The sequence below is a fragment of the Hippoglossus hippoglossus genome, chromosome 2 (genome assembly GCF_009819705.1).
Source record: "Hippoglossus hippoglossus isolate fHipHip1 chromosome 2, fHipHip1.pri, whole genome shotgun sequence".
NCBI classification, from domain to species: domain Eukaryota; kingdom Metazoa; phylum Chordata; class Actinopteri; order Pleuronectiformes; family Pleuronectidae; genus Hippoglossus; species Hippoglossus hippoglossus.
In genome coordinates, this window is record NC_047152.1 from 9205356 (window position 1) to 9327251 (window position 121896).

The 121896-nt window shown below is 44.9% G+C and overlaps 7 protein-coding genes and 3 long non-coding RNA genes across 17 annotated transcripts in view; 6 read left to right on the forward strand and 4 right to left on the reverse strand.

The window, feature by feature from the left end:
* LOC117774283 (sodium/hydrogen exchanger 2-like) overlaps window positions 1–22197 on the forward strand; it is a 27540-nt gene extending 5343 nt beyond the window's left edge. The window contains exons 3-16 of the mRNA XM_034606582.1: window positions 1–96; window positions 235–372; window positions 989–1239; window positions 1649–1866; window positions 1941–2140; window positions 2263–2352; window positions 2435–2505; window positions 2637–2804; window positions 3126–3231; window positions 3476–3592; window positions 3676–3769; window positions 3879–4238; window positions 16565–16572; window positions 22186–22197. The exon at window positions 1–96 is cut by the window's left edge and continues 230 nt beyond it. Of these exons, the coding sequence (XP_034462473.1) occupies window positions 1–96; window positions 235–372; window positions 989–1239; window positions 1649–1866; window positions 1941–2140; window positions 2263–2352; window positions 2435–2505; window positions 2637–2804; window positions 3126–3231; window positions 3476–3592; window positions 3676–3769; window positions 3879–4216 (1887 nt within the window). The 3' untranslated portion in view covers window positions 4217–4238; window positions 16565–16572; window positions 22186–22197. The remainder of the gene's footprint in view (window positions 97–234; window positions 373–988; window positions 1240–1648; window positions 1867–1940; window positions 2141–2262; window positions 2353–2434; window positions 2506–2636; window positions 2805–3125; window positions 3232–3475; window positions 3593–3675; window positions 3770–3878; window positions 4239–16564; window positions 16573–22185) is intronic.
* LOC117774325 (inactive dipeptidyl peptidase 10-like) lies at window positions 7997–36865 on the forward strand. 2 transcript variants are annotated; one of them, XM_034606665.1, is made up of 27 exons: window positions 7997–8083; window positions 8153–8293; window positions 18968–19082; window positions 19724–19819; window positions 24689–24783; window positions 24892–24966; window positions 26259–26311; window positions 26420–26501; window positions 27069–27189; window positions 27953–28107; window positions 28205–28426; window positions 29020–29058; window positions 29269–29376; window positions 29477–29568; window positions 30002–30049; window positions 30132–30250; window positions 30334–30381; window positions 31421–31519; window positions 31607–31676; window positions 32171–32299; window positions 32385–32450; window positions 33295–33349; window positions 33474–33573; window positions 34040–34098; window positions 35081–35153; window positions 35247–35320; window positions 35919–36619. In XM_034606665.1, the coding sequence occupies exons 2-27, from the start codon at window positions 8234–8236 to the stop codon at window positions 36048–36050; spliced, it is 2385 nt and encodes a 794-aa protein (XP_034462556.1). In that variant the 5' UTR covers window positions 7997–8083; window positions 8153–8233; the 3' UTR covers window positions 36051–36619. The 2 variants fall into 2 exon arrangements, with proteins under 2 accessions (XP_034462556.1, XP_034462565.1); XM_034606674.1 differs by lacking the exons at window positions 7997–8083; window positions 8153–8293 and adding an exon at window positions 16565–16689 and having other exon boundaries at window positions 35919–36865.
* Window positions 36866–40151: 3286 nt separating this feature from the next.
* On the reverse strand, window positions 40152–45574 carry LOC117774668 (tubulin alpha chain-like). The gene is made up of 4 exons (XM_034607248.1): window positions 45233–45574; window positions 42199–42421; window positions 41659–41807; window positions 40152–41381 (listed from the first exon to the last, which is right to left on the reverse strand). The coding sequence occupies exons 1-4, from the start codon at window positions 45233–45235 to the stop codon at window positions 40407–40409; spliced, it is 1350 nt and encodes a 449-aa protein (XP_034463139.1). The 5' UTR covers window positions 45236–45574; the 3' UTR covers window positions 40152–40406.
* A 2087-nt stretch (window positions 45575–47661) lies between these two features.
* Window positions 47662–72630, forward strand: gpd2 (glycerol-3-phosphate dehydrogenase 2 (mitochondrial)). Of its 4 annotated transcripts, none has more exons than XM_034606809.1 (18): window positions 47662–47670; window positions 59653–59762; window positions 60666–60674; window positions 61972–62143; window positions 62556–62680; window positions 62766–62863; window positions 63153–63316; window positions 65002–65166; window positions 65479–65623; window positions 66143–66336; window positions 66476–66610; window positions 66689–66864; window positions 68212–68343; window positions 68428–68586; window positions 68674–68786; window positions 68881–68959; window positions 69092–69190; window positions 71011–72630. In XM_034606809.1, the coding sequence occupies exons 2-18, from the start codon at window positions 59661–59663 to the stop codon at window positions 71134–71136; spliced, it is 2193 nt and encodes a 730-aa protein (XP_034462700.1). In that variant the 5' UTR covers window positions 47662–47670; window positions 59653–59660; the 3' UTR covers window positions 71137–72630. The 4 variants fall into 4 exon arrangements, with proteins under 4 accessions (XP_034462700.1, XP_034462715.1, XP_034462708.1 ...); XM_034606801.1 differs by lacking the exon at window positions 47662–47670 and adding an exon at window positions 56810–57091; XM_034606824.1 differs by lacking the exon at window positions 60666–60674.
* On the reverse strand, window positions 50630–55183 carry LOC117774461 (nuclear receptor subfamily 4 group A member 2-like). 4 transcript variants are annotated; one of them, XM_034606934.1, is made up of 8 exons: window positions 54782–55183; window positions 54633–54690; window positions 53547–54400; window positions 52631–52760; window positions 52392–52543; window positions 52111–52310; window positions 51694–51872; window positions 50630–51528 (listed from the first exon to the last, which is right to left on the reverse strand). In XM_034606934.1, the coding sequence occupies exons 3-8, from the start codon at window positions 54390–54392 to the stop codon at window positions 51269–51271; spliced, it is 1767 nt and encodes a 588-aa protein (XP_034462825.1). In that variant the 5' UTR covers window positions 54393–54400; window positions 54633–54690; window positions 54782–55183; the 3' UTR covers window positions 50630–51268. The 4 variants fall into 4 exon arrangements, with proteins under 4 accessions (XP_034462825.1, XP_034462807.1, XP_034462815.1 ...); XM_034606916.1 differs by having other exon boundaries at window positions 54633–55183; XM_034606924.1 differs by having other exon boundaries at window positions 53547–54452; window positions 54633–55183.
* Window positions 72631–72724: 94 nt separating the features above from the next.
* LOC117775081 lies at window positions 72725–73025 on the forward strand. Its single transcript, XR_004616174.1, has 2 exons — window positions 72725–72774; window positions 72818–73025. It is a non-coding gene; the product is annotated as an uncharacterized LOC117775081 (long non-coding RNA).
* A 7026-nt stretch (window positions 73026–80051) lies between these two features.
* LOC117775141 lies at window positions 80052–82157 on the forward strand. The gene is made up of 3 exons (XR_004616196.1): window positions 80052–80326; window positions 80560–80647; window positions 82021–82157. It is a non-coding gene; the product is annotated as an uncharacterized LOC117775141 (long non-coding RNA).
* On the reverse strand, window positions 81437–83014 carry LOC117775147. The gene is made up of 3 exons (XR_004616200.1): window positions 82887–83014; window positions 81616–81693; window positions 81437–81478 (listed from the first exon to the last, which is right to left on the reverse strand). It is a non-coding gene; the product is annotated as an uncharacterized LOC117775147 (long non-coding RNA).
* A 1902-nt stretch (window positions 83015–84916) lies between these two features.
* Window positions 84917–113248, reverse strand: LOC117774989 (fibronectin type III domain-containing protein 4-like). The gene is made up of 8 exons (XM_034607761.1): window positions 113118–113248; window positions 95116–95569; window positions 90281–90396; window positions 87699–87800; window positions 86693–86795; window positions 86433–86522; window positions 85979–86145; window positions 84917–85071 (listed from the first exon to the last, which is right to left on the reverse strand). The coding sequence occupies exons 2-8, from the start codon at window positions 95213–95215 to the stop codon at window positions 85030–85032; spliced, it is 720 nt and encodes a 239-aa protein (XP_034463652.1). The 5' UTR covers window positions 95216–95569; window positions 113118–113248; the 3' UTR covers window positions 84917–85029.
* LOC117774834 (poly(rC)-binding protein 3-like) lies at window positions 111661–121196 on the forward strand. Its single transcript, XM_034607497.1, has 12 exons — window positions 111661–111824; window positions 111960–111983; window positions 112081–112113; window positions 112212–112328; window positions 112873–113004; window positions 113124–113252; window positions 114736–114879; window positions 116540–116581; window positions 117477–117555; window positions 118077–118135; window positions 118851–119020; window positions 119226–121196. Exons 1-12 carry the CDS (start codon window positions 111750–111752, stop codon window positions 119278–119280), a joined length of 1059 nt encoding a protein of 352 aa, XP_034463388.1. The 5' UTR covers window positions 111661–111749; the 3' UTR covers window positions 119281–121196.
* Window positions 121197–121896: the final 700 nt, after the last annotated feature.

Consider the following 121896-nt stretch of genomic DNA (forward strand, 5'->3'; position numbering starts at 1 on the left):
GTGGTGGGAACGCTGTGGAACAGTATCGGCATCGGGCTCTCTCTGTTCGCCATCTGCCAGTTTGAGGTGTTTGGAGTTCAAGATATCAACCTGCAGGTCGGTGAAGGTCGTAGGGCGGAGGGGCGGGGGGGGAGTATGAAAGGTCAAAGGTCATCTGTGCATAAGACAGTTTGCCTACCTGGATACACTATGAAGGGAATAACCTTTATTGATGTCACTCACTTTACTTCCCAGGAGAACTTGCTGTTTGCCTCCATCATCTCTGCCGTGGACCCTGTGGCTGCTCTGAACGTGTTCGAGGACATCGGCATCAACGAGCAGATCTACATCGTCATATTCGGCGAAGGACTCTTCAACGACGCCGTCACTGTGGTGAGAGCAGGAGACGTGTGACCTGGAAAACCTGACCTTTGATAATCGAGGCTCATTTCTAAGAGATTTGATTTATTTGTTTAGTTTGTCAAATTAGAATTTAGACTTTACAGAGAACATGTTTTCGTATTTGACTGAATTAGGACACACGTGTCTCTTTCACCTCATGTGGCCCCCGGCTGGTTTTACAAACAAGTTCCTTCTGCAAAACCTCCTCCGGCTCAGGTTTGAGCTTTTTGTGATGTGATGACTGAAGCGGCATGAAGGTGTTAGAAGCAATTTAAACTTTGATAACGTGTCACCACAGTAAACAGCAGCCGGGGTCCTGTGCATGTGTGACACGGTGTGTTTTCCCCTGCGTCTCGTCGGGCCAGTTCCTTGCTGTTGAATGGGAATGTCGAGTCATTACTTACCCGCCTTGGCTTCGGACGAGTTTCACCTGGGAGTTTCACTCATCACCTCCTGGCACTGGTAGTGTCAGACTGAGCCAAAAATAAGTTTGAACTCAGGTCTTGAATTGGACGAGATTCTTGAGTGTTTGAGTTTAATTTGTTCGACATTTGTGTAAAGTTGAACCTCAATGGAAACCATGTCTCCTGTCTCTCCCTCCCCTCAGGTTCTTTACAGCATGTTTTCCTTCCTGGCCGACCTGCCCGTCGCCGAACCAAGCGACGTGTTCCTGGGGGTGGCCCGTTTCTTCGTGGTGGGCGTCGGCGGCGTTCTCTTTGGCCTCCTGTTTGGATTTGTGGCGGCCTTCACCACCCGTTTCACCCACAACGTCCGTCAGATCGAGCCCCTCTTCGTCTTCATGTACAGCTACCTGGCGTACCTGGTGGCCGAGCTGTTCGCCATCTCCAGCGTGTTGGCGTGAGTGAAGCACAAACACTGATCCGAGTCAGACGAGTGATCTCCACTAACCTGCATATTACAGCTTTATTGAATTGGCCTCAGGGTTTGCAGACGTTGCAGCCACGAGAATAGTCAGATTCTCTAAATACCTCTAAGATATGATTTATTGCTTCCTTTCCCTTTCTGCTCCAGCTCAGAAAGATACAAGTCTTTACCCTCAAGACTCTTAAAACATGCTTGTGCAACTTGTACAAACTTGCTCCTCTGCATGAGATCATGAGTGTGATTCATGGTTGTTGCTCTTTGGCCTGACAGCAGAGATTTGTTTGACATGACAGCCGGTGAAAACAAAATTCAGGTCGTGGACACGTCTATTTTAATTATAAACAAACCTCCCTCACACACATGTTTTGTTTCCCGCGTGCAGCATCATCACATGTGCCATAACCATGAAGTACTACGTGGAGGAGAACGTGTCTCAGAGATCCTGCACCACCATCCGTCACGTGGTGAAGATGCTGGCCACCATCTCAGAAACCCTCATCTTCTTCTTCCTGGGTGTCGTTACCATAACGACCGAGCACGAGTGGAACTGGGCCTACATCCTGTTCACGCTGCTTTTCGCCTTCATCTGGCGAGGACTCGGTGAGAGACGCTGACACAAAGCTCTGTCCCCTCCTGTTGTAAACGCTGGACTCTAATCAGTCTCTCTCCTGCAGGGATTCTGGTGTTGACCCAGATCATCAACCCGTTCCGCACCATCCAGTTCACCTTCAAGGACCAGTTTGGACTGGCCTACGGAGGCCTGCGAGGGGCAATCTGCTTCGCCCTGGTCTACACTCTGCCCGAGAACGTCAACAGAAGGAACCTGTTCGTCACGGCTTCAATCGCCATCATTATTTTCACTGTTTTCATACAGGTGGGCCAGATATTCATTTAGTGTGAAGTGTGAATCCTTTTCTTATTTAAAATATTCATAACCAACTGTTTCACTGCAATTTCAACAAAGAATTTCCATTTTCATCGCTTCCTTGTTTCCAGGGAATCAGCATCCGTCCCATCGTGGAGTATTTAAACATCAGGAGAACCAACAAAGTCATGACCTCCATCAACGTAGAGATTCACACACGGGTAACGTCCTGCAGCACGTGTGCTTTCCCCTTCTTGTTATCTGTGTTGTGTTGTGACTGTTGTGTGCCTGTGTTGTGTGCAGACGATGGAGCACGTGGTTTGTGGTATCGAGGACCTGTGTGGACAGTGGAGTCACTATTACTGGAAGGACAAGTAGGAGGCTTTGTCATCTCACTGATAGAACTGTCCCTCGCCATCTTGTCTCCTCTAATGTGAACTGATGCGTCTCCTCCTCCTCAATGAGGATCAGTGTTAATAATCTTTGTGTCGTTGTTGTGCGTCAGGTTTAAGAAGTTCAACGATCGTGTTCTGAGGCGAATCCTGCTTCGAGACAACAGGGCCGAGTCCAGCATCGTGTCTCTGTATAAGAAGCTGGAGCTGCAGAACGCCATGGACATCCTGGACCCGCCCGTGTGGGACCTCAGTGCAGCGCCCTCTATTGTCTCTCTGCAGTAAGTTCAACAGGCCGCTCCGTTTTGGGCTGACTTGACTAGAAAGGACCGAGAGTGCAGTTTAACTAATTAGATTCAGATTCAACGATAACACAAAGAGACGCAATGAAACACAAAGACAGGAAGTAACACAGTGATTGATTAACACAACAGAAACTGTATCTGTCCACTAACAGCATCACAGCCACTAAACCTTTATGCCAAATCTAATTTGTCTCCCGCTGATGATGCAGATGGAAAACATCTCAATGATAATTTACGAAGCTTTATATTTCATTAGCGTCTCTCGTTCACTGTGCGTTGCTCTCGCCCTCCGGTCAGCGACGAGAAGATGGAGGCGTCTCGACCGAAGAGGAAGTTCCTGGCTGCTGACGTGAGCAAGATGCACGACATCCTGTCCAAGAACATGTACAAGATCCGACAGAAGGTAAAGTCATCGCCACAACTTCACAGAAACCGTTCACCAGTAAACATTCTACATCTGTTTGCTTTTGTAAAATATCATCTTCAGCTAGAAACTGTATGTTTGTGTGTGTAATGCTCTCTGTGTGTGTGTGTGTGTGTGTGTGTGTGTGTGTGTGTCTGTGTGTGTGTGTGTGTGTGTGTGTGTGTCTGTGTGTGTGTGTGTGGGCTCTTTGTAATTCCACCAAATATCTCTCAATGTATTCCAGACGATGGCGTACACCAACAAGTACAATCTGCCCGACGAGAGCCAGACCAGGGAGATTCTGATCCGCCGCCACGCCAGCATCCGACGAAGCCTTCGCGCTGAAAGTTTCCGTGAGAATGTGAGTTTTCTTCTGTTTCGTATTTGCAGACATGTTTGCTGTGCTTTGTTTTTCTCTGACCTCGACTCGTCCTCGTCTTCCAGCCGTCACAAAACCCCCCCCGGTCTCAGAAATACTTCTCCCTCCAACCCGGAGCAGATCTGGAGTCGTCCTTTCCCCTCAGAAGACGAAGTCACGGTGAGTTCACAGGAATTTGATTTGTTTTCCCAGATGAATGAATCACAGAGACAGTGGCTTCTTGATCTTCAAATATTATTTTAATATTCAAATCCTTGTGTTGTACCAGGTGGTAGTGAGCTGGACCGTCTCTCAGCTCGTTTCCAGTCGTCCAGAGCGTCGCCCCGCTCCTCCGCCCGCTCCCTGGCTGCCAGGAGATTGAACACAGTCAAGGAGGCAGGAAGTGCTGGGACGCGACCCCCTGCCCTTGCACCCAGGAGACGCAGCTCAGAGCGGGCAGAGGGAGATGAAGACCCACATCCAGGAGGAGCAGGCGTGGAAGCAGTGCGTCCTCCGCAGCGACCGCCAGGCTGGGTACCTGAGAACCAGGATTCAGGAGTAACTGAGGCAGGAAATCCTTTACTCAGACACTCGTCACCGGGGCCTCGAGGTTCAGGGAGGTCGTGATGATCCGAGGGAAGCAGGTTCCGTCAGAAATGTGGCTCTTTAGCTCTAATTCAACCGACAGGAAGTGAACATCCATCCTCTTCTAACTTCCAAAAAGTGTGAAATACTTTCCGTCACACTTTACTTCTTCTTAACTCAACCAAATAAAAACTGCAGTTCTCAGGTGCCACGTTCTGTTCCGTACACGTGTATGAAATATTTAAAAGTAGTTCGTTTTATTTTTTATAAATTGCAAAAGTATGAAAATAAATCTCAACAAACCTCAACTCTCTTGTCTTGTGGTGAAAAAGCCACAATTTTCTTCACTTTAGATCCAATGACACGACGACATTAATCCATAATCAACTGAGCTGCCAATCAAACCCACACAACAAGGTCACGTCCACGCAGAATCTGTTAATATACCAAATTTCCATTTATGCTTAAAAAACATATTCTTCTGGCTTTTACTGGTTATTTATATTCACCATAACTCTCCTGTCCAATTGAGCAGATGGCAGCAAGTGGCTGCAGCTAAGATTAGCAGCAAGTGGAGGTTGAGCCAATGAATGTTCAGTGAAAAACTTTTAATATTCTCCTTTTATAATGTTGATTAATTTAGGAAATAGTGGCCTTGTTGTATTTTCAGCTGTGGAATAATCTACATTTGGATTATTTGGATAATTCCTCTGTGATATTGAGTTAAATGTTATAATTTTAAACGTGTGTTTTTATTGAAATATATGTTTTAATTCAACATAAAATAAGTAGATATTCAGAAGCATAAAATTATAATATTCATCATTTCAATTAAACTATTTTCTTCGACTGCCTGTTAACCAATCAGGGGGAAGTACCCGTTGACCCCTGACCTCAGCGAGCATCATGGGAGACTTGTTGTTAGCTTTGTAGCAGCTAAAGCTAAAGAACCAGTAGTTTGTTACAAACAGGAACAGAACTCGTTGTTTTACCTTTAAACAATTAAAATAAGAATAAAACTGGAAACTGGGACTGAGGATGGAAGTTGTGAAACAGCAGAGGAGGAAGTTTCTCTCACATTAATAACCGGAAACAGGTTTTAAACAGTTAGCCTGAACAGTTAGCTTGAGTTTAGCATCCAGCTGCAGACACAGATGCTAATCACTGAAGTCCACCTGCACAGGTGAGTGTCAACGTTTCCTTTAAACGTCTCATGTGGAAGATTCTGTGAAGTTTAATGTTCCCTTTAAGTGAAGAACATTTACACTGTGACGTTTAAAAGCATCAAAAACCATTGTGTTGTGTTGTGTTGTCGTGGGTTAGCTTGAATGCTAATGTGTGGTTATAGAGCAGGGGCACAGTACTTTGTGTCCTAGAGGAAATAAACATGAAGATTAATGTGTGTGTTTAAATCACGGTATAAAGCTGCATTTACAGATTCCACATTTACAGTTCAAACTCAGCATTTCATTCATGCTGCAGCGGCTCCTGCTGTTTTCCTGTCCTGGTTATAGATGTGTTAATAAAACCTGATGCTCGCCGACATGGTGTAACACGACACGGCTGTATTCCACCGTCGAGAAGCAGGCCGAGGACCCACAGGTACAATTAAACCCGGGAGAGCGGAGCAGTAAACAATCTCCCCTGTTCACTTTAATGTCCAGTTTTACGAGTGCATCCGACTCGGAGACGGCCGTCCACAGCCAGGGTCGTCTTTCAGAGTCCACGTCTTTATATCTGAGGCACAGAGAGTCAAAGGAGCCGTAAAACGTCCGGCTGACATGTTCCTGTTCCTGAAAGAACAAGCGCAGTGTTAGAAGTCGCACTCAAACACGTTTTATAAGGACTATTTATTATTTAAACCCTGTTTCTTTGTGATTTTTTAATGTTTACATGAGTCAGAAAACTATTTTCTCTCAAAAGAAGCGAAGAACTTCATGCACGGAGTTTAAAAAACCTGTATTTGAAGACGCAAAACATCCTCAAAGAGACTTGGAAGTGTATGTATTAATAATCTATTATGATTTCATAGTAAATGGAAAATAACAAGGTGCAGGAGTAATTCTTCTTCATCTCATAACCAAGTGTAACGTTCTCCCCATTGAGGCTCATTACACCGTGTTTGTCTTCATTATTATTATGCTCTGATTAAAGACGTTCAGCTGAGAGCGGTGTTTACTGCAGAGCTCCAACACGCTGTGAAATCAACTGTGTTGGAAACGGATAAAAGAAATGAAATAACTAAATAATGGGAATATCGTTTATTAGTGGGAATTATAGATATGAAGATAAATGAAACAAGAAGAAAGAGACTTTACAGTTCATTTAAACACTTTCACACACACAGGTCCTTTATGATTTGTGGGTTCTACATGTGCTTTTCTATATATTTGTATTCATATTTATATATATATATATTATTTTTCTTGTTTTCTAGTTAGTTTATTTCAATAACTCACACTGTTTGTATTTCTTTGCTCTTGACGACCTTTGACATTTTCTCTGAAGTGAATAGAAATCAATAGAAACTCAGTTTATAATGTTAAAAGCTCCTCTCGCTCGATGACTGTGATTATGTTCTGGACAATAAATATGATTAATGGCCTGAAAAACAGCCGGGTCATGAAATATGCATCATGCTCTTACATTTTTAACGAGGACAAGAGTTCAGTGTAACGTACAAAGACAAGTCTGGGAAGACGGATGGAGATTTAACTGGTGGACACGTGTGGATGTGAGTCCACGTTCATAACTGATTCACATCCTGTCAGGAAGTGATTTACGATATTAACATCAGGACGTTTATTACACTAACAGACGTCGGACATCAGTTTTTACTCAACGACTGACGGCACCAAACTAAAATGATCGTAGGGAATCAATTCTTGAGGATATGAAGAAAATGTTTATTTCAAGTTGTCTATATCTGTTTGTATTTATATATTTTCTAATCTAAATTGTCCGTAGGTGTGAACGTTAGCGTGTCTGGACCCTGTGATTGGCTGGTGACCAGGATGTGCCCCGCCCCCTCGTCCAGCTGGCTCCTCCCACGACCCTCAAAATGATCAGTGGTACGTTTGATTGGCTGCTCGTGTTCACGTCCTGCAACTTAAGCTGAAATTTCACTGTATGTTAGTTGCATGTTCAACAATTAGAAGAAAGGAAATCAAATTCTTATTCCATGTATAATTAAAAGGTTTAAAATGATAATTAACATGCTCCTCATTGACTATTCTCTTACTTCAGTATGTTCTGGGTTTTGATCGTAAGCTACTGACTAAAGAAAACATATTTAAAATACATTGTTAAAGTAAAACCTGGTTAAAAACATGTATAAATCTTAGTATCTCCTGTTGCAGCCTGATTCTCGTCATGTCGTTGAAACAGCAGCAGGTTCACGACGGGTCAGAGTCTTTAGTGAAGCGTGAATCCATCAGTGTGAGTCCTTCAAACACAAAACAATACAATCCACACATGCTGTCAGAACAGCTTTCATGCCAACGCCAAACCTCCTGCCCTCAGATGCTTTGAATAGAAGCGTCAAAGAAACGCGCTCAATGTAAAAGCTCAACACCAAACGCCTTCTGATGAAGAAACGTCTTGGTTCGTGGGAGGATCTGGCAAACGTCCTGGTTTATGAACTGTCTGTCAGCCGCATGTGAAGCTGCACGTACAGGAGTCGCTACAGAGGGAGGACCAGGGGAGTTATTCAGTGTTCTGCTAGAGGAGGAAACAAAGGAGGGAGCAATTAAATAAATAGTGTGTTTAAATAACGAGGAGGAGGAGGAGGAGGAGGAGGAGGAGGGTTTCCAGTCTTCAGCTCTCAGCAGCTTCAGCTTCAGTCCGTTCAGAGCTGAGGAGGAAGAGGAGGAAGAGAGGGGGAGTCTCAGGAAACTTCACATCAGAGCTGCGGAGGAGGAGAGGGGGAGTCTCAGGAAACTTCACATCAGAGCTGCGGAGGAGGAGGAGGAGGAGGAGGAGGAGGAGGAGGAGGAGGAGGATTTTATTCGGACTCCCTGTGTTTCAGATAGGAGCATCGGTGAGAAGTGAGGAGCAGCGATGAATCAAACTGCATCTGTGTCCCATCAGATCCAGTGTCAGCCGATCAAGGACGACAAGGTAGGATCCATTTACTCTTTTCACTATCGTACTTATTCACGCTCAAAGTTTCGACCATACTTTGTTTTACCTTCCACACTTTCCCCCACGGTTCAGTTTACCTTTGAATTCACTAGTTTTAGAGGTTTTATTGATTCAAACGTCTTAACAAAGCAAGAAATGTGAGAGAAAAGGAAAAATACATCAACTCTCAGAATCCAGTTATTTGACAGAAGACGTTACTCAGTGTTTGCAGAGCTGGTGGATGTAAAGTGAGTTTCAATGCTCTGCCTCCACAGTAAAGGCTTCATGGGACATTGGGTCGTTACGCTGGCGTCTGTGACTCGATGTTGTGACGGCGATAACGCAACAACAACAACCTCACACTTATTTACCTCCTGTGGAGCAGAACCTGAGTAGAATTTGGTGCATACATTTTCATATTAATGAGGTTTTTAAAGAACAATACAGATACACTCTGGTGGTTTTTGTGTAACAGGGATGATCACATCAGCAACCTGTTGAAATCAGAGCAGGTCCACAGGACATGACATAAAGCTGCATATGGTTTAGTCGTAAAAGTTTGTAGTTGTTTGCTTGTTAAACTAATTTTATTCAGCACATGGAGACTAATTCAAATCCTTATTCGACAAAGTCCTTTTCCTTCATGTGTGTTAGCGGAGGATCGAAGTGAAGGTGTTGTTTTCTGCCACCTCCTCGTGTTTCATGGCTGATAATACGAGGCACAGACACGGTGACAGCAGCCCCGACATTAAAGAGCCTCATTATCGCTCGCACTTTATGCAAAGAGGCTCTCAGCTGTGAGCACGTTCCTCAGGCGTCGAGAGGAAGAGCAATAAGAGGAAGAGGAAGATGATAATCCTGCACAATCCCGTAGGAATACTCCTGCAGGAGGAAGCTTTGAGAAGAGGGACAACTTCACGACGTTTCCTCAGATACATGAGATCTGATGTTTTCTACAGTTCATCATCTCGTCCAAATTAACTTCAGAACCGTCAGAAAGGACCAGCAACAGAAAAAATGAGCTCTGATGCATTGTTGCTTTGCATCTGCATTATTTAGCCTGAGTGCTTTTAATTGTGTCATCAATCATCGCTCAGTAATCCAGCCTCATGTGCCACCGGGTTTTAGCTGCTTCATAAATAAAGCCACCGCCGCCTCTTAAGATGCAACGTGGAAATTCTGCTGATGCTCACGGGGAGATAAAGACCTTTTTTATGAGTTTAGATTTGAGCCTTGACCCTGAAACGGAGGAGATGCAGTGAAGGTTTAACCATATTTGAAGAAGCAGGGATTCAAACCCTGACTGAGAGCTTGAGGACACTTCAGGGACCAGGGAGGGACCCAGACCCGCCCCAGCACCCCGGAGAAACAACGCCTTGGATCGGGATATGAAAGCTTCCGTACAGGACGTGCTGGGCTTCCCTCTCACTCAGGACCCACGGGGATGAAGAAGACACTGAGGCACGTTCACTGGCTGCAAACCAGAGGTCCGACTGGATTCAGGGACGGGTCAGAGAACTCACGCTCCAATCAAAGCTGCTGTGGAGGCGGCGGAATCGAAACATATCTGTTTCCATAAGCAGAAATCCCACATATAACGTGATTCAGATTCACCCAGGGACATTAAATATGCATTTATGCACTGCGAACATATTTCTCTCACTGTCAAGGCCTTGTTTAATAAAACAGTGGTGTGTTGATGCTCAGAATTCAGCTCAGCTAAACACCACTTCTATGTGTCGGGTGTCTGTGTTGAACGTTTCCTGTATTTTGTTTTGCAGTATTTCTGAAGGTGTCTGGCTGGTTCTGTAAAGCAGCTGCTTCTAAACGCTGTGTGTGCGATGTTGGGCCTTTGTGGTGTTGTGCATTTCACTAAGTGACGCTTCTTTACTGCGGATTTTGTTTTCAAGAGCTTCGATCAAGTCCAGCCGGTTCCACAAATCCACTTATCTGCTGAGATGTTAGATGAGAAGACTGATGGTGGTTTTCTTATCTGTCTGCAGATGTAGGAGAGCTGTTCAAAAAGTTTCCTCTAAGTTACGATTTCTCCTGGTGGCAAGAATCCGTGTTTCAAGCTGTGAAATCGTGATAACACCATTCAAATTCTCTAATCACACTCAAAACCTCTTAATATTAACATTAGCCCTGTGTCGTCACTGCCATCTGTTGCCGTGGAGACGGACATGGAGTAAAAACGCTCATTAGCATGTGAGCGGAGGAGGAAGGTGACGAATCCTGTCCTGTCCTCATTACCACTGTCTTTACTGCGCTAAAGATAAACATGTCATTATCATGTCGACCTTTCAGCACTGATCAGCTTCAGTGGCTAATTTTAACATCCACTCACTCAATGACGCTGCTGCAGCTGAACAGCATCGTCGTGTACACATCCAACGCCGCGTCGCTGATAAAAAGCAGAACCTCGAGTCGCTGCTGCCTCCACAAGTTTAGATTTAAAGACACAATATTCTCTGTTCAGTTGCTCAGCCTACGCTGTGATCCTGTGAAAACCAGGCCGAGTGTGAGGAGGAGCGTCGCTGCCAAGTTTCTGACGACGCACGAGAACACGATCGTTTGAAACCGAGGCCGAGTGACAGACAACTGACGATTCCTGTGTCGCAGCCTGAATTTAACATTCACTGTCACTGCAGAAGCATCACAGTCACACTACTACTAATACTGCAACAGGTACTGCAACAGGTACTGCAACAGGTACTGCAACAGGTACTGCAACAGGTACTGCAACAGGTACTGCAACAGGTACTGCTGACACTCACCCACACCTCTTCATGTATTTATCACATCTTTAATGTCTCTTCAGTCTGTTTGTTTTACACCTTCTGTATCGGCACAAGGTGGAAATTATTCAGATTCATCTTTTATATCAACAATATTGTTATTGTCTGTTGTATCACATAATTTTAAATGTTGTATATATTCAGACTAGGGGACATTTATGGTAGAACAGCAGCAAAGAGGACAGCCGAATGGAAGCATCTTTAAAAAATGTATAAATAAGTGTACGTGCGATATAGATATTTTAATATCTAAGGAAATATAAAAATAGCAATAAAGAATATACGTTACAACAGGATAAATACTGTATAAGACACATGGGTATTGCTCAGTACATTGAAATTGCACCTGAGTGAATGAGTACGACTTTGATTTGTCAAACTCCTCAACACAGAGGAGCTGAATCGATCTGGTCTATAAATATATGCAAGTCTATTTTCTTGCCACTAGAGGGCAGCTTTACACAAGTAATTAAAAAAGCACTCCAATGCTTCTTTATACCATATTATATTTATACGTCTTATTTGATATATAACTCGCTTTATATCTATTCCAGGTTAGTATGAGTATCATCTGTGATCCCTGCAGCACGTGAACAGAAACGTAAAGAGGCAAATAGAAAATGAGCCCGTGAACCGTCCTGCAGCCAAGTTTTTAAATCACAGTATTTGTCATCATAGTGTCAGTGAGCTTCGCTACAGACGGGAATAGAAGCAGCAGATGTTGAGATAATTGCTGCTGCTGCTGCTGCTGCTGGTCAGTCGCCGCACAGAGCTGAATACAAACCACTGAGAGAGACGAGGGCCGAGCTATTTAAAGCTTTTCTCTTATTCAGTAATAAACTCTGGTCCACGGCTTCTCTCCAGGTAGAAACACGGGAGGTCAGATGGAGGAACGTGTGTAATAAGCTTTTTAAAAGCTTCAGTGCACCTCGAACTCATCAAAACGATGAGATTGATTCCCTTGTTTTACCTCCATCCACCATGAGTCTGTGAAAAAGACTGTATATTAGACCAGTTACAGTCCTTGAATGAAAGTTGAGGCCTAATGTTTCCTGTCCTAAGTTATTAACAGGTGATTAAACTGTAGATTTGTTTGTCCCAGATATATAAATGGATATTTTTCCTCTTTTTCCTTGAGGCGTCTTTGAAACTTTCGCCTCATTGTCCCTTTAACCCAGAAACCGAATCACTTCAGCTCATCGGGCCTCAGTGTCTCCACCAGACAAGTTCCCCCCGACACAGAATTAGATTATCAGCCTAACGATGCCGAGGGAAACTGGGCTGACTGTTTTCATTTATGAATGACACCATTTTGTAATGTAGTAAAATCAGAACAGAGGGGTTTTTTTGGTGCATGAGCGTGTCTGTTTACTCCGAAGAGAAAAGCCAGACGGACGCCAGTGGCAAAGAGACGGAGAGAAACCGCCGGAGAAGTCGTGTTTTTTCGGACATCGCCCAGTTTGGAGTTTGGAGTTTTGACCGGAGACGTCAACATGATTGACCCGGAGCTCAGGTTCATAGAGGTGAGGAGACAACGCGCTCTTATTTATACAAACCAGCGTCGGAGAATCAATATGTCTGGTGATCGATAATGGACTTAGACTCTATGTAGAGTTTGATATGAGGTTGTTTTGCGAAGAGGCGACAGACTCGTGGTTTATCACCTTCTTATCATAAAGTCCCAGGAGTGTCAGCTGCCTCCAGAGAGAGCGGCGGCCCTGAGAAACGGCCCCTCTGGGAGTCGCAGGGTGTCAGGACGGAGATTATTCCTGTAAGCGTGAGTGATGGAGGAGCCGCAGTGTGTTTTCTGTGAGATTTGAAAACAGGATGTCGGGGCAGGACTTGAATAGAAAACCAGAAAACGTGTAATTCAAGTCCCGTGAGTGGAGAAGTAAAGTAAACTGAAAACTAAACAAGAGCAACATGCTGTTTCTTTACATTAGTTCATCTGGTGTCAGAGGTTTCAATCCGTACAAATGTTCACTTGACTCTGTGAAAGTTTTGAATCTCACGAATCTGTATCTGAACATTAATTCTCTCTTCCCCCGTCTCTCTGGATTCCTGCTCGACTGAAGCTCAACCAGGGCGTCAGGTTGATAGATGGCGCCGCACACTTGGTCGGTCGCTAAACCTTGACCTACTTTCTTTTCTAGGTCAAGAAAGCAGATTCAGTTTTTCCTCCACAGCTCGGTTGGTTTTTTGTATCTCGGCTCCTGACGTTTGTTTTTAATATTTCAATTTAAATATTCGATGAGGTAATATTACTGAGGATATGAAGCTTTCCGTAGCAGAACAAATTCTCGTTGATCTAAGAAGCTTATGCTCTTAATTTATTCCCTCTTAAATCCCCGTGTATAGAATCAAATATCTGTGTATCATCACCATGGAGAAACGCTCTGCAGGTACATGTGACTTTCATATGCAGCAGCGTTAACCTCCCACCCACAGCTCTCTGTCTTTATTGGTAATTTTGCATTTCTATAAATGGATGTTTAAGCCTTGAGGAGATTTACAGCGTTGCCACGGTTCAGAGTTTAAAGGCGCCTTCTGCTGCAAAACACGCAGAGGTGTGAATTAATATTCCAGCGGGGAACGTATAACGGTTATTTACAGTTTGCTTCTTCCTTTATTTAACTCTATACTTCATTGAGAGGAAGGAAGAAAGATAAAAACGTGACAAGCAGCAGGTAAAGTTGGTTTATTTGCTGCTTTCTGCTTTGTTTTTTGAAATAATCTTAAATACACTAAATACAAATACTTAAAAATCCATGTTTGATTGAAGTAGCACTTGCACCAGCACATAATGAAACAACCATTCTTCTGATTGTTGTGTGTATCCCAGCGAGGACGAGAAGTGAAACACCTTTCCTCGGTATTTTGTGACTTTAACTCTTATCAGGACTCGACCTTCTGGGTCAGTTAACGCACTCAGGAGGCGTCCTTATCACTCCACTTTCCCTCCAAACCTCAGTGGTGCCCAACTCTGAGCCCTGTGGGTTTCCGTCCCGGCAGCGGGTTAATTACATTCACCTGGCGTCCCAGGCGTGAATCCCTCACTGATAAGATGGAAGGAGTGAAGCTCGGGAGGGTTGTGGAGATCAGGAGAGAGGAGGAATCTCAGGTTTTGGGCGTGTGACTCGTTAAAGACAGTGTTGTCCGCTTTGTGCACCGGGACACAAGCTGTTAAGTGTTTAGCTGAAACAATCTGGATGCTGCCGATTACAAAGTTTGGTCAAGTTGAAGTAGAATCCTCAGTGTTGTGGTCGATGCTTTGGACGACAGGAAGAAGGAGTGAAGACTTAAAACCACAGAATATTACACAAACAGGCCGATAACACAAGTAGCTTCTGTGCACTGTTCTAGACTGGAGCTGATAATGGATTTGCACACAAACGTAGCTGCACAAAGTAGCCTGTGGTCTGAACAGGCGAGTGGAGAAGGTTTCTGCCTCAGGGACATTAGTGAACTTCCCAAACATCAGCAGAGGTCAGTGAGGAACCAGATCGTTTCCACGTGGTCTCTGATTCCACCTGTTAAATATTTAATGCCTAAGAGAAAACAGTGGAGCTTTCAGGATCCTTTCTTCCCCTTTTTCCTCTTTCCACTTCAACCCCCTCGTTTCCTCCCCCTCCTCCACATCTTCCTCCTGCCTCTGCTCCTTCATCTGAGCTCCAACGCTGCTCGTTCAGTCTCCATCAAACGCATAATACTGCCCATGGTTTCTCGACTCTTGATGCTGAAATCCGAAGATCCTGACTCTAAAGATCTGAAGAGGCAGTTGGAGCTCTCACGTTTCGTTCGTCATCACATGGAAGTGAGAGGTTTTTCCAGCACTTGGTGTTAAAGTCTAGACACACACACGTACACGAGGAGACTCGGTCTGATTGTCTCTTAGCGTCCACTGCTCCATCTTCATCTGCGTGTGCTTTTATTTTTTCTCATCCCCTCCCTCCTCCTGTTATGACCATTATTTTCAGATGGGAGCGTGTGCACAGTGTGTGTGTGTGTGTGTGTGTGTGTGTGTGTGTGTGTGTGTGTGTCGGTGCGGTTTGCGTCCTCAGGGCTTTTCTCCGTGACACCTATCAGTTTGCATCCAGTCACTTGGCAGCGTGAAAGGCCGGCTGGTTTCTGATCCGCCCGATTGCCTCGCTCTGTTCTGCTCTGAAGGGATTTCAGACCAAGACGCGCGCTCAGCTATAATCCTATCATTTATTTTCCCGAGGAATATTCCAACGCTAGATATTACAGAAGGGCTCAAAGTCCCTGAAGTGATAGGGTGGGAATAGTGGAGTGACATCATCAGAGGTAAAAATACCACAGAGTGCTACACACAGTCGTACTGTAAATCCCTCTGGGGAATATTACACTGCTTCGCTCGTTCTAATTCACAAGAAAACTATGAAACCTGCAGCCTTTGGTTTTGTGTTTGTTCGACTCGAGGATCAGAGTGTTTCTCTTTCACTATGTCGAATAAATGTGAATATTGTAAAGTCATAATTACATTTTGGGGACACGTGCAAACTGCTGCAGCTTAATGAGATGATGTAATGCTCTTTGATTAAATTAAAGCATGTGTTGCGTAATCTGTCAGCAGAGCAGATTGCTAATTAAACCCCACGCGTGATTCTTAGTTAAGTTAAAACAAACTAATGACTGAGTTGCTTTAATTTCGTGCCACAGCTTTAATTAACTGAGTGTAGGACTGGATAAGACAGTGAACTTTAAAACTCAGACTGGGTCACACTCATAAAGTTTTTGTTACAACAAACTTGTGTAAGTCTGAGACACAAATAACACAACCGGGTTTAGAATCTGTTTTCTCCACGAGATGAGTGAAATACTTTAGATCAGCACCACGGACAGAGATACATCCACCGGGGTTGTGACAAATTCAGGACCCTGGACAGAGGCGAGTATAGATTTAGGTATAATAGATTAAATCGGTTTTACACAGAAACACACAGTTGTATCACATTTCTTATCAAAATAAAAGCCCATGACAAAAAATTAAATCCTGATTACCATGAAATTGATCATACTGTTCCTATTCCCATTAAAAACAGGTGTAACATTGGTACAAATGTTTTAACACACGTGTATAAACAGTAATTTAAGTTACTCAATAAACATTTTAATAATTTTCCAGTTAAATATGATGCCACACGTTCAAATTCAATGGTCCCAGTCTTTTCTAGAGACTCGCTGATGATTAATCTGTACGTAATAATATTATCTGTATAGAAATAATTGTAAATTGCAGCTTAATATATATCCATATGATTAAATAACAGTATATGGATATATGTCCTATTAGTCACCACCTTTGTGTGGTTGTTCTACAGAAGTAAAAGCCCAATAGAAGAGGTGTGTGGAGGGGGCTTTTATTTCGAAGGGGCTCACTGGGGATGTGTGCTTCCGCTGTTCCGGGCAGCTTGACGCTCCTGCCGCTGCTAAATTGAGTCGCCGACAGGTCTGGATGTTATTACCGGAGAGAGCCGCTGGATTCAGGCTGAGCATCGACACCGAGCTGCGGCCACAATGACGGCGTCCAAAGACCCGACCAAGAAGAAGCCCAAGGAGTCGCAGCAGGACGAGGTAGAGAGACAATCACCACACGTGTGTTACTGGACAGGAGACAGGAGACAGGAGACACGATGGAGGGACGAGGGGGACAAACTGTGGAGACTCCTGCCGCTGCTGCTCCTTCAATTACTGCAGGGTTTAATGAGAATAACGCGGAGACAGTGGAAGGAGCTCAGCGCAGGGACGTGTCCACAGGTCTGTCTCCATGTGGCAGCTCCTCGGGGTCCAATGTGTCTCTCATCAGGAGCTTCAGTTGTTTCACTGCAAATTACAGTTTGCATGAGACAGAATGAAATCAGACTGTGAGTGGTTTCAGCTGCGTGGGGGGGATTCACGTTTAAACTCTGAAGTTGTGATTGTGGGTTTTTTTCAGGGGACTGGATTTGTGTAATTGTTGAGTTTGTGTGTGTGCGTGTGTGTGTGTCCCATTGTGTGAGTTGACTCAGAGGATGAACAGAGACCAGCATCCTCAGCTCTAATGCACATAATCACAAATTCATTAACTCCAAATTAACTAATTCCAAAACACACGTGTGTTAGATTTGTCATGTGAGCAGAGAACGACTTCTCTGTGTTATAACAGATGAGAAGCGTGTTTTTAAAAATGAGGCTCGCTGCAGTTTCACGGGTTGTTTTGATGCTTCCATGAGATTCTCAGTTTCTCCTCCTGTAAATACAGAGTTTTATTTATTACGCTTTCTTTATTTATCGCGTTCTTCCTGTTGTGTTTTTACCCGAGAAGTCCAAAATGAAACGTACACCTATAAGGCTGCAACTATAAGAAGGATTGTCTCCTGGTTATTGTCTCCTGGTTATTCCTAAATCTGTAAAAGACTGTATCTGCATATTGTACATTACTAAAGAATTTAGACAAATTACAGTTTTATCTTTGTACTGCACATTTATAAAACAGCCTATTATCCTATCTAGTATTTCTATTTCTATCTTATTTATTCTAGATGGTGTTTCCAGTCTTTTATATTTGAAATAATTTATTAATGAAGCAGCTCTAGTTTTATTTTTTACAGCCTCTTGCAGAAGAAACAGTTTTTATCCGGACTCAGGTTCACATCTGCAGATTCGTCAGTGTTTTATAACACAAAGATCTAAATCCAACTTCCTGTGTCTCACTGAAAATCCAGTTTCTGTTTTATGTCCTAATCAAGTTCTGTGTGATGGGTTTGTTCAGGCTCAGTAAGAAGACTGTCGCTGTGTTATCACTGTAACTGCCCCTCCTACACACAGACACACACACACACACACACACACACACACACACACACACACACACAGCAGTGGGTGGGGCAGTCCTTGCACACCACTGGGCCATTGACTTCACCCCGAGTATTAGTTCAACATCTTGGAGCTAATTCTTTTCATGCTGTGTGTGTGTGTGTGTGTGTGTGTGTGTGTGTGTGTGTCACTGTGTGTGTGTGTGTGTGTGTCTGTGTGTGTCACTGTGTGTGTGTGTGTCACTGTGTGTGTGTGTGTGTGTGTGTGTGTGAGGCGAGCTTCAGTTCCCTGTCTGTCGCTCAGACTCGCTTCAGTGGAAAGTAAAGCGAAGCAAGTGACAAGTTGAAGTGTGTGTGTGTGTGTGTGTGTCACTGTGTGTGTGTGTGTGTCACTGTGTGTGTGTGTGTCACTGTGTGTGTGTGTGTGTGTGTAACTGTGTGTGTGTGTGTCCCTGCTTCATTAATTACACAGTTGTTCTGGGCACGTTTGTTCCTCTTATCTTCCGTTTCTGACACGTTCATTCATTTACAATGGTTTTAATCATAATAATCCTTTAGTCACACTCGCGTGTTCGATGCTGAGATACTGTCTTCCTCTGCAGCTGCTCTCAGATCTGCTCTGAACTCCAGACATGTCCCTCCTGGCGTCATGTTCCTCAGGTAACTTTCACCAACCGAGGCTGAAGCAGGAGACAAAAGATCAGTGGGGGGAGAAATGATGTAACCCAGAAGCTTCAGGAGCTCTGGGTCAGAGGAGTCAACACATTAAAAGTCTTTTCTGCCCCAGATTCTAAAAGAATTTTCTTTTCTTTCTGCGAGTCTGAAAAAATAGAATCAGACGCTTTTCATTTTGTGGAGCCCAAGTGTTACTTTAACTCTAATGGCTGTTGTTGGTGGATAATCCCGGCTCTGTCTAGACAGGATGAATCCAAGCTGCGTAAGAGTCTGTCTGCTCTCAAATGTCCAAGAGATTTGAAATTCAAAATGCGGTAAGAGGACGTTACCGCGGCGTCATTTCTGTTCGCTTCCGTGTTGACGGTTTGTTTTCGTGTCCGCAGGAGTTTGTGGACGTGAGCCCGCCGCAGAGGAACTGGAAGGGCATCGCCATCTCTCTGCTGGTCATCGTGGTCGTGTGCTCGCTCATCACCATGTCCGTGGTCGTCCTCACACCCGGTAATAACCTCCACTGCATAAAGGGGCTTTTTTAATCTGGAAATGAATATGAAAGAAGCCTCTTGACATTGATGGAGCATATCACTAAAAAACTGTATCTGGCCACTCGAAGCAGAAACAAGTTTCCTCTGCGCATATTTGAAACATAAAGATGCATTAGAATGAAATATTCTCAGCAGTTTCACATTTAGCCGTTTCATTATACTCTGTATATTATTAATGGCTCATATTTCATACATTTCTATTCCTACGTGTATATATACATTTATATTATATCGTTTAAAGCCGCTCGGTGTTGTATTTAAACATTTCTGACAGCTTTGCATAATGCAGAGAAATCTCTTGAATGAGAATAAGGCTTATTCTCCTGTGTGTGTGTGTGTGTGTGTAATATGTGGATTCATGAATAGATGAATATATGTAATCACTGCATCTCTCCGTCAGTGAGTCTTCGTCGTCGTTGTCCCCCCCCCCGCCTGTCGTTTGTCTTTCAGGCACCATTTTGATGAAGTGTTTGCTTTTCATTGTCTCTTTGCTTTGTCCTTTCGGTCTTCACAGATAAACCTGTGAAAATAAACTGGATTTCACAGTGTGTGTGTGTGTCTGTGTGTGTGTGTGTGTGTGTGTGTGTTTCTCCCCAGTGGAGGTTCCCGGCAGCAGTAGGTCCAGGCTGACGGTGGCGGACCTGTACAAGCCCGAGTTCAGCGTCCACGACCCCGAGGCCACGTGGATCAGCGGTAAGTTACACCAGGAACAGAAACACTCAGGGATACAAAGGGAGGAACAGCAGCAGTGGAAAAATCAAGAAATACGTTTTTTTCTTCCTTGTAAATTATTGAGTTTTACACTTGACATACACACTGACATGGAGGAGACGCTGTGCATCCACATACAGATGTCTGTGGTCAGGTTTCGACTGTTTGAGTGAGTCCATGTGAGAACAGAGGGTCCCCACCTGTAGTTTGAGATCTATCTGAGAACCACAGATCCACAGAACGGTCGGAATCCACCGGTCACGTTTGGTGTTTGGCTCTGAGCCTCCTGCGCCGCGCTGGGTGTCGGCAGTGAGGAGTGAGAGCTGTGGAGGAGAAGCTGGTGCAGCTCAGCAAGACGAGGACAGCGTGACATTGAGGGAAGTGCCATGATGATGTAACAGAGGAGAATGACACAGTGCGACTTTGAGAAGAAAGTAGGGAGGTGTTATTTGAATCCTCTACATTTGGAATACTTGGGGCAGAGGTTTTATTTTGAAAGGAGCTGCTGGTCAGGTGGATGTTTCCTGTTCGGCAGCGTGACACATTTGACCCTTGATTCTCTCGACCAATCGCGAGTCAGTCGTTTCTCCCCAGATTTAAATGAATCAGAGACATGAACGCTCATAACATCAGTTTACATTAGTTTTTAATCAGGAACAAAATCTCTCCCTGTGCTGTGATATTAAAGGAAACTAATTAAATATAGACGGATTCAACATCAGTCATTTTGTGCGTTTCCTCGTCGCGTTGATAAAATCATAATTGTTCTTTGTTTCATATTGTCTGTGAATTAGAAGCATGTGAACTCCAGATTAATAATGAAGATCGATAACCTTGTTCATGGAGCGAGTTCCAACGTGGCAGCAAATTAAATTCAGAAAATGATCATTAATGTGAGATTAAAATACATTAATTTAAATGAAATAACTAGATGATGAAAAGATTTTCAGGTTAATTGTCTCCGTCGTCGCGAACCTGAACATATGAGCTGAATAACAAATCTGTGGTTCAGACGCCGGAGATGGACTCGATCTTTCTATCAGCGCGGGCGAAACGGGCTCGGAGCCCTGTGGGAAGTGCGTTAACAGAAAATGAGAATCTGTCCACCTGAGGTTTCATTACAGACTCCAAACATTCGTCAGCGAGGAGAGGGAGGCGGTGATAATTCCGCATTTATTAAAACCATTTATTCAGAGAGATTACGGTCTCTGCAACGAGCCACCTGCCGAGATCCTGGTGGAAACTCTGATGAGGTAAAGAGGGCAAAGTGGTTCGTGGGATAACGTTTGATTTTCACTTTGTCCTTCGTACGGTTCCAAAAGAGGAATGACTTCATTTGACTTGTGACGGAGACTTAATCACATTAACAGCTGAGACACCGTAGAAGAAGAACTGCAGAGCTTCATCTTCCTGACAAACCTTTTACCAAACCACCCAAAAAACTCACTCTCATTTTTATTTAGCCTTATTTAATGCAGCCCGTATTCTTTTTCTTTGTGTGTGTGCATAAACCCGTGAGCTAATCAAAGCGCCCCCTGCTGATGTGCATATCCAAACACAGATGGCCTCACAGTGTCGTGTCTCTACTGACTCTGGGTCAAATCCTCCCACCAGGAAGAACCAGATCTAAGCGATAATATAATAATAATAACTGTTGGAAAATCCCTTTTCAACACATTTACGTTTGCAGCTCAGTCGGAGGCGTGGACAGACGCTTCACTCCGCTGCGTCACGCCATCCCAGTTGCCAGGCACCGATATCGTGAAAGGAGAGAAGTTTAAAATACGTTGACGCTGCAGTTGCTAAAAATGCTGTAGTTTGTGCACATCCCCAAGTGAATTGAACACGAGTAGCTCTGGTGAAGCCTGAAGGTGACATGACCACCTCCCCCGGGGGTCAGAGGTCGTCTCTTCAGCAGCTGCAGCTCCATGTAAACAGTGGTCGGCCATTAATTGCAGGGTTTTGTCAACGTGTCCTTGAGCAGGACACAGAATCTGCTCCCTGCCGCTCGTCAGTGGCATCTAAGTGACTGAGGTCTAAATGCAGCAGATCCACATCTGTGTCATGACGAGCGTCAGTTCCTCGCTGACCTTTCTCTCCCCCCCCCCCCCCCCCCCCCCCCCCCCGATCCTCTCTCCCGGCCCGACACCTCCTCCCGCCCCTGCGTTGCGTAAGGAGCACTCTGCCGGAGGTGTTGGTTCTCTGCTCGACGTGTGACTGAGCGCGTCTCCTCCACATCAAACCACATGTTCCCGCTCGCACTCGAGTCCGAATGTGGATAATCTGAGGATTTCAGTGTTTTTTTTATCTGCCTCCACGACAGATTGTCTCCATCCGGGGGAAGAAAGAAAGTAAATATCAGCTCCAGCTGTTTGACGACACGACAGCTGAGTTATTGCCCCGGTGGTTAAATCAGGAGAGAAGACAATGGAGACAGAACGTATGAGACGAGGGACGAGAGACACAAGGGCAGAAGCAGAGAGAGAGAGAGAGAGAGAGAGAGAGAGAGAGAGAGAGAGAGAGAGAGAGAGAGAGAGAGAGAGAGAGAGAGAGAGAGAGAGAGAGAGAGAGAGAGAGAGAGAGAGAGAGAGAGAGAGAGAGAGAGAGAGAGAGAGAGAGAGAGAGAGAGAGAGAGAGAGAGAGAGAGAGAGAGAGAGAGAGAGAGAGAGAGAGAGAGAGAGAGAGAGAGATGGTTTCCCACCGCCTGCTGCGTCCTGTCCTTCCACAGGGAGATAATACTAATGACTAGTCCCGTGGCCTGTGGCTTCTCATTATGGGCTCTGGTTTGGGATGCCTCCTAACACACACACACATACACACACACACACACACACACAGACACACACACACACACACACACACACACACATGCTTGTGAGGACCTTATTTCACTCCCTAAAATCTGGGAGATTTGATCTGATACGACTCCGACTCTGACTTTGTATCAGCTCCACCAGCTGCTGTTGACAATCAGCTCCATCTGAGGTGTTTTAAAGCTGCTATAATCGATATTTTACGTAAACATACATGATTATTTGTATATGAAACGAGTCAATTGAAGTTATGAATTAGAGGATTATCGGAAAAAAAACCTAAAAACTAAAGAAAACTTGCACAAAGACAGATTTGATCTCCAGAAGTCCAACGTTACATCCACTCTTATACTTTCTTTCAAATCTAAAACGACCTCTGTCCAGATGAGCCTTTCTAATTTGCCTCCTACGTGTACGACTCCTCCTTTTCATTCTGAAAGCAGCTTCAGAAAACCCTGCAGGCCGCAAAGCCGTGCACGTTGTTGTTGTTGTGTGTGTGTGTGTGTGTGTGGAAGCCGTCAGCTCGTGTTTGACAGCAGCTGAATTACATCATCTCAGACTGAGAAGGGAATTATTTATTTTTTTCTATCAGAACCACAATATTGAATTTTCCAGCCCAGCAGGGTCAGACGTCCCATTAGCTGTTTTGTTGAGATTGATGATAAAGTTGGGAAATTACCGCCTGACACGTTGTTGTGGTGTAAATCTAATGTCGGGCCGGGTGCGGTGAGAGCTGAGAGCCCGGCTCTGGATTTACTGCTGCGCCTCCTGCTTCCTGCACAGACCTTTACGATCCCGGAGAAACATACAGAGAATAGAGAGAAACCCAACGTCTCCCACAAGCAGCGACAGGAAGGAATCGAGGGATCGTTGTGTGTAATTCTTCTTTTATCATTTAAATCATCTTTTCCAGCTCTGCTCTGTTGACACCTGCAATTTGCTGCTTTTCATGTCGCGGCTTAAAAGAAACATCAGAAGCCGCTTCACAGGAAACAAATCACTCGGCCGACAACGAGGTGGCAAAGAAGTCCCGCCGACTGACTGAGTGACGTGTGCGCTTCTGTAAACATGTTGAGCAAGAACACAGATAAATACTGTATGTCTCCCCCCCCCTGCAGGCGTCAGTGTAAACGCTGCTCCATCAGTATTCCACACTGCGCTCGCTGCTTATTGATGATTTTCTTGCATCATCGTGGGCATTACGGACGCTACGCTGATTTGTGATGTTACCAAGGGAACCGTGTACGTACACACGGGACTGTAACTCGACAGTCCCGTGTGCTGTGGGGTCACTGCTGAAATGAATTATGCATGGAGCCGTTGTTTACCTTGGGTGCTCTCGATGTGTGGTTAATGTCCAGGGTGTTTTATGTCCAACTCCTCGGAGGATGAGGGAACGTCCAGGTACTCGAGCGCTCCAAGGCTTCTCCTCGCCACCTGGCTAATGAGGATCGTGCAAACAACGGGCGGCGTGAAATATGTGCATCATAGCGAGACGCAAAATGGCCCAGGAAAGGCAGAGTCCTCCCTTCAATAACACATCCGCAGCAGCTCCTGTGTAAAGCTTGTGTCACTGAGCGGCCGCCAGAAATAGAGACGGTAAACACAGGGAACATGGACGCTCCCACTCAGCCACAATGAAGCCAATGCAGAAGTGCCTGTCTTCTCTCAACTGACTCCACCGGTCTCAAAAAGAAGACGACTACGATAGTAAATAATAAATAGTGTCAGACTGCAGAATGTCCCATGATGTCACGATGGTGCAGAAGTAACAAACTGCTGACGTGGGGTTCTCTGTGAAGTAGAGGAGCTTCAGACTTTGCAGAACTTTCACTTCTTTACTTTAACGTCTGGAGTAAGAAACAAAAAAGCAAACATCTCCTTCTCAGGTCATTTCTTCACACGGTAACTTGACCTTTGTTTTGACGAGCTGAGGTCACTTGTCATTGCCTTGCAGTCCACTTGCTCTTTGCTTTCGGTAAAGTGACCTTTCCAGGAGCCGCCGGCTGTTTCCATCCTCTGCTTTCCTCCCTCTCAGATTCCGAGGTGGTTTACAGGAACCGCGACGGCCACGTCATCAAGTTTAACTTCGCCCTGAACGAGACGGAGGTCATTCTGAGCAACAGCACGTTTGTACGTTGGGTTTTTCTTGCTGTTTTTTTAAGATGAAGTCCTCGTTGTCTGTTATTATCTGAAATATCTCATATCTGAAGTTTGTATCTTGTGCTTGTCGTTCGTCAGGTGGCTTTCAAGGTGGCGAAGTACTCGCTCTCTGCAGATCTGAAGTACGCGCTCTTCGCCTACGACGTCAAACAGGTGAGTTCCTCTCTTGAAAAGACATGCCTCTTCCAAATGGCACGATAAATCAGAATCACAGGGAAACCAGCCACAGACCTGCCGGCGCCTTTTTTCTGATTTGCGTCCCTCTCACGAGCTCCCAAGCTGTGAGCGCAGCCGTGGATCATCGTCAACATCACCAGCTGTTCCTCTCTGTTCGCTTTTGTTTACTTCCTGGCAGCCTGTCATTTACTTTGTTCTCCTGTGCAATACCCACGGGTGCTGTCAGTCTCCCATCTGCATGCGCGCAGACACACACACACGCACACACACAAACACACACACACACACACACAAATGCTGTTTTCCTGTTGGACGTGTCGATGACGTTTCTAACACGTGTCCCTGTTATTTTGAACGAGTCTGACCCGGACAGTTTCTCCTGCTGCTGCTTCACAGGAGAAACATGTAGCAGCTTAGGAACCAGAAGATGATCCAGCTCCTGGTTCCAGGGCCTTTTAGTCGGGTGGATTTCTGTCCGATAGAAGAAGGATTCAAGTGCTCATCCATCTTTATATATAGAAACATTCATGCCCGGGCATCATTTTCACTCCATTTCTTTTCCAGCACATTAAATTAATTGCGTTCCCTTTTTATTTGTTGCCAGAGCAACGTGAAATCCCCTCGAGGAGCTGGTATCGGCTCGAACTGTGGGGGTTTTTTTAGTTTTTTTTTTTACTCAATTGAATTTCTCTCAGCCAGTGCACCGCCATGCGTGAAGAGAAATCAGCTGAGCAGGAAGCAGCTCAGCTCACCTGGCAGTGAGGAGCTGAAGCAGGATAGTTTCTGGGAGTTGAGGCTTGAACAAAAATTGATTTTAACTTCACGTGAGGAGCCGGAAGTTTCTGCAAAGACTAAGAAGATGTCAGAGGGAAGTTTGAGGAGAGAAATGCAGAGTAAATATTTCAGTGTAAACGTCACATAAGATGAAATCATGTCCAGTCTGAGGAACAATGCAATAAAATACACGACTTGAAATATGATTTAGCTTAAATTTATGGAGCCTCTGTTTAATAAAAACACAGCACCACACACACACAGATGTGGTTTGTATAAAACTACAGGCTTTTGAATGTATATTAAACTTGAGATTGTTGTTTTCGCTCCGAATCCACTTTTCATTTCTTTTTTATCCTTCTTCTGTTTGTTATTTTCCTGCCGTTGTTGTTATTTTATGAGCCGCTTCACTGACTCCTCTCTCGATAACGCCACAGACTTATCAGGCCGAGATCAATATTTGCATTATGTGACGGTCTGAACTCTGATTGCAGATGTACAGATATTCCTACACGGCGTCTTATATCGTCTACAACATCTACACGAGGTGGGTTTACCTTCACTCGGCTGGTTTTATCTCTATGTTTTTAAATGTGATGACGCTCTGTGATGTTGTGTGTGTGTGTGTGTGATGTTGTGTGTTTGTGTTTATCAGGGAGGTTTGGGAGCTGAATCCTCCTGAGGTCCAGAACGCTGTGCTCCAACACGCAGCCTGGGGCAAACAAGGACAACAGCTGGTACGTCGAAAGGCCCAGACTTACACCATTATGAGTATTATCATATACCATGTGTGGGTAGTGGGAGGAAGTGGAGACGTGTTGTCCGTCTGTGTTCCCAGTCTCTGGATCCTGAGGCTTTTAAAATGTGAAAGTTCATTCTGATTAAACCCTTAAAACCATTCGCCCGGCGATGTGGCCTTTTGCTCGGCTGTTGAACAAAAGAGCGTTTTTACATTTTCCCTAAATGTTGTTTTTGCTCCGTGTGCTCAGACTGTTAAAGTACGAACGTTTTATTTGCATGTGTGTGTTGACCCCCAACAAAATGTGACAGAAATTCAAAGTGGCTGCTGGAAACCGAGCCGGCGGAAAGTGAATAAAAAAAGAATCCAGGTGGACGCAGGATGTTTTGTTAACATGCAGGAAACGTCCGAGTGTTGCTGTTAAAAAATACAGATGTTAAAACACGGGTGGAGGAGAGAGACACACACACGGGTTTACTGCATGGTGAGATGGACAAGAGGCTTTAACACGAAAAAGAAATGTAGTTAGATAAAAGAAAACGTGAGTTTCTGTGTTTCTCTTCAGATCTACATCTTTGAGAACAACATCTACTACCAGTCGGATGTGAAGAGCGTCTCCCTGAGGATCACTTCCTCTGGGAAGGAGGGCGTCATCTTCAACGGCCTCGCTGATTGGCTCTACGAAGGTGCGCGCCCGCGAATGTCGAAACGCAGAAAATTAGAAAGTTTCTGGTCTTTTCTGATGCATCTATTAATCTGTTCGTCTATAAATTCTGTGTGAAATGTTCAAACTCAGCCGAGCTGCAGGTAGCAAATGTTTTTTTTTTTTTATGTTTCTTCTCTGAGAAATGTTCCGTGATCTTTGGAGGAGGAAACAGTTTCAGGGCAAACTGTGTTCGGCTGTTTTTAAAATGAGTCAAAGATTTGTCTCTGACATTAAAAAAGCCGCGGAGCAGACGAGACAAACTCGAGGCGATGAAAAATCAACAACAGGCGTCCACGATCCATTAAGTCGCTGTGTAAACAAATTCAGCAACGAGCTGCAGTTTGCACAGAGAGCAGCACAGACCGAGGCAGATGGGAAACCACAAAGAATCATTTCAGCTCGTGGATTCACTCTGAGCTGTTTTCTTTTTGATTTGCAATTTACTCTGGATGTTTTTACAGTGAAGGAAAGAGCAGGATGCGTTTTACTGTCGGATTCAAAGCTCTAGTTTGGCTGTTTTTGACCAGCGTTCACCAGATTAGACAGAATCCACACAGACGCATTCAGCTGCAGAGGCTCATGTGTAAACAACTCACTAAGAAGTTATTATTTAACATCAAATCCTCTCAAGAGAGACTCCAGCTCTGATTCCTGGTCGTTGTCGTCATCTCCTCTGAGCGTCATCGGATCCAAAGAGGAACAAGAAAACATCTCAGAGCTGGATGTGTGATTTCTCTCCTCAGAGGAGATCCTGCGCTCACACCTGGCTCACTGGTGGTCGCCGGACGGGGAGCGACTGGCCTTCCTCACCATCGACGACACCCGGGTGCCCAACATGGCTCTGCCCCAGTTCACCGGCAGCACCTACCCCCGAGGGCTGCAGTACCCGTATCCTATGGTAAGCCTCCTCTACTCCAGATCTACTTCAAATCAGTCGTAGTGTCAAGTGGTATCTTGAGTCCATCAGTGTGTGTCTTGATTCTTTACGTCTCCAGGCCGGTCAGACGAACCCTGCGGTCAAGTTGTCGCTGGTCAACCTGTTCGGAGCGACTCACACTCAGGAGCTGCAGCCTCCTGATCAGCTCCGGCACAGAGACTTCTACGTCACCATGGTGAAGTGGATCAGTCACACGCACCTCGTCGTGCGCTGGGTCAACCGGCCGCAGAACGTGTCGCTGCTGACGGAGTGTGACGCCGCGTTAGGAGTCTGTCTTCAGGTGGGTGCTCGTGAGCGATGGGAAAACTCCCACATCTGTTGCCATAGAGATGCAGCTGACCAATGAGTGACTGTAAATAATGATGGATGACATGACAGCTCCCCAAAGGTGAAGCTAAAGCACCTCGATGGCCCCCTGGTGGCTGGCTGCAGTACTTTGATATATAGTATTAGCAGTAAAAACAGGGTGAAACGTCACGATGACAACTGAGAACCTTTTAATTGCCTCTTGGTTATTTAGTACCATCCGCTGCTCGGTTGAGTTGAAGCCTGATACTTGAGCATCGGATGTCTCGCTGCCTGCCGGCGCCGTTACCTCTTTCAGAAATGGTGAAATGCAATGAATCCTGGGATACGTGGTCCTGAGACCGGTCCAAATGGCGACAGTCTGGCTCCGGTGCTGTGACGCAATCTGTCCTCAAACTGAGACACAACTTTCATCTATGAATTATTTGTAGAACCTTAAATTCAGGTGGACGTGAAGCTCTTCAAAATGTCTGCAGCCATTCTGCACTTACTCGACATTTGTCTGAATGAGTCCCAGAGAACATTCACTGTGTGGAAAAGTGAATTTTGTCTTCTCCTTTCATTCAGAGGCACAAGGACACCTCGGAGACGTGGCTGTCCAGACAGGTAATCCTGAACACACGAGTTTCTCTTCAGTAGAACTCCACCGTTTCCTCCTCACAAAATGTCCTCTTAAGTGCAGGACATGAAATAATGACCTTGCCATTGTGTGGGTGCATCTCCATCTATATCTCACAGCGATGCATGATCCATTATGGAGGCAGAACTCGCCCATGCGTAAAGTGTGTCACCTCTGAAGTCTGTCTCTCCCTGCAGGGACAGGAGCCGCTGTTCTCCCAGGACAGGAGCAGGTTCTTCCTCACGCTGCCTGTGAAACAAGGAGGTCAGGGAGATTTCCACCACATCACGATGTTCACAAAGAAGGTGACTCTCCCCTCGGTCTCCCTTTACTCCCCCCCACTGCCTCTGACAGTGTAAGATGAGAGACGTTTTCTTTTAACCTTTAAAACTGATTCTCCTCCAGCTGCGGAGCGACCAGGACGAGGTTCGCCATTTGACGTCAGGAGACTGGGAGGTGACGGAAATCGTAGCTTACGACGAGAACAACCAGCTCGTGTAAGTGTCAGTTTAGTTTCTCACATTAGATGCAGAGAAAAACCAGTAAAACTCCAGCTCCCAGCTCTGTGGCCTTTTAGCTGCGTGCAGACACGACTCGCTGCAGAAAAAAAACACTTATTACAAAATGAATTATTTAACATCCGGTGCTTTGTGCCTTGTTGTTTTTTTTTCGATGTGATTGTAATATTCTCGGTTCTGTGACGTTTTTCTCCATCAAAATTCAGCCTGAGATGAATTTCCCAGTCTTTCTTCGCCCAGTACAGCTGATTCTTCTGTTGTGTCGCAGCAGTAAAACGTGTTTTTGTGATCGTGCTCTGCGAGCCGCAGGGTGTGTGGTCGGGCAGCCCCGCTACGCAGAGGCTGCTGAATGCACATGTATAATAGATCCGTGACCTTGTCCTACTTTAGCTGCTCTGCTTCTCTTACACAGATACTTCCTGAGCACAGAGGACTCGGCGCAGCAGAGACATTTATTCTGGTAACACACAACAACCCCCGTCGTCTTCTCAAGTAATTCATTCTTCCTACGACCAGTAAGCTAAACATTTCACCTCTGACAGGGTCTCCACCCTCGGCCTGTTTCCACGGCGATGTCTCACCTGTGGACTGAAGGAGGAGTGTACGTTTTTCGACGCAAACGTCCACCCCGACGCGCAGCACGCCGTCCTGCGCTGTAAAGGTCAGCGAGCGGAAGCACGATGCTGTTTACACGCTGAACCGTCGTGAACTGTCAGTAAAGTAGAAACTCTCCTTCCCTCTCAGGCCCTGGAGTTCCAGCTGTGCTGCTCCTGAATCTGGACGACGTGGACTGTGAGTCGTCTTCATCACGTTTCATGTGAAACCAGTTTGTGTGGCCAGATGTTCTCTATCTCACCTCTGCGCTCAAATTGAGTGTCATCATCTCGTTTGTGTGGAAGCAGCTGCAGGACTCGATGCTTTTTCCAAACGACGCCGGTGATTTATTTCATTTCAAGATGTTTTTATTCCAACGCCCACGACTCCTCTCATTTCCATAAGATAACAGTCAGCGCTCCGGAGAAGGAAAACACATTTGTAAAAAAGTGCTGAGTCATTTGACCAAACATTTATTCTGTTTACCCTCAGTTCTGATCTGAGTCTGAAGCTTCATGTGTTTGTTCCACAGTTTCATTTCATCTGTTCGTTTTCGTTTCACATTGAAATTCAGGGACTAAAGACTTTTGTCTGACAGACGTACGTCCTGTCGTCATCACCTACGTGGGCGGCGTCCACCTATACTTGACTCTGATTGGTTTGTAGACGCCGTCTGACGTGTTGTCAGTTGGGGGGGGGGGGGTAGTAGTCTTTCTGTTTCTGGTTCATTGGGTTGCCATGGTAACATCATGATGGTTTTACTACCAGCATCAGCACCTTCAGGCTCAGTCTCTACAGTACTCCACAGTACTCCACAGTACTACAGTACTCCACAGTACTCCTCAGTACTACAGTACTCCACAGTACTACAGTACTCCTCAGTACTACAGTACTCCACAGTACTACAGTACTCCACAGTACTACAGTACTCTACAGTACTCCTCAGTACTACAGTACTCCACAGTACTACAGTATTAGAGTACTCCACACTAGTTCAAATGCACCAAATGAACGTCCTCGTGGTTCACACATTATTTCGTCCTGCAGCTGCTTCCTCCTCTTCTTCTTCTTCTGTTGTTTGATGCTGTCTCTGCTTCCTGTGATTGGTCCAAAAGTCCAAGCCATCCACAAAAGTTATTTCCCTGTAATTACCTTTGGTCCCTCCGAGTCGTGTCTATTTAACTCTGTGACTCTGTTGTTCATTCTACAGAAACTTTATTAATTTCTTTCTTCTCAGCGTATTTCATCCTGGAGAACAACCTCCCTCTGCGCACGGCGCTCCAGACCAAGAGGACGGTTCAGACCGACATCCGCTTCATCACCCACGGCAACTTTGGTACAGATGAAGAGCAGTAAAACGCTGTTTGTGTGTCCGTGTGCGATGCTCATGTGATCTCAAACACAATATGTCTGCGTCTCACAGAGCTGCCGCTGAAGCTCAACTATCCCCCCGACTTCTCCGAGTCCTTCCTCTACGGCCTCCTCCTCATCGTGTAAGCCCCGTTTCCCTGCTTTGATTGCATTTACATTTTCTCCCATTCACGCTGAGAGCTGCACCACCGGCCTTCAAAGGCCACGTTCGGCGAGGACGACTGGAAGTGAAAAGCTTCACTCCTCCACAGCCGCGGGCTCCGAGACACATTTTACATCTCAACGGCTGCAATGAATGAGAGTAAAAGATGTTCGATGAGAAAAAGCAGAACTCGTAGCTGCAGTTTGAATCAGTTTTTATGCTTTTGTGCAAAAGACTTTTCTTCTTTTTCTGTCCGTGAGGTCAAACCTGGAACATGAGCATCTGAGCATTTAATATAAAATATACATCAGGTCAAATGTTTGGTCGGTGGTCGAAACCAGGAGACTTTTCAAACTATGATGTCGTCCTTTACAGACAGAGATAAAAACTTGCTGTTTACGATAAAAAGTAATTTGATTTCAGAATAAAATTGTCTGTGAGTAACCATCTATGTTTTTGGTTGCTTCCCGACAGTGGCAGTTCTCCCGGGACCCAGTCGGTGACGCAGGAGTTCAGGCCGGACTGGGACTGGGTGCTGGTGGGATCTGAGCAGGTCATCGTGGCTCGACTCGACGGCAGAGGTTCTGGGTTCAGAGGTCAAAGGTGACGTTAAATCTCCTCAAAGCAACACACATAGAAACTGTGTGTCTGTGCGTTAGACTCTGTACTGATGGTTTCTTTTCCACAGGGTTTTACAGGAGGTCCACATGAAGCTCGGCTCCGTCGACGCTGACGACCAGATCGCTGCTCTCGAGTACGTCACACACTCCTGCTCCTTTTACGTTGGAATTGTCTGTGAAGGAGATTTTTAAAGCTCCGCGTTGGCAGCACCTAGTGGCCGGAAGGCAGAAATGTTTTCGGGTTGTCTGTCCGTTAGTCCCACTCTTCGATATATCGCAGGAAGAGCTTGATGGAATTTCTTTGGATTTGTTCAGTCACGGTCCTGAAACATGTTGCTAGCCTCTCGAACGTGATATTTAAAGTTTGCCTTGAGGGGATTTCTTCAAATTAAGGGTCTAAAGTCCTGGTGATTCAAATTTTAATGAATAAATCTGAACATTTAATGAAACCAGACATTTTAAGAAAGATTCTCTCACGTGTGATGGAGCTAATGATGAGTTTAGTTAATCCCGGCCTCTGTGCTGACTTCCATCTCTTCAGGAGGTATCTCGGGGGAACGGCTGTTTGTGTTTGGGGATCAGAATAAAGAATAGATTTAGGTTTGAGGGTTCAACTCATGAATGTTAACAACCTGCGAGAGTCGGTGTGAAAAACAACTTCTATTATCGTGCTGCCTTTCTTTTTTTATCTGCTCTTAAAACGCCCGTGTTATTTTTTCATGAATATCTTTATCCGTTGAGATTCTATCAGTGCGACGCAGGTGCTGAAGAAAAGATTCAAAACAGATAGAAACAAACAGGCGATTCTTCTTCTGTCTGGGTTTCTTGTTTCTTGTTTCTCTCACACGCTCGTCTCAGGATTAACCTTCGACCTCCCGTTGGCCACTTGTTTATCTGTCAGTCGCCGCTCGGAGCTTCAGCTGAGGCCTCTTGACTTACAAATTCATCTAAGATGTGTCGTCTCCTTGTGTTCTGCAGTTACCTGGCGAAGCTGCCGTTCATCGACCGCACTCGAGTCGGAGTCTTCGGAGAGGTTCGTCAGATCTGACACTTAAATCCTCTTATTTCTATCAATAATAACCTGAAATCTCGCCGACACAAGTGTGCGTGTGTATTTAACATCGGAGACGACCCACAGTTCGTTGTGTCTCCATCAGGATTACGGCGGCTTCCTGGCGCTGACGATGCTGAAGTCGCCGGAGCGGCTGGTGAGATGCGCTGCAGCTCAGACTCCCATCATCGACTGGTCCATGTACGGTGAGTAACGCGCTCCGCAGGGACGCAGGACGTTTTTATTACCTCTGCTGCTGCTCTCCACTCGTGACGTCTTTGTCCCTCACAAGTTTGTCTGGCTGCTGCGACTTTAATTATCTGTAGGTTCTGCGTACGGGAATTCAGGCTTATTGGGTCTTAGGATGAAAAGCTTTCATTTCTGGGACCAGTATCAGAGCAGCGCTGCAGCCGAGGAGCGACTGTGGTGTGCGATTAGAATTTAATAAACACAAGTGAGGGAAAATCCTCTAGAACAGAAAACAACAAGGATTTCAAGCCTTTGTTTCAGGCTGAAAAAAGATGCTTTAAAAACATCATGAACACTGTTAAACGTGTCAAATCTTTGTGTTAAAGCAAAAAAGACGCTCCTGCATTTGTTTTCCTCCCTAAAGTGCCACTTATTTCTGATTCTACTTCTAATAACCTGTGTTTTCTGCTCTTTCTCCTTCAGCCTCGGCCTTTTCCGAGCGATACTTGGGCTCGCCCACCACCGAGGAGAGCAAATACCAGGTGAGCTGCTTCTCCTCATCATCCATCTGTGGCTGGGTTTATGTTTATTTATGCACCAGATCTTAGTTAAACTGTTCACAGAGCCAATAAGACCCCACATGTTTCAATTTATTAGTATTATTGAGATATTTACGAGGAAAATCAGCAAATCATCAAAAGTAAAAATGCTAAAATAATGAATTTACACATAATAATTAGAAAATCAATTTGTAAAACCAGTTTTACCTCCTGATGTTCACAGCCTCTAAATTAAAATCCCCCAGTTGAGTGTAAACGTGTTGTGTCTCTTTGCACGTGGACTCCAGCATCTGTTTCCTGGCCGTGTGGAGGTCGCGGCGTTTTTCTAAAGCAGGTCACCGAGGTCTGAATGAACATATGCTCCGCTCCGCCTCACTTCGCAAACAAACCTGTCGCGTTCCGTTAAAGACAAAGAGGAGAACGTGGCCGCCGGCGTTTCAGGCAACGCTCCAAATATTATCCGAGGCAACAGCGAGGGGAAGAAGAACAGGCAGATGCCACAGGTGGAGGCGGAAAACATAAATACACAGTTGTCCTCCACGTGAAGGTTGAAGCCAGCGTGTGTTTTTCCTCCTAAGTGGGCTGAAGCATAACTGGGCCAGAGGACGCTATTTCTGACTCTCACAGCCGGTGGCGGCTTGTGTGTGTGTGGAGTTCTTATAGACGTGAGATGTGGCAGCGTCTGATCAGACTGAATAATCAGCGGGACGTCATCGCTCGTCTCGTCCGGAGAGAGACGGGTTTTAAAACGTGTGTTTGACCGGAAAATCATATCCTGAGTAACGGGAGATAATTTAAACCTCATAACTTAATCGATAAATGTGAATTCAAAACCCAAGCTCCTCTGAACCTGTAGCAGCGTCTCCTTCCTCCCGCTGCTCTTCAGTCGTCCTCCTCTTCTGCTCTTGAAATCATCCTTTGATGTCACTGAGTTGGAATAATTTCTCTCTATCTGTGCGTCCAGGCGTCCAGAGTCCTGAGCAACATGAAGGGTCTGCAGGGAGGAACCCTGTTCCTGGCTCACGGGACGGCGGACGGTACGTCCACGCTCGTCACGTGTCTCATCACAGGCAGGAGTGAGTCTGTCTGTGTGGAGGTGTGTTTCTGAAACGTCTCGTTTGTCTCCACAGCCAACGTCCACTTCACGCACTCGGCAGAGCTCATCAAGCACTTGATAAAGATCGGAGCCAACTACACCATGCAGGTAGATAATACGTTTCGTTCTGAAAAGGAACCCTGATTTTTATGTCCCATGAGCGAACGTGGAGGATGGGGTGTATGACATGTGCTGCAGCCAGCCACCAGGGGGCGATCAAGATGCTCTGGGAGCTGTCATCTATCTTTATACATGGCGGCAGACAGATGAAAATACATCTTCTGTGTTGTGTTGTGTTGTAATGATGTTTTCTCACTCACCTGATTCTCACTTTACCTCAGGGCTGAATTTCCTCTTTAATTCAAAATCAATGTTATCGTCCCCGCGCTCGTGAAAACCTCATTTCACACCTCGATGAAAAACCAGAAGAAAAAAAAAACAACTTCACTCACTGAAAATGAGGCTTATTTGTCTCGGTTAATAAAAAATGTAGATTTAGAAACTTGGCTCCAACAGAAACAACGAGTTTAAAATGGATAAAAGAGTTTGAGGAAGATTTCCACTCTGACCTTTAGAGATAGACTCAGTTCTGATGAAGTAAGTGGACTTTGAGTGGAATGTCTTGATTTATGAACTGCTGATATAACGTTTTATGTGAATTTATCTCTTGACTCATTTTTCCGTCCTGTCCTCTTTATGTTTTCAGATTTACCCGGACGAGGGACACTTCCTGTCCCAGCGCAGCCGCATCCAGCTGACTCACTCCCTGATCGGTTATTTCCGCGGCTGTCTCCTCGACGCGTCATCGCTACTCGACCAGCAGCGGGACGACGAGTGAGAGGAACAGCCTTCGACCACTGTGTGTCTCGGTTTGTGTGTCACTGAGCGTTTGTGCCCCCCCCCCCCCCCCCCCCCCCCCCCGGTAGACTCAAGTGTGTGTGTGGGTGTGTGTTTTTTTTATACCTGTCGTACGATATTTGACAAAACAAGCTTCTACTCGACATTTCAGACTAGTTTCCATCGCTCGTCACCTCAGTAGAATAACGTTCCCACCGTCCGCTCTAATGTCGAGTATCACGATGCCGTGCAGACCTGTAGGGGGCGCTAGCTCGCAAACATCTGAGAAGTTATCACAGACTATTTAATTCAAAATGTATTTAACTAAGTAAATAAGTGAAGGTAGCTTGTTGATAACGTGTGTAACTTCGGCCACTAGGGGTCGCCCTAATCAAAACAATAACACAAGAGTTCATGTATAAAAGTTTTACTGACGTTGCACAGAAACATAAATCTAGTTTTTAGACATTTTAATGAAGAATTGTTTCATATTTTATCTTTAAAGATTCTGCAATTGGCAAAAATCTAAAGTTAAAAATGATGATCAACCAAGTGAAACAAATGCACTTAAATTTAGTGTGTGTGTGTGTGTGTGTGTGTGTGTGTGTGTGTGTGTGTGTGTGTGTGCGTGTGCGTGCGTGCGTCTGCCTCTATTCACTGTATTTTCTTATCGTGCCACAGAAAACACTCTGAGCCTTTACGAAGATTCTCTGTTGACGGGTTGAAAACGTTTTTTCTTTTTCCATTTAGGATTAGATGGATTTTTTTCAGCAGCCGATTACATCGATCACAAACTCTCTCTCTCTAGATATTGTACATTTTTTGTTTTCATGCAACTTGGTCGTCTTCTAAAAAAAACACTTTTGGTTTAAAACCAGACAAGAAGGACATTTTGGTGTCGTATTGTTACTCATCGCATTTTATTTTTTATTATTCTACATTTCTTACGAGAGTGAATCCGTCAGCGCGTCCGGGTCAGTGGAGTCGTCCGACCTCTGGACAGAAATAGATGTACAGAACCTTTCTTTATAGTCCCTGGTTCTGTTTCAACTGGGATTTTTAAATTTATTTTTGTATTTATTTATTTCTAAAGTCGATATTGATTGTTTCACAACATGTATTTTCTCTTTTTAAAGAGATTTAAAGTGTCAGTAGGTGACTTTCGATCTATTAGAAAAGCACGTTCACTTATTATAGTTTTGTTTAACTCCACGTCCTCTTTCTATTTGTTTACGACACAGTTGCAGGAACTAAATGAGATTATTGCTTTAACGTTTCTTTGACACCAGACTCATCTGCCAATCCACAGAATACTACAGGTTATGATTTATAACACTTTATTATAGTTTTTCTATGTTTTTATTAAATTGAACTGCTCTGAAAAGTGGTTTAAAATCACAACGTCCCTTTGAATCATCGGCTGAAACAAATATCTGGAGACAGAAACACGTTTTTTTGGGGGGATTTAACTAAATTCCTATGACCTGCTAATTGAAACGAGTGTAACCACTGTTCTGGGTGATTTATTTAATGACTCCTCTTCACCCTCCAGCTGTTTGATATGTTCTTTGGGAACCATGTGACACTGTGGTCCGCTGAGCGTGGCACTAACAGGCATCACGACTGTTGTGGCAGCGCGGAGCCTGAGAGCACTTCTCCGCTGTGATTTACGAGCACGAGAGTGATTCAGACGATTACTGTCGGCCGCACATGAGCGCCATTAATCACGGTGATGCATGTCCTCTGCTCTGTCGTGGCTTTTAGACGAGACGAGAGCACTTGACTTTAATTTCCAAATCTGCTATTAACAAAAAACAAAAAAGCTGAAGTGACAAGCGGCCCTGGGATCTGTGGAGATAATTCCCCAGCGCCAGGCGAGCGGTGGGTTTGCCGGGCCGACGTCTTTCCGTCTCCTCGGGTACGGCTACACTCTTTCTCACTGGAGCTGCTGCCGTCCACGTTAGAGTAACTGTGTGTGACGTCATTCTTGTCTCTGTTGGGATTTGTACTGTAAGTCTGGTTTTATTCTCGGGGACGGGGAGTTCTGTGAATGTCGGTGTGAATCTAGAGGAGCTTCCTGTATTTTTTGGCTGTTTTTAATATTAAAGAACAATGAAGGAGACGTGTTCGGGTCTTGTTTTGTGTTTAAGGTTTCCAAGCTGTTGGCTTTGTGTCTCTTTGTGGTCAATTTGCATCATTTTGTGCTTGTTTTGCATCATTTTGTGGGAGCTTTGCATCTCTTTATGGTCATTTAGCATCGTTTTGTTGACATTTTGCATCGTGGTGTGGTCATATTGCATCAGTGTGGATATATTGTGTTTGCTTTGCATCTCTTTGTGGTCGTTTTGCGTCATGTTGTGGTCATTTTGTGTTTGCTTTGCGTCCCTGTGGTCATTCTGCATCGTTTTGTTGTCATTTTGCATCAGCATGGTCCTTTTGTGTTTGCTTTGTGTCTCTTTGCATCATGTTGTGGACATTTTGCTTCAGTGTGGTCCTTTTGTGTTTGCTTTGTGTCTCTTTGCATCATGTTGTGGACATTTTGCTTCAGTGTGGTCCTTTTGTGTTTGCTTTGTGTCTCTTTGTGGTCATATTGCATCATGTTGTGGTCATTTTTCTTGTGTATATCAGCAGATCTAACTCTAAAACCTTTTTATCTCAATGTATTTCTTCAACCTTCCATTGAACCACATCAATCCGTCCTGGTTCCACTCTGACACCAGCAGCTTTTCTTGTGTTTGTCCTGCTGAGTCGATGTGACTGTGTAAACACACACATGACGGAGGAGCTTCCTGTTCTTACGAAGAACAGGAGAAAAGAACATTTATCTTTGTCTCTGTCCTTCGTGACCTTTACAAATCCCCTGCCCACACTGTTCAAACTCAGCTTTAATTACATCAACGCAATTACAGAGCGAACGCGAGGGCCTCGTCCACCGAGGAAGGTGAGGACGAAGAGTCACACAGCAACTTCAGAAACTGTGAGTTAAGACCTGAAGTGGGAAGTAAGTCTGTCTCTGGTGGTTAGAAAATCCATAAAGAAGAAGACGAAACCTTTTGTTCATTTTCTACTGTAACAAAAGAGAAAAAGCTCCGTTTGAAACCAGCTTTACTTTAAAGTATGAGGCCGAGGTCACGTCTCTTCCCCACCAGGGGGAACCGTGGAGCTCGCTGTGTGCAGAGTCACGCTGCAGCTGAGGAGAAACTTCCACTTACTGCTCACACAAAGATGGAGGCTGTCTGTCGTTCACACGTCATTCAGTGAAGAATGTGAGACAGTGTGTCCTGCTTGTCCTACATCCTGTCCAGTTATCTGGTGACTTCTCTGGTCATTCTGCAAAACTGTTTTATGATTTTTTGTGGTTGCTTTTTCTCTCGTTATTTTTGCATTGTTTTGTGGACACTTCATATATCTTTTACTCGATTTGCACCATTTTGTGATCAGTATTTTGTCATTCTGCGTCTCTTATAATTTCTCTTCACTGGAAATAAAGGTCCTTCCACCAAAAGAGGAACAGCAGGGACCTGTATGAAAGTAAAATCTGAAAGTTTCATGTGGAAGCCACAGTTCCTGAATAAGGAGCTGACAGAGAATGAGACAGTGTGATTGGTCAGAGGGGGAAGAGGATGTGCTGCTTGTTCAGTTTAGTTTATAAATCTTAAAAGATATAAAATGTCAGATATTTAAATGTTCTGGTGTAAATGTTGAGAAAAACTCACCATTATGCTCTGGTTTAATTTCAAAAGAGGCATCACACTGCCATCTGGTGTCAGAAACGGTGCAGTTCACCTAAAGAGGAAACATACAGCTGTCCCATGGAGTAAGAAAAAGAAATTCACTTATGTTTTGAGTTATAAGTTTCTGAAATAATTAGTTAATTTTAAACAAACATTTATACAATTGTAAATATGTGGACAAACCACCTCAGCCTCTAAGAAACTGATTTTCTCAAATAGAATAATTAAATCAACAGATACATAATTTCAGCTTCATTTCCTTGTTTCTTAAAAGCAAATTAATTGCCAATAACTCTGCTCAATGATTAATTTACAATTTCCAAACAGGAAAGTAATTAACCTGGAATAATGTCGTCGGAACAAGAGAAGTCGATGTAAACAGCTTTATTTAGAAAAAAGCTACAGATGAATTATTCTCCTTCACTGGAGATTTGAATAAAACCAAACACCATTGGATTGAGCTCAGACAAACTGCTGCAGTGGCAGGAACGTTTTGTTTATTAGTGGTCGACACACCAGCTGTCAAACTGCACATGAACACTCTGTTGAACATTAAAATAAACTCTGGACATTATAATCTGAGAAAATTTGAACATTTCATCAATCCAGTTCTGTCCTCGCGTTTAATACTCTTCGCCCTCTTCGTCTTCCTCGAACGAGTCGACGCCGACCTCCTCGTAATCCTTCTCCAGAGCGGCCATGTCCTCTCTGGCCTCGGAGAACTCGCCCTCCTCCATGCCCTCTCCGACGTACCAGTGCACGAAGGCCCTCTTGGCGTACATGAGGTCGAACTTGTGGTCGAGCCGAGCCCAGGCCTCGGCGATGGCGGTGGTGTTGCTCAGCATGCACACGGCCCTCTGCACTTTGGCCAGGTCTCCTCCGGGAACCGCGGTGGGCGGCTGGTAGTTGATGCCGACCTTGAAGCCGGTGGGACACCAGTCCACAAACTGGATGGAGCGCTTGGTTTTGATGTTGGCGATGGCCACGTTCACCTCCTTGGGCACCACGTCTCCGCGGTACAGCAGACAGCAGGCCATGTACTTGCCGTGGCGAGGGTCGCACTTCACCATCTGATTGGCGGGCTCGAAGCAGGAGTTGGTGATTTCGGCCACAGTGAGCTGCTCGTGGTACGCCTTCTCCGCAGAGATGACGGGCGCGTAGGTGGCCAGAGGGAAGTGGATGCGAGGGTAAGGCACCAGGTTGGTCTGGAACTCAGTCAGGTCCACGTTCAGGGCGCCATCGAAGCGCAGGGAGGCGGTGATGGAGGAGACAATCTGGCTGATAAGGCGATTCAGGTTTGTGTAGGACGGACGCTCGATGTCCAAGTTCCTGCGGCAGATGTCGTAGATGGCCTCGTTGTCAACCATGAAGGCGCAGTCGGAGTGCTCCAGGGTGGTGTGGGTGGTCAGGATGGAGTTGTAGGGCTCCACCACGGCTGTGGACACCTGAGGAGCCGGGTAGATGGCGAACTCCAGCTTGGACTTCTTGCCAAAGTCTACGGAGAGGCGCTCCATAAGGAGAGAGGTGAAGCCGGAGCCGGTTCCTCCTCCGAAGGAGTGGAAGACCAGGAAGCCCTGGAGCCCAGTGCACTGGTCGGACTGAAGGAGAGAAGAAGAAGAAAAGGTTAAAACACACATCTGGGTCTCAGGGTTTAGATCAAGAATTTGGTTTGATGTGGTGGATTTCATTCAGCTCACAAAAGCAATAAATCTCCCTGAGCTCTGAACCAACAGCTGATGGAGATTCCTCCACTTCAGACACTGTGATTAATCACGTCTGCTGGATGTGTTGAAACTGCTCAAACGTCCGGTAATGACTTCAACATGTTTGAATCTTAACTCTAAGCAGCCAGTGTCTCCTCTCAGCTCCTCTTACCAGTTTGCGGATTCTGTCAAGGACGGAGTCGATGTGCTCCTTTCCGACTGTGTAGTGACCGCGGGCGTAGTTGTTGGCGGCGTCCTCCTTCCCAGAGATCAGCTGCTCGGGGTGGAAGAGCTGTCGGTATGTTCCGGTACGAACCTCATCTAGAGAGAGACGAAGAGGACGAGTGTTAATACTGATGATTGATTTGTATGAAGTTTAAATCTGTTGAATTCAGATTTTAAAACCTCCTGAAACTAACTGCAAATATTCTGTGTATAAAATGACTTTGAGAGGATAAATAGTAAAACATAAATCTACAAACCCTTAGTTATGAAGGAAATTATAACTTTAATTGCTCAAAATGAACTTTGGCCAAACTCTAAATGAATGTTGCATCACCCCTTCTCTTGAAACCGTTTATTGGTTTAGCTAATGATCAGCTCGAGTCATCTTTATAGATCACGTCTCAAACAGAAGCTCCTTCAACTCCTCGCCTGTCGCCCCGGGGCAGGAATGTTCTCTAGCTAAAGAAAACCCGTTTCTCCTCCTCACCGATGACAGTGGGCTCCAGGTCGACGAAGATGGCCCTGGGGACGTACTTCCCGTTGCCGGTCTCGCTGAAGAAGGTGGTGAAGGAGTCGTCGCCGCGCCCGTCGGACTTGACGGTTGGCATCTGTCCGTCGGGCTGGATGCCGTGTTCCAGACAGTACAGCTCCCAGCAGGTGTTGCCCATCTGGACACCGGCCTGGCCAACGTGGATAGAGATACACTCGCGCTGTGGATGGAAGAAAAAGGATCATTTAATTTTTTATTTAAACAACGTCTGACTGCAGATGAGGATCAGTTTCCAGCTGCTGAAAGTCAAACCCACAACATGTCAAAACATAAATAGGTCAAACCATTTTTCTGGAAAGCTTAAGTCAGCACATCTGTATTTAACTGGTCTCGACTTGCTGAGAGTGACAGTTAACTGGGTGGAGTCAACGTGTCACGGGGCCTTGTCCCTTTTTTTATTTGCATGAGGTCGTCCTCTGCAAACAGCCAAGTTCTCAAACATCCTCGTCAGTGGGATGTGAAATCAGCAGTCAGATCTAAATACGCCAGCGGAGGTGATTAGCACCGTCATGTCGGGGCCAAAGTGCTCCCACACCCTGCTGAGGCATTTCTCCTTCCCTGTAAATAATGTGGAGGAGGAAGGAGGAGTTGGTTCCTACGGACTGGAAACCAGTTTGTTCTCATTACTTAAACATTTGGCCCGAGGGGACATTAGGACGTCGTCCGTCCCGCCTGGTTAACTGCTCTTTTCAAAGAGAGAGAAATAACTTGTGAGGATGAAATCAGCTTCATGCATCGGGTTTCTGCTGATGTGTAAAAGCTTTGTTCCACCGCTGTGTTCACATGACCGCTGCAGAGGCCCAGCTGTCACCGGTAACATGAGAACAACTTGTTTTAAAGTGTTGCTGCGTCAAAGTGAGGTTATATTCATGTCTGACGAATAGTTTCACATGGTGATGTAAGAGAGGGGTGGGGGGATGGGAGAGACGGAGGCGGATTCCCAGCGTTGCCTCTGACCTAATTCTTAGAGGGGACGCGTGACTTGCGTCTGTGAAATATTTGTGTTGTTAAATTCCAGTGAGTAAGTCCCTCGGTGAGCCGGCGCTAGAGAACATCCCGACAGAGCAGCTCTGTTTTTCCAGTGAGACGTCGTCAGCAACACAATCGCACTCCGGCAAAGTGCTGCACAACTTCTGATCATCACTAAGTACACAAGGGTTTTTCCCTCCTGGCTTCACTGATGCAAGACACACAACTTTATGATATATAAGACATTTAAAACGCTGCTTCCATTACAGGGACGTGTGCAGGCGTAGAAATGTTTATGGTGCAAATATAGATTTAATTAGCTTGTAATTTACATGTAAAATAACTAAAAGAATAAAAACGGTAAAAATTTAAGCAAAGCCCACTATTAGAATAATAACTAGAATAAGGTCAAAGCAGGAAATGGAATTCGAGAAAATAACTTTATTTTATTCTGTAAGCGTCGCTCGGGCCTTTGACCTCTGACCTCCCCCCCCCCCACAGCACTAAGAACCTAGAGGTGGATGTGACGTGGGAGTCGCTAAGTCTGGATCGATGGAGGCCAGCTCAGCACACAGGGTTATTTAGAGTGCCCCCCCCCCCCCCCATGCAGCAGCTCTGACCCAATAACCCTCCTGCTCATTACATATATATATAAATAAAGATGTTATTCTCCTAAAAATAAAAGCATCTGACCAACTGATCTCCGAGCAGATTATAAAAAGCTCCAGACACATCACAGCTGCTGCCGTGAGTCACACAGATCTGACATCTGCTGGCAGAGCGCGACGGGAGAAGGGAGGAGAAGGGAGGAGAAGGGAGCGGCCATGTTTTCCCTCCGACACATCGGCTCCATGTTTACAGGACGAACCCGCCGCAGAGATTTTTTTATTTTTTTTTTTAAACACTTCCGGGCTCAGGCACCCATCTACTTCCGGTTTCTCTTCCGGTCCCCGAAAGTGCGTCACGCCTGACGTCGAGGGGCCCTGCGCGCGAGAGCGAACACAAGAGGAGCATTGTGCGGTAAAAGCAGCGGGTTCGAACCCGGAACGGCGCATTCGAACGGGTTTTATTAATGAAATCAAAATGGCCGGATGTGTTGTTAGTGCTGCTTTAACGCGGAGGTGGTTCGATGTGACGAGTGGAATAAAGACCAAGGGTTCTAAAGGGTTCTCCTCCCCCCCCCTTGTTCCGTCATGTTGTGACCCGAAGCGGGAACAGCCACCAGATGTGAGACAAACGTCTGTTCCTCCACGATTTCAAAACGACCCGCAAACATTACGACATCCGTCCTCTACGCAGGAGCTAAAGTCCACACACACACACACACAGAAAGGGAGGGAATCGAACGCAGCGCGGTGACACGTTGGTTCGCCAATGGCCCCCGCGCCTCGTGTCCGTTTTAAAAAATCTCATTTCCCTCGGTTTTCTATAAGAATTAAGAAAAAAAAAAAAAAAAAAGGGCGTGTGGGTTTTCAAAATGGATGAATCCCGCAGCGGCTCGTCCGCCGGAGCCGCGACGCAAAATGGGCCACATCAGCATTCCTCGAGCCGCCGGGCGAACAAGCGCCCTCCCGGCTGACAGGCCCCCGCCGCCCGGGTGGGGACACCGCACCTTCCCCGGGGCCGGGGCCTCATGTCTGCGACACGTCCCCCCCCCCCCCTCACGACCTCCATGTTTTTTCTTTGATTTTTTAAAACACTTTAAAAAAAACACTTGTGAGCGCGAGCTTCACGTGCCACAGAGCCCCCCACCCCCCCCCCTGCAGCCCGGAGGCCGTTCAGGAGCAGAAGCACCCGGATGAGGAGGATTTAGATGAAATCCACTCGAACCAGAAGCAAACAGAGATTATCACAAAAGACCCAGAGTCAGATGTTGGATTGGATACGCAGCAGAGAAAGAAAACCTCTGAATGGAGCCGGTCTCAGAGCAGATTTCATAACTTCACCCCACGCGCTAGTTATTAACAACGACGACGACGATGATCGTAAACGTGAAACTCACCATTTTTGTTGCTTTAAGTTCTCCTGCTTGTGAAGACGAAGTAGAAACGTGTGTTCTCACAGTTCACCTATAATGAGATCTCTGTGAGGGAAGTCCCACCAGAGAGGAGCGCTCCTCCTTATATAGCTACTACAGGGGGGCGGGCACGAGGGGAGGAGCCTCGGGCCGCTGCCACCCCCCCCCCCCCCCCACCGCTATTTTTAAATATGAAATCACACGTCAGAATAAAACCAGGAGCATGAAAGTGCGTTTACTGAAGGGTTGGATTTCTGTTTCAGAGGATTTCAGGGGTGAAGACTGTGCTCGTGTGGAGAAGAAGGAGAAGAAAGAGGACAAGAGGACAAACGAGACAGAGGCTGAAGGACAAGAGGAGCGAGAAGAACAAGAAACAGAAGAGGGAGAACAAACAAGAGCAAGAAGAACATACAAGAACAACAAGAAGAAAACAACAAATAGATAAGCGACAAGAGGAGCAAGAAGAACAAGAAAAAGAGCAGCACGAATAATAAGAAGAAGAAGGGAGAGAATAACAAGAGGAGGAACGACAAGAAAAAGAAGAGCAAGAAGAACAAGAAAAAGAAGAGGGAGAAGAGGGAGAAGGAAGTGGAAGAACAACAAGAAAAATGCTCAACAACAAATAGATAAACGACAAGAGGAGCAAGAAGAACAAGAAAAAGAGCAGCAGGAAGAAGAAGAAGAAGGGAGAGAATAACAAGAGGAAGAACGACAAGAAAAAGAGGAGCAAGAAAAGACGAGCAAGAATAATAGGAGCAAGAAGAGAGAGAATAACAAGGAGAGGAAGTCGAAATAGAGGAAGAACAAGAGAAAGAAGAGCAAGAAGACAGTGAAATATGTCAAGAAAATGGATAACAAAAAAGAGGAACGACAAGAGAAAGAGGAAGTGGAGGAAGAAAGACAAGAAGACAAAGGATTTTAACAAATGGGAACAACAACAAGAGAAAGCAGAGCAAGAAGAAACGAGAAATATAATAACAAAAAGATAAGAAAAGAGGAGGAAGCACAAGAATAACAAGTATTATAATTTGTATTTATGACTCAGACATCATCGTATAGTTTATGTAGAAAATGAAAATTCTATTTCTTGAATTTATACTGAAAAGTCTCACATGACGTTTTTCTGTTTTTTCCAGTGTCTAATCTTTACAGCCCCCTGATCCCCTGACGTTGTGCTGCAGGTTCCAGCCACTGGATGGCGCCCTCACTTCGGTGTTTCCTGTATTGACCCCCCCCACCTTCCTGTGACAGCGACTCACTGACAGCTCTGGACCCTCAGGGGCCCTGAAGCCTCCAACCTCAACCACGTCAGTGTCTTTTAATCACCTGCAAATTTCATCATGCACCAAATGAGGCGTAAACTACAAATATGATGTCACCTTCACAATTAAATCACATTTTAGTCCTAATAATAGTTTGAAGTGATTTTTTTCCAGCTTCCCTTTGTAGTGAAAACCTCATGTAGATTTGTCTGACATCTCTGAAACCCTGAGTTTCACGTGTTGGGTCCAAACGTGTAGAAAGTAGTCGTGTGGTTGAGTTGCTCAATGTTTTCCCCCTGCTCGCGCCCTGGGAGCCTCACCTGTCCATCACTCTTTGCAGGAATGCAGAGCCGGTCCAGGAGCCGTCAGATGCCTGAGCTCCTCGCACCAGGACTTCAGCTCTGAATGTGAACGCCGTCCTAATCCTCAAACGCAGCCCCGAGTCCGCAGGAGCCCAGAGCTTCATCCCCTCCACTGCTCATTCCTCTTCAAACACACCTACAAACATCTGCCTCGCTTTTTTCATACCAGACGAGAGATAGTTTGCGATAGAGGGATAATGGAGATCTTTTTCATGTGCTGTGTTTCGTCCCCCCCCCCTCGGAGCGCCACAGATTACTTTTCTTTTACAGCCTGAAAACTATTTTAGTGTTGTGCTACTTTTTCTTTGCGGCAGCTTGAGTCAGAACGTGCGTCTCTAAGAAATGTAATTTAAAATGAAATAATACAAAATTCAGTCTATTACTTCACAGATTAGGGATTTTGTTAAGTTGTTATACTTGGTGGTTTGGTGTGTGTTGTGTAACATTGTGTACATTCAAAAATATGATAGTCCTCATCATCAGTTAAGTGTTTTTATTGTTTACAGGTGGAGCTGTTGTTATCTTGATGAGTGACAAACCAATCAGAACCCAAACCAGTAAGGAAGTTCATCTTTGTCTCTTAAATCCCAGTTTGCACGACACATTTAAAGTTGTGGTTTTAAAGCTAAACTGTCGGCGCCGAACTTCATTGTCTTTTCAGACCATTTCCCTCAGAAACAGCTCAGTACTTGAGATGGAGACGTTTGTCTTTCTGCAGCATGTCCACTCAGAGAGACTTCTCCTGCACACTTGTCCTTCGACGTCCAGCGTCTCAGAAACTGTGCAGAAGACGGAGCAGGTATGTAAACAGTGTGTGAAAGAGAACTTGTTCCATTTGCACGTTCTTCCCCTGTAGAAACTTTAAATGCATGTAAATCTCTTCCCAATCGCTGAAGTGGGAGCTGAAGACATCTCAGGTGCTTGACGAACCACAGGAGATCCCGTGTATTCATTCTGTCCTTTGTCTCCGGGCTGAAATAATCCAGCGCTCGCATTCAAGTGTTCAGACGACTGTTGGTTTCATTTCCTCCAGACGCCCTGTGTGACTTCCCCTCACGTGCAGCTCACTCTAATCCCCCCAATTATTTTCATGACGAGAAGATTTAGAGCAAGTGTTTCATCCACCTGACAAAACACTCATCTGTACTCAAGCTGCTGCTGCTCCTCGTCCAATGGAGGAGAACCAGTCTGTGTTGTACAGACGGAAGTGGAACAGGTTTTACACTTTCTCTCACAGCTGCACTTGTTGCACTGATTTTGGTCATTTTGTCTAATTTAGTGTGATTTTTCATCTCTTATTGGACGTGTTATCTCCTTTTTGTCATTTTGAAGCATCTCTTCTGGCGTTTAACTTCTCTTTTTGGACATTTTGTGTCTCCTTTAGATCATATTTGTTTATTTGGGGTAATTTCTGTGTCTAATTTTGGTAGTTTAGTATATTTTAATAGTCTTTTTGGTCATTTTGTCATCATTCCATCGTATTGTGGTCGTTTTGTGTCTTCTCTTGGTTGTAGTGTGTCTCTTTGGTATCTTCCGGTCAGATTTGTGTTCGGTCTATTTCAGTAGTACTGTTTTATTTCTGTTTGGACATTTTAAAGCATCTTTTCAGACATTGCATAGAAGCTTTGTCTCAGACCGGACCTCTCGGACCCCTGCTCCTGTTTAGTTACCCATGAATAAAGTATCTGTAGCATCGTGTGTGATCTAAAAGAATCCAGCAAATTAAATAAGAGACAAATCCAGATACTTACTGAATCACAGAGATCAGACATTGACATTTGATTTCCTATCAAATAGATTTTGTTGGTTTGGTATTTTCCGTTTATAATTACAGCTGCGTGTTGATCTATAATAATGATCAGTAATGGATTACATGTTGAGAGTAACTGGGGGGGGGTCCCAGGCTGTAAATCACAGTTGATGCTCAGTGTGTCTGTGCTGCTGGTGATAAGAGTTGAGCTGTATTGAAGCCGGATGGATGCAGAGATCAAAGTGTTCAGTCAGGGCCTCAGAAAAAAAAAAATCCCACAAATCGTGCTCTCCAGATAAAAACCTGATGCTGCTGTGCGACCGCAGCCGGCAGCCGGAGGGCCCCCCCCCCCCCCAAATAACAACCGGTTAGTGGTGCAGGAGTTTTACAATCAGAGAAATCAGAGGGGAGGGGGTGGGGGGGGTTCGTATTTTGGGAAATAGCTGAAGTTTCTTTGAATATTTCTGTAGTTATTTCCTGTTGGTGATGATATGTGGACACCAACATGACATCCAGTTAAGTTGTTTATTAAATTTCACTTATTTATTTGAAACACATTAAAATCATAGACTATAAACCAGGATGGCACTTACTCGAGCTCCTTCCTCCACCAACATCTCAAGCTGCAGCCTCCTAAATATCTTTATTTCTGCTTATTTAGGGGACAGATATTTATGAGTGTTTCTAATTTGGTGCAGATCCAAATAAAAATCTGGATCTGGTGAATTTAAACGTGGTTCCATAAGGAGACTGTTGGAGGTTTATGTACTTCTATCATATTCCCGTGGAGTTACAGCCCTGGATGACCACACTGCTCAGTTTTTAATATCATACCTACGCTACAGTAGCTCAGTCTGTAGTCCTGCTGTGGAATCTCAGTATTATTCTCTGTCGACCTGCCAATCACCATCAGCATCAGAATAAATTGGACCTTCCTCAGATACTGTCATTGATTTGCTTCTATCTCCCTCTGCCACGCCGCAGCATCGAGCCGCCTCCACTATTGATCTGCAGCTGGAATAATAAAACCTCCACGGGAACGTCGTCCCATCTGGATATGACTTTTATTTAAAAACTCAATTCTCCTCGGCCGCGGAGAAAAGACGACGTGTCACATCGCAGCAGACGAGGTTGTGAACGAATCAAACAAATCAACAGGGCCGGTTTCTAATGAGTTAACCCCCCCCCCCCCCTCTTTTAAACCGGTCCTGATTTAACGTCTGACTCGTGTTGAGTCTGTCGTCGTATGAATCTGCAGCCGCTGTATTTATTTCCCCCGGTTTGACTTTTCCCCGGTGCAGGTGCTTGAATTCACAGCCTTTATCTGCTCCTCTTAATGTCACATGTAACCAAAGGGCTGCAGAAATGTCAGGCGCCCACACACACACACACACACACACACACACACACACACACACACACACACACACACACACACACACACACACACACACACACACACACTTTCCCCTTTTCTTTGACAAAATAATGCATGAAATCTTTGGTTTTGCTGAAAAACTATTTCCTCCTCTGTAAAATATTGAGCATCACTGTGACCTTTGACCTTTTACACAAACATGCAAATATGCACATGATCACCGGGTTGTAGTCGACTCTATTTACTCTCCACACTTTTCCTGTCTCGTGGCATTTAACCATAGAAATAAGAAAATAACGAAATATTCCATCTGGGAACAACACGTCCTGCATCTTCAATTATTCATCTAATCCGGCTTCAAAGTTTTATTCTGCACATGTGTAGAAATGCAGATTTGTAAAAAATACATTACTCAAATAAAATGATGTATTACGAGTCTGAAGAGTTAAACCTCAGTATAATTATAAGTAAATAAATATAAATAAAAACTCTCTAACTCTGTTTCTGGATTTAAAATGTTAAAAAACTAATTTATGAGGTTTTATCTGATAAAAAAACTAATATTACATTTTACTGTAAAATAATAATTTGTCCCAAAACGTGTTATGTCAGGAAATAAAAGTAAAATGAAAAATTTCACAGAAAAAATTTAAAAACGTTGAAATTAAATGAAAAATTGAATAATTTAAAATAGAATAAAAACATTCAAATCAAACGTCCAAAGTTCAGCAGCAGTAACTTCATTTATTTATGAAATCAGACAATGACAGTTTACTGTGAGAACACAAGACCACTGAATACTGTGATAAATCACTATGACTAATAACCAGGGTTTGTGATAAACAACACAAAAGGATGAGACGCACACAAGCTGAGAAGCACAAAAACGTAGAAAAACAAACTGTACCTGCCAAACATGTTTTTATACACTTGCAGTTTATAGTTTTGTCTTTACTTAACAATACAATGCAAATAATTAAATACTAATATCATTTGAATTAATGAAACAAAAAATCGGTCCTTTCCTGGTCCACAGGATTTAAAAAGGAACCGTTACCATGCGTCACGTCGATATGATGAAAATTACAGATAAGATACGACTCCTCAAATAAAAGGTTTGCGTCCGAAATCCTTCTGAAGTGTTTTTTATGCAGCGCACAGAGCTCAAACTGACCGGATCGACTCCAGGGATTCAACTGGAAATAATCTAACAGTGCCATCGCCGAGGAAAACAAACGTCCCCGTGTGTCGCCTCGTTCTCCCACGTCTCTAAAATGGCAATGTGTCGAGGAATAACTTATCTATCACGGCGGGCGGCGGCACCAGGTCCTCCAGCTTCAGGTAGAAAATCCTCTGCAGGCCCTGGATGCACAGAGTGCGCAGCTCAGGCAGCTTTTGTAAAAGTCTGGACAAATGGTTGGACCAAGAGTCCGAGCCTCCGTCTGTGCACGTGCCTCCGTCCTTCAGGCACTTGACAACGTTGCTCTGCAGCTCCTCCACTCTCTTCGGCTCCTTTAGTCCGTGTCTCTCTGCAGGTCCATAAATCACAAAGAACCTATTAGATGGTTTATCGATCGATCAACTGTGGCCAATTCCAAATCTCTAAATCCTATAAAGTAACAGGGACGACTTTGAGTCCTTGACACTTGAAAACAACAAAGTGTGAGCATGAATTAAGTGTTTCTGAGTCTCACCTGTGACCAGCGCGAGGCTGCATATGCAGGAGAAGGTGGAGACGTCCAGGTTCATCCTCTGCAGGTTGGCGGAGAATTCCACGATGCTGTCGATCCACTCCCCGAAGCCCCGGAGGCACTGGAGCCGGTGCCACACCGAGCCATCGCAGAAGATCAGCTTCCCCTCCTCAGGGTTGGATCTGAAACGTGGGTGAAATTGAAACGTAAAAAGGGGCAGAACATAAATCACACTTATATGCACAAGACGGGTGCAAAGAAACCTGTCACACATTGTGGGATCATTTCAAAAGAAGAGCGTAGCCTCAAATTTCAGGCCCTATGATTTAAAAAGTCCTCTTAATAAATCTAATTCTGCAGCTTCCAAAGAAAAGAGAAGTGACAGAAGTCAGGACCTGGGTGTGATAACAGCTTCTTTACCTGTATGAGAGGCGTAACACAAAGAGCTCCAGGAAAGCCGAGTAGAAGAGCAGGTCCTGGTCGTGTTTGGGCAGAGCGGTAAAGCCAGGGACCTTCTGCGCCCACCCCCGAATCACCTCCATGGACGTGGTCAGGAGGTCGTAGAACTGCCTGACGTGCTGCGCCTCATCTCCCAGAGGACTCCCGGGACTTCCCCTGAACTGCATCACGGGAAACGCCATGAATCAGTGCTGTGTTCTGTGTTTCAGGTTAAAAGTGGAGCGGTCAACGTCAACTCTTACTTTGGAGTAGTCGAGTTGAGAGGGTGGAGGGTTCGACTCCACATGTGCCCTGATGAGGGCGCTCAGGAGGCTGCTGACGGGTGAGTCTGTGAGAGCTTTGGGTTTGGAGGGCAGGCGACCTCTCCGACCTTTCAGACCGTCGGTCCTCACCACTGCAGAGCAGGTGCAGAAAGAGACGTGATAAATGGGGTTTCGAACATAGACTGAATACAAAGAGGTTTGGAGGTGTGTCTCTTTACCTTCTTTGACCATCCCCACCGTAAGGCACTTCTGGAAGCGACAGTATTGGCACCGGTTCCTCCTGCGTTTGTCCACCGGGCAGCTTTTGGCAGCCAGACACACGTACTTGGCCTTTTTCTGCACTGTGCGCTTCATGAAGACAGGAGGAGAATCAGTCAGATGACAAAACCTGCACTTGACCTCAACGTGATCATGTGTGAAACCATCTGAGAACCGTCCCTGACATCTCAAAGGGGTTTTACGGCACAAAAAATGAGCCTGTGTGAGATGTTCTGATCTGTGGAACCCTCTTTGAATGGTTCTCCACACAAGAACTTACCCTGGTTCCACACATGGATCCTTAAACGGTCCTTTTAAAATCGTCAGCAGCGCTCTGGCTCCTGTGGGCCGTGCGAGGCAGGATAAGGCATTCAGCTGGCGGACAGGGCAGTCTGGGTAAATACAGGGTCGTGGACATTCATAATTTGGAGAATCGCAGGGGGAATCTCCTCAGAGACAAGGGGCGGGGGGGTGTTTTTATTCAGGGCACGTCAGAGGCCGTTTTCATGCAGGACATTTGCCCCTAAACCGCTTGTGTCAAGGGATCAGAACGTGCGTTTGAAGTGTAATGACCAATTTAGCAGGTCTCAGAGGGATTTTTATATCACAGCCTGTTACTAGAAATTAGGGTTTTATCAGGCGACAGTGAGGCCATGTGGGAAAATGAATACATCAGTGCTTTTGTGAAAGAATGGTCAGATATAATCTCTAAAAGAACCAACTTCAATCCAATCAAAGCTTCAATTCTGACAACTGCATTAATCTGTTTATAATTTTAATGGAAATATAAAGGTTCCTGTTTAATTTTTGTGTAAATCTCCTGCAGTTTCTAAGTATAACTGCAGTTTTTAATGCAACTTTAAGTCGAACACAAACCTTGAAGAATCCCTTGCAGCCCTCGCAGGTGCGCACTCCGTAGTGCTGGCACGCTGCGTTATCCCCGCACACCGCGCACAGCCCCTCCGAGCTCAGGGGTCCGCGGCAGGGCGCAGAGGACCCCTGGTAGTCCATGAAGGGGTGGGTGTGGGCGAGCTGCAGCGGGTGAGGAAACCCCACCGCGGGCTGCTTCCCCAGGCCGGGGGAGCCCAAACCCCCGGGACTGTCCGGCGGCTGGTGCGCGTCCAGGTTCATGGACACGTGGAGGGATCCGTCGAACTTCATCTGGCACGCGGACAAACTCTGCCCGCTGTGCTGCGCGTGTTTCAGAGAGAACAACGAGAACCTGCACAGCGCGTTCTTCCTGTGCGCCGCCGCCGCCAAATAGTCCTGACGAAAAGTGTACAGGGAAGCGGAGTCGTCCCAGATGTGGCCCGCTGGAGTCTGGAAGCCGGGCGTGATGGGGGTGTGCGGGGAGGGAGACCGGTAGTAGTAAACCGAGCCCGGGGAGGAGAGCAGCTCGTCGGGCTGGTGCGAGGGATGCGGAGTCGGCTGGTACCGCGGACACCCGTGCGCATCCTCCACCTTTACGCACGGCAGCTCCGCCTGAACCGGCATCTGGAAGAGGCACGGGGGCTTCACGTCGTACCCGGAGCTGTACGAGTCCGCCAGGGGGCCGAAGCTGGGGCCGGAGGAAGCAGCGGAGATCTCGCTGTTGGTGAGGTCCATGCTGAACTTGACAAACTCCGGGGTGAGGAAGTCGCAGCTGCGCTCCCCGGCACCGCTCTGGGAAGCCGGGCTGGCTCCGGGTGGAGAGGAGCCGCACTGGGTCTGCACGCACGGCATGGTGGTCCCTGCACACCAGGAGATACAAGTGGGTGAACTGGTTTCACTGCTAAATACAGCCTGTTGCATTCAGGAGGATGAGTTATTTTACTTAAAAGGTGATTCAAATCTAACAATATGTCGAAAATCACTTTTGTCTTTGTCACACAAATTATTATAAAACATTTAATTTAAAACAAGTTTCAAGACTGTTCTTTTGAGATCAACATGCATAAATAATGTAATGTAGTTATTTATTACCTGAAGACTTGAATCGTCTTATGTTTCAGAGGAGCTTGTTTCCTGCGGGATTTGTTTTTCTGGAAACAAAAGATAAAACCACACCAGAGCGTCACTTGCAGGATTAAGACTGAACTGAAGCTGTTGACATGTAGAAAAGCAGAAAGTACCTTAAAGCTCCGTCCAGTGCAGCAGAGCCGTGATAAATAGTCCCATCTCTCCTCTGGTGCTGGACGTGTTACACTCTCTCTCCCCTGCTCCAGCTCTTGACTCTGCTGCAGACTCACACCCACAATGTGCTTTTGTTTACGCGGTGCGCGCCGTGTGCCAAACCCCGTTACGCACAAGCCACAGAGGGGTGGAGTGTGGGCCATTGACTGGTCCGGGCACAGAAATTTGGAAAAAATGCTTGTGACCCACTTCCCTGCAGTTTGCGTCATAGCTTAGTTATTTTATTGCCGTTTAACAACTCGTAAATCTATTATATAATGTTGTGTAGGGATGTGTGTTGTGCTTTGAAACTTAAAGGGAAGTTATTCACCGATAAGAATCAGATTAATCTTGTCTTTTATCTTTGGTATAAACATCTTCATTCTGCAGCATTTGAAAATGTCACATTATTTCTCGCTGCTCGGCCTCTGGGCTCAGACGAGTGAAAGGTCTCAGTGTCTCTGAGTTAAGAGCGAGACGACCCAGATGAGGAGGCTACACATTCTGTGCTTGTATCTGTGGTCAGGTTGTGCGTTTGCATCTTTGTGTAGTTGTGTTGTGTCTCCATTGTTGTGTCTCCACCTCTGTGTGGACATTTTGTGTCTCTTACTGGTCTTTTTAGGGCATTTTTCCTCTATGTGGTTATCAAAGTCTCAGTATAGTTGTTCTGTGGTTTTATGTTTTCGTGGTCTTGTATTTTAATCATCTTCTTCATCTCTTCGTGGTATTTGCTTTTCTTTGAGGTCGTTTCCTGCCCGTTTTGGCCATTTTGTGTCTTTGTAGTTGATTCATGTGACCTTGGAGTTATTACTGATCTCTTTGTGGTTGTTGTTTATCTCTTTGTGGTGATTCTGGTTGTTTTGTGTCTCCAGGGTCATCGAGCATTTGTGATATTTTTGCATCTCTTTTTTTTGTGTGCTGCTGTTGACGTCCCTGTGGGTTTTTTCTTTGGTCTTTTTCTGTGTCATCAGCGTCATTTTGTATTGTTTGTGTCCATTTTGTGTCTCTGTGGGTTGATTTGTTTCATTGTGCATCTTCTTTTTGGGTCATGTTGTATCTTTGTAGTCGTTTTGTTTGTTGTAGTCCAAGTTCTTTTGTCGTTTTGTGGTAATTTAGCATCTGTTTGTAGTAATTTTGTGTCGTAGTCCCTGTGCTTAATTGTGTGTCTGTTTGTGGTGACGTAGAATCTGTTTGTAGTTATTCTGTGTAACTCAGTAGTTTTTAATATTTCTTGTAGTTGTGTGTGTGATTTTACAGGTAAAACTCTGAGTAAAAGCCTTTTGGCTTGTGTCCATCAGATCCGCTCATTAATCCAACCATGACTGACAGAAGCAAACGACAGCTGGTGGCCCCTCAACCTTTATGATTGTCCTGGAGGAGGAGGAGGAGGAGGAGGAGGAGGATGGAGGAAGGAAGGAAGAGGAGCAGGATGGAGATGGAGGAAGATGGGGAGGGGGATGGAGGAGGAGGAGGGAGGAAGATGGAGATGGAGGAGGATAGAGATGGGGAGGGGGATGGAGGCGGAGGAGCAGGATGGAGATGGAGGAGGAGTAGGGAAGAGGATGGAGGAGGAGATGCATGGAGGAGGATAGGGGATGGAGGGAGGAGGAGGGAGGATGGAAGAGGACAGGGAGGAGGTGTAGGAGGAGATGCATGTAGGTGGAGAGGGGATGGAGGGAGGAAGAGGTGGAGGATGAAGGAGGAGAGGTAAAATGGAGGTGGGGGAGGGATGAAGGAGGAGGAGAAGGAAGGAGGAGGAAGAAGGAAGGAGAAGGAGGAAGAAGATGGAGGGAGGAGGAGGAGGAGGAAGGAGGAGGAGGCGGAAGAAGGAAGGAGGGAGGAGGATGAGGAAGGAGAAGGAAGGAGGAGGAAGAAGGAAGGAGAAGGAGGAAGAAGATGGAGGGAGGAGGAGGAGGAAGGAGGAGGAGGCGGAAGAAGGAAGGAGAAGGAGGAAGAAGGAGGAGGAAGAAAGAGGAGGAAGAGGAAGGAGGGAGGAGGATGAGGAAGGAGGAGGAGGAAGAAGATGGAGGAAGAAGATGGAGGGAGGAGGATGAGGAAGAAGGAAGAGCACCACCGTTGCGCAACCTTGCCCTCCCCTTACGTCGCCTCGAACGCGATTGGACGAGCTCCGCCCAGCGCAGCCCCCTGATTGGCTGCGGGCGGCGTCACTCCCCCGGGGCTTCACTTCCTGGTTGTAGCTGTCAGACGCAGCGACCGTTTGATCAACAGCTGATGTCGCGAGTCCTGCTCCGCTTCACCTCCACAAACCTGTAAGTGACGATGTCCGAGCGACTTCCTCTCGTGTCCCGTCGCCTTTTGAACGTGTGTCCGTTCCGGGGTTCAACCGGAAACAACCCGGGCGTGTGAGAGTTGACGTTTGTAACGAAGTAACGAAGTAACGAGCTCCGTGTCAGGGAAGGACACGGGAGGTGACCGAGAACAGGAACACCCTCCATCTCTTCCTGTCGGGGGGGGGGGGGGGGGGTTCCTCTCGTGAAGCGCGGATTCCTGTTAGCACGCAGCTAATCCACTGTAATAACACAGTGTCCACAGCGTCCAAGCTGCTGGGGACACTGGTCCCACACTAATCTGCTCCCACAGAGGACAACACAGCAGAGACACTGTCAGTATGGAGTTTGGTGTTCAAGCAGCTTCCTCTGCTGAAGCACAGTGAGGGAGGAGGAGGAGGAGGAGGAGGGTGAAGGAGGGGTACCCCAGCTTCATCCTGAGGAGGAGGAGGAGGGTGAAGGAGGGGTACCCCAGCTTCATCCTGAGGAGGAGGAGGAGGAGGAGGAGGTGTTTTTCGTGTCAACAGTTAGAGACAGCCCCAGTGGTTGATCCTGCTGAACTGCAGCCGTCAGCAGATTCCTGTCACCAGGTTGCTCGGGGCTAATTATTGTCATATTTGGCCTTTGCAGGTTTCGGTAATGAGCAGCCGGTGAAAGGGTGTGAACACGTGAGGCCTGTGGCTCAGTGTGTTTGGGTTGGGTTGTGTTGTGTTGGGTTGTGTTGTGTTCAGGAGGACAATGCACAGGGGCCGGAGTCCAGAGGTTTCCAGATGTACACGAGAAACAGGAATAACACGCTTAAACGTGACTCGTTTTTAAGATAGGAAACGTCACTGAGGCCACACTGAGGAGATTCAGCAGCAAATGAAAGAGAAGAGAAGACGTTAAAGTATGAAAAGGATGTAGAAATACTCTAACACAATGAGAAATACAGCCAGAAAATACTGAGGGTATGTACATAATACACACCTTTCATATTATCTGTAGAGAAACGTGTTTGACTAAGGTACAGTGGCACAGATGATAAGACGATGTAAACTGTATTTTTTGATTTATGTAAAGGAGATATTATAATAAACTCTTATAAGTATATAGATATATTTACTCATTTTATTCTACTTTTAAAGTACATGAAACTTATATTTTCTGGTAGTTTTAAGTGACATTGTACAACTTTAATCTGGTCAGAAATTGGCAGAAATGTGCAGATGTTTGGTGCAAATGTTTCCTGTTATGACGTCTGTGTAATAATTATTCAGACCAAACTGCTTGTTGACATTTGTGCCATCTGCAGCTGTGTTGAAATGCAGTAGAATCTGCCTCGGCGTGTGTTGCCTCTCTGGATCCTCACACGTGCATCGCTGTGCCAATGCAGATATTTGGGGCGGGACTCTGGGGGGAGTGGAGGCCCTCGGCCCTCGGCCTCAACCTGGTGTCATGTTCGGCTCCATATGCAACACGGGCTCATTATAGAGACATTGTAACTGGTGCTTATTGTAAACTGTGAATACGCTGTTCAGATTTGTATTTGCTGTTTGGCGTCGAGTTGCAGAATCTGATCGAATGAGTTGAAGCTGTAAGTTTCCCTGTTTTCAGGATGATTTACTGCATTTGACTCTTTAGTAAGTGAATCTGGGTTTGAAACAATCACTGGATTGTTCAATCAAGTCATTTTTAAGAATGTATCATTTGGTCCATAAATCAGTTTTAAGTAAAAGGTCAGAACAGTTTTATAAAGTCAGAAATGACGTCTTTTTACTGTAAATTAAATCTCATACGTGACCAAGAAAAGCTGCAAGTCCTCACATCTGATGAGCTGCGACAAGAGAAAGTTTGTTCGTCCAAATAACCAATTAAATGAGTTGTTAATTGATCATGTCTCAATCGGCTAATTGATTAATCAGCTCTAAATATGATGCTTCCTGCAGGGACTCTCTGCAGGAACATTTTAAAATATCCTTATGTGAAAACTAAATGTCATCTGTGTAATTAGTCATTTATCACCGACTCTTAATGCATTCGCACACAGGAGTTAATTATCACAGCGTAGACGCCTTCGTCAACAATCCTTCTCGTTATCGACCAATCTGTCAATTGCTGATTTCCACGAATCGAACTGTCTGATCATGTAGTGTTTTTAAATGTCACAACTGAAAACAAATGACCGTCATGAGTTTCCAGAGGGAGTGAGGTGTCTTCATCTTTATTTACTACTTTAAAAAGTGAACTTCATAACGACAGGACAGGGACACAGGTAGAAGTTGCAGCTGTATAATTAAGTTGTGGTGTAACAGGTTATAAGTTTCTCTCTAAGTTATGAGAGGTGATCGGTGATATAATCCGACACCAGCTTCCTGTGCACGGCGTCTCCATGTGAAAGTTTGTTATGGTGTTGCAGCGCTTGAGATCCTCCTCCCCCCCCCCCCCCCACCGCACACACCCGACTCCCTCTCTTTAACTTGCCTCCTTCACCTGTCAAGTCACAGCCTTATAACCCAAGTGTCCCCGCTCTGTCTCCTCTCTGCACTTTACTCTCCCTGCAGCGCCAGCGATGGCGTTCAGGAAGGCTCTGAAGCGGACGGCGCTCATTGGAGGGGGGGCGGCGGCCACATTCTTTGGCCTCTCGCAATTAATCGAGTACAGGAAGATAAAGGTAAGATGAAGGAAGCCGCCCTGGAGCTTGTGTGATCATTCCACCGCATCTTTGCTTCTTTTCTTCTTGCATGAGTACAGTTTGCGAGAGTTAAGTTGTGAGTATCCTGTTTATGAAACCTGGCTGTGCCCTTCCTGATTCCACAAGGGAGGAGCTGCCTGTCACGACAAGTCCTCTCTAGATTTTGGAATGTGTTTGCTTTTGCCCCTGAAGGTTTCTGTTCTTTTTTTTATTTATATAATTTTTTACAGATTGCTGTGCACGAGGCCACGTGCACTGGATCCTGCTCTGCTTAGAAACAACGAATAGAATCAAACTCAATGTATTTTCTTCTCAGGTTTTTTGCATCCAAATGATTATTCTTCTACTTTCAAGTCCGACGAGTTTGTCTTGATCATCAAACTTTAAATTGGAGGCGTGGGGGGGTGGGGTCAAAGGTTTAGTCAGTGTGGAAGACACTGTGGCTAACACGGCTTAGCATAAAGACTTGAGAGATCTAACGTAGCTCTGGCTGAAAGTCACCGGCGACTCTAAAGCTCACTTCTTAAATTACATCCTCCGAAACTCTTTTACTCCTGAATATTGACGACAGAAACTCCGGTGATTGGAGAACACCAGGTCGAGTGTTTGTTCGAGGGGTTGAAGTCGAAGTCTGACGTTAGAAAACCAGCGTTCGTCTTCCGGTCAAGTCTCAAAACTGAGCCACGGATCATCTTCATTATAAATAACCGCCCAGCAGCTGTTCTTCCCCCCGACCTCTGACCTCACGCAGGCCTGTTTTTAGAACATGCCGCTCAACCTACATGCCAGACTTTATTTGACTGTACATCCTAATGTGAACTCTGTTTTGTGTCCTGGCGCGATAATGTCTTCTCTTGCCCATCGTCGTCCCCTCCACCAAAGCATGGATTGGTAAGCAAAGAAGTCGACCCTGATGAAATCTAATTATTTTCACAATAGTTGATAATCATGCATGCGCCTGATCCCAGTAATTGCAATGCTGATGAGAGGAATGTCCGTCTTGTCTCCTGTAGCAAAGGGATATGGCTTGAAGAAGTTTGCAAGGCAGCGGCCGATTGGCTATTAGCATGGGCTTTGCTTTGCCGTTCAATGTCCTAACCTGATTACGGGGGGGGGGGGGGGGACTTAATTCTGTGGCGATGTTTGTCTGTATGCATCATCAAAAAATTGACAATGATTATATCATCGCCTTGTTTGCGGCCGCGGAGCCTCAATTACAAACGCCTGCGGCCATTTGCAAGTCAAATCGCCGCGTTCGCCTCAGAGCGGCTTGATGCAATCATTCAGCCGGAAAAATGAATAAATATCTCATCACGAGTGTGATTCACGTCCTCGTATCGGAGGAGCTGTGTGTTTCCCTCGTAGGTGTGATTATTCCTGTAAAGTTAATTATCCTGATAGTCAGACAATGGGTTTTAATGATGTCCAAAGACTGGAGTTGGATTGGTTTGCTGGGTTTGGCGGAGATGCGCATGTTGCAGCAGCAGGTAGTAGTAACCCGTAGCACGATCTGCTTTGCTTCTATTCGCTACGAGAATATGTTTTTATTTGTTTGTAGCAACACTTGTGAAGTAAAGGGAACAATGAGATATCATAAGCACAATTATTTCCTCACACTCGGCGAAGAACAGCTTCAGAAAATCAGTTTGAGATTGAATATTTAAATGTAAAAGGTAAATCAGCAACGATATCAAACCCTTAGTGAATGTAATCGAGGTTTAATGATACAGTTAAAAAAGAAAACACAAATATAAAAGTTGAATTAAGAAATTAAACCATTAAACTTCTCTGTATTGTTAATTATGTGAAAGTTTCAGCCGATTGGCTCTAACAAATGAGCGTTGACGTCTTTAGTTAAAATACAGACGACATGATAACTTATATTTTTCAGGCTGCTCTTCACTCATCGTAATAACAGTGGATGTATTTCCAGTCGTTATGTTTTTGTTCACACATCCTTTTCCATCCATTACAACGTGATGCATCCTCATTATTCAGAACGATGCATCGTCCCCTGTCACAGTCCGGTGCATGCAGTGTGCTTATAATGTCTCAAACTGCAAGTGTTGCTATATTTAAGATGTTTAAATAGATCTCAACATAGAAATTAACATAGAAATCTATTAACTTTGAAGCTGTGAGAGGTTGTGTGCTCATTGTGCGTTGTCGTCTCGTGTGTCACGACCAGACTCGGATGTCCCAGGTGGCGGCGGAGGCCGAGCTGAAGGCCCCCTTCGCCAACGAGCTTCCCTCTCGCCAGGCGCAGCTCGCCGCGCTGCAAAGCACCGAGGAGTTTGACGTGCTGGTGATCGGAGGAGGGGCCACGGGGGCGGGATGTGCCTTAGACGCTGTCACGCGCAGTAAGCTCACCGTCGGCAGCTCCGCTCTGCTTTACACTGCCACACACCCCCCACCCCCCCCAGGGACCCAACAGGTTTCAAGTCTGTAATTGTCCTCGTGGAGGGAAAGGCCCGGTGACGGTTTATAATGGTCTCACTCGGAAGAGCAAAGGTCGTCACTGGAAATACACTTAATGGTTTGATAGTTCCACACTTACACAGTTTATAGTACTGGGATTTATGATATTCTGCCTCACCCCTGTTTAGCTTGATGCACATTTTTCTGAACACATAAAACATTTGTTATGTCGACTTAGAGAAGTTGTGCTCGCTTGATATAAATAACTTCACTGCAGAAGAAGATTTATAACAAGTAGAAACTTTTAAACTAATTCTAAAAGTGCGGTGACTCATCTCACACGATGTTCCTCAGACCTGAAGACCGCCCTGGTGGAGAGGAACGACTTCTCCTCTGGGACGAGCAGCCGCAGCACCAAGCTGATCCACGGCGGCGTCCGCTACCTTCAGAAGGCCATCATGCAGTTGGACTACGAACAGGTTCCTCTTCCTCTTTTCATTTCCCCTCCTCATCCTCGCCTGGTTGCCGCTGTTGCTTCATCTTGTTTTTTTTCCGTCTCATCAGTACATGATGGTGAAAGAGGCCCTTCATGAGCGAGCCAACCTTCTGGAGATCGCCCCTCACCTGTCGGCCCCGCTGCCCATCATGCTCCCTGTTTACAAGTAAGTGTCAGACTCTGGTAAATGGTTCCAGTCTTATCGTCCACCTACTATTAGCTTTTCCTATCACACACGTCACAGCGTCAGGGGCAATGTGAGGCTCTGCAACCTGCCCAAGGACATTTCAGCAAGTGGACTGACTGGCTGAGGATTATACAACCCCCCCTCTACTTAGTGGACGACTCACTTTACCTCCTTAGTCCACAGAATGAATATAAGTGAGCTCAGGACACGAGGACAAACAGTTGAAGACTTCAAATGATGTTTAAAAGAGCCAATCTTCCTTTCCCAGGTGGTGGCAGCTGCCTTACTACTGGGCGGGGATCAAGATGTACGACCTGGTGGCCGGGATTCATTGCCTGAAGAGCAGCTACGTCCTCAGCAAGACCAAGGCCCTGGAGCACTTCCCCATGCTGAAGAAGGACAAGCTGGTGGGAGCCATCGTCTACTACGACGGTGAGTCACCGGCTTTGTATATGTTCACATAGACACCAGCGTGTTTGGAGAGTAAATCTAACAGGAACGCGCTCGCTTTATTTTCTGTAAACTCCGAAAGGAGGCAGGTGGGTGAGGGCTGCTGCTTTTGTCCTTTTCACTGTTTTCTCTTCTCGCTGCCAACGACTGGAAATGAACAGAATCAATTGATGGATTGTATGAAATGAGACAAATACATATTCCGTGATTTTAAAGTACAGCTGTTGAGCCTCTCTGTGCTGAAGCCATGTGAAACTACGCTTTGTTTTCAAAATGTGAAAATGTTTAACACCCAAACAAAAAAGACCAGTGTTCAAGAGGAGCAACTGTTTTATTCTTTTCTTTTTGATTTGACCTTTACTTTTGTGGGAAAACTCGCATCTGGCTTTAAAAGTGAAAAAGTAAATTCCTAAAAAGACTGAATAACTCGTCCTGTTAAAGATAGTGAAAAGATTAAAGACCTCCCTCTGATGTGAATCCTGCCCGAGGCGTTCACATGTCCACTGGTCCCTGACAAAACGTGTTGACAGGCCGGTGGGACGCCCTCTCCGCCCCGGGGCAGTAAAGGTTGCGTGTTCGCCGGCTGGGTGCGGAGCAGAATCATACATATGCTGAGTGTCCAGCTGAGTGTGAGGAGATTCTCGTCCCTCCGGGCGTTGTCTCCTCGCCGCCACTGCAAATAACAACTGTGTCTGCGGGTGATGTGTGTGTGCGACTGTCGGCTGCTCCGTCTGTCGGCTGGTCTCACAACAGAGAGCTGGTTTTTAGATATATGAGGATTTTACTGTTTATTGTATCTCACAGTTAAAAACAACCGATTAGACGAGAGCCAGGCTGATGTGGATTTTACAGATTTCTGATATTTTGGCCGATGTATAAACAACGATTCCTGAGATGTTGTTTGTGATTGAGGCTTGAAATTTTACATTTTAACCTCAAACTCTAAATAACGGAAAATACACCACTACAACCAAATATTGTGAAATTTAATTAAGAAAATAATCTTTTCTGCATTTTTAATTAAGGAAAATAGAAGTTTAACATTTAAATTCAAACTGGATATTCTTATCTCAGATATAAGTGGATTTACTGGAGGCTGGAAAAACGGGAAAAAGCATTTCCTTGGTGCGAAGCAGCACATGTTTGATTCCCTCCTCCAGCGCCACCTGCTCTGAGGGGGCAGACGGGGCCGGGATGGTGGAGGGCTGGGGCGTCTTTTCTCCAATTATGCCGTCTGGAACAATCACGCCCGTGACATTTGGAAATCTGACCTTCTCTCCTGGCGGTGAGCGGCGGCGGCGGCGGTCGGACCGGCTGAGCAACAGCCACTTTCTCCCGCTGTCTTGGTTACCGCCACCAGCCGCAGCATCTTTTATTCTCAGACACAAGGGAGCAAGTGTGTGGGCCTCACTCCTCCGTTCACTCTGAGGGAGCTGGTCTGTTTATGTGCTGCTGTAGCTACAGCGTCGTCTTGTGGTTCATTGTCGGTGCATTGCTGAGGGGTTTCTAATATTCTGACCCCTGAGGTAGAAACACCTTTTAATATCACGTGGTACAGCACCAGTCTGGACTGAATCAACGCTTTATTATTCAAACTAAGACTGAACCAACATGATCCTGTTTTATTATTTAGAAACACAACTCTTCCTCTTCTCCGTCCCCATCAGGGCAGCACAACGACGCCCGGATGAACCTGGCCATCGCCCTCAGTGCTGTGCGCTACGGCGGCGCCATCGCCAACTACACGGAGGTGGTTCACCTGCTGAAGACAAAAGACGAGGAGACCGGCAAGGAGAGGGTGTGCGGCGCCCGCTGCAGGGACGTCATCGCCGGTGAGGCGTGGCCAAGGTTTCCCTGAAGAACTAGTTAGAGGAGATTTACATCAGTTATCTTTACCACCTTTAATAAACAATATTTTACATGTACTCAGTTTAAAGACTGTAAAATAATTAATCGTATTTTTTAAATGTTGCATGAATTGATGTGCAGTGAATCGTCCTCTCAGCTTCTACTCTTTAGTGTTAGATATAAAATGTAATAAAGATTTATGATGCCGTTATATTTTAGAGGCAAAGGTCAGTGAGAGCTGCAGTTCAACACAATATGTTTTTACCACTTATTTGAATCGTCCGTCTTATCAACAGGAAATGAATTTGACGTGAAGGCGAAGTGTGTGATCAACGCCACCGGCCCGTTCACCGACTCCGTGAGGAAGATGGACAACCAGGAAACCATGAACATCTGTCAGCCCAGTGCCGGAGTCCACATCGTCATCCCCGGCTACTACAGGTGATCAACGCTGACATTAATCTTTATTTAAGTTCCCTTCTTTTCAAATGCATTAACGCGTGCATATTATTCCAGTGTGTTCTCGTTCCTCTGTGTAAACGCCGAGCTGGATAAACTGTTATCTGACCTATACTTACATGCACAGAACAATCGTCTCTGGTTAAGACACAGCGGCGCGATAGAGCGGTTCTGTTGAAGTTGAGGTATTTTAAAGTTCAGCGAAGCTTATTGAGCGAAACCCGAGGGAGCGCGAGCCCTTTGAGCGGCGGCAGAAATGCCAACCACCTAATTCTCTCGTCTTCCTCCTGCCCGCGATCTGCCACCCCCACCTCTTCCTCCTTCCTCCTGTCGTTTCTCCGTTTTTCCTCCTCTCTAACTCCTCAATTTGATCAACTCCTCATTGTCTCCCTTTTGGTTTTACCTGTCTTCTAAGCTTCACCTGACACATTCAGTAACTTAGATATTATAACCACAACCTGCTGCCACTTATACATTTGTTTTTCGTGATGAATCCGACAGTCCCGACCACATGGGTCTGCTCGATCCCGCCACCAGCGACGGACGTGTCATCTTCTTCCTGCCGTGGGAGAAGGTGACCATCGCCGGCACAACCGACAGCCCCACCAGCGTGACGGCTCACCCGATCCCGGGGGAGGACGACATCAACTTCATCCTGAACGAGGTCCGCAACTACCTCAGCCCGGACGTAGAAGGTACCTCCTCTGTCCTGAGCAGCACGAAGTCACTGTCACCTTTTTTTAAGAAGAGGAAGTTTCTGAGTTTAGTAGAAGAACGATGACTCTGTAACATTCAGCTCTGGTGACTGTGTGTGTTTGTGTTGTTGTGTCGCAGTGCGGCGAGGGGACGTGCTGGCAGCGTGGAGCGGCATCCGTCCCCTGGTGACCGACCCCAACTCCAAAGACACTCAGTCCATCTGCAGGAACCACATCGTCAGCATCAGCGACAGCGGACTGGTCACCATCGCCGGTCAGTTTGAAGGTTTTAAAATATTTAACTTTTACTTTAACCTTTGGATATTAACGCCCAGCTTTCGTCCTCGTCCAGGTGGGAAGTGGACAACCTACAGGTCCATGGCCGAGGAGACTCTGGACGCCGCCATCAAATCTCACGGCCTCTCGGCTGAATCCTGCAAGACGGTTGGTCTGATGCTGGAGGGGGCGAAGGGCTGGACGCCGACGCTCTACATCCGCCTGGTGCAGGACTACGGCCTGGAGCAGGAGGTGAGACACCACGGCCACAAACAGTCCCACCAGTGGAGTTAAACCTCAGTGGCTGAAGCCAGATGAGTTAGAAGATGACGTGAAGGTAGAAAACTGCAGTTTCAGGCCTGAATCTTCACTATAAAGTCAGAAAGTCGGGCCCCAAAGAACGACTGATTCTGTGCAGCCACAGCAACTACAACATTTCATGAGAACCCTTTAAACTCTGTGATTGTCGACACACAGGACACGACAACACCTGCGTGGCACAGGTTGAGGTTTTTGTCTCTGTACAGACACAAAGATGCTGTTCACGGTTTCTGCTCCACATGAAATAGTTTGAGTCTTTTCGCCAAAATGTCTTCATCACTCTGTTCCTCTTCGAGTCGAACAATCAAGACACAACCTTTAGGAAGACGGGAACTATTTCTTTGGCAGCAGCAGCGCCGACCGAGAACAGTTGTGACTTCCTGAAACATTTTCAGCGCAGTGAGGTGTAGAGAGAGGAGACCTTTAACTACCTACTGTACACACACACACAGACACACACACACACACACACACACACACACACACGCACACACACAGGTTCATCTGCAAACAAGCCTGTAAGAGACAGTCACTCTCTTCTTCAGCAGCCGTGGATCTGACATTAAAGCCGCTGCTGTAACAACGCTGACATTTCTTCTACACAAAAGACTGGACACACGTGGAGACGCACTGTTCGCTGAGCAATGTATCACTGGCATTAAGTCGGGGCACATCGATTTACATCAGCTACACGCCATCTTTCCAATAATTGGCCTGAGCGTTTTCATTAAAGCCAATAGGACATTGTTTCATGGAGAAAAAGTGCCGGAGTGTCTTCAGTACACTTACTCCTCATTAGAGGCATCCGGCCGCGGCTCTGGAATATTCCGAAAAGGTCACTGTTGATATTTGGACAACGTTTGCCCTTTGAACATGATCGGCAAGCCCCCGCGATCTGAATAGCAAAGAGAGCTCTCGTGTTCTGTAACACATGACGCAGCATCGACAAAGTGGCGCTAACGCTTATCGCTCGGCTCCGAGGAGGTGGAATCGATCCCGTGAACGCGAAGGAGCTGCCACCGGGAGACGTGTTGTTTAACCTGCGACTTTAGGGTCGTGGAAGCAGCGGAAGTAAATAAACTTAAAGACAACAAATCAAAACTCAAATGATCACGACACAGAGTCCGGGCTGCAGACTCACGCTCTTTACTCCAGTCAGAAATAAACTATGCAAAGATGTTTTTCTACATTTTATTATCATTTGTTTAATCTTTCCACTGTTTTATTTTATATTTTTTATCTCGTTTCCTTCTCTCATCTCCTTTCCTCTGTGCTCAGGTCGCTCAGCACTTGGCCGCCACGTATGGAGGGAAAGCGTTCGACGTGGCCAAGATGGCTCAGGTCACGGGGCAGCGATGGCCGATCGTGGGCAAGCGGCTGGTGTCTGAGTTCCCGTACATCGAGAGCGAGGTGAAGTGCGACGCCATGGAAACGCCTCGGTTGTGTCTCACAGCTTTTCATCTCATTCATGTGTGTGTGTGTCTTCCTCCTCAGGTGCTGTACGCCATCAAGGAGTACGCCTGCACCGCCATCGACGTCATCGCCCGACGCACACGCCTGGGCTTCCTGAACGTGCAGGCGGCCGACGAGGCGCTGCCACGCATCGTCCAGATCATGGCGAAGGAGCTGAGCTGGAGTCAGGAGAGGACGACGGTGTGGCTCCACTAAAGGTTCATCTATTACCATGTGAGATACAGTCAAGAGGAAATATTCACTTCTCTCTCTCTGTGTGAAAATCAGGCTGAACTGGAAGCAGCCAAGAAGTTTCTGTACCAGGAGATGGGCTACAGGTCTCGTTCTGAGCAGCTGACCAAGACCACCGAGATCAACCTGGACTACCAGGAAGTCGTCAGGTGATGAGATGCTGATTGGTTCAGACCAGGTCGACCTCTGGGACCTCTGTGACCTCTGTGACCTCTGTGCTAATAACTCATGTTTGTTTGACAGATACAAGAAACGTTTCCACAAGTTTGACAAAGAGAGCAAAGGATTCATCACCACGGTCGACGTCCAGCAGGTTCTAGGAGTAAGCGTTCGTTCTCTCTCTCTCTTTCTCTCCACCTCTTTCCTCATCTCCTCCTCTTTTGTCTTTCTTTCTTCCCTCACACGTTTTCCTGATCTATTATTGATCCTCGTTTTTTTCCCCTCTTCTCTAAAGAGCATCAACGTTCACATCGACGAAAACGCGCTTCATGAAATCCTCAACGAGGTCGACGTCAACAAGAACGGACAAATAGAAATAGACGAGTTCCTGCAGGTACGTTCCAGGTGTTGAGTCAGTGTCAATGAAATTCTCATCGTGTTCAACACATGTTATAATTATTTAGTTTATTTTGATCCTGAGGCTGATAGAAATCAGCATTTTGACTATTTCAGTGTGTTTCCAATAGAAATAATGATTCCTCCAGTTCTGTGTCCTCAGAGAAAGTAAATGTCAGTTTGGTTTCAGTCTTTGTTGCAACAGCTCGACTGTTTCCAGGAGAAATCCACATGTGGCAGGAATGTTTTTGAATTAAGGAGGATTCTGCTCAAAGTGAAGAAAACGAGTTGTCACATTGGAAACGGACAAATATTTTTCTCCACTGGAAAATAAAATTAGACTTTGGCGAAGCGTTGACAGATTTACAAAATATAGGATAAAGATAAAGAATTTGCAGCTGAATTCTTCTGTCTTCTGTCGCCTGGTTTTTCTGCAGAAATCTGGATTCAAATCCTTAAATTCAGCGTTTTATAGACTAAATATCTGTTTTCATATCATAGATATTAATTCTCTAGCAGCAGTAAAAGCCTCAACATGTCTGAAGTCGTCTGTTTTCAGTGGTTTTCCTCGTGTTCCTCGCTGCCACGTTCTCTCTGGTCTGGAGTTGTGGTTAAGGACAAACTGTCCAGCAGAGACGTGGAGGTGTGAAGTCTGAGCCACAGGTTTGAGCTGATGAGGCTAATGAGAGAGGAGTTATCGTGTAATGAGGCCTGAAGTGCGTCCGCTGCTAAATCACTTCCTCACAGAGTCGTCACGTTGCAGCTCCATGACAGTCGGGGGTTTAGTCCTCGTTAGTGGACGAGTCTTTTCCCAGAAATCAGCTGGAGTCAAAATACCTGAAGTACGACGGAGCTGGATCTTTATTTAATTATTTAATTCATGTTGTGTGTTTTGTTTGTTTCTGCCTGTGTTGCTCCGACCGGCCGTGGACGACTTAGGGACAACAAGCAGGTAGTGAAGCGCCAGTGGGGGGGGGGGGTCGGCCGCTGTCGCCCTCCTGAGTCAACAACCATTAACAAAAAAGATACACAACTTTCCTGAAAACTTTGAAACTGACAAAACTAAAAACTGGTCCAACAAGTGTTAAAGCTGCACGAGGTGACTTCACGTGTTATTGACACCAAATCCCATGAACAGACCAAAGCAGCTGATCCCATCTCTCATCCAGGTCTCGTTTGATTGATTGATTGGATCAATAAAGTGAATCAGATGTTTTTGAGCCTTTAAAACATCTGTGAGATTACGAATGTGGAAAGTGCTTATTCAAACGTCATGTATAAATATATATTAAGTAGAATTTATTTATCTCTGTAGCTGAAAACATCACCAATACATTTTCTTTTTATTATTTAAATCCAGAACTGTAGTTTCAGTTAAAACTGAATGTATTTATTTATTTACAGATCTGATGGAGACGAATAAATAAGATAAATAAATGTTCTAAAATCATTTTAAATGATTAGATTAAATTTGTAAGATTAAATTCGACAGTATTTCTTCTTCATAATTAAAACCAACTCTTAGAAAATACAGACAAACGACACTTGTTTGTTCCTTTCATGGGTTTTGGTCGACAATAAGAGAAAAGTAGAACAAGGTAAATATCTGAAGCTGCATCTTCACATTCACACGCGAGTCACACGCCTGGTTCAGCTTCAACACGCGAAGAACACGGCTGGTGCTGGTTTCACGTGTGACGGTGGTCGGACGCCTCTGAAGTCTGTGGGGATTTCACACAAGTGTCGTATGGGTAATTATTTCCTGCCAGTGTGACAAGTTAACCTTTTCCTCCGTGCGCCGTGTTTCCCCCGCTGCAGCTGATGAGCGCCGTGAAGAAGGGCCAAGTGTCGGACAGCCGGTTCGCCATCCTGATGAAGACGGCGGAGGAGACTCTGGATAAGAGGGGCCCGGTGACGGTGGACCGCAGCGGGGGCGGAGTCTGAGCACGCAGGGTTTTAAGAGGATGCAAAGGAAGAGGTGGTAATGACAACAACAACAACAACAACACAACATGCAAATGGTGCTATTTGAATGACAATGCAGCAATCAAGCACGCGGGCGGACGGATTCACTCCTGATTCCTGAGGGGGAAAGAGAATCTGATGATCCAGGGCAGATTTTCAAGAGTCGATGCTTTTGTATGTCTCTCAACATCCGGTGCCTCAGATGTCTCACAGCACACAACCTGTTTTATACTCTGTCTTTCAAACTGTTTAAATTGTCTCTGCAGCTTCTCCAACACTCCTTTTTTTTAAAAAACGTTATTCTTGTTAAACGACGCCGATTGAAACCGTCCTCGACGCGACGCAGCTTTCGAGTCTTTGGTCAAGTTTGATTTCACGGGTTCATTGTTTCCCTCAAAGTTTCCTGGAGAGAATTGGTCTGAAGGGACGAAAGAGAAATGCACTTGAAACGTGATGAACACCAACATCTTGGTTTTCTGACAGAGAAGATGAAAACAACACGTCCCTCCAGGGAACTTTAGTGAATAATGTCCTGTCAATCAAATCCTCACTGATCGTGTCAGTGTGTAGTTTCTGATCTGAGCACTAGTGGTTTTAATATTTAATATTTAATGGGTTTTAAAAGCACTCGGAGACGTTTCTGAACCTTTTCTGTTGCCTGCTCTTTGTCTTGAGGGTTTTTAAACAACCGATCAGGGTTAAATGTAAAAATCATTTTTTTCCAGCGAACTACTGACGTTTACATGACGAGGTTTCAAGCTTTAGCTTCCAAATCACTGCTGTTACTGTTCTTTCCATATATGTATATTTATTCTTCTCTCCTCATATTATAGATTTTAACTATATTTTAAAGTGCACCTCTAAAGCAGAATGTTTTTATTGCCACACGTTAACTTTATTCTCTAAATAATTCAAAGCTAAATCTACATTTTGAAGAAAGTATTTTATTTTATTTAGTGTTTTGCTTTTCTTTTAGATTGAGCAGCTGTGTTAACTCAGTCTGTGGGACGGGTCTATAACCTGCATGCTGTCAGCTGATTGTAATGACAACTTTAAAGCAGATTAATGTCGTCGCATGTTTTGGTTTTATGAGTTTGGTGATTTTCTTCTTTTAAAGGGTCTGAATGTACAGATTTACCTTCACGTGCCTCAGATATGACACTGAACTATTTACACTCTGTTTCACAAACAAGTGCAACAAATACAGGAAGTAATGTTGAGATATTGATCATTTATAAGAGTTATTATAATAGGAAATGTGTTTGAAATGCATTGTATGTTTATACGTGTGAGAACCGAGGCCTGTTGTAAAGGACGAGTGTTTTAATATAAACGTTAGTTTGGTTATTAGAGACGTGTAACTCAAAAAGGGACTTTTATTTTGAAGGGCTGGGGTGTCGTACTGAAATCTGGACGATTAAAACAAAAACAATGTGGGAATAAATATCAATATTTGAGTTAAATTTATTGATTCGAAGGACGTTTAAGTCAGATTCTTATGTTCCCAATCAATGCTTCCACTTTTATTTTGGCACTTATTTTCTTTTGAATTAAAAAATGTGCAATTTCAAATTGATTCCCAGCCCTTTTGAATGTGTTAGATTTAGTATATTTAAAGTTTAAAGTTTATAAAGATCCTCTGAAGCAGCGTTCGGACCAGGAGCTGCTCTGCCCCCCCCTCACCACAGGCCTGTGTTCAGTCTTTTATTTTGAAAGGCTTGTATTTGTATGTGTGTGTACACTGTGCTTCCTTATTGCCTTCACGTTTATTCTAATGCTGCAGATGTGGAGATTTTCTGTTGGACTCTGATCATTTTTATGCAGTAAACCGAATCATTCCATTCTTCCACGTACCAAACGCACTGTTACTGAAGTGTGTGTGTCTGTGTGTGTGTGTCTGTGTGTGTGTGTGTGTGCGACCCTTCAAACTGCCAACGCCGGCCCGTCGACAATCGCTCATGGGCAGCACCACGTGAATCCTGATGTTTGATTGTCTCCTGCAGGATGAAATTTCAGCTTTATCCCGACTCAAAGAGAATCATGTTCCCGGTTCTTCTTCTTTTCCTCCAGTGCAGTGCCGGAGTCTTCAGGTCTGAAAAACGAGCGAAGGAAACAAAGTCATTATCTCATTAAATGTATCCGGTTGCTTGAAAAGCTTTTGTGCCGTTTGTGTGTTTCTTGTGAGCAACGTTGAAACCTGGCGTCAGAGCGACGGGAACCGGACACAAGCATTTGTTTTGTCTTTATTTGTTTGGGTTTATTGTCTCATTTCTTCTGTCAAACTATTTTTAATTGTAAAATCCAGAGGAGAAAATGTATCTGTCTTTATATCTTTTATTTCTTATAACCTCAAGTGTCTCACCACAAGGTCCATTTATTTGTGTATTTATGTCTTCGTATATCAAGTAGATTTGTTAGTAATTGTTATTCCAACATTGAGATTTTTCTGACTTGCTCCAGAACAGCTTCTAACTGGACGTCGTCCTGAGATTGTTTCCTTTACTTTCTGATCGTGTACTCGATGTATTTCCTGCTTTACTTCTCCTGTGTTTGTGAAATGAAGTGCGAGTCGGTGTAAATAGAAACATCATCTGTGTGATGTCCTGATGGAGGCTGCGTTGTTCGGAGGGATTCAGTTTCCTGTGAAGTGTAAACTCAGGTTTCCCCCCCTCGCTCACGTCGGCTCTCACAAGGATTAAAGTACACGAGCTGAGTGAAAACATCCTTTTCTCCTGAAAGGTCACAGTGAGATTTGAATGACAGCTTCAAGTCCGGTGCTCATATTACAAACAGAGTTACTTCATATCTGTGTATTCTCCCTCCTAGTACTTGTAGTGTCACAAAATCCTGATTACTTTTTTAACTTTGGTTCATGTTTGATTCCAGGGTTGATTCCAACAACCTCCACTAAGACAGAGTAGTAGGGCGGGCTGTGTGTAGCCTGACGGGCGAAACCCAGGGTCGAGCCCACAGGTGAGTGTGTTCACAGATTCCTTTCTCTGTTCTGGAGACACATGGACACTGAAAACACCTGGAACCAGAAGAACGAGGACAAAAAACCATCAATAACCAGAGAAAGTTGAACACTTACATAAAGATGTTTGAATGGCTGCCGAAAAGTCATGAAATCTGCCATTAAAATAGTTTCTCTAACATTTAATTTCCAGGTAATTGTTTGCTTGGTTAATATCAATGTACTGTAATGATGCTGGAGTGACAGGAACGAGGGAGAGAATGTCTGAACCCTGAAATGTCTTGAGTGTTAGGAGGTGAGATAACGTCTCCGTCCCCTCGGTCCCCTCTTTGACCTCCTCTGTGACCTTCACCTCGCTCCTTCACAGGCTTTTCAGCTTCCAGCGTCTCCACCGGAAACTCTTTCAGGCTGCGTCTCAATGGACGCCTGCCAATCAGCGAGGAGGTTCATCCTGTCAGCGGCGACCCGGACCTGAAAGGAAGAGGATTGTTAACGGTTAACAAGCGCAGAGAGGAACCAACAAAAGGTGACGTGCAAGCTTCAGCTGTTGAAAGACTCCCTGGATGTTGTTGGTTCCATGGATTTTACATTGGTTTACATTCAGAAACCTGTTTATAGTGAAGTGTCGTGTGCAAAACCTGATCAAAACATCAGTTCAATCCCCGTTAGACTGATGATGTTTCTTAAAGCTTCTTAAAAAGAAATGACAGGTGTCTGACCAAGTAGCTCAGTCTGTTAAAGGATGCACTGCTACACCTGAGGTTGCTGGTTCGATTCTTATTACAATCTGTTCTCTAAGAGGCTGAGCTACTTGACCAGAGACACACAAGCCTCTTTCTTTGAGTTCTCAAGTCCAACTCACTGACACTCAGTGAAATTATGAAGTTATACACATGAAAGACTTGAGAAGCCAAAGAAAGAGACTTGTGTGTCTCTGGTCAAGTAGCTCAGCTTCTTAGAAGTTGGACTCATAAGAATCAAACCAGCAACCTCAGAGGTCTAAGTCCTGCTCCAACAGACTGAGCTACTTGGTCAGACACCTGCTGTTTCCTTCTTAGAAGGTTTTCTTTAAAGTCCAGCCCCCAATGCAAACACCCAATGATCTGTTTAAGTCCAACGCTCTATACATATAGAACGTCCGTTAAAACTTTGCCATCATCCTGTAGCGTAGTGGAAAGGCTACAGGTCTTGATGGCAGAAGGTTCTTGGTTCAAATCCCACTGAGTTTAGCTTTAAGTTCTCTTGTGTAGATGCACTCTTCATATAGTACGTCCGTTCATTTAAAGCCATCATCCTCCTGCAGTGTAGTGGAAAGGCTACAGGTCTTGATAGCAGAAGGTTCTTGGTTCAAATCCTGCTATGGTGAGCTTTAAGATCTCTTGTGAAAATTGTACTCTACATATAGAACGTCTGTTAAAGTAATATCATTGTGCTTCTGTAGTGTGGAGGTAATGCTACAGGTCTTTGGACCAGAAGGTTCTTGGTTCAAATCTGACAAAAGACACTTTACCATTCTCCCATGATCCATGCAATTTAAAAGAATTAATTAAAATAAAATATATAAAAAGTGACTTAATTAAACTTAAAAATAAAAAAAGACTTAATTATACTCTGTCTTTATTGCACTCTGCACAATACTTATAATACTTATATTACTAAAAGTATATATTGCATTCTCCCATGCTTCGCATGGGAGAATGCTTTTAAGCTAGTTGAATAGTTGCATTCTCCACATGCTTCGCATGCTTCGCATGCTGCGCATGCGAAGCATGTGGAGAATGCAACTATTCAACTAGTCATGGGAGCCTTGTTCCTTGTTGCCTTGTTCTGGCAGGAGACACATTGTTGGACTCACCCAGACTCCGTGCTTTGCACGGAGACTGGTGAGGACTGGGTTCTTTCACACAGCTATGCATCATCCACCTGCTCCCCTGGATCATCCACCTGCTCCCCTACACTCAACACTTGACACCCTGCTCCAAGGCCAAGGCCAAAGCCAAAGCCAAGGCCAGTTTGGCTCTGGTCAGATTTGAACCAAGAACCTTCAGGAGCCAAGTCCTGCAGCATCTCCTCTAGGCTAGCGGAGGTCTCCTTTAGTCCTTTGAACAGATGTTCTATTTGTCTTGTTCATTTGTATCATGTTAACAATACAAAATTGCCCCCGAATGGATTTGAATGGGAGAATGGAAAACTGTCTGTGGCCAGATTTGAACCAAGAACCTTCTGGTTGTAAGACCTGTAGCGTTTCCTCAACACTGCAGAAGGACGATGGAATAATTTTACCGGACGTTCTATATGTATAGTGCATTTTCACAAGAGAACTTAAAGCTAACAACAGCGGGTTTTGAACCAAGAACATTCTGCTATTAAGACCTGTAACCTCTCCTCTACGCTACAGAAGGACAACGGAATACTTTTAACGGACGTTCTATATGTATAGTGCATTTTCACAAGAGAACTTAAAACTAACCTAGGCGGGTTTTGAACCAAGAACATTCTGCTAGCGAGACCTGCAGCCTTTCCTCTACGCTACAGGAGGATGATGGAATGTTTTTAACGGATGTTCTATATGTACAGTGCGTTTTCACTTGAGAGAACAAGTTTAATGAGCGTTGGACCCAGAACATTCTTTATCCTGACCAAGTTGCTCAGTCTGATAGAGGATGGACTAAGCAGTCTGAAGTGGTGGGTTCGATTCTTATGAGAGTCCATCTTCTAAAAAGCTGAGTTATTGACCAGAGACACACAAGTCTCCTTCTTTGGGTTCTAAAGTCTTTCATGTGTATAACTTCATAATTTCACTGAGTGTCAGTGAGTTGGACTTGAGAACTCAAAGAAGGAGGCTTGTGTGTCTCTGGTCAAGTAGCTCAGTTTTTTAAAGGATGGACTTTCATAAGAATCGAACTCATGACTTTCAGTTGCAAGTCCATCCTCTATAGGACTGAGCTACTTGACCAGACAGACAATTCTTTCTCTTTGGGTCCTCAAGTCTTTAATCTGAGCGTTGGACTTCAACAGATCATTGGGTGTTTGCATTGGGAGCTGGACTTTAGAGAAGAAGCTTCTAAGAAGGAAACAGCAGGTGTCTGGTCAAGTAGCTCAGTCTGTTGGAGCAGGACTTTTTTACCAGTTTTCAGACGACATACTAACCTACCCCTAAGTCTAACCCTTTTTAAAATCATGTCTTATGCATGGAGTAACTGTCTCCTGGGCACCTTCATCACCCAGGACCTGAAGTGGGAACTGAACACTGGATCCTTCACCACAAAAGCCCAGCAGAGGGAGCACTTTGCAGCTGAAGACGTTCAACCTGCCAAAGACGATGATGGTGAACTTCGATTCTGAGTCTGATAGAAAACTATGTGCTCTAAAATGTGATTTAAAAAGTCACAGTATAGTATGTGGTCTAAAACCTCTCCAGGACCTGAACCTCTCCAGGACCTGAACGTCTCCAGGACCTGAACGTCTCCGGGACTCTGAGGTGCAGGTCAGATTGGGGCCGACCCCTCCCTCCCTGCTCATGGACTCTGGCAGGAGGCTGCAGGTCATCAGAACCACAAGCTCCCACCACAAAACCAGTTTGTTCCTCGGCTGCTCATCAACAAGACCTGAGACCTTATCACTGGACTGGTGATGACACTGTACTATGACATTTTTAACAAATATTAGACCATATCGTTTTCTATCAGAATCAGAATCGAAGTTCACCATCATCGTCTTTGGCAGGTTGAACATCTTCAGCTGCAAAGTGCTCCCTCTGCTGGGCTTTTGTGGTGAAGGATCCAGTGTTCAGTTCCCACTTCAGGTCCTGGGTGATGAAGGTGCCCAGGAGACAGTTACTCCATGCATAAGACATGATTTTAAAAAGGGTTAGACTTAGGGGTAGGTTAGTATGTCGTCTGAAAACTGGTAAAAAAAGTCCTGCTCCAACAGACTGAGCTACTTGACCAGACACCTGCTGTTTCCTTCTTAGAAGCTTCTTCTCTAAAGTCCAGCTCCCAATGCAAACACCCAATGATCTGTTGAAGTCCAACGCTCAGATTAAAGACTTGAGGACCCAAAGAGAAAAGATTGTCTGTCTGGTCAAGTAGCTCAGTCCTATAGAGGATGGACTTGCAACTGAAAGTCATGAGTTCGATTCTTATGAAAGTCCATCCTTTAAAAAACAGAGCTACTTGACCAGAGACACACAAGCCTCTTTCTTTGAGTTCTCAAGTCCAACTCACTGACACTCAGTGAAATTATGAAGTTATACACATGAAAGACTTTAGAACCCAAAGAAGGAGACTTGTTTGTCTCTGGTCAATAACTCAGCTTCTTAGAAGATGGACTCTCATAAGAATCGAACCCACCACTTCAGACTGCTTAGTCCATCCTCTATCAGACTGAGCAACTTGGTGAGGATAAAGAATGTTCTGGGTCCAACGCTCATTAAACTCGTTCTCTCAAGTGAAAACGCACTGTACATATAGAACATCCGTTAAAAACATTCCATCATCCTCCTGTAGCGTAGAGGAAAGGCTGCAGGTCTCGCTAGCAGAATGTTCTTGGTTCAAAACCCGCCTAGGTTAGTTTTAAGTTCTCTTGTGAAAATGCACTATACATATAGAACGTCCGTTAAAAGTATTCCGTTGTCCTTCTGTAGCGTAGAGGAGAGGTTACAGGTCTTAATAGCAGAATGTTCTTGGTTCAAAACCCGCTGTTGTTAGCTTTAAGTTCTCTTGTGAAAATGCACTATACATATAGAACGTCCGGTAAAATTATTCCATCGTCCTTCTGCAGTGTTGAGGAAACGCTACAGGTCTTACAACCAGAAGGTTCTTGGTTCAAATCTGGCCACAGACAGTTTTCCATTCTCCCATTCAAATCCATTCGGGGGCAATTTTGTATTGTTAACATGATACAAATGAACAAGACAAATAGAACATCTGTTCAAAGGACTAAAGGAGACCTCCGCTAGCCTAGAGGAGATGCTGCAGGACTTGGCTCCTGAAGGTTCTTGGTTCAAATCTGACCAGAGCCAAACTGGCCTTGGCTTTGGCTTTGGCCTTGGCCTTGGAGCAGGGTGTCGAGTGTTGAGTGTAGGGGAGCAGGTGGATGATGCATAGCTGTATGAAAGAACCCAGTCCTCACCAGTCTCCGTGCAAAGCACGGAGTCTGGGTGAGTCCAACAATGTGTCTCCTGCCAGAACAAGGCAACAAGGAACAAGGCTCCCATGACTAGTTGAATAGTTGCATTCTCCACATGCTTCGCATGCGCAGCATGCGAAGCATGGGAGAATGCAACTATTCAACTAGCTTAAAAGCATTCTCCCATGCGAAGCATGGGAGAATGCAATATATACTTTTAGTAATATAAGTATTATAAGTATTGTGCAGAGTGCAATAAAGACAGAGTATAATTAAGTCTTTTTTTATTTTTAAGTTTAATTAAGTCACTTTTTATATATTTTATTTTAATTAATTCTTTTAAATTGCATGGATCATGGGAGAATGGTAAAGTGTCTTTTGTCAGATTTGAACCAAGAACCTTCTGGTCCAAAGACCTGTAGCATTACCTCCACACTACAGAAGCACAATGATATTACTTTAACAGACGTTCTATATGTAGAGTACAATTTTCACAAGAGATCTTAAAGCTCACCATAGCAGGATTTGAACCAAGAACCTTCTGCTATCAAGACCTGTAGCCTTTCCACTACACTGCATGAGGATGATGGCTTTAAATGAACGGACGTACTATATGAAGAGTGCATCTACACAAGAGAACTTAAAGCTAAACTCAGTGGGATTTGAACCAAGAACCTTCTGCCATCAAGACCTGTAGCCTTTCCACTACGCTACAGGATGATGGCAAAGTTTTAACGGACGTTCTATATGTATAGAGCGTTGGACTTAAACAGATCATTGGGTGTTTGCATTGGGGGCTGGACTTTAAAGAAAACCTTCTAAGAAGGAAACAGCAGGTGTCTGACCAAGTAGCTCAGTCTGTTGGAGCAGGACTTAGACCTCTGAGGTTGCTGGTTTGATTCTTATGAGTCCAACTTCTAAGAAGCTGAGCTACTTGACCAGAGACACACAAGTCTCTTTCTTTGGCTTCTCAAGTCTTTCATGTGTATAACTTCATAATTTCACTGAGTGTCAGTGAGTTGGACTTGAGAACTCAAAGAAAGAGGCTTGTGTGTCTCTGGTCAAGTAGCTCAGCCTCTTAGAGAACAGATTGTAATAAGAATCGAACCAGCAACCTCAGGTGTAGCAGTGCATCCTTTAACAGACTGAGCTACTTGGTCAGACACCTGTCATTTCTTTTTAAGAAGCTTCTTCTTCTATGTCCAGCCCCCAATGCAAACACTCAGAGCTGGTGAATTCCTCCACTCACATTAAAGAGCCAAGAACCCAGAGACAGAGGCTGAAGTGTGTCTGGTCAGGTATCTCAGTCTGTTAGAGGAAGGACTTGCAGACCTGGAGTCGTGGGTTCAATTCTTATGGGACCCAGTGAATTTATGAAGTCAAACAGTCTGATGAGACAGTTGAAAGCTTCATGAGAGGATCTTTGTTTGTGTTGGGTCAAGTAGCTCAGTCAGATGACAGTAGTCTGGTGATTCTGTAGCTGTGAGTTCAAGTCTTGTTCATGGAAACAGAACAAGACTGAGGTTTGATTCTTATGCTCTGGGAGATTGAAGTGAAAAGATAAAGGCACCACGAGAAGGTTGGTGAACGCGAAGGGGACTCGGTGGCGTGGTGGATTGGTTCACATCTGCAAGGATGTACCTGTGAGGAGCTAGTTCGAATCCTCACCGTGGCTGATAACCGGAGCGTGTTTGTGTTTGTCTGTGTGTCTGTCTGTATGTGGGTGTCGGTAACGGGTGTGTCTGTGTGTCTGTGTGTTTGTGTGTCTCTATGTATGTATGTATGTGGGTGTTGGTGACGGTGGAACTGGTGGTGGGGGTGAGTACCAGGGGGAGGCCGTGTCTCCCCCGGCCCTCCAGAGAATCAGGAACAAGTGGTTATCGAAGGAAACACAGAAACCGGCTGAATTTTACTGAAACATTTATTTAATATTATTATCTGTAAACCACATACACAGAAAAAAGGTTTGTGGGGTCTCCTCTCGATAACTACCACCTGAAATAGCAACCCATAGATTAGATCTTCTGATTGTTTGATGAGTCACAGCAGTTTCCACTATTAACATGTTAACAATGAAAAAGCTGCGGCGACACGTCAAACACGCAGAAGATCCAATAAATGTGTTGATATTTTAAGCAGTAGTCACCAAATGATGGGTCCATGGGCTCCGGCTCCGGCGGCTCCAGCGGCTCTGGCTCCCTCTACCTCCATCTCTGGCTAATGACAGTAGCAAACAAAACAAACTAATGAGACGAGTTTTCCTCAACAACACATGTTAACAATGAAAAAGCTGCAGAAACACATGAACACACAGAATATCTAATAAATGTTATGCTATTTTATGCAATAGTCACCTCATGGTGGCCCCCGGCAGCAGCTCCGGCTCCTGGTGGCTCCGTGGGGGGGGGGGGTCTCCTCTCTGTAACTGCTGCCTAAAATAACAAACCATTGATTTGAGATTATTATTAACTGACTTTTCATGCTTCAGATAATCTAACAATCTCACATACAATTAGAATCATACAATTACAATATAATTCAAATCCAAATGTTACAGTTGAATTTTACTTTTACAAGCAAACACAAATCAACATAATGTTTCTGCATTGTTCAAACACAGTGAGGACGTATATCACATCATTGATCTGCATCAGATTTGTGTTTGTCCTTCTCTGCTCATAAAGAAGAACTAATATAAAACTGTCTCAATGATTTGCTCTGTTGATGGAAACAGAAGAAACAATAAACCAGAAAGTCAGGGAGACAATTGTTGCTTCAGTTTGTCAACTGTGATGTTTATTATGATCATTATTATCTATATCTATAGATATATTGGTATTTATGATGGTAAATTATATATATTATGGGTTTGGTAGGGCTGGGTGATAAAACACTATCAATGCAATGACTTTAGTGACATCTAGTGGTGAAGTTGCATATTGCAGCCTCCCCTTCCAAACATGACAGAACGTGTGGTAGCTTCAGTTGTCATAGAAACTCAAAAGATGTTTAGTTTGTCCAGTCTGGGCTACTGTACAAAAAAACATGGCGGCCTCTTATAAAGTATTTAAATATAAAGTATTTAATATAAAGTATTTAATATAAAGGCCCTTTGTAGGGTAAAGAAAACAACAATTCATACAAGATGAAAAACATAAAAAAATATCTTGAAATAGAATCATATATTCAGAGTTTTACTTTGGTTGTACAACCGGAGGTGGAAAGTGGAGCAGCCTACAGATGAGTTGACTTAGTCAATTGAATGAATTGAATGGATCCTGTGTTATTTCTCCTCACTGAGTTCACACAATACAAATCTATTAAATCAACATGTATTGAACTTGTTACTTTGATATTGATGAAAATTAAAAGCTGATCATTATTGTCACAGTTAGAAACAGCTTCTTTCTGCTCCAGACACAAGTTTCTCTCTTTTACTTCCCATGACTGAACAACTGGTGCCAGGTGAGGTTAGCTTGTGATGCTAGCTTAGCTTAGCATTCCCATTAGAAACTAACGAGACGAGTTTTCCTTTCAAACACAAGTTAACAATGAAGAATGTGCAGCGACACGTCCAACACACAGAAGATGTAATAAATGTGTTGATGTTTTAAACAGTATTCACCTCATGATGGATCTATGGCTCCGGATCCTGCAGCTCCGGCTCCATGCGGAAGTACCGACTGGCAAACCGGAAGTGGAGGATCCCAATGGTGTATATGGAGATGGAGGACTTGGACTATACCAAGTCAGGTGGACTCGCGGGGGTCACACACTGACGACATACTATACTATGACTTTTTTTTAAAAAATCTTATTTTAGACGACATACTAACCTATGACATTTGTACTATATCGGATAAGAAAACTTTCTTATGATTAAAGCCACTTTTTAATCTTTAATGTTACATTTCCACGGCAGTACACGAGGTGGATGGTTTTTTTGCACAGGTCATTTAAACACATTTCATGTGAGATTCCTTCAGCATCACTCCATCCACCTGCTGAGCCGGTGCTCACCCTCTTTCCTTCAGTGTCACCCCAACAAACCTACTTGATGTCACCACGACCTTTGACCCAGGACACCCTGAGGGGGGGGGGGGGGGGGGGCGCTGACACTTTATTCAAATCAACCAGAAATATAGTCATGAGATGAAAATATACAGTGATGCGGTGTCGCTCACCTGTTTTGATGGCGACCACCTCCGTCTGCAGACCAAACCTGGTTCTCAAACTGAACCAATAAACCTGGTGATTAACATTCACAGAATAAACGTTTCATTCACGTAAAACGTACGATATTTGCCTCCGGAGTTAAACTATGAGTTCACATGTAACTAACTTAATAAAATACGAGCAGTGCGTTTGAAGTAGTAAGCCAGAGAAATGCAGTACATCCTCCCAAAGAGTAAATATTCAGAACAGAAATCTGCTTTCGTTGCATATGTACACACATCTGTCTTCTGTCCATCGTGTCTCAGAGATCTGGCGCCATCTGCTGTCCACAACACGCACTGTCACACACCACATGTCGAAAAACAAGAAACACATCGAGTTACAGTTGAATAACACATCGTGTAGACACGAGACTTTCAACACTGACACAGATGGAGGTATTTATAACATGTGAGTCACTATTCAGTTCAATTACTACAGTGTTATGAGTGTTATGTATAGAGTGTGTGCGTGTTCCAGCTCAGTCTGTATATATACACGTGTGTTACTGTAATACCACCATAACTGTCTGTCGTGTTTATTGAAACAGGACGATACACAGATAAAGAAATAAAGATACACAATGAAAAGTGATTTGACTGAAACGGTTCCACAAACAAAAGACAGAAATGACCCTGAGTGTAAAAAACAAAACTACAGGTCGTCGTCCTCCTTCAAAAAGCTGCAAAAACCTTTTATTTTGCAGGTTTTTCCAAATAAATAAATGTAGTTTTTGTAATATCTACATGTAAGTGTCATAAAATACCCTATTTCCGTTCAATACTATCACATCGATCATTGTAATTATTAACAAATCACTTGATTTTAGATTAGACTCCACGAATTCCTCTGGTGTGGAGTTTATTGCACGATTAGATCAACTCTGGTCAATTTCTAGAGTAATTACATTCAATGAATAACTAATAATAATTGGCTATAATTACATTATAACACTAATTAAAGCTGCACTTGACGTAACAAGGTTTTTTAGTTCGTTCAAAAATAAAACATTCAAGTGTTCAACTGCTCTGACAGTCCTGCCTGTGACCTCCAACATATACATTCAACTGTTTGTTGAAATCACTATGAAACTACTTGTATGTACAGATTCTACTTACATATAATACAGTGGTTGTGATGTTAGTACTAACTACTGAGTATGAATTAGAAAATAAATATGAACCACAGAGTAATAATCGTCCCACACACACACAGGGTCTGGATGGTAACTCGGGGGGGGGGATCACGACGTGGCCGACATGCTGGCAAATGTTCAGTCTTTTTATACAACAGAGAATCAGCTGAATGTATTCCACTGGTGAAGCCAAACTCCGGCTGTTCCCATGATTCCGCCGCCTTCTTCCGCCACCAGAGGGCAGCAGTCACCCACGTCCTCCACAGTGCGACTCATCCTCTTGATCTGAATTCGATTTGCACGAGCTGCTTCTCACTTCTCGTGTTAGACGTTGAATCACTCTTTCTCGTCCTGAAGGTCCAGGAATTCTCCGTCTCTCCGGATAATCCCACCGAGCTTCCTGCAGCAGCAGCCGCACTCAGACTCTGATGATGCTGATGGAGGAGGAGGCTCTGTGCAGCTGCAACCACAATACAACGACAAACACATGAGTCACACACACAAAGAGACACAACATGAGCCTGACTCACAAACCTCAGGACGACAGGAGTGTGGCTCAGGTTCTCGTGCACCGCCGCTCGACCTGGTGAACGCCACATACGTCTGTCAGAGGATTTATGATCCAATCAACGAGCGGCTCCACTTGTGCACGACAGCTTGACATTTAAGAAGACGTCCCATCGGACTCGGGTCAGACTCAGTTTAACTTAATTTGCTTTGTGCTTTTCTGTTTCTGGGACGATGAAAACATGTTTTTAATAGATTAAATAAGCTCATCATTACATTTTAAACTCAGTTAATCTTCGCCCACAGCTTTAAAGTTTATTCTGAATTCATCCAGTGCAGCCAAACTTCATTCAACAGTTTTCAAATGTGTTAAGACTTCTATAATATTTATATATTTTAAAATTAGAGCTGGAATTAGAGGAAATCTGCAGTCAGAGACTTTTCTAACTTCCTCTCTCCGGTTCTTTCTTTCTCAGAGATCTCAGGGGAACTGAGAAACCTCTCTGAACTTTGACTGTTCTGCTTTTTGATGTGAGTTTTCTCTGCTGCTGTGTTTGTGTTCACATGAAGTCGGGTCGGAGCTCTTCCTCGCTGCCAGGTGATAACCAACATCTTCACAGAGCCACAGTGTCACGCTGCTCGTTTCTACTGATGCACGGCAACAACCAAACGAGCGTCTGAAGGTAGCTCTGCGTTTCCAGCTGAGCTGTTTTATATTTAGCTTTGGTAACGGCTGGTTGCTAGGAGACCTCTGACGCAACTACAAAAGAGCCTTCAGAGGAAACTGAACATTCCGGGCAGCCAGGAACGATGGTGCATTAAAACTGAGGAGAAGAAGTTGAGGAGGAGAAATGTGTCACCCTGCTGCTGCGTACGTCTCCGTTGTGGTAGACGGGCGAGCTGCCGGCCGAGGCGTTGTAGTAGGTGGTGGTGGCGCGGACCAGCGGCCGCTTGGCTTTCTCCTTGCTGCTGCTGGTGTCGTTGTCTTTGATGATGTCATACTGTCGGCAGAACAGGGCGATGACGGCTGAAACACAAAGTCAAACAGAAAGAGACAAGAGATGTAAACAAAGTCACGACAGCATTTAGTGATGTCATCGATATGGATTACTGAACGGGGCCAGACACAAAGAAACAAACACAAAACGACAACAAAGAGACAAAAGTGACCAAGAAAGGACACAAAACAACTAGAGAAGACTCTTTGTCCTCTTGATGGGGAGGTGCTGATGATGAAGGTGATGAGAAACTCGTCGTCCTCCACACACACACACACACACACACACACACACACACACACACACGGTGGCTGACCTGCCCACAGCAGCAGCACCGTGGTGATGATGAGCAGCTCCCCTGTCTGAAGTTGAGGAGTCATTCCCAGACCTTCCATCGCCGGTTCATCTGAGGACCAATCAATATCCAGCTCTGTCAAACGTCAACAACACAACAACCACACGTGTGTACTGTGTGTACCGTGTGTACTATGTGTACTGTGTATACCGTGTGTACTGTGTGTACTGTGTATACCGTGTGTACTGTGTGTACTGTGTGTACTGTGTGTGTTTATTTACGCTGGTCCAGGACTCCGACTGGATAATGGTCAGTTCTCTCCAGAGTCCTGAAGTGGACGGCGCGGCTGGGTTGGCTGTCAGCGTGCGGCCCGACGGACTGCACCTGAATAAAGAAGAACAACAAAGCACTGCTCATATTCTGAGGGAAACACTGAAGATAGAAACACTCCCGGCCCGTCATTAACCGAGGCCGTCGTGTTATGTAATGGCGTGCGAGAGGGCGTGTTTAACGAGCGATGAGCTTTTGTGTTTGGCCTCAGTCCCGGATTATCACCGGAGGACAAATGGTGCTGGGAACGAAGACGCAGAGTCGGAGCTCGAAAGATAAAAGGGGAGAAGAAAGAGAAAATCCATTAGAACAGAAAGAAATAAACACGTGTGAAGGTGGATTTCTCCTTTGAGCAGAACACAGACGTTTGGAGCAGAGTGTGAAAACAGTCCTGGAGTTTGATCCCTCTGGAAAACCATTCAACTCTGCACACAGAAATCCTCTCCTCTCTCCTTCCTGTTACTTTCCTCCCGTCCACAGGGAGGTCAGAGGTCAAACTTCAGCCCCCCCTGACGCTGGCGACACTTCAGCGCTCGGTGACACTTCCCCGGGACGTCTGCCTGCTGACGAGCACATTCAACACGAGTCCTCGGGCTGAAGGACGGACTCTGTTTGGGTCTATTAAGCTGTGATGGATTATGAAAAGTTCATCAGAGTCACATTAGACGCTCGTCCCTCAAAAGAGCAGCTTCTTATTTCAGCCACTTTGAACTGTGATGACTAAGAAACGGGCTTTGATCGACATGAAAGCCACTGAACGTTAATTAAACACAGAGGAGGTTCATGAAATCAGATCATTTGTAAAATCACATTTATTATTAATAAAGTTCTTTGACTGAAGCGGCTCTGCACGTATCTCAGTTCTCTTTATAGCAGATTTCACATTTTAAGTCCACCGTGTGTGTCTGTGTGTGTGTGTGTGTGTGTGTGTGTGTGTGTGTGTGTGCGCGTTCCCACCTGGACGCTGTAGTGTGTGTCCTCGTCCAGGTCCCACAACACACACCAGCGGCTCGACGTGTTCACCTCTCGGATGGAGCGCTGCATCAGGCCGTCCTGCCTCTGGAGACAAATGTGCAAACACAAGAAAGTGCACGTTTGTATGCAGAGTGCACACACACACACACACACACACACACACACACACACACACACACATTTAGCATGTTAATGGCGGACAATCTTTGGTATTGATTATTGTATTTGGTCTGAAAAAGAGGTCAAATCCAGGCCTGTTTCTAATTTTACAGCAGAATTAATTCAGTGCATCATCTCTCTATTTCCTGACATGTTATAAATGCAAACACAAGTCTCCTCCCGTAACAGCTCCATCACTTCCTGCCCCACTGGGGGAAATTAGGTCTGAAGGCAAGTTAACAGAGGAAATCATCGTTTGGAGGAAACAGAAAATGTACAGGCGGGGAAGAGCTGCTGCTCGAGTGCAAGAGTCAAATCCACTGACAAATATTTAACAGTTTAGAATCAAACTGAGGAGGAAGTTTAGAGATTCATCCTGAAGACTTTAGAGAGTGTCAGCGTCGTCCTGCTGCTGAAGGTGAGAAGTTCCCTCTGCGGTGACCAACCCCCCCCCCGGAGTCCGGGAGGAAGTCGGCATCGATGAAGAGCAGCAGAAATAAATCTCACGCCTGCGACTTCAAAACAGAGACTTTGTGCAGAATCAGCTCGGATTTACTTCATTAACGTCGGCTCACATCCATTAACCTTGTGTTTGTCATCGTTTGGGATTCATGGATCAGAATGAGGATTATTGGGAGTTTCAGATGTAGCATCTTAAATTGGGTTACTTCCTCTGTGTGTGTGTGTGTGTGTGTGTGTGTGTGTGCGCGCGTGTGTGTGTGTGTGTGTGTGTGTGTGTGTGTGTGTGTGTGTGTGTGTGTGTGTGTGTGTGTGTGTGTGTGTGTGTGTGTGTGTGTGTGTGTGTGTGCTGTTGCATAATGTGTGAACCTCGGCAGCCGGCGCTCTGGGATTTGGAACAACTTCAGATGAGCTTCTCTTTGAGCACATCCCATCGTCCTGTTTCTCCTTCACAAACACGCGGCTCAGCTCGTTACTGGATATGAGGAATAATCTGCCGGAGCTCCACCTCTGCTGCTTATTTCCAAAAAAGCTGCAGATAAGCTTGATTGAGCTTTTATATAACTGCATTTCTTCACTTCCTTTCTCCGCGACTTCTGATGACTAACAGTCGGAGCACAGGAGATAAAACCTGCATCCACCTGCTCCCACCTCCTCCCTCTATTCACATTTGAGGAAGGACTTTACATAAGTGTATTCTGGGGTTACGGCAGAATATGTTTTACATCCTCTTGTTTTCCAGAAGATGCCACGAGGTTGATGGATGGCAGAGACGTGAGGGAACTTTAAAAGAAAAAGGAGAAAAAGGAGAAACAAGACAAATGAAAAACAAGGCGTCGCCTGTAGATGTTCCTCCTGCGAGGACGAGTCCTGGCCAAATCATTTCCACTAATGGAGACGACTCCCACTCAGAGCTCAGCTAATGTCTGTTTTTGCCAAAAACCGTGGGTGGTAAAGAGTGATTAGAGCGAGCCGAGTCTGCAGCCTCGGCTTCGGGAGATGTGAGATGAGCGAGACGCGGCGAAATATGGGCAGAATTAATGTGAAACGTGGTTTTTGCAGCGATGCAGCCTGGGAAGGGAGGAGGGGGAACGTCTGCAGGACTAATGCAGCTCTGCATTAAACCTCAGGTCGTCTCAATAAACTGAGTCTGCAGGTGGAAATGCAGAATCTGCAGATTGAACATTTGCAGACGACAACCTGCAGAGAAGTTGAGATACTAGTTAACTAACATCATGTTTAACTTTAAATTGAAATAAGTGTGTGGTGGCTTTTCCTCTTTCTAATAATTGAATTTGAATTTAACCATTTGACACTTGGAAAGTTTCTTCCTTTGTCTGCAAACTTCTATAATAAAGAAGATTTGTTTTCTTATTTTCTTCTTCTTCTTATTGCTCAAGGTCCCTGGAAGCTTTTCAATTTTTATGTTTACGACCACAACCGTCTGGTGCTTTCCTTTAAGGAGTCACGTTCAACCCGTCGAGACTCAAAGTGTCTCGGAGCAAAACGCTGACTGTCGACCGGCCTTGTGAATGATGCAGCGCTTTTAAAATCCCCTGCGGACGACGGCAGCGAGAAGCAGAGGAAGAGAAAAAGAGATAAAAGCAGATCTGAAAAGAAACATGATTCAGCTCCGGACGTTTTCTGACCCAGAACCCGACAGCGAGCCAAGTGTCTGGGCGTTCGATTCATAATTCAAATCCTGTCAATTAGCTTCCCTGAATAATGAATTGGCCTTGAACCAAATGAGAGCGCAGAGCGAGAAGAGGCGGGACCAGGGGGGAACGTGGCGAGCGACAGATTGACTCGGTTTAATGAGGAAATTAGTTTTTAGGCTTTTTGCGGATTAAACCAATTAAGAAAAAGTTCAGTTGCCAGTAAAGTAAATATTCTCTCTCTTACACACACACACACACGAAGTGATGACACAGGCTATTGTACTGTACCTGCTGGGAGATGGCGTATCCAATGACAGTGTCTCCCTGAGGGACGTTCCAGGTCACCATGGCTGAGTGCGCCCTCAGCTGGGTCACCGACACATTCACAGGGGCCGCTGGCACAGCTGGTAACACACACACACACACACACACACACACACACACACACACACAAACACGTTATAAGTTGTGAGGGACGGACTGTGAAAAATGTGTCCACGTCCAGTTTGCAGAGCCAAGAAAGAAGTATTTCAGAATAAAAGACACATTTAAAAACGTATTTTTTGTCAAAAGGCCACAAAATGCACAATACTGACAAAAGTATAAGGACACATGAACATTGTGTTTTTACAATATCACTAAAACTTAAAGTAGAGAGAAGGGAGAATGTCAAGAAATGTGAGGACGCGCTTTCACTAAAAAGAAGAAAAACATCTTAAAAGTCAAATCTTCTGGTTCAAAGTTTCTCCCCCTGAGGAAAGTTAAAGAAGATTTCAACCTTTATCTTCTTCAGGCAAATTAATCCATTAAAGATAAATAAAGCAACATGAATAATGAACGTCAGCCTCCGGCCTCTCCTCAGGACTAACGCTCTCTTCTCTGTTGTTTCTACATTCATCCCAACATGTTGCTGTGGGCCTTTTCAATACAGGACAAATACAGTTGAGTTAAAAAGGAATTCAAAGTTAAAGTGAGTAGAGACAAGGTTCAATAAACAAATAAAACTTCTAGAAATTGCCTAAACTTATGTTTTCATCTTTGACAAAGTCATTAAAGCTTGGTGCAGATTTTTTAAACATTTTTGTTGATTTCACAGATGTTTAGACGACTGATATTTGTGAGTGTGTGTGATTTGGTCCAGTGAATAAGATTGTCCTGCATCCGACCTGGACGTCCTGGACGACAAAGCAAATACACACAGATACTCAATCATGCCCACGTTCCCATCAGCATCCTGTCCACGTGTCCTTGAGCAAGACACAGTGGTGAGGACGATTTACCCGTCTCCTCTGTCAATGTGATTCCCTTTCGGATTAAAGAGTCAGCGGAATATCTCAAATGTAAATTAGAGATATTGGAGCGAGGGGAAATAATGCCAAGGACACTTCAGACTGGCATTGAACCCTCACCCTTCTGGTTAGTGGACGACCCGCTCTACCTCCTGAGTAATTCTGACCGCCGCCTTGTTAGGAGCAGTGACATTCAAAACTGAAATGACAGCACCACCTCTCCTCGGCTGCAGAAACAAAGAACCCCTCCTTCCAGGCGGGTGGAGGCGGCGGCAGTGACAGAAAAAGAAACAGTCTGATTCCAGAGCGAGGATTCAGGCTCTGTGGAGTATGACCGTGAATGTCAAGCTCTATCTCGGGCTAACAAGCTAACCACAGCTCATTATGCAAGACAGCCCCCCCCCCCCGCAGGACCCGCTGCTCCTCCGGCCAAAACTGCCTCACATTCATTAAAAGAAAAATCTTTAACACAACAACAACATCGTTTCCCAGAATGCCCTTTGACAGCTTTCTCAAAGCGTTGCACCCAGCGCGCGTAGGTGGACGTGAACGAGGCCGCGTAGCAACAGGAGCAAGAAGGTGGGAGGATTTTTTTTCAGTTGAGAAAAAAGCCCAACCTGTCCTGTGGCTGCAATGCATGCTGGTCTATTTCCTGATCGCGTGGGCGTAGAAATCGGCCGAGCTCTGTGTCAAGTAGCAGCCGTGAGGAGAAGCTGTTCCTCCTCGATTCAGAGAAGCTGACGGCTGTTTTCCACCAAATGTCTGAAACTAACGCCGAGGTTTGGGATGGAGACGCGTAGGAAGCCAAGAAGTCACAATGACCTTGACCTTTGACCCCTGACCCATCAAGTTCTTCCACATCAAACTGGGAAAACCGTTTCTTTACGGAGCTGGATTTGTGTTCACCTGTTGAAACTCCTGTCACGTTATGCGGCTGCATCGACACACACACGCTGAACAGACTTCTGCAATCACATTATACACACCAGCACCGGGGGGATAAGAGGGGCGGCTTTGATGGAGTCAGGAAGACAGAGGAGGAGAGATGCAGATGAGAGAGAGAGGAGGATGAAGGATGACAGGAATATGACAGCGGAGGGGAAGAAGAAAAAGAAAGATGAAGAGGACGAGGAGAGAGAGAGAGCAATTATCTGGGGCCGGATATCAAGAGATGACGAGTGGATTTTTCAGTCTTTTGGTTTTGAGAGAGAAGACGGACGAAGGGCAAAGTGAGATGGATGGACCGAGAGGGGGGGGGGGGGAGAAAAGATCAATGATGGAGGGAGTGGTGGAGAAAAAGCCAGCGATGGAGGAGTAGAATGTGGATATTGATTAAATTATGAAATATAGCACTTCAGGTGGATGTAAAAGCACAGACACACATGTCCTTGGTTCTCCTTCACCTTGTTCAACAGTTTATACTCATCTATCTCTTTTACACATTCTGCCACTTTTCAGATATGAAGATACCTTTTGTAAGAGTATATAATATTTATTAACTTCCTACATTCACAGCCAATAAAACCACAGGACAGTGACATGAACCGTTCACGTTCACTCCGATGAAGGATTTAATGATAATTTAACGATCACGCGCCAAGAAAACAGTTTAAATCGTTGTTTCTATCTGAAAATGGTTTTAGCGTCAAGTGTGAAGTTGATTCTATTAACGTTTCTGCAAGAAAACTGCAACAAGCGACAACAACAAACCAAGAGAACAGCTCGTTCCAAACAGGCAGGTTTCCAACGGGCACTGAGCTGCTAGAACTAAATATGTGTGTTTTATGTTTCTCTGTTTTATTTGACCACCGTCACTCCCTCACATTTCTGTCTCCACTTTCTCCCCAGAGGAGAAACCAGAGGCGAACACAAGCAGTGGTTTGATGCTCGACTCTTTTCTTGTACGAGGAGACAAACAAAAGCTCCCAGCGAACCTGCTGTCAAGTCCATGAATGCCTTCCTCCGCCGTCCCTATAGCAACGCCACAATGACGGTGCCTCCGCCGCCACGAAAACAAAAACAAGCCTCGCGACGGCCGCTGTTTACGTGGTGGCTCCCGGAGTAGAGTAGTGGGTGACGTGCGACTCGACGGTAAATCACAGCGGAGTACGAGTTTGCTGATGGAGTTTGACAGCCTCATCTGGCTAATGGCTCCCTGCCTCCCTCTGTGATGGATGTGCGTCTGTGGAGGCTCCACATCCAGCGACGACCTGTGCATGCTGATCCAGATACAGTAGCATCGCTGACACATCCTCAGACAAAGGGCCCCTGGGCACAGACACGTAAACGGCCCCCCCCCACAGACTGACAGAGTCGTACAGTGACGTGTCGTTTGTGGACGTTTTGCCTCCGAGATCCGTCGTTTCATGTATCAGGCGTCATTTTACGTCTCTCTGAGGTGGTTTGGTTGTTTGACGCCTCTACTGTTTATTGAGTCAACAGTGAACGTGTCCAAATTGCACCAGATTTGACTTACGATCAGTTGGCACAACCTCGTTCCATGAAGCTCCCTGCGGCATCAATCTTGTAGAATCCGATGAGTGCATCCTGAACTGCTGTGAGCGTCAGTTCTTCTCCTGCAGCTACTTTGGCAACGCTTTCGTTTCATTTAATAGTTTAACCCCCGAAAGCCTCCAGTTGTTTTTCCATGAATGAGAATCCTCCTTGAAACCAGGGGCAGCAGGAAGTTGATGAGCTCCTGCAGAGATGTTTGTGCCACGGGGGGGGGAGAAGGTGAAATATGAAATGCACACTTCATTGGCCGAATCAATAACTCGTAGATCTCGATCAGCCGCCGAGGGGACGCACGTGGATTCTGTTTGCTGGGGCTGAATTACACAGAACCTGGTGTAAGAGGTGGTGGGAGCAGGGATGATTTACGAGCTTCTCCACTACAGCTAATTAAACAGAGCCGACAGGGAGCTTTTGAAATTTCTAATCCTCTGATAGACACTCAATTCAACTTTTGACAGCTTTACAACAGCTGCTTGTCCGGTTGAGTAAACAGCAACTGCCCAGTCACTGGAAACCCAACGGACGAGGCAATACGTTAAGGTAACGCTGCGCCGCTGTCATGTACCCGACGCTCGGGATGATGGGAAGAATGAAAGATCCTGACCTTTGCTGTAGATGATGACGATTATTCATTTTCAAGGCAAAGCTCCTCTTTAATTTGTGATGTTTACACTCTCGACTCCATGTTGGTCACGGCTTCAGTCAATCAATGGACAGATTCCCTCATATTTCAGCCTCACATGAAACTTTTGGATCTAGTTTCCCATTTTAGCTTCAAAATACTGTCTGAATATGGTCATTTTCTCATATTTATGATATTTATATTGAGGGGGTGGTTAAAATTAAATAATAGAAGAAGAAAGAAACAGGCTGAGCATCTTAAATATGCAAAATTAGGATAATTACCTCTTTCTTTCCTTACAAAATGAGAAGATATACTTTTTATAAAAGCACATTCTGTTTTTAACTAAGTAACTTCTCTAAAATTGTGTTTCAATAAAAAACAGCGAGCTTGTTCACCTCAGAAACACCTAATGCCTCTTTCACTGATTTCTATATTCCTGTCAGATTGAGCTGGTTCTGTTTTTAATATCATTGCAGGTTAAACAGAGATTTCATGCACTTCAGTTAATGTGTCTAATGTAATTTGATGAGATAATTATTGTATTTTTCCCTCTTTATGCTCATAAACGATGTTAAATGAACATTTGGAACAAAAACTTATCAACACAACTTGTCTGCATCTACTTCTAATTCCTGTTTGAACTTGGATTCACAATAACAACTGAGGACTGTAAAGACACTACCGGTCGGACTCACTTGCTCCCACCATCCCCGGTGTTTCCCAGCAGGCCATCATCATCACCAGCAGCAGCATCAGCAGCAGCAGCCCGGGGTCCAGCTGCAGAGACCCGGTCATAACCTCCTCTGTCTCCTCCTCTTCCTCAACTCTCCTCCGGTCTCACTGCAAGTTTCCCGGCAGGGTGACCGCTGGCTGCTCGGCACCCTTCACCGTCATCCTGCACGGTCCCTGCACGTGCACGGTCCCCGGTTTTATGTCCAAGTTGCGCAAAGTGGGTCAGCGGGAGTCTGTGCGGCTGCGGATTCAAAGAGCCCCCTGGTGACGCCCCTCAGCCCCGCAGCCCCGGGGAGCAAACAGGTAGTTCGGGCATCGCCGACACTTCTCCCCCCCGGCTCCTCTGCGTCAAACGTCCGCGGGAGGCGGTGCTCGTGAAGCCGCAGGCGGAGCTCCGGCGGCTCCGCTGGCGTCCGCCTGGAGGAGAGAGGAGCAACGAATAACGTAACGTGTGTTTGTCAAGGAGCGCAGAGGAGGTGCGTCTCACCCAGGAGGCGACAGGCGGCTCTAATCCCGCAGATTATATGAAGAGAAGATGTGTCTGTCTGCAGGAGACACACACACACACGTCACCACACTGAGGATGAAGGAGGATGAAGAGGAGGAGGGGGCTCCTGTCACCACTGGATTACCTTCATCATCTCTCAGAAGAGGCAACTGTTGATTATGTTAATCAGTTCAACCAGGCACCACTTTCTGATGTAGCGCCACCTGCAGGTCTTATATTCATGGATTTCATTAAATCGCTAACCAAGCAATTATTCAATTCAAATTATTGTATTAATTCTGTGGAGCATCGTCTTTACGCACGACTCGGTGGCTCTTTGCTTCATCCACCTCTCTTCAGAGCTGTGTGAGCACTTAATTAACTTATTAATTAACTCATTAATTAACTCATTAATTAACTCATTATAAATGTACCTTCTGGAGAAGAACAGCTCCAGGACATCTGAACCAGAACACATTTAAAAAACTGCTCATCCTCATTTACGACTGTAGAATTCTGTGGGTAAAGATCACACTGGTATCTTTGTCAAGGCTCAACAGCTGGAACCACAACTCCCAGTAAGAAAACGTGGAACACAATAAACTATAAATCTCTGTCATATTATTATCTGTGAAGTATCACGGGCCTTAAGCAGTAATTGAAGATCAAGCAGAAGATAAACCAGAACAATAATTCCCCATTTATTAGAAACCTTCAAATAGATATAGATTTTTCAATAGAAAGCAAACAAGAGCAATTCATTTTCCTCTTGTCAAATTTCTTCTCATAATATTAACTACAAAGTTCAGCTGTAGAAGATCGAAGATGGAACTTATCGACCTCGGCTCATAAAAAATCTATTGAACAAACAAACATGTTCTGTGGAGTAAACTGTGCTTTGTCCCAGTTACTGTGTGGTTTCAGTTTAATAAAACACAGTTTAATAAAACACAGATTAATAAAACACAGATTAATAAAACACCTGTGGAGCGGCGTCGACCCCCGAGACGCTTCTTCACACGTCGTTAATCTTCAGTTGAAGCTTTCGATTGAGCCTCTGGTTTATTTATTCTCCAGTTCGTTCTCTGCAAAAGTCTCAGGTCGACGTCTGTGACATTAAAGATTGATTCAAGATCAAATGCAGTTTGAATTTCTTGGGTCAGATCTTCTGGTAGCGATCAATGTCGCACATTCAAAGGGTGGAAACAATACTATCAGTTTGAAATGTAAAAGGTTAATTACTCTCATCTCTGCAGATTGTCATTTGATTCACTATCTTTCACACTTTATTCTGCACAGTGTGAACTCTTACAATATCAAATTCCCTGCGTTGATATTAAAGATGGTTTATTTCTCTCTTGATCAGTCACATTTAATGTGCTTTCCTCTGCACACTTTTCTCAATTCTAATCTCAGACGTAGAGAAGTTTTGCAGCTTTGTTTGAGAATCGTTGGGGGTCACAGATCTGTGAAATTAAATAAATCATCCAGACGTGGAAGCTGAGTTTTTCTCTGTGTGGACAGGAGTCAGTGGAGACGGTTCAGACATCTGCTCTGGATGCCTGCAGGGCGCCTCCCTGTGGCGCTTATTGAGAACAACAGGGGGAGAGGACAGAAGCGAGATGAAGAACATGCTGGAGGGTTTAAATATTCCATCTGGTCTGGGCACGCCTCAGGATACAAAGCTGCAGAACCTGAGTCATCGAGCGGAGAGAAGGACTTTCTGCAGATAAATAAACTGTCATGACGTCAGTTAAACCTTCAGAGGGAGATTCTTTGAGTTAAAACTGTAGGAGTCCATATAAAATAACCATTTAACCTCTGACCTCTGACCTGCCAGCCCCCTAAAGATTCTCCAGACCGGCGAAACATCAGAGTTTATTCTTTGCTTTGTTGCTGAGCTTCCTCTCAGCTCCCAGGAGAACGTGTCTCCTTCCTTGTTTACTGCAGTATGCTAATGTGTTTCTGCCGTTTAAAGACGACGCCCTGAAGTCAGGAGGCAGAGGATTAACGCCGCCACTGCTTTGAATAACTTGGGACTCATTTTAAGATGACATAAATGTTTTTTAATCATTTTTGGGGGATTCATTTTCACTTAAAATATCAATTAACACATTTTTTTAATTGAAATTGGTGACTGGACACTTAAATGATCTGTTAACGATTGCAGAATAATTCTTTCACTGACAAACTGTCTTTTCTGAACGTTAGATGTTACACCAGTGGACGCTGCTGATGGTTTGTAATCATATTTTTTACCAAAACATCCCTCCAGTTAACTTTGACAACATTTCAGTGTACTGACCCAGTCCACCAGGGGGCGCTAGCAGCCTGCAGAACATCATGTGTCCTTTGGCGAGGCCGAGATTATGAGTCAACCAACTTCAGAACATGTCTTCCTCCAGCTGAGCAGAAACACACCCCCACACACACACCACATCACTTCGATGGCAAATCAAAAAACACACAACTGCAGATAAGAAAACACACAAATGCAAATCACACGTCCGATCGGCGACGACCCTTGTAGACAGCAGTTAAAACAAGCTTCTGTTGTGTTGCACTTCGGGACCACACAATCCTCCTGATGTGACCTTTTGTCTCCTCCTCTTCTTAAATTAGGTCACTTGTTCAGATGTTTCCTGTATTTCACACTTTTATGCAACCAGCACAGATTAGAACCAGCCCCCTGCATCTTGTTCTTTGCTTGGGGGGGGGGGGGGGGGGGGGGGGGAGAAAGCTTGAAATTACGAGGCCTAATTTAATTTATTTTTTATTCTTCACTAATGATGGAAGGCAGCCATGCGTGGTCTGAGCGAGCGGCTCCACATATGGTGCCGCAGCCACGAGGAATGTCAGTTTCTGTAAACGGCAAATCCAGCGTGCGCCCACGTCCGTCCTGCAGAGCGGAGCTGCAGCCGAGTCTTTATCAATGAGGGAAATTAAATATAATGTGCATATTTAATCTGATGAAACTAGGAGTCAGAATATCACGCTGTCAGATAGAAAATACAGGATTTAGTCTCAATGTATTAAAAGCATGGAGCAGATCATTATTATTAAATGGCTCGGTCTGATTCACAGAAACGTCCGGTTCTGTTTTCTCCACGGTTTCATTCGTCAAATCTTAAATCCTTTTGCTTTTGAGTCTTAAAGTCGCTGATGAGCAAACAGAAGAATCACGTTCAGTGTTTTCTGTTCTTTATTCAGACTCAGATAAAGTAGATGTTTGACCCTTGAGCAGATGATCCGAACGCAAAGACCTCGAGTTATGATCATCGCTTTACTAAACCTCTTCAATCATTTCCGTCTTTCTGTCTGAACACACACACACTCTCTCACACACACACACACACACACACACACACACACACACACACACACTCACACACACTCACACACGCGCTCATGCAAACAGTGACACTTCCAGTACATTCAGGGCATCAAGTCTCCAGTCCGACTGACACCCAGGGGAAGTTGTGTCCTTTGTCAAAGCAACTGGTTCTGCCACACTGGCAGCTGCAGCTAGGAGGCAGCCGCAGTGTGTGTGATTGTGTGAGTCTGTGTGTGTGTGTGTGTGAGAGAGAAATCACTGTAAATAAACGTGTGCTGTATTCAAATGTAAAACCACTTACAGTCATACTCCCACCGCTTGATTGACAGCTGATCTCTAGCAACGGCACAGCTGCGAGTCCTTAGCAACAAGGACGGAGACGAGATGCATCGGCACGTAATCCGTCATCTTTATCTTTTCCCACCAGAGGCTGCAGCCAAACACAAATGATGAAACATCCACATTCATCTCCATGTGTTTGATTTTCCAACTTTCACATTTCTTTGGAGGAGATTCGAGTTAAATCTGAAAAAGCAGATTAAATAAATCTTGGAATCTGGAAGCAAACAGCAGCTTCTCGGGGGTCAGAGGTCACAAGAGTATTAGAGTCAGTTTAATATGAAAGAAATGATTCGAGCCCGAGTAAGCGGAGGATGATCTCATCAAATTACGACTTTATTCTTGAAATATCGTAATTAGTTGATTGATAAGCTAGAAATAATAAAAACCTGCAGCCATTTGGTTTTAAATTAAGACTAAAACCTTCTCCGCTCGCAGCTTCTTTCTATTAAATATGAATCATATATATTCATGGTTTCCTGTGTGATTTCACTGTTCTCCCACTGTGGCTCTTCCACTCGACTCTGCTGCGACTCGAGGCCCCCGAGCTCGTCTCCGGCGCTCCGGCGTTCCGGGGCCCTCTGACTTTGCTAGCGTCAAAAAACTGTCCTTCTGAGGTTCGGCGATGTTCCTCCATGTGTGCGGCGAGTGTGTCTCATCTCCAGCCTCTGGCACGGTCAGGTCTGATTTCTATCACGGCGCTCTTTGGACGGGCGGAGGAAACGGTTCTCGCTCTGCCTCTGCACTGCACCAGTTACACATCTTCGTCTATCTGCTCATCTATACGTGTGTGTCTATCGATCGGCTCATCGTGACTCCCCTGGTGGGAAATCATCTCCATCTCCGCACGTGTGTATTCTTGCACGGCCCGCCCTGCAGTTTCACCACCCCATAATCCCCTGGCTCATATCAGCACAGTGCCCTGCTCGTCATCATCCTCCTCATCTGATTTCACAGCCGTATGTGCCTCGCATCTTAACATGTCAGATCCCATCGGATGGTGGGAGTCTAAATCCTATCGGGATTGTTCCAGGGGAGCCCACGTGTCGATGCGTTGATTAAAATAGATTTCCGTCATATAGCGTTTGTTATGACTCAGTACCAGCGTTCTGTCCTGTAGATAATCCTCAGACTCCGGCTCTACATTACATAATCGAGGCAAGATGGCGGCGCAAGATGGCGGCACGAGGCGGATCGCGGAGAGTCGTCATTAGTAATAAATTTCTGTGCTTGTCTGACCTGACTGTGGTTTTTCTACAGGAGGCGAATTAAATGTTTAACAGCGAGAATCTCGTTTGAAAACCGACAATAAAACCAAAGTGGGGTCAAAGCCAAAGGTTTAAAATAGTCATCAATTTAAAATTTAGATACATTTAGATAATGAGAAAAGATTATGATCGACAAAAGGACGTTGAGAATAAAAACACGAGGATCAAGAGGAGACTCGTTAACTCAAAGAGGCGAAAAGTGATCTGCAGCATCAAGCGTCAAGACGGGAACGTTTGAACTTCATCACTTCTCTTAAGATATTCTTTCAAAACTTTTATTAGACACATTCTCGTTCCTTGTTTCAGTCTCCACAGGAAATCTGGGTTAATATTTCATCCATCGCTGTACAGAAGACAGATTGTCGGACTAATCTGGGAGAAGCAGAATCCCTCTGTGACTGAAGTGTCTCCTCATCAATGTGTAATACCCCCCCCCCCCCCTCTTGTGTGACAAACTAAACTAGAAAGCTGAACTTACTGCACATTGTATCCTGCATCTTGTTTTGTGTTTTGCACGCCAACAAAGAAAGAACACAGCGCTTGAGCCCAGAGGAGCTGGACCCAGAAAGCTCCTTCACCAGACGGAAGTGTATTCATCACGGGTTTTGGCCGGGGGGGGCGCGTAGTGTGTCCATTAATGGCTGCATTGACCACATCAGTGGAGAGGGTCAGGCCATATTTTCCATTAGGAGCGCGGAGCTGCTTTGTGTGGAGCAGCTCTCGAGTTGTGGACGGAGGCTTTCAGAGCTTTTATTGTTGCCCAAGACACTGGAGTGCTGCAGCTATGGCTCACGGGGAAACACTCGCAACACAAAAGAGGCGAGTTAGACGTTATAAAACGGCCTCTTTCTGAATCACGGCGTTATCTATGTTCAAGTACAGATTTCAGTCTCTGGGTTTATTACTTTAAATCCACTTTTACACTCATTTCCTGCACAAAACTAAGAATCTGTGGGAATATTGATAATAATGAATATTAAGAAGACTTAAAGGTATTTTTTAACATTTTACATTTATAGCAAAGTAGTTTTTTCTATGAGTTGTTCACCTTGAATGTCACCTTGGACTGAAATATCTCAGGTATTGGAGGGAGAGCTGTGATATTCACGATTCCCAGAGGATGAATCCTAGAACTGGGCAATAAAACAAAATCAGTATTATTAAAATATAATTTTAAGAAAAAGACAACATATATATATCGTTGATGCATTGTGTAAGAACATGTGGTTTCCGTTGCGAATCAAAACGACCGGGCTGATATAGAAGAGCAGCTGCCAAATAAATACCATCATTTTACAGATGTAAGCACGAACAGATTCACTGGAGGTAAAAGTTGAAACTTTCTGACATTTTAAACAAAAGTCAAACTTGTTCGCTGTCCTATCTCGTCTTTTATTCGTCTGTCTGTTACTTCTAATCTTTTTATTCGTCACTTATCTGTTGAATATGGAATAATGAGCAGCAGCAGCAGCAGGTTTGTGCCCAAAGTGTTGAATTTAAATGTCAGAGGAGACACTGGTGAAGGTTAACGAACAAGAATGGGAATCTACATCTAATATGAGGAATTATATTGCTGAAAACATGTTACTGCTCTTTACAGGGTGAGTGGGATGCAAAGCAAGATCTCCTTTTCATGAGGGGATGTATTTTTCAGACTGAGCGTCGAGAGGAAGTAGTAAATATAATTTTTCACAGCACAGAGGGTTAAATCCATCGTTGACATCCTGCCCCAGAGTAAGAATTTTAATTTGCTGTGGTCAAAGTCAAGTGAATTTTAATGGCTCTTAATCACACTCGCGGCCTCGGGCTTTGTAAAAGATAAAAATAGCAACGTGAGCAGGAACAAAAAAATCCAACAATAAATCGACTTAACAAAAGAGGGTCAAGAAAAAACACACAAGTCGTCAAATATAAACAGGTTTTTCCACAATTCGCTTGAGTAAAGAGGGAAAAACGGATTAAAGAACGATTTTAAATCACCAATTTGATAAAATACTCAAACAATCAACACAGAAACGTCTCATATATGTGACTGAATGAAATATGACTGATTTTATTCCCCTGGCTGCGACTATAACCAGCATTTTGGGCTTTGTTGGGATTCAGGAGGTGGAATTTATTTACATTTGTAGCTTAACTTTGGAAGCGGACGCCTCTGGGATTAGGGAGCAGGAGTCGGAACATTCTCCAAACACGATTTCCTCACGCACACGACTCAAACAGGTTAAAACCACTGTTTTTTCAAATTGCTTGTTGGGACTGACACCCTGTGAGCCGACTGGCTACGCTCCAGGTTTCTGACAATCAGAGGCTACACGCGGTCACACGTGGAAAACAACACATTGATTGCGGAGGGGAGTGTGGCCGGAATAGCTCAGAGCCAAAATGAACACTCTTCTATTTGCCTGACCCGCTTTTAAATGCAGAACACCTTTGTTTTTCCCCTTCTAATCTGCTGAATGAGTTGAAAAATACTGTTTATCTCCTAATATTTTACGCGTTTGCTGATTTTTCTAGATTCCAAGACTTCTGAGGATGATATGAAATTCAATAAAAAAACCTAGAGATCCCTTCACCCCTTCACCACCAGGGCCCCCTCCATGGTTATTATTCGATGCAGCCCCCTTTTGTTACCCCCCCCCCCCCCCCCCCTCATCAACAATCAGAGCGATTGACCCTCACTGCGAAATCCCTCACTCTCTCCTTCACGCCCTTCTGCCTCCATTAGGACCCCGGCACCCTGATTGGAGACATGGGTGGCTATGAGGACAAACTCTGTATGAGGCGGGGTTGTAATCAGTGGTGTTGGGGGGGGGGGGGAAACCAGCCTGGGTTCATCACCTTGCTGGAGGGCATGAGCAGGCGGAGGGGGGGGGGGGGGGTTAGTCAACTTATAGGGGCCATGGGAGCTGCCCCAGCCCCTAGTGTGCCAATAATCTGCCATCTTGGTCCTAAACTCCCAGACTGCACCTCCTCTCTCCTGATCAGGAGCCCCCCCCCCCCCCCCCACCGGTGAGAACTTTGACCTTTGACCTGAAGGAGGACGTCGTTAAACAGGACTGAGCCACGACTACGATTCAATTTTCAGCCTTTTCCCTTTAATCAAGGGTCAAATGCTGTCAATTCATATGTAGAGAATTATCTATGATTTCAGTTTTTTTATTCGACGACTTATCATTGCCCTCCGAGCCACGCGTCATATAACTTGACAGATTAAATCTCAGAGCTCTGAATGCATTGAGCACTAATGAAGATCAGACAATTACACAAGAACGTTATGTAAACCTGTTTGTTTTTTTTTGTTAATCCAGGGCTCCCACCACTCTTGGTTTTTGGAGTTTTGAGGATGTCGCTCAAATATGAAACAGATTCTATTTTGACGTGACCCTCAGTTTTACACCGGACTCTAATTTCCTCTTACGAGTCAATGTGGAGCAAATTTAATGCTCTATTTGTAGTTTATCCCACGGGCCATTTAACAGTCGGGTGGGTGGGTAAAGGCATGGTCACCATTTTGTGTTGCATAGGTGCAAACATCATGGAAGCCTCAAACACAAAGCCTGTATATTTCTTGTATTTGGTGCAGGACGAAGACTGGATTTTACTCTGAGAGCATCTGTGCTGAACGAAAACAATTGACAATGAGGTGAAACACGTCCCTTCATTGTCTGCGTTGCCCCTAATCCACACAGCATAACCCCACTGTTTGCTTTCCCCTGGCAGCTCCCTTCAACGTTCTGCTGCTGCTGCTGCTGCCGTCAAACCCTAATAATGTCAGATTAAAGCTCTGCACAACTGCCCATCTGACATGAGGGCTGGATTTGTGCTGGATTGGAAAATCTGGATGGGAAGCCTCCAAAGCCCTGTAATTCTGCACGTACACACTCGCACACGGGCGCACACAAACACACACAGAAGCAGATTAAAAAAGCAGAGAGGATGGAGAGGATATGCATGTCACAGTGGTGTGTTTGTGCACAGCTGTGTGTGTGTGTGTGTGTGTGTGCACAAGTGTGTTTGGTTTAACTTCTTTGAGATGCACCCAGCCCCTGAAAAGTTCCTCAACTGACCTGAGTGCGTTCCTTCACCACGAAACATGGTACCTCGAATCTGTACCTCGGTGTGTTTTTAACAGAAGTCAGTCGTCATTCTCACACGAAGCAGAGTTACTTTCGTGTCCATTGTCATCAGCAGTGACAAGGACGAGAGCTCGCCGGATTTTGGGGGCGCTCGACCCTCCCCTGGGACACACGAGTGCCCCGGGGGCTACAGTTCGGATTCAGGCCACCTCATCCCCAGACATGCCCCCACGATGCCCGTGTGCCTCAGTGGGCATGCCTCCCTTTTGTTGCAGTGGAGGGGAAGGGGGGGGGGGGGGGGCGGTCGACTGGGGGGGGCGGTGGGCGATGGTCACCCAGATTACGCCCCTCATCATACGGCCTATTTACACTTGACACCAAACAGTATGGCAAACAGCATCGCGCCGCAGCGACATTAAAACCTGCGCTCACTGAGGAGGCCAGTGCGTTTTCGATTCATCATATAATTTCAACGAGCGTCACGTGTTCCCGTGGTCGCTCATGTGACCTGGCGGCTCGGACCAATAGGGCGGCAGCGTTTCTCCTGGGCAGAGCAAAAGGAAGAGGGGAAAAAAAATTATTTGCTCTGTGCGATTTTTAATCCTGCGTCGCTGAAAGTGGTCATCGTCGGCTGCGTCCTGTGCAACATTAAGGTAAACTCTCTTTTTTTTTGTGGCTCTTATGAAGAATCGTTCTGAAAACACTCGGCCAAGGTGGGATGTAGAATCTCTGTCTAGAATTAAAGCACTGAAATGCAGAATTTATTATTTTTAAATTAAAATGACAAACTGACTCTTGTGTACTTGTGGAAAAAAAACGCATCGAAACTCGTACGAAATGCAGGTCAACGCCGAGTCGGGTAACGACATCAATAATTAATTAACTCGCCAAACTTCGCCGCAGTCAAGAATAATCACTATCCTCGTAATGACCCGTGACGCGACTTATTGACTCGTTATCTAATTCAGTTATTCGAAGTAGATCAAGTTAACATTTTCGGGAAGTTACCCTCGGCGCGTCCCAATTAGGTGACGGCATGCGGCGAGGAGGGATTTTGGTTTCCCCCAGAGAATAGTCAATTTTCTGGTCAGTCGATTTTGCTTTTCTTGGGTCTGTTGATTGTCATTGTTTGCCTGTTCATTGTCCCGGGTGGTGATTAAGCTCGAGGAGTTTTTATTGTTGCAGAATTAGCAGCGAATGAGGGCGAGAATGAAACCGATGATAAGTGGAAGAGCTGCTGCTTGTACACGTTTAACGCCACGAAGCTGCACTGAGCGTTTTCACCGTGGGAAGGAAAACGTAAAATCAGTGGAATTAAAACCAGTTCCTCCCGGTGGTCGTTACTCCAATTATCGTCACGCCGATATTAGCACTGCTGATGGCCTTATTCTCGGCTAGTCAGAGTCCAAAAATGCCATTCGTCGTTAGCTCAAAAGCTTAAACGCCGTATTTGACTTATTCACGCAGACAATGAACTCCTTTGTTTGGGTAAAACATCTCGTGGGATCATCAGTGAAAGTGTTGTTTGCATTTAAACGTGTGATCCTCACCGAAGGAGATGATACTATAAATAGAGCAAAGAGGGGAAAAACGGTGAGAAAAAGGTTTTGACGGTAGCAATTCGCCGAAACCGCAGGAAAAAAAAAGGCGAAGCGCTCTCGGTTCCGTTTCTGCATGACCGCTCGCCGGAAAGCTGCACGTATGGAAGCCATGACTTTGTGACAAGCAGTGATCTCACATTACAAATTGTGGCAAATCTAAAATGGCCGACTTAACGCTCGGCTCTTGGCGCCGCATTCACAGCACAACATGGTGTGCCTGCGCTCGCCGGAGCCCCCACCCCCCACGGTTTGGACGACGCGAGGGCGAACGTGCGCTTCTCTGCGAGGTACTTTTAAAGCCACTTGGCGATAGTTGGCCCCTCGTGTCGTCTTCGCTCGTCGCCTCCTCCGATTTGACTGCTCGTGGTGAGGATGTGGTGGCCGCGGCTTTGATTGTGATTGGGGCTGAGCGATCAGGATGCTGGGCTGCTGATGTGGGCTGACAGCTCTTGAGAGCACTGTCATAGCGGGCGCATAGGAAGGCCGATAGGGTGGAAGCCCCCCCACTCCGCCGCACCACGTACAAACAAAAGCCTGCGCCAGACGAGACGAGAGCTGCTCATATACCAGTAAACTGAGGGCGGAAACCTCCAGACTCAGTAACTCCATTTCCCCTGCGTGATCTGCCGACAGTTTCTATTTCTGACAGGAGCGATTATTCATCATCCTTTCACCCCCCTCCCACCCCTGCTCCTCAGATTGTTCATTCCCGTATCTTCCCCCAGTCACAAACTTTGTCTGCGAGAGGTGCTTTGCTCCGGAAATGTGACTAGAAAGTGGCCAAAAGGTCCTGGAAGCGTGCGGGACTCATCCACGCAGAAGAGATCCTGTGGAAACATATGGATCATCCAGGTCACCCTCTGTGCTCCCCCTCTGCTGCCCTACATGCACGCTCACAAACATGCACCACAGGCCAGTCGTGGATTGGCTGCGTTACAAGTGAACCTTTTCCTTTTGGTGGAGGACGTTCACCGGCACATCAGCGGCCGTGCACACACACACACACACACGCAGTCCCAACTCTTCCTCATTAATATAAACCTGATAACAACAGGAGCAAGAAATCCTCCTGTGATACTTCAAAGACGGCGAACACGTACAGTTTGGTCTAGTTTCACATTAATGGGGATGTTTTCATTGGTTCGGAGTTATTCAACGGGAGCTTTTCCTGGCTGAGAAACAGAGGACGATTTAAAAAATGCCCATAATGGAAGATTTACAGAAAACATAGTGTGAATAGATTGATCCCTTTCTTTAGATGGAGGTTGTTTCATAGCGGGACAGTTTGCCGTCTTCCTTCACCTTGAAACTGACCTTGTCTTTCTTTGCATTTATGGAAAACAGGACATGAACGTTCACTGAGACAGAAATAAGAGACAGAGGGAGAAATAAAAACAAATATAACTCAACTAAAAAAGATTCGGACGCCTCCTTCCTGAACATCTGAAATACAGATCAACTTAGTTTGGGATTTATAACCGTGTTTGATTATTTGCAAGATCCGGCAAAAACTACACCAGGATGGAAAACCAGGAAACTTGTAGAGGTTTAGTTTAGGACTGGTATTTGTCAGCTTCACTTCGAACAGGCTCATCACACAAACACTCGCGGACGTTACACACATTGTGACCGAAAAACCATCGCAACCAGAAAATCGTTTCACTACATTCTCTGACACGTATTTCACATCCTTACATTTAACTTTCTCACAGCAATAAATGTATTAATTATGTCAAGATTTCCCTCAAACTACTTGTGATGCTTTAATTTCCCTTTCTGCCACATTAAAAGCTCCGAGGTGAAGCTCTCGACACAAACCTCTGCAGCTTCCGCTCAGGCTCTGCTTGTACGGTGATGGAGGGTTTTATATCAAAACGTCATAATGACATATCTGTAGATATGTGGATTAGGACGAACAGATGACAGGAGCTTTGGCTTAGATTAGACGTGCCAGACGTCCATTTAATGATTTTCTTTACATGATTTCGCGTCTCTCTCTCTTTCCCTCTTTTCTTTTTCTATCTGGGTGATGATTGCACAACAACAGTGTGATTGTGATCACTGATTTTAGACATGTGCAACCTGCAGGAAACACTCCATTAGTCTGGTATTACATAATGTCATATTCCTTTCATTTGACTATATCTTTTTGGGGCTTAGGTTTAGAATTGTAGTGTTTTCTGCTGGAATAATGGATTCTATTAATTGTTTTAAGCTTTGCATTTGTTTTTGCTTCTCAAAATCATCTAAATTTACCCACATGAGAGAAGAAATCACCTAATCTTTAATCGGACTTAGTGAGAAAAGTGATCATCACAATAAAATATCCAACATTTGTAGTTTCAGTGCAACTTGAGCAGTAAATGCTTCCCTGAATGTGATATATGTGAATAAAATACATAAATCACACACAGGGTGAAGGTGAAAAGGACTTTATCCATCATTTTCTACATTTCCTACATTTTTGTACCAGTATGTGAAGTGATTTGTCCATTAAAAATACTTTAAAACTGAATTAATTAAGCAGAAATGATTTGATCCTTCTTTTAAAACCTGCTGTAGGAGCAACATCCTTCCCTTTTTGATATTTGCCGCAGTTTTTCACGATTTTAAACCCTTTTCCGGACCCGAGCGACAGCGGACAGAGCGATGTGGACCACGTGAAAGGGGTCGGAGTGAGTTGATTGACACTTAGCTGTGCGGCCGCTCTCAACCTGGAGTTCAGGGCCGAGTCAACAGAGAGGGACGTCCACTTTTACATGCACACGGCTGTAATGAGCCACCTCGGCCTCCTTCCTGTCAGAGTTAAGACATAGAAGAAGATAAAAACATTCAATTAAGTCTAAATGCCTTTAAACACTGATCAGTGCTCATGTTTGAAGTTCTGTACTTTCACGTGTCATACAGCTGCACTTAAATTAGCTTTTCCCTCCATTTGTCCAGATGTGTTTTCCCATCAATTCCACGCCAGTGCTTCTGCACAACAGCAGCATCTTCTCATTGTTAGCTGCACATAAAGCGGGACGATGGCACAAAAAGGGAAGAGACCTCAAGTTCTTCAAGAGCAATGCACGAGTCTTTTCTGTGGCGAGCGCCGAGCAGACGCAGGGAGAGATGGGAGGCGGGGGGGGCAGGGGGGGGGGGGTAGGTGGGGGAGCCATTTTGTGCACTGCGTTGTCCAGCCGAGCGTAAAGCGTGATTAATTCAATAGCCGCCATAGAGGAGGAGGCTAGCAGCTCTGCAACGCCGAGCGTGACCCACTTTCCCCGTCAGATGTCATGAAAAATTCCCTGCTATCCCTCTCTGCGCTTCTCATTCGCCCCCATCGCCAACTTCCTGCCTGATTAGCAAAGAGACGATCAGTGGGAAATCACAAAAGTCGATGCACGTGCAGTACGTCTGAAGCCGTCAGTACAAGTGGACACGGGGCGGGAGAATTTAGATTTCTGTTTTAAAAAATTCAGACCCTAAAAAAAACTGCTGGAAGGTTTTAGCCCATCGGGGCAAATGAATCACGGGGCCTTGACCTAATTCTATTATGCTACAGGATGTATGAGCAAAAGTCGTGTCTAGGAGGACAACGATTCAGAACGCAGCTCTTAACGCTGACCTCCTTCGTCTCTGAGGTCCAACACGCTCGTTTTTGTTGACCTAAATCTACACAGCAGTATCCCAGAGTCTTAATCACGGCAAAGGGAGGCTCCTTAAGGATGAATATATATTTAAAGGGCAGTTTATCATCGTGCACGAGCGGGGGAAAGCGCGCACTAAATATAAATGTAGTCCGGGATCGTATATAAAAATAAATCCTGGCTCTGAAGTCACTTCTTTAAGAACTTCGTTGCCCCCAGAAACCACACTCGGTCGTCTTGACGGAGGATGAATTCTGTGCCATCCATCATCAGCGTCAGCTCCAATCCCGTCCTCAGTCCCTCCCCCCCCCCCCCTGCCCCTGGAGAGGACCTGCACCGCTGGCTTGGGTCTTAAACCCGGATTAAGGCTTTTTATGTAATCTGGTCTCCTCTGGGAGATTGGAGAGACAGCTGGCAACAGAATCCCTGTCCTTATCTGTCGAACCTCCGCTGGCCTCCCACCGACGTGCATGCAGCGTAGATTAGAGCCGGGGCGATTTCTGGGGCCAGAAATTATTTGTTTTTTAACATATGTGCGGGTCCAGTTGGAAAAACATAAACACCTGATCAGCTCTCAGCGTGAACTGGAGCTTAAAACTGGTCAAATGAATGAATCAGAAACTGTTTTAGTAACGAGTCAAGGTTCATTTTACACCTTTTAAACTCTCCTTGCTTCATTTGCAGATTTAAATTCTTTCAGCATTAAAATCAGCTGCAAGTCAGACTCAATTAAAAAAAGTATAAAGCAACTTACTTTATTTAACAAGTGACTAAACTACGTCACAGGATGTTGTAGTGACTTTGTCCATCAAGTTTTTGGAGTTGAAACTGTTTCTCCTCACATTCATTTGAACACTTAAGTCAAAAAGGACTTAATGTGTGAGAAAAGGAGAATATTCATAAACTTAGCATTATTTATAATCGTCCTTACACGACTGAACATGTCACACATCTGATTTGACATCAAATCTGCTTTTATCAGTCGTGACAATCACATATCAACACTCATCTCTTATCGATCAGAAATAAATAAAACTACCAATTGCACAGGGGAGGAGAAAAAATATATGTATGTGTATATAAATTTAAATTTTCTCATAGCGACGGTGATATTATCAGTCTCTTCAGTCAAGGTCAACGGCTTCAGAAGCTTTTCTCTCCACATATGATATTTCAGGGGCTTATTTACTTATCTTTACCAAACGTCTTTGAAACTGCTGATGGCAGAAATGATGAGAAATCTGCATGGTATCATTTATGTGTAATATTTATTATAATATGCTTTAAATCTGCATAATTTAAAAAGCTAATCATCATTTTTGTCATCACCAGGAACCATTGAGTAAATCAGGGGGTAAAAACAGGCAACGAAATGAACATTTATTATGCATAAATAATAAAAATGTACCAGATTAACGTGACTGCTCCTCATGTTAATAAACACCCACTGTCAGAGTCAGATTACAGACTGAAGCGCCCTCTAGTGGTCACTACGCAGCGCTGCCTGACTCGTCCCTTCACCTGTCAGTTTGAGGCGCTCCGGCTGGATATAAATAAATATAACTCTCGACTGCAGAGACATATGCTGACCTACATTTTAATGGCATCGAGGGGAACACGGCTTTTATCTGTAAATTCTCACAACAGCAGTAGATGTGTGACGTCATTATTCTATTAAATTTAACATTTAAACTATTCAAAGATCTTCTATGCTACCCTGCAATTTCACATAGATGTATTTATTTCTGTTTTAATCTGGCAGGTGACCGGTTGGCTGACTCCACCATCCCACTCGCGTTGGCCCTTGAACCTCTCTCACGTGACCACGCCCCTTATTCCTTCACATCCAATCCCGACATGGAGCCCATTAAGGTCCAATCAGAGGGTGGACTGAATGTGACCCTCACCATCCGGCTGCTGATGCACGGAAAGGTAATAAAAACACATCTTAAATTCACCTCCCTAGTCTATAACTTTCTATAATTATCTGTCAAATGAAAGCTGCTGATTTCTAAAAGGTCCCTGCGGCTGAAATTCACCTGACGATGTTGTGTTGTGTTTGTGCAGGAGGTTGGAAGCATCATAGGAAAGGTATTTATCACCCACACGACAAAACAGACCATGTTAACCATCATCTTCACCTGGAGGAAACACACCGAGCATCTCAATGTGGTTTCTTTTCTTTCAGAAAGGAGAAACGGTGAAGAAAATGCGTGAAGACGTGAGTTTAACATTCCTCCAAATATTCTACTAATAATTATAAACTCATCACAGCGCTTAGTGGTTCATGGTTTATCTTTTTGTGTGTTTGCTCTGCAGAGCGGAGCCCGTATCAACATCTCAGAGGGAAACTGCCCTGAGCGGATAGTCACCATCACCGGGCCGACAGACGCGATCTTCAAGGCCTTTGCCATGATCGCCTACAAGTTTGAGGAGGTAGTAACGTGTTTCTCAGCGGTGGAAGAAGAATTCACATCCTTTACTTTTAAAACCACAAGTAAATCCTGCATTTTAGTATTTTATCTGCAGGAAACAGACGATTTCGACCTGTAACAAAGGAAGACTCTCAAAAAACGTCTTGTGTGTTTTGTGCAAAAATCCGAGGACACGATCTCACCTAAATTCCACCAGAGCTGTGCTTTAGCAGGTTTTCTGACTCACACCCAAATGGAATACAAAGCAGGCTTGGCCTTGTTATGTAGGACAGAAATGTGCTGATCTAACCTTGCAGCACTTTTTGAAAGAGCGCCAGTTCTGTGTTTTGATTTGCCCGACCGAGCCAAAGTGTCAAAACACTACACGCAGACCTGAGCCAGGGATGAGAGCGTACGGGCCAAACGTGGAGTTACAGAGCTAAGAAGGGTGGACACACACAATAAACTATGCATTTATATTGTTGCTGTATAAGGAAGTTTTTGCTTTTACGTTTGAATTCTCTATATCTGATGAAACCTGTGTTTTTTCCACTCCTCCCCCTCAGGATATAATCAATTCCATGAGCAACAGTCCAGCCACCAGTAAACCGCCCGTCACCCTGAGGCTCGTCGTCCCGGCCAGCCAGTGCGGCTCCCTCATCGGGAAGGGAGGCTCCAAAATCAAAGAAATGAGAGAGGTAGAGAATAAAGAAGCACACGTTTTCTTTTGTAGCGTAAAACCAGGATATCGTGATATTCTTACGTCGCATTTAAACGATCTAAAGTCTGTTTATCTTTGTTTCCTTCTCACCTCCAGTCCACAGGGGCTCAGGTGCAGGTTGCAGGGGACATGCTCCCCAACTCCACCGAGCGGGCGGTGACGATCTCCGGGGCCCCAGAGGCCATCATCCAGTGTGTCAAGCAGATCTGTGTGGTGATGCTGGAGGTACAGAATGGAGGGGGATACATAAACAAGGAAACAGTAATAACAGGGATTACATTAGAAGATATAAATCTGATATACTAACTCTCCTCATAAAGCTGTTATCTTTATAGTGAGGATATCATATTGTTATCGTATAACAAAGAGAAGAAATGCATTGAACAGCTGTATGTATTAATAATGGGGTTCAGTATATGAAAATCTTAAGGATTATATTTAAAACAGTTTAAACTGCTGTGTCCAAACCTGTCCTGTAGTAAAATGTGCTGTTATTTACTATAATTTCACTTCTAATGCATTTGTTTAATTGTATGTATTTTGCCAATCATTACTTTTGACGCATTTCTTTCATCAGACACCTAAACACACACAGAGGAAGTTATTTTTTGTCAATAAGAGGAAACACTCTCCTGCAGTAATGTCAGAAACAAAGACGACTCCAGAGGGAAAAATCATCAGCTCGTGTATTTGATCTTTTTGGGTGACGTGTTATTCAGAACTAGAACGAGTCTCAGTCTCCTTGTATTACATGAAGCCTCATTTCTAAACTCACATTACATTTCTCAGTGCTAGTTAAAGGTGTTTGGCTCTAATGTTTTATTTGGATCCACACGGACACTAAGCATCATCAAGATCCATGAATTATTCTCTATTTAAAGTCAAAAACTTTCTCACAATGATAAAGAAAGTGATTAGGAGATTCCTGGATATCGCCCCCGGGTTGGAACTCTTTTAAAGAATCTCTTCACGGGGGTGAGAACACACAACCTCCTCGGCGGACGTATTAAAAGAAGCTGAAGACTGTGATGATTCGCCTCAGATCTGTGGCGGATGCGTTACGGCTGCTGCTCTCGGCGGGAGGCTTAGTGCCGGAGAACCTCGGCCGACACTGACTGTGAATAAAACTCACCCAGCAGATCAATACAGCAGCTGCTTACTTGGCTGTTTTTAACTCTGGAGCGCTGCTGTTTTCCTCCCTGACTCCTTCACTGCAAACTGAATCCAGTCCCTTGCAGATACATGTCACCCTCAGGATAATGCTTCTGATCTCTGGGCTGCACGCTCTCTCTAGTTGTCTCTCTTTTTCTCGCACCATTAATTTGAACTATCTGCGCAGCCCGTTCTCCATTGGGCCGTCACGATGGCACCAACCGTGGATACTAGGAGATATGTGACCTGAGTGTAAGTCTCTAGAATGTGGACCCGATATCTCAGAATCAGTATGTTGAGTCATCATTATCCAGTTGAAAGTGGTGTTCCAGGTAAATCTGCGTTTAGTCGTGCACTGATTTGGAGTTTTTTACGTCAGCATGCACACACGGTGAAGAGCACTTCTGTTGGCCGTCTTCCCCGAGGCACTGTCCCTCTGGTCTCACTTAATGCAACGTCTTTCTCTCTCTCTTTCTGTGCCCTCCCTTCTTTCTCTCTTGCTCTAACACTCTCTCCACGTCTCACTCCTTCTTCTACCCTCCTCTGCTCTCCTCAGTCCCCACCGAAAGGTGCCACCATCCCCTACCGCCCCAAGCCTGCCTCCACCCCTGTCATTTTTTCAGGTGGCCAGGTAAGAGCAGACCCACTGGGGGCGTCCACAGCCAACCTCAGCCTCTTACTGCAGCACCAGCCACTGCCTGTTAGTGTCACACCAGGTTTTACTCACTTCTCCCCCCTTTCCTCACTCCCCACTGCCCCCCCCCCGACTAGCATGAACCCATCACTGCTGTTTACTGTGCCCCTCACTGTCGCCCATCACCCCCCCCAGCCACTCACAGCAGAACTGAGATAAAACACACGGAGGGAGAAATGGAAACTTGGCCAACTTACCTTTTAATTATGAGAAGACATGAGGTGGAAGGATGCTCGTGATCTTCCATGTTCAACCTAAACAGACAAAAACAACCTTATGTTAGTTATGAAAAATACTGCAGGAACATTTATTACTTTTATAACAGTTCACACAGTTTGTAATGTAAACACACGTGACCTGGCTTTAATAAAGTGTCCTATCTTATCTGATAATTTAATTACTTCAGCTCTATAGTTCAGTATCTCCATTAAATTGCTGATTGTTAAATTATTTTATTCTATTTTATTCTTTCACATGTTCTCTGCTGCTTAAACAACAGTATTTTGTGTGATCAATGAAGTTAAAACAATTAAAACAATTAAAACTATCATAGACTTAATGCAAATGGACTAAAAACACTATAAAGTGATAAAGTTGCCTCTCATTGGACTTTTGCATTCATTCCTACTTATATTAATTAATTTAAAGCGTTAGTTTAAGAGTCAAAATGTTTGCAAACTGAACAGGAATGAACTGTGTTGGTGTGGAAACATAGTGTGTATATAAACAGTGTATATAAAGTTATATAAAGTTATATACACTTACATAGAGTGTGTGTAGAAACAACACGGTAGTTGTGTTGTGTTAAAATCATATAAACACACACAGAGCGCAGAGAAACGGAAGTAAACAGGAGCAGAGAGCAGGCCACTGATTGGCTGTTTGAGGACAGGTGAGTGAACCAGGTGCGCTGCAACACTAAATACTCAGTAGAGACATCTAGCGGCCTGGATGTTAATTACAGGCGACAGTAGAAACAGGAACAAGGCTTTTGATGATTTTTGTAGATTATTATTCAAATGATCGCTGATTGATTAATCAATTAATGAACTAGCTGCTTCAGATCCTGTTCAATCAGCTGCTTTCCTCTTATATTCACCCTCAATCAACAACTTTCATTTTATTCTATTGTATTTATATTCTATTCTGTTATTCTTACTTAAGTAAGTAGTAAGTAGTTCAATGCTTAAAATCTAGAAAACAGAGAAGAGCAGTAAATAAATAAATCGGAAACACAATAAATTACTTGATAATAAACTAATTGAGTATAAAAACTTCGCTCAGTTGTGATGTCTGTGGCCTCAATGAAGCACAGGTCAAATCACATTACTCCTCTCAGGGCCGCTCCCTCCCTCCCCCCCCCCCCCCCCCCCCACACTTCCCCACTGTCTGCGTTGTCCCTTATTGATTTAGTTCAACTGGATCTGATTGATGAATAGAACGAGAACATGACAGGAGTGTTTGCTGCATGAATTTATTGTAATGTGTAAAAAATATAGTGTAAATAAAGAGTTGTAGAAAAGTCATTTATTTAATTACATTTAGTTTTTTTGACTTATTTCTTTACATATTTAATATTTAACGTGTTTAATTAAAAGTCAGTATTTATGTGCTTGTCCTGATGAGATGAGAACGTGACATTAACCTCTTCTTCTCGTGTTTACAGGCTTATACCATTCAAGGACAGTACGCCATCCCTCATCCTGACGTGAGTGCTAACCCCACGAGGCAGTCCACGCTGCAAACCTCTCTCTCTGAGTTGCAGGCTCTTCTTACTCTCTCTCCACCCTTATTAATATTAATTGTTAATATTAATACCTCTTTATTTTTTCTGACATGTAAATCCTCTATCTTTTCTGACTCTTGCCTCCCAGCCCTCTTCTCGGGCACTGAACCTCAAAGGGCTTGGCCTGGTGGCTGCTGCTTTCCTGGGAATTTGCTTGAAATAGGAACTTTATCACAACAACACTTTTAATTGTTTTTTTTTAAATGTCAGTCGACACAAAGCATTTCATTCAAGATCAGAACCAGAAGACAAACAATGAAAGAACTGAAGAAATCGATTTAAAAAGCTGCTGTTGCATCTCGCAGAGTTTACTAATTGGACAAAAGCCTTAAGTCTACTTTAATTGTAAGTCTACATAGATACTTAGATTCTAAAAGTATATATGTTTTGGAATAATCAGGAATATGGTACATGCACGGTCAATTTCAATAGCTATTAATTAATCAGTTTAAATATGGAGGCCCCTGGTTCTACAATGGGACGATTGATGGAAGGCTTAACAGTAACTAAGGTGGGCGGGGCTTGCAGGACACAGTCTTCTCCAGCATCATCCCAACATCAGGCCAAGTCCTTCATGAGCTTCTCCTCTTCTCCTCTTCTTCTCTCTCTCTCTCTCCCTCTCTCTCTCTCTCTCTCTCTCTCTCTGTCTCTCTCTCCGTCCTTCACCTGTCTGTGTTGTTACTTCTCCTCAGAATCCTCTTTTTACTCTTGTAGCATTTCGGACAGAGCTGTGTGTGCGTGTCTGTGTCAGCGTGTGCGTGAGTGTGTTTTTAACGATGACCTCATAGCACTGCTGTCCTCCTCCTCCCCCCCTCAGCAGTTGAGCAAGCTCCACCAGTTGGCTATGCAGCAAACCCCCTTTACCCCCCTCGGACAGACCACCCCTGCCTTCCCCGGTACGTACCCACCTACACGACGACCCTTTTTTACCAAAGCTCCTTCTCTCGTTTTTACCTGTAGAGACAAACACAATCTCTTCCTCCTTTTCTTCTCTTTCTCTTTCTCTTCCTGTCTCTGTCCTTTCTCTTTCTTCTTCTTCTTCCTGTCGTTCTCCTCCTAACGGTCTCTGTGGTGCTCTGCCATTGACATGGCCTGCTGGTGGTCTGCTCGTGTTGATGTTGAGGGTTCTTATGTTCTTTGCTTTTCCCTGAGCATCCTTTTCTTTCAACGATTCAATAGCCTCAGAGTGTTGTTGCTTCTTTTCATCCAGAGTAGAATTCACATTGTCAGGTGACAGTTATTTTACACAGTGAGTGAATGTAGGCTCTGCTCAGGGCTGAGCCAGAGCTGCCGGTCAATAGCCAGGGAATGAAAAGCCTCCAGGAGCGAACTTCATCATTGTTATTCACTCCCTAAATGTGCCAAACTCTATTTCCTTCCCTCCTCTCTTTCCTGTCTGATTCCTGTCTGATCCCAGCAGCAGGTCTGGATGCCAGTAACCAGGCCAGTACTCATGAACTCACCATTCCCAATGATGTGAGTACATTTGTCATCACGTGCACAATATCCGCTTGTGACTACGATAAGGGTTTTGTTTGGATTCTTTCAATTTGATGAGATTTACAGAGATTCTCTCTTTTTATGAATATTTCCCCCCTTAATTCAAAGAACGTTTTATATATCCACATAATATTCTCTTTACAAAGGGTTAGCTTGCACATGAGAATGCAAAAAATGGCAAGAAAGGTACAAACAAGCATAAAGTCTAAATTAAAGATACGTCAAATAGCAGAGAAGAATATTTTGAGATTGCAAGAACAACAGCAACCAAAGTTTATATTTAGAAGAATCGGCAAATGTGTCCTCGTACCAGAAAATGAAGAAGTTACACTTGTCAGGAACTAACTGCGATCAAACCCCAAATTCACAAATGTTGGCCCACAATGTCAAAAAACTGTGGCTGATTATCTTTCAACGTTTCTTCCTGTGGAAGTTTCCACAAACACAACGTGACAGCAGATCAGCTACTGAGATTCCTTCTCCACGGCGGAGATGTAGCACAGCCAAAGGCAGTGGGCTGTGTAAAGTGAATGTCCTAAATAGAAAAGACTTGTTGGGCCCAAGAAAAAGTTAAAAACAGAAAAGCTGAGGATGACTGGTCGTTGCTCACATGCGAAAACGTCACAATGTTTGCATCTGTGTCCGTCTCGTGCTCTGGTCATCCTAAGTCCAACCCCCATTTTCTTCCCAGCTAATAGGCTGCATAATCGGACGCCAGGGAACCAAAATCAACGAGATCCGTCAGATGTCTGGGGCGCAGATCAAAATTGCTAACGCCATGGAAGGGTCATCGGAGCGCCAGATCACCATCACAGGGACCCCCGCCAACATCAGCCTGGCCCAGTACCTCATCAACGCAAGGTCAGCACTCAGCGGACCGGTGGTTAGAGTCTGGTCCTGTAAAGATTAGGACTCTAACTCTCGAGTTTGAGGTTCTGCGTCTTTACTTGCTGTGGCTCAATTACCGCAGGTCACGTTGACAGTTTCAGAAAGAGAAGCTGGGTGATAAACGCAGCTTTAGGGTTCGTTAAAGTTTAATTTCTCCTGCTTCAATCTCCTCCTGTAGGTTCAGAGACGTGGCGGCCATGTGGAACGACCCATCTTCCATGACCACATCCTGAGATCCCTGACTGGCTCCTCCGTTTGGCCCCTTCCAATGACTGACTACCGCAGACAACCCTGATGCTGCCCTTCGGACTCTGGCTCTGGCTCTCCGAAAAAAAAGACCCGACCACCTTCCCCGCCCTGGTTCAAAGTTGTTTATACATCGGGGAGGGTTCGGTGCTCGCTTATATTTCAGAGAGCCACATTAAATCTTTAAAAAAAACTAAAAAAAAGAATTACAAAAAAGAAAATCTCTGTTGATTAGTTTTTTTTGTTTTTTTTTCTAGAGAACTGTTGAAGCATGTTGAATGTTTATTAGGAACAACTTGTGTTAATCTTTCTTTTCTTTCTTTTTCTATCTCTTGCTTTTACTCTTTCTCTCTGTCAGTGCTGCGTCATAGAACATTTAAAAGTATCAGACGTGCTCGTAAAAAGATTGAACTTTTTTTTTTGTAGAAACGTAGATATTTGCATATTACAGCTGCTCAGTGATGCTATCGGCAGAGTGTGTGGTGGGATGTAGCCAAATTATCAAATTCTGATAATATATTTTGGAAAAAAAAAAAAACAATTGGATTGTTCTGCGTTTGTCCTAATTTGCATCTTTGTCTACTCACGAATCCAATCTCTACCCATGACTCTTTGCTGCATCACATGACCCTTTTAAGCCAATGGTATCACTCCTAGAGCCTCCCTTCTCGTGTTCATCTCCTATATTTACATTATTGCTTATATTGCATGTGTTCAGTGTCGTATCATTGTGTATTTGAGGAAGCCTGTTCAGTGTACACGTTCCTTCAAACGTTATTATTATATCTTCGTGCTCCTTGTTCTTTTCCCCAAACTTTTTCAGCATTTCTGGCCACTCACGTCGAGTCCTACTCCCTGCCCAGACGAAAAACTTTCCGCCATAGCCTCCTTCTATCAACACCGATTATTAGTACATAGATGCATGAATGGGAATTAGTGAAAAATCAGTGGCGTAAACACTGACTGAAAATTTAAAATGATTGTTTACTAACGTATTACTATACTGTATCTGTTTTGTACGAGGACTATTGTGACTTAGCACATTAGTCGACTACGCGGCGCTCATGCAATAGACTATTCAACACTTTACTCTGGACTGCCTCTGATGTGGGAGGAATTAGTTGGACTTAAAAACCAAGTGTTGCGTCCAAACCTTTCAGCTTCCTTCCCTTGTGAACAGGGATCTATTCTCTGGGTTGCCTGCAAAACAGAAAGAAATAAGGATCTCGGTCCTCGTGGAAGCTCTCGAGGGAAAAGCCAAAAAAACAAGGGAGAGAAGCCGAATCTCACGGCGAAGCAGCCTGAACGTTTGGACGAAGCCGAATGGTATTTTTGGGGCCAAAGGAATGTTCAGGGGTTCATTGGGGGGGAACCCACGGGGTCTGGGCGGACGTGACCACTCAGTCTCTTTTTCACGATTGTTCATCTTGTCATGTTCTTTTCGTTGTCACACGGTTGATTTGACGCTTTAGGTTTGAATGTCTTTTTATTGTCGCAACTATGTCAGCAACTTAAATTGTTTTTCTTTAAAAAAGGACAGGTTGGATGACAGTTTCCTGCTTCACTGGTTTTCAGTAGAACCAGCATGTATTTATTTATGGTGTGGTGATGCACATATGACTTTTTGTCGATCATGAAACTTAAGCTAAGTTAGTTTTGTCGTAGTGTGGTTCATTTGAGAGGGGGGGGGGGTGGATGGTATTCGGTGCGATTCAGCGTTTCAACCATCCCACGCGTGTTCTACTCATGACGATGCTCTAAATAATATTGGACGGCTTGACTCATCTCATTCACGAGCTTCAGCTGAGCTCAATTCAGCGTTGACGCATACAAACAGCTGTTGAATGTTATTGTCGAATCACATTATCTACTGTCCAACACACACGCCACTTCTTTTGTTTTAGTTCCAGGAGCCTACACTGAGCCTAAAAGGAGAAGTTTGACATTTTGGGAGATTGAGAGTTGGACGAGACAATTCCGTGCCACACTCATGTCTGTACGCTAAACACCTGAGATGCACGGGGAGTCACGATTAGAGCTTTTAAAACTGACTGATCTCTTTTTTCGTCAAAGCGCGAATCGGCTTTGACTCAACTTCGCGTAAAAACTGGAATAGAAATTCGTCCAAAATGTCAAATTTGTCTTTTAAGGCTTTGATGGCATAAACGTGATCATGTAAATGGACCAAATGCTGTATCAGTATACTGAACGGTGCATAGTCAGCGATTATTCTGCAATAATTCTTACATTTCGATGTGAACTCAAATAGTAGTGCTAGCATTCATATTATGGATTTGTGTTTCTTTTTATTTTTGACTCGTCATAGCTTGTACTTCAATGGGAATGTTTGTCAAATCAACAATCTTAAAATTAGGGGTTTTCTGGCAAACTTTTTAGCTTTGGAACAGTTTCGCCGGAACCTCAGAGGTCGTTCTCCAAAACTGTAACAGCAAAGAACATCCTCGAGGGGCATCATGGCTTCTATACAACTTTGACGGTGCATGTGAGAGTTTGCTGAAAACGTGGATGATCAACAGCCGCTGACGGGTTTCACGGCACGTGCACCTGACAGATTCATCGTTGTATAATATGAACTGGATTGC

Bases quoted from the DNA above. Each gene is read 5' to 3' on its own strand.
- LOC117774325 (XM_034606665.1), top strand. From the start codon at position 8,234: ATGAATCAAACTGCATCTGTGTCCCATCAGATCCAGTGTCAGCCGATC. The intron at 24,967-26,258 runs GTGAGTTCCTCT...CTCTGATTGCAG, and splicing joins TCGCCTACGACGTCAAACAG to ATGTACAGATATTCCTACAC. The intron at 32,451-33,294 runs GTACGTCACACA...TGTGTTCTGCAG, and splicing joins GACCAGATCGCTGCTCTCGA to TTACCTGGCGAAGCTGCCGT.
- LOC117774668 (XM_034607248.1), bottom strand. The intron at 41,808-42,198 runs GTGAGGAGGAGA...GTCTCTCTCTAG, and splicing joins CCTGGAGCCCACTGTCATCG to ATGAGGTTCGTACCGGAACA. The intron at 41,382-41,658 runs GTAAGAGGAGCT...TCTCTCCTTCAG, and splicing joins TTGACAGAATCCGCAAACTG to TCCGACCAGTGCACTGGGCT.
- LOC117774461 (XM_034606910.1), bottom strand. From the start codon at position 54,461: ATGCAACAGGCTGTATTTAGCAGTGAAACCAGTTCACCCACTTGTATC. The intron at 52,761-53,546 runs GTTTGTGTTCGA...GTCTTCATGAAG, and splicing joins GCTGCAAGGGATTCTTCAAG to CGCACAGTGCAGAAAAAGGC. The intron at 51,873-52,110 runs GTAAAGAAGCTG...CCCACGTTTCAG, and splicing joins GTGTTACGCCTCTCATACAG to ATCCAACCCTGAGGAGGGGA.
- gpd2 (XM_034606809.1), top strand. From the start codon at position 59,661: ATGGCGTTCAGGAAGGCTCTGAAGCGGACGGCGCTCATTGGAGGGGGG. The intron at 66,865-68,211 runs GTGAGACACCAC...CTCTGTGCTCAG, and splicing joins ACTACGGCCTGGAGCAGGAG to GTCGCTCAGCACTTGGCCGC. The intron at 68,960-69,091 runs GTAAGCGTTCGT...TCTTCTCTAAAG, and splicing joins ACGTCCAGCAGGTTCTAGGA to AGCATCAACGTTCACATCGA.
- LOC117774989 (XM_034607761.1), bottom strand. From the start codon at position 95,215: ATGACCGGGTCTCTGCAGCTGGACCCCGGGCTGCTGCTGCTGATGCTG. The intron at 86,523-86,692 runs GTAAATAAACAC...ATTGGTCCTCAG, and splicing joins AGTCGGAGTCCTGGACCAGC to ATGAACCGGCGATGGAAGGT. The intron at 86,146-86,432 runs GTCAGCCACCGT...TTTGTGTTTCAG, and splicing joins GGTGCTGCTGCTGTGGGCAG to CCGTCATCGCCCTGTTCTGC.
- LOC117774834 (XM_034607497.1), top strand. From the start codon at position 111,750: ATGGAGCCCATTAAGGTCCAATCAGAGGGTGGACTGAATGTGACCCTC. The intron at 112,329-112,872 runs GTAGTAACGTGT...CCTCCCCCTCAG, and splicing joins TCGCCTACAAGTTTGAGGAG to GATATAATCAATTCCATGAG. The intron at 119,021-119,225 runs GTCAGCACTCAG...CTCCTCCTGTAG, and splicing joins CAGTACCTCATCAACGCAAG to GTTCAGAGACGTGGCGGCCA.